The sequence below is a fragment of the Myiozetetes cayanensis genome, unplaced genomic scaffold, assembly GCF_022539395.1.
Source record: "Myiozetetes cayanensis isolate MyiCay16 unplaced genomic scaffold, myiCay2020 scf3, whole genome shotgun sequence".
Lineage (NCBI taxonomy): Eukaryota > Metazoa > Chordata > Aves > Passeriformes > Tyrannidae > Myiozetetes > Myiozetetes cayanensis.
Window position 1 is genome coordinate 31,714,359 of NW_026087521.1, and position 144,179 is coordinate 31,858,537.

Consider the following 144,179-nt stretch of genomic DNA (forward strand, 5'->3'; position numbering starts at 1 on the left):
TAGGAATTAATTCCCCTAAGCTGAACTGAAAACTAAATCTAAGATGCACAGCGCAGGTGTTCTAACACTCCAACAGGAAGAAATATGTGGCTTTGTCCAGCAGCTTTGTCTGGATCTGGTCCACCTTCTTTTCTTTTCTGTGTTCCAAGAAAGTTGTTTATACACGGCCACAAAATACTTTGATCTCAAACTAAAAAAAACCCCAAAATTATTTCTATCACTTATTTAGAAGGTAAATTGAAAAATCAATTCTTGGCACAGAAGAATTGAACATAGTCTCATTGACTTAAATGCACTGAAGTACACAAATGAATTGAAATATATATTCCTCTATTATTGCTAAGATCTGTCACAAGTAATTTTAGAATCACGTATTGATCTTTCATTATTAAGATTTAGAAAAGTACTCATTTGCTAATCTGAGCACTTCTGAGTTCATTCACAATAAAAATAATTACTATAATATCATCAAAATGAAATACTCAGAAAAACACCAATAATTTACCCCAAATATTACTCCAATATAAAGAGAGCTTTTCCCCATTGGAACTTTAGTTTTGGTTTGGGGTTTTTTGGATGAGGAGCCATTTCTTTGGGGGTTTTTTAGAGTTTTTTAAACCGCTCTCTCTTCACTCTTTTTGTTCAGGATAACGACAGAAATGTATGACAAAAGTATTAAAGAAACATAGTTCTCTAAGATGAAAAATTAACTGTATAGTCATATATGGATAACAAAACATGAAAGTTGGTTTATAAACAACAGTCTCATTGTGTTCACTGAAAACATGACTGTAATTTTTCCAACTTTCCTTCAAAAACTCTCACTGAGAAATGAATGGAAATTGAACTCATTATATATACATCCAATTTGCTCCCCTTTGAGTGTCATGCCTTATTTTATTTGATAATTCTAAATGATCACTACAGGATGACTGATAGCTAGGGTTTTTAATGAATATTACTTCTTTTACTATATTTTTGTAACTATGGTTAGCTAAAGATTTGATCAGGGCTGTAAGAAACAGAAACTATAGCTCTCCTATGGGTGAGAAAAACTCATCAAACACAATATTTCCTATCATGGCAGAAAATAGCTTAGCATCGAGTATTTCTATCTGTGCCAAGTCTGTGCCACACTTGGTAAAGAGGTGTTGCACACAGGAGAAAATTGTCTTCTTCATGAATATTATAGATCAGCTGCCAGCTACTGGCACGTCTCTGGTAGCTGCATTGATGGCCTGGGCTCATTAGCCATAGCTTTGGACTTGTCAGTAAATAACTCCTGTTCCTGCAGCGCTTTATGGGTGTTCAAGCCATCTGCAGGAAGATTCATTGTAACTTATACAAAATATGAGTGCAGCAAAATTGTGACATTTTTTCACTTCTATTGGATAAATACATCCATATTACAGGGTCTTTTCAAAGTACACTTTTGAAATGGAGCACATTAGCAAGTTTGAAGTGGAATACTTTAGCAACCTGCGGTTTAAGTATAGTGAACAACTGACCAACAAAGTTTTAAGTCCTTATGTTTAGGGGCACATGTTGAGGGGCAGGCAGAACCAGGTTGAAATGTCTCTTACTAAATCTAAAATAAAATCAGCGAAGACATCACAATCCACGTCTTCTCCATCCTTGTCATTATTCCATGTTGGAGAGTGTAGGAGAAAGTCTGTTAGTCCTAAGTTCACATGCACAACTCAGTGGGTTTTTGTTTTAATTTTCTTCAGCTTAACTAATAATATGCTTACCTAGGGCAGAAGTATCAGCGAAAATTCTAAGTCTGTGATAAGTCACTGTATGTAGGATACAAACAGAGAGGATATAATGAACTACTGAGCAGCCAAAAAATCAGCTAAAGGCAGTATGATAAATTTGTTATTAGTCCACTGACCACTTTTTCCATGAAAAAGGATGGCAATATGCAAACAAGGGGGAAATTAGGAATTAAGTAATTTCACTTACCTTTAGATTTTAAAACTGCAGCTGTTTATACTTGTACTAACACCTTGGCTTGTCTTTGTAGCCAATTATAACAAATGGTTCCAGAACACAATTTCAGTGACCCCTTTTGGAGCTTTTTGTCCTTCAAGTGCCTACTTCTAACCACTGAGAATAAGGGTAGCCTAGATGCTTAGGTCTGATGTAGCTACCACATTGCCAAAGTTTCATTGGGTGTTATGTATCTCATGTAAAGTAATTGAAATTCAAAACATGACTGGCAAAGGCTCCTCCCTGCAATTGAACTCTTTAATGTGGAGTGTTTGGAATCTTGCTGACCTTTCCTATGACCTTCTTGCACACAGAGAACACTATAAGCCCTTTGGAAGGGACTGCTGTATTTCACTTTGTTGCCACAACTCATCACTGTTGGAAAGATAAAGGGTAGGAACAGTGGCTTGCAATCATAGATGACAGGTCATCTTACCCATTCCTTTGCCCTCAACCAAGAGCAGGTATAGCTTCTATCAGATACATCAAACCATATTTTTGTGCAAAAGTTGTTAAATGATTTTATAAATTATTACTGAGGAAAGAAATTAACCATACTAGGAAACCTAACTCTGTGATGTTCAGCTACCTCAGATTTTTGAATAGGTAGGCCCTTGACAATAAAAATCCTGACAAAGCTGTATTTAAATGCTTTGACCATTCTAACTGCAGTAATTGTAAAATGCTCCTACATTCCATTTTATTCCATAATGATTTTATATAAAACCTATATCCATTGTACCACTGATTTGTATGGGACAGAAATATCTGTAGATCTAGCTGGTTAATATGCAGGCTAATGGGAGCTACAGGGTAAGTCTGCCCTTAATTCACTGACTTCTTTCAAAGATCCAGGTCTCTGTGCAGGCTATTAATCTACTAATGAGTCAAACCATTTCTAAAGTAAGCAGGCATCACTTCCAGACTTGCTAGAATTTGTTTGTGTCTCTCTGTTTTTTCTCAATGTCAAAGCACTATCCAGAGCATCAACCTAGTCTATTTTAAGAGGTGCTTGCACAGAATGATGCCCTTATCAGGAAAGATTTCTTTACTTAATAAGAAAAAATATACACAGTATATAGCACAGACGAGCTAAAATTTAATGCAAAAAAAAAATCTATTAACATAAAAAAGGAAGAGTTTGTTCTATATCTAATATCATGGTTCTATAACAGATTTTCATATTGGAAAATTTAAAAGGTTTAGAGGACTGGTTCTGACATCACCTATATCAGTAGCTAATCCTGAGTACTTCCTATAGAGAATAATGGGTAGGGTTGCAGACACCTACAGGTTCTCTGCATAGATCTTTGTGTACTGCATCTCTTTTCCTCCTTTTAGAGCTGTTTAATTGTTTGGTTTTCAACTGCCAGGCCTTTGTGTCAGAGTCTGCAACAACTCTGTAAATCATTAATATGCTTTATAAATAGAATAGGAAAAATAATCTTTTCATCCTGTGGAGATGCACACAGCTTATACATTATATGTGAAAAATTCACTTTCAGAGAAAAATGAGGCTTTCATAAGTATTTTTTTTTGTTCAAAGAACAATTAAAGTACACAAGACACTGTATACCATCATGAAGAGTGGGCTAGTTGGGATACTAGAAACCATATAGGTGAGTTCATAGATCATAATTACAATCAAAGAAGGAAAATCAGGATTATCTTTGCATAAACTGACATGGGCCTGTGAAGTCATGGCCTCTTTCTAATGACTCACTATATGATGTATTTGAGGGCAAAGACTGTTTATGATATACCTAATGTAAACAGTTTTTAGAATTAAATATGTCTCAAAAGCTAATATTTTTTAAATACTTTGGCTATGAGAAGTTCTATTTGAAAACTTGCACAAGTAGCTTCAAGGACTTTGTTTCCAAGTAGTCGTTGTAATTCTTGTCCGAGTATGTAAGGATCTTATATAGCTTGTTGGTTCTATATTAGAGCAGCTAATATCTTAAGTCTTCCTCCTTTTGGCCTCATCTGCATCTATTCAGGCACCCTGGCTGGCTGCCACTGCTCTACAGCTGTCTAGGCTCTGTCTCTGTAGCTGGGTCAGTAACTGCCCTATGTAACCTTGCTTCAACCATAATTTGAATTTGTCCTTTGCAATTGCTTTCTGATCTTATTTGATGGTTGCATTCAAACCTGTTCTGTGGTATATTAGCTGCTGATCTTAAGATTAATCCAATGCTTTAAAAAACCTGTCATATTTGTGCTATGAGAAGCAAATATTTCTAGGATAAGGGATAGATGACTTCCTTTCCCTTAATAGATAGAATCATTACAAAGGAAACAAAAAATTATGTTTACAGCATGTATTTTATTCACATGGAACAGATAACTAAGACACTCGTACACCAAATTCAGAATAACTTTCTGTATCCACAGTCTCCCATTATTACAGGCTACCAACTCAAATAATCTTGTTAATATCTTAAATGTATTGAATGAGCCCAAGAGATCCAATGATCCACTGACATCATTACAGTGATAGTCATTTTCAGAATAAAGGCATATGAAGATATCCAAGATTGCTGTTACTTGGCCAAATATATGTTACCAGCTTAGAGTACAGAGTTTTATGATGTGCATGAGTCACAGCAAATGACTATTTTACATAATCCTGATTTATCTTTGGGAGAAACTCAAGAAAGTTCTTTTCACTATTTTTGTCAGGAACCTAATGATTACAATATAGTATTTTTTCAGTTTCTGGGAATTTCATCCTGTAGAGAACTGCAAGACAGAAACTGACAGTACATTTCACACGATACCATATTTTTTCTGTGTGTTCAGATGGAGGCTAGTGAACAACCCATCTCACTCTGAAACATATGTAAAGCAGTTTGTCAGCTGACAAGGCACTGATAGGTTGCACAGATTGCACAGACTGCTGTCTAGAACAAGAGTTTATACATATAGCTTACACTTGAGCCCTTCCATGTAGATGCTTAAGGCATCTTAATCTCCACTGAAGTCTCACCCTAGACCACAATAAATCTTTGCAGAATTCAAACCATTTGACAAGTGAATATTTCAATACTAATTCAGTATCAGACTTGTTCATGCCAAGATATTACTGACAATGAGACAATGACTGGCAATAAAATGGAAATGCAAAAAAAATTATCATTACTGATTCTGTGGAAAAAAACCTCAATGAAATAGTGTGATCCCAGGACATCAGCAGAAGCTCCATCAGGCCTAATTGTTACAGAATAAGAAAGATACCAAAAAGTAAGAAGACATATGTGAACATGTGCAAAAACATAGTTGTCATGCTACATGTTTGTTGGGAAAATAGGGTTGGGATTAGCAGTCTGAGACCTTCCCCCCCAAAAAAAGGTGATGTCTGCTTCCCCATAATTCACTTTAAAACCATCCCCTAAACATAGGCGTTTCACTAGAGCTAAAATCTTGTATAATACCTTTATCTTGCAAAACTACATTTTGGACCTCATCAGTAAAGAAAGTAAATACACGATATACTGACGTTTTTTACAGTTCTGAAGCATGCAGAACACTAGTATTCCAACTATACTTCTATTTCTTAGGTTTTACCCACTTTGTGAAAATGTGACTGTCCCAGAAGAGAGCTGCAAAGTAAACCATGATTTTAATAAGAAGACATAAAGGTATGAAGTGAAAGCTCTTCATATGTGATTTTGATCATATAGTCCAGTACTTTCAACACAATGAATAACAAATTAAGTATTGAAGCTTAGTTCAATATGCTCATGGTATTCAAGATGTTCATTATATTTTGTAAACCAGTTCATGAGCTGGGCTTTCATGTTACCTTGAGTGAAGAGTGTGATCCCATCAGAGGGTATACACACTGACATTTAATGTTTCTACAAACCCAAAGCCTTATTTAGACTATTATAGCTGCAGGATGAGTCACATGTAGTTCCTTAGGCAGCCCTATTCTCATACAAGCAGTGGTTGAAGTGCCTCCATGAGGAGTTCCTTAAGGAGGAAGCCTTTTTCTTTGTCCTGATGGTGAAGCAAATAGCTTAGGGAACAGTCAAGCATGATGTTTGTCTGAAGTCTGAACAGTTAATTCAACTCATGTACCTACATAGAACAGACACCTTCATACCCTGACATTTAGAGCTCTGAATAAATTTTTGAGCATAATCAGATAATGAAGGATGTCTCCTTTTACATACAATTAGAGACCTTGACCAGAAAGAAATGCTAAGACTTTTCTCTGTTCAGGCCTCCTACACTAGTACTTAAACCTCAGAGAGTTACATAGCCTGAGCTGAACTATTTATTCTCCACTTTTCCTGTTGAATCTGGACGCCAACACAGAAGAAGACTGAAATATTCAAAGGATTCATAAGAGAGAGAAAAAAAAGTAAAATAGATCTGTTTCTATCGTAGTTATAAGGATGCTTCCCTGGGAGTGATGGTGTCTTACTTCTGGCTCTATATACTGTCTTAAGTATTATTTGCCCTGTCTGTAACAACATGTTGTCAACATCTTCTTAGATTACAATTATTGATATACTGGACTCTAATATAATAAATATTTAGGCAAATTCTGGAATTTTATCTAAAAAGCACTTTTTTTTTTTGCTGTTTCATTTCATCTTCTTTTAAAAGCAAAAAAATTATGTATGTCAGAAAGCAAATTCTCCTGTTACCTAAGAACTTTTGTAATCTGATGAAGTTAGGCATATCTTATAACACAATGGTAAATTACAGTTGTACAGTTGCATCAAAACTGAGAAACTGATGTAAAAATTGATCTAGACTGGCCTGAAGTCTATCCCTAGGATTACAATGGAAAGGTTAATTAGGCCTCAAAATAGCAAATGGTAATTTAAAACTTTTGATGCATTTTTAAGCTTTAAAACTTTGATTTTTTTTTATTTTAGTAGTCACATAATGAGATATGAAAAATATCCTCAACAATCACTACTTAGAAGTAGAATTTACAGAGGTATACAAGTAATTCACCTCCAGTTTCAAAGTAAAATAAATATTAAAACAATACATAAAAAATAAAACCATGTATATCTGTTACTTTTTAAGAATTATACAGACTGCTCAAATGACATATTATTTCTGCAGCCAGCAACATGGACACACGTAAATTTTGTTAATGGATTTTGTGAATTTAATATGTTGCTTTCTTAATACTGTAACTGTGGCAACTAACACTCTAGAAATATTTGATGCATGTGTTTTGCTTTAAGCTCTTCCAGTGTAAATGCACAGAATTATTTATAATTCTTGTAGACAGATTTTTCAATGTGTCTTGCAGCAAATTTTTTAAAAAGCATCTTTCAAAGTAAATGGAGCAGAACAAGTCTTCCCTTTCTTTCTTTGTTTGTTTGTTTTTTGGGTTTTTGTTGTTCTGTTCATCTCCACAAGAATTAATATTACATTGTCATCAGCTATTTCCTGTGGTCCACCTGATTTGTTTAACAAAATAAAGACAGATATCAGTGGATTAATTCAAACACTTCTCTGGTGGAAAAATGCTACTTTCTTTTTGACTATGTGCCAAAGACTTCTTTTCTGCACCCACTCTCATAAAAATATTTCCTCGTGCTATCTCCGTACCATCAACAGCAAGAAGAGTTACCAAATGGTACTAGTTTCCTTGCATGTGCATGCAAGATTTCACACTTTCGGCAGACAGGAATTTGAGAATCATAAGAGTGACATGGAGAAAAAGATTGTTTTTAAGACTGTTTCAAAATGGAGCAACTAAGATCAACACATTCTTTTACTTGTAGACGTGGGCCTTCCCCTCCATTCTCTGTGCTCATGGTAGAGAAAACAGAATAGTTCCATTATTTTAATATAAATAGAAGTTACACAAAAAAGTAATCACCTGCCCCACAGAGGACTATGGTCAGTACGGCAGGAATACTATGTGATGGTTAGATGGCAGCTGAGATAAACCAGCATGGAGGGTAAGAAGAGGGTGGAACTGATTATCTATTTTGGTAACTGTAATTTAGAAGAGGGCCATGGTGCTCCTAGGATTTTGGTTACCTTTCTTTCTCTTTCAGCAGTATGATCCTTCTTCACTCTACTGCAATACTGATTTGCATAAATGAATACACCAAATGACATTTCCAACAACAACTTGACTACTACTTCAGTCATGACAGTATGAACTCCCACTGTATTTTCAGTAGTATTAGACACAACACTGATCTGGGAGTTGATTTTATCACTGACCTACCTGAGCAGTTGCCTCCCCTCTAGAAGAGAGGCTTATTACCTCTCCCAGGTTTCCATATTGGTTTTCAATTATCTACTTATCTTCTACACTTCTACTGACTACGTGCTTCAGCTGATAACTACCAGCTGCCTCAAATTCTCTTTGAGGTTTGATAGAGATCTTTCACAGTCAAGTCTATTTCTGTAGTTACAATGTGCTGTGTTCTCTGTCACCGTGAGCTGTAAAAGAGAAGAATTTTATTGGGCCTAGAATAGACATACTTTGGCTATACATTATCATTAGAATTCTACTCCCTAATCATATTTATATGAATCCTATCACAAAACTGGAAGTATATGTATCTTGTTCACTAACAGGACTAGGATTAAATTTTAGAGTAATAACAGAGCTATTTGTGTGGATGAATGAGGGTGGAGTGAGACACAGGTTAATGTTTATTAGTTGTTAATATAAAGCTCACAGAAGGTGGCCTATATGATTCACCAGTATAATATTTATAACACTGTCCTGTGTATCAGTTAGAAATGAAAAGAATGTGCACCCCAGCAACCTGCTCATGGACATGAGAGAAGTTTGAGTTGGGTATATATGCAACCAAAACCTATCAAGAAAAAAACAGAACATAACCAAAACGTAATCCTGTGTAGGCCGGAACAACACACAACCACAAACAAGAGGGTAGCTATGAACATTTTTACTTTCAATAATGGGCTTCCTAGAACAAAGGTACACCAACACTGGAAAAATGCCGAATGAAAACAGTAAGGCAATTAAGATGCATACATGTTTCCTAAAGAGGGTGTTCTGAAAAGAGGTATTGAAAGAAGCTATGAGGCACATATGTATATACAAAAAAACATGTGCATCCATGTAATGGTTAACATAGACTAATATAATCTATATAGATATTAATATATGCAGTACAATAAATCAACATTTATTTGTAAGTACAGAATACCTCAATTTGTGTTGTATGTAACCTGTTTTACATAGCATGCAGCTACATACATAGCATGCATGTACTATGTAGTACAGCAAATCCTGTGTATGTGATTTACCTTATCACAGATATCACTATGTAAAATTTATTGTCTATAACATACATTGTACAAATTTATAAATTTAAGAAAGTATATATTTATGTCTATATAAGTATAATAGTTAAGGCATACCAGTGGAGGAAATCATAGAATCAATCAGGTTGGAAAAGACGTCTGGGATCAAGTCCAACCCTTGATCCAACACTACCATGGTTATTAGACCATGGCACTCAGTGCCACATCCAGTCTCATCTTAAAAACCTCCAAAGACAGTGAATTCACCACCTCTCTGGGCAGCCCATTCCAATGTCTGATTACCCCCTCTGTAAAGAATTTCTTCCTAATATGGAACCTAAACCTCCCCTGACAGAGCTTAAGCCTGTGCCCTCTTGTCTTAGTGATAGTTGCCTGGGAGAAGAGACTGATCTCCACCTGGCTACAATCTCCTTTTAGGTAGTTGTGGAGAGTGATGAAGTCTCCCCTGAGTCTCCTCTTCTCCAGGCTAAACAACCCCAGCTCCCTCAGCCTCTCCTCACAGAGACTTGTGTTTGAGTCCCTTCACCAGCCTGGTTGCTCTTCTCTGGACCTGTTCCAGCCCCTCAATATCCTTCCTGAAATGAGGGGCCCAGAACTGGCACAGCACTCCAGATGTGGCCTCACCAGCACTGAGTACAGGGGAAGGATCACTTCCCTGCTCCTGCTGGCCACACTGTTCTTGATGCAGACCAGGATGCCATTGGCCTTCTTGGCCACCTGGGCACACTGCTGGCTCATGTTCAGCTTCCTGTCAATCCAAACTCCCAGGTCCCTTTCTACCTGGCTGTTCTCCAGCCTCTCTGTGCCCAGCCTGTAGTGCTGCAAGGGGTTGTTGTGGTCAAAATGCAGAACCCGGCACTTGGCCTTATTGAACCTCATCCTGTTGGAATCAGACCATCTCTTCAGCTTTTCCAGGTTCCTCTGAAGAACCTCCTGCCTTCCAGCAGATCAACACTCCCTCCTAACTTGGTGTCATCTGCAAATTTGCTAATGGTGGACTCAATCCCCTCATCCAGATCATCATTAAAGGTATTAAACAGAACTGGACCCAGCACTGATCCCTGGGGGACACCACTGGTGACCGGCCACCAGCTGGATGCAGCCCCGTTCACCAGCACTCTCTGGGCCCGGCCCTCCAGCCAGTTCTTAACCCAGCAGAGAGTGCCACCTGTCCAAGCCATGGACTTCCAGTTTTTCCAGGAGTATGCTGTGGGAGGCAGTGTCAAAGGCTTTGCTGAAGTCCAGACAGACTCCATCCACAGCCTTCCCCTCATCCACCAGGCAGGTCACCTGGTAATAAAAGGAAATCAGGTTGGTCAGACAGGACCTGCCCTTCCTAAACCCGTGCTGTCTAGGTCTGATCCCTTGTCCATCTTGTAGGTATTGTGTGATTGCACTTAGGATGATCTACTTCGTGACCTTGCCTGGTACTGAGGTCAGGCTGACAGGCCTGGAGTTTCCCAGGTCCTCCTTCCAACCCTTTTTGTGGATGGGCATGACATTCACCAACTTCCAATCATCTGGGACCTCCCCAGTGAGCCAGGGCTGTTGGTAAATGATAGAGAGTGGCTTGGCAAGCTCTTGTGCCAGCTCCCTCATCACCCTTGGATGGATCCCATCTGGTCCCATAGACTTGTGAGGATCCAAGTGGCTCAGCAGGTCACTGACTGTTCCCTCCTGGATTTACAGGGGGGATATTTGACTTCCTGTCTCTGTCTACCAGCTCCAGAGGCCACTTGTCCTGAGGGCAACCTGTCTTACTGTTGAAAACTGAGGCAAAGAAGGTGTTAAGTACCTTAGCCTTTTTGTCATCTTTGGTGACTATGTTCCCCCCCCATGTCCAACAAAGAATGGAGGTTTTCCTTGCCCCTTGTTTTGCTATTGATGTATATGTAGAAGCATTTCTTGTTATCCCTAACAAAAGTGGCTAGACTGAGTTTAAATTGTGCCTTTGTCTCTCTTATTTTCTTTCTACATGACGTAACTATATTCCTAAATTCTTCATGAGTAGCCAGCCCTTTTTGCATAGTCGGTAAACTCTCTTTTTTCCCTAATTTCCTTCAAAATCTCCCTATTCAGCCAGACTGGCTGTCTTCCCCACTGGCTTGCCTTTCTGCACACTGGGACAGCCTGCTCCTGTTCATTCAAGACTTCCTTCTTGAAGTCTGTCCATCCCTCCTGGATCCCTTTGTTTTCAATAGAAATATGCAATGAAAAAGAGGTATCATTTCTATATTCATGTATTTATTTTCATCTCCCTTCGAAAATCACTCTCTGAACATTATATAAACCAGCGTGTAATCTGTAATATTTCACTGTAAATGGCAATGTAGACATGCTAGGCATTTTAAAGGAACTGTCTGATGTCCTAGATGGCCTACAATTTCCTTCAGGGCACACAAAGTGTTCAAATATACAGGAGAGCTTAAGACTACTGAAAGGCCAAGTATATGGCTTTGATTTCAGCACTAGTAGCTTTTCTATGAAAGACTGTTCATCAGATTTCATCATAATTTACACATTTTTAATCCTGTAATTGTGGGCCTGCCTAGAAGAGTTTGGTCATGGGCATTGGTACCAAGTTTTCTTTGCTTGCATGCCTAAGAGTCACAGCTTAACATTTCTTCTTTCCTCCAACTGGCTTAGTGGGCCCCTTGTGGGTCTTAGAGGGCCCCTTAGTGGACCCCAAAGCCTGTAGTGCAAAGTGCTGCCTGGACAGATACCGTGCTGTGAGGATGCTGGGCACAGGCTCCTTTCACACACTTGCGCAAGAGATGGCTGACACTGCTACCTAAATTACTGTAACTGTGACTTACACAAGCTGCCCTGTCAGTCACCATGTTTGCTTCTAAAAATGTCCCTGGACTCAGATATGTAACTCAAGTATTACTCAGTTTATGCAATGTCAAAAAATTATTCCAAACTGTTCAGTTTGTTTCAGGAAGAACAGTGTTTTTGCTGTCTCTACCAGTGAACTACTTACTGCTCCTTATGAGTACAGTGCCAGAATCTGCCCAGAGACTGTAGAGACCTGGCTGCTTTACAAACACGTGACAAAGTATTCTCTCCTGAATCTGAAAAACTTGCCCTGGAAGCAGATGATACATAAATTATAACAATAGCAACCTAAAGAATGAATGAAGGATAAAATGTTACATTACTGGTATCTGCAGGTCTTTATTGATTGTAGTTTAAAACACAGAAAAATTAATAACACTTCTCACATAAAAGGAAACTGATTCATAAGAAAAGGAGCCAAAGAAACCTGATTTCTGTTAACTTGTGCTTCAGATGGTAGTCATCTGTGGATGGATTCTTGAATGTGTAACGGATATTGCCATTCATGTTGCCACTTTTTTGAGGGGTGATATGCTCCTTTCCAGATTATTTTTCTAAACTTTTTGGGCTGATGCCAGCTAAGGGATTCAAATGTTATTAATGAAAAATAAACAGACAAAAATAAACTGTACAAGTTCAAGTCTTTCCCTCCTTCACTAGCAGCTCAGCAAACTAGAATATCCCTTCTATCCATACACAGGCAGTCTCAGTTCCTTTACATGCCTGTAAAGATCCTATTCATAAAGTTCTCACTAACAAAGTGCATACAATAAAGTTTTGTTTGTTTATTTGTTTTTTAAATATAATACTATGATAATCCCATTTCCTTTTGTACATTTTGCAACACAGGGTCAACAACCTTAATTATTCCAGCCTCCTCACGCTACTTTAAGTATTGTACATAATGTGCAATCTTTATGCATAAGAATAGGCATGATGGTTAAGGCTTTAATAATGCAATTATATGTTTATTTCTTTCACTGCAGGATTTTAGCCTTAAGGAAAGAATTACTGGAGAACGTAGCGGCTCTGGGTGCCGCGGGGCGGGCAGGTGGGCAGGGAGGGCTCACGCCTGGCTCCAGGTGGCGCGGAGGCCCGGCGCTGCCCGCCCGCCCTAGCCCGGTACGGCGCGGTACATCCCGTACCGTCTCGTCCCACCCCACCTCCCGCTGGCGCTGGTTCCATCCCCTTCTCCCCGGGCCGGGCGCCGCGCCCCCGCCGGCCCGGCGGAGCCGGGTTGGGCAGCCCGAGAGGCGTCTCCTCCGCAGCCCCCGCCCCCCCGAGCCGGTGCTGAAGCGTCTCGGCCGCTCCCCGGCAGCACTCCCGGGACAGGGGCGCCCCGTCGGCCCCTCAGCAGCATCCAGGCCTCCCTCCCTGCCGCCCGGCCCGGGCTCTCCCGCTGCCGAGGGCACCTCATGGAAAATAAATAAATTAATTCCCCCACTCGCACCCGCGGCAGGGAGAGGAGCCGGCGGCGGCCGCGAGATTAGATCCAGCCCGAGCTAGAGACCAGGTAACGTAACCTACCCGCCAGGAGGGAGGAGGAGGACGAGCAGCGAGGCCGCTGAGGTCGCCCCCACTGGGGAGGGCTCCGGGGGACGGAGAAGGGGCTGCCGCAGCCGGGGCGCGCCGCCGTGCCCCGGCAGGCTGCGAGCGGGCGGCTGCCCCGCGCTGTGCGCGCCGCACTGTCAGTCGCACACACACACACACACGAGCCGCCGCCCACGCAGGGATGGATGGATGGACAGATGGATGGATGGATGGATAGACGAACGGACCCCGCGTGGGGCGCAGCCGCCGCCCCCGGTACCAAAGCAGCCACCGCAGGGAGACGCCGTACCCACGCCGTGCCCCGCTGCCCCGCGGCGGCCGGCTCTGACAGCGGGGCAGGGAGGGAGGCGGGCGGCGGGGCCGGGCCGGGGCCGCGGCTCTGGGGGGAGCAAGGAGCGATCCCGCCCCCGCGCCGTTGCGCGCATCCCGCGGGGCGGCGAGCACAGTGCCGAGGCCGCCTTTCGCCGCATCCCCGCGCCCTTCGGCAGCGCCCACCACGAGCGGAGCCGTGGTACGGGCCCCCCGCCGCCCCGGGGAGCTCCGCTGGGAAATATGGGCGGGGAGCAGCAAAAAACGTACCGCCGCGCTTGCCGTCATCAGAGACGGGCCTGCAAGAAGCTCTGTGGTCGAGGTGACCTTGGAGGAGGTGGATCTGGATGGAGCTGCTGTTGCTCCATGCAGCTGCAGCGCTGGTTTCCCTGCTCTGGGCTGCTCTGAGCCCCACAACTCTAGCATTATTATCTCGAAACGCTGACTTTAGTTAATGGCTCTGTACAGAGCTGCTGGTGTAACTGGTACCAGAGCCAGGAAAATACTTCTTCATCATTCTCTTTACTTGACCTCTGCTAGCACACAGTCCTTGAAGGGAATGGTCTGAAGAGTCTCCTTGGTGAGGAGCAATTGTCCCAGGTTCATGCTTGTTGAAATGGCCCCTAAAAGGCAATGAGTCTTAGAAAAGACTGAGAAGTTCCTCTGTTCATGTTCCAGAGTGTCCCCAGATGTGCCTGGGAGGACACATTACCTCTCAGTCCTGCAGGGTCACAGAACTGACACAGGTTCTCCACTGCTTTTCCAGTGAGGTGGATAGGAAAGCAAAACAAAACAGAATAACTTCCAGATGCCAGCCTGAGCCTTCAGTAAGAGTTTCACTGAAAGTGTTATTGAAAAGTGTTTTGGGAAAAAGAAACTGAAGGAAGCTGATGCCTCATGAAGGTGTCCCTTCTTCTTTGGTTGGTCTCCGTAATAATCACTCCTGTTTCCATAGTGAATTCCATCTGTGGTTCTCAAGTTACTGATCAAATAGTAATGAAATGGGTGCTTGCAGCTTCCATTGGAGGGTAATTCTGCATATTCTTTTATGTACCAGTATTAAATATGGGAATAATGCACAAGTGATTCTCTTATTTTTAAATCATTTCTCTCCTTTCTCCTTCCATTATTGTCTGCTAATTCTGAATATTATACTTGAGTATTAGTGCTGAATATCCACTCCTTCTGCATGGTGGAATAGCCTAAATACTAACTGTGGCCTTCATGGAAGGTCTTCATAGATGGTGGAAAACCAAATTGGCACAGATAGGCAAACTCGTCAGATTGTGTAGTGATACACTAATCTGAACAGGTATTTTACGTCTAAAGGGGGAGACTTTGAAATATTACGAAGGGAAATTAAACAAACAAACAAACAAACAACCTCTCAATGTAGTTAAATATTGAGACTCTGCAGCTGCAGTAAAGAGTGAAGGAATTCCGTTTCAGCAATTTGCACTGTAAATGAATGCATCATTAATAGTATATTAAAAAAGTCTCTCCTTCCAGCTCTTTAACTCAATTCCATCTGTCACTTCTCTGTAGTATATATAGGACTTAAGCTCATTCAGCTCTTACTATGGCAAAATCCTCATTTTAAAATCCAAATTTTATGGAGGCAGCTGATCCTTTTGGCAGCCTAAATTTATGGACAGGCAAGTTAAGGGAGAGAGAAGAGTAATTCTTAAATCACGAGCTGGTGTTTTTTAGAATTGTTTTTCTTTCATTGCTTTTCTTTCTTGGATTTGGTTCACTACACCATGCTTCTTTTTTAATATATTTTTCGGGCACTCATTGTTTTTATTCATTTTAGAAAAAGTCCTCTTTAGTAACCTTTGTTTCTTAATTAAATTATCTTGTCCTCTTTTTACGATAGGCAGGTTGTTTTGTTTTCAGTCACTCTGGCTATTACTGGACCTATTTCAGTTCAAGGAAAGGGACTACAGTCACCTGATTTTATCTCCTATTGCAACATCACATGATACTTTTGTAGAGATGCATTTTTCTTGATGAGGATTTTGCTTTAGCAAGGAAGGTGTCTGAATAGAATTCTCTATTAATTATATCCCTTAACACCATTTGCCAGAATTAAAGCTGTCAATTTTCTTATGTGAGGATCAAGAAGAATGTTCTTGGGCCATGCTAATAATCTGTGCTGCTAAATGAAATTTGTTCCAAGATTGGAATAATTAGAAAAATGTAATTATATTTTGATTTTTATTTAAAAAGTGTTAGGTCATAGCTATAAATCATTGATAGAAAATATTACCAGTTTCTGTGTCTGTTTGTGTAATATATATGGCATAATATTTGCACAGAACTAAGGAGGAGGTTAGATAGGAAAATAGGAGGTCACTGACCATCTGTTTTATGTGTCAAATGAAAACGAGAAACTGGCTGAGTTCCATATATGCATCTCAGTCCAAACCTACATTCCTTGACTTGAATGTATTTGTGAGCTGTTAGGTCAACTTTTGTAATTTTATTTTGAATCTTGGAACATTTGAAGAAAAGTTTGCAGTATTGAAACAAAAGTTATTGGGTTATAGGACTAAGGAGATATTATTCCATGACTTAAGGAGTAGAAGATGTTGGACAAACTGACTGTGGAGCTCTATTTGACTTTACAATCTGTCCAATATTTTTTGTAGCTCTTAGTCTTATGATCAAACAATCAAAATAATGTTAAACTCTTATTGAAGAGCAAAGGGCTACCTAAGCAGGTCACAGTGGCTGGCAAACTAGAACAAGTCACAATTTGGTTTTATCTTTGCAATCTTAAGATATTTAATTAATAGTATTTGTGTCAGGAAGAGGGAGTGGAAATTGATCATGTTCAGCTCCTTCTTTTGAAGATTTTATTTTTAGTTTTAGTTTATGCACTGTCTTTAAGTAGTTTCTTTATTTATATCTCTTCAAGGTCAAGCTTCCAGTTCTGTGGTAATATATTTTTTTTTCTGGATGTGGTGCTTTCCTGCCTCATGACACTTGCAATAATGTGTCATCAGAGGGGTGAATGAAGAGCATTTGCTGATAAAAAATGAATATTCCAAAAGTATATTAACACTGGTAGGGCACTTTCAAAAGTTCCCCAAAAACAAAGGAGGAAAAGAATGGAGACTTATTATCATATACTCTTTTCCTTCGTGGTTGTAAGACTTAAGATCTTAAGAAATGGAATTAATGTTAATTCATAAAATCAGGAAGCACTAGAGAACAAACTTAAGCCAGATTTTTATTTTCATTTGGTGCTGATGCGTTTTCTTTCAACTTGTGTCATGATTACTGAATATGTATTATTAAATATATTTCAGTTCCAACCAACAAGAAAGCAGTGCTCTGAATAATAGTGTAAATCATATAAAATTGCGTAATAACTTTACTGGAGCCCCTGGTGGTCTAGTGGTAAAGGCGCGGCGCTATCACCGCCGAGACCCGGGTTCGATTCCCGGTCAGGGCCACTCCCGGGCAGGTGGGGCTCGTTAGCCCTTAAAGGCAACCCACCTACGTCCTGAGGACCTCGCTGCCACCGTCCAAGCTCGCTTGGCCCCGGCAGATGAACCTTAGGATTAAAGGGTGGGCTCAGTTCCGCGCACACTGTGTCTCACCTAAAAAATCCAATGCGCAGGCTGGAAGGTGGAAAGACCTTCCCCGGATCTTCGCTCGCGAAGACTGACCATTATTTAATAACTTTACTGTAGGAAACTTGTACTTTTAAGTCAGCTATCAAAAAACTACAGGATACCTAAACATTGTAGAAGTTTGAATATTTGAGAATAGGTGGATTTGACTTTCTTTTCATATGGTTCCTATGAAAGATATAAACAACATCAAACCACATAAAATGGCTAAAGCATAAAACTCTGCAGCTGGAGTTGTCCAAACATGCAAGATTGTTTTAACAATGTTTGTTTTCTTTCAACATGAATATTTGTAGCCCCCAAAAGAAGACTTCAGTTGTTCTTACAGCAAGCTTGGTAGTTATTTCACTTTTATTTCTCTTTAAGGTTTTCAAGTGGAAGACTCAACTGTAGGTGATAAACAAAGTGTTGTGGGAACATTAAGAAAGCATGTTGCACAGAATAACTGTATTTTATGGCTTTTCTTATTTTTATATATTTTTTAAAATTTTGGTCCCTTAGAGTAGCTCATCCTGCTACACCTTCTGTCAAGACTCCTGCTTCAGGCATGACCATTGTGTAGTGTCCTTCAATCATGTGTTCTCAGTCTGAGCAAACTCTTGGCTGTACTCCCAAGTTTGGCACCTAGGGATAGCACATATAACGAAGGGTTGTAATGGGGTTCAAAATGTCTTTGGAATCGAAGAACTTTAGCCATTTGGTGTCACTGCAGTGGTGGTACTGGCAGTGCAATGATGTACATTGCCTTCTGCATGTGTTTTGCAGTTTTACTAATAGAAATTAGTAAAATCTGTCACAAAACAGCAGTACATCATGCCAAAAGATAGATTCTTTTTTTTTTTAGAGAAATAGATTAATTAAGTTTTTAGCATTCATGCTTGCTACTCAGCACTTAGACATTCTTGCAGTTTATGGTACAAGCAAAAAAAGAAACAAAAAAAGATGAAATCTGAATTTGTCTCTTGTGTTAGTTTCAAACTCAGTGTCAGCTTCAGATTTGTACTTCTCAGCGCTTGTTTTCTGAAATCAAGAAATAGCAAGAACGAAGGACTAAACCCACAAAGAAACAAATGAAAGAGAACTCACCATTTCTGTGCTGACAAAAATGAGAAAAGCATACATGCAAAATGCATATTTGATTTTTTAAAAACTTAATCAATTCCTACTGCGATGTATTTGATTAGTATTGCACACAGAGAAATGTGCCTACTTTCAGCATGTGCTTTTGTATTAGAGTGGTTTTTTAAACATTAGAAATTAGGTGCTTTGTGACATTCTTTTCAAATCTCTGGCATAACAATATAAATATTTGGCAGTGAGGATTAGAGTTTTTGTAGTAACATAAGACTGTATTCAAACTACCAGCTGTAAGAACCTGGCTTCTGAGAGACATAGCTGCTTTTCTTTGCTGACTTTTTATTAAGAGATGGAAATTGGAAACATTTTATGTAGGATGTTTCAACAGTTTTCCATGTTATTGAATTAAAATTGAATTAAAATTAAAATATGATAACTAAATTGAGCCCCTATAGTTTGCATTCTTAATATAGCCCTCAGAGCAAGTTCACAAAACAAAATAAAAAAAGGAACCACTTAGTGATGCAAATAAGCTCCCCATAGTAATGTAGGTGTCTGATTTCTTAACAATTGTAATTGGTAAATTCCTTGACAATTCTGCCTTTGCTGAGTATACTGTCCACTGAACAAATCTTTTCTAGAGTTTAACTGCTTTTGCATGCTCTGCCAGGGATGGATTTGGGTCTGAATCTGGGTACTGGACCGTGTGTTCTCATCAGTGCTTTCTGCTGGTGTTAGAAGTGAAAATTGGTTAGATATAAACTGCAAACTGGAACTGAAGACTGGTTTCAGAGGCAGAAAAAAGTGTGTATAGGGCAGAGACTCAAGCTGGATGAGCAAGGGAGTTGCAGCTGGGACCAGGTGGAAAAAAAAATAGACTATGGAGGGAAATTGGTGCTTGATGCTGAAGAAGGCAATGGGCCTATCATCCTATTACCAACCCATTTTTAGAATGTTCATCTTTATAATAATTTATACATAATATTAAACTAAGGCATTTCTTTCTGCCCTGAGGAATTTGTAAAGTCTCTACTCATTGTATCACACAGGGATCCTAACTCCCTTTCTTTCATTAAGCAATCTCTTTCCCTTCTCACCAACACTACAAAAGATGAATAAAGGGACTCGATGATTAGAAACTGCAACACCATATTTTAACAAGAAATGAAAAAATCTTGTGTATTTTTTTTTTTACCTCTGGGTTGTATATTTAAGGAAAATAGGTAGAAAAGAATATACCATAATATGCTGTATTTACAAAACGTGGAGTATACTTTGTGTTTGTGAAGAATACGAAGAAAAAGAGATCTGTTTTCTTTTTCTCGTGCAGATATAATTATGCTGGCTAGGGGCATAAGGTAGTTTTTTGTTATGTTTTTCTTATGTAGTTACTCAAAAAGAGATGTTTTGATGTAGTTATGCTGGATATGGGGGAGCATTATTTCAATTTGCCTTATTTCCTCAGTCATACATAACAACACTAGAGCATTATTAGTGCCATGCACAGACTGTAGTCTGTTTTGGTTTTAGCTATATTAGTATAATGAAAGGGGTTGATAAGCAAAGCTAATGAACGCAAGGGCCAAGCTCACATGAAGTAGAGAAATCCAGGTAGGGCATTTATAACTGACATCTAAAAGCACTGTGGTGTTTTCTCTCATTCACTTAATATGTTAGTGTTGCTTGACTGGCACTTCCTCTGTTTGTGTGACTCCAGGTCCATGCTTGAGCTCTCTTCCTCCAGTACAGTTCCACTGGGTTAAAAGGGGTTACTCGTGGTTTACACCCATTAATGGCTGAAGAGATTCTTTTGATTGCTTCTCAAGACTCATTTAGTCTTTTGGATTGCTTGCTTTGACTTGCCTGATTAGGTTAAATGGAAATTATTTCTCATAATGATTACCAAAATGATTTCTCTGTTTCAAATAAATGCTTTAATGTGTCCATCTTCTCTGCCCTTCCCATCTTTATTTCTGTGAGAGCTTTGTCCTTCTCCCCATTTATCAGAAGAAAAAAACTCAAGGTAAACTAGCAAGTTACTATTCTGCTCTGCTCATCCTACTGGCATACTGGGTTTTGCACACTAAAACTGGAAACTCTGAGACATGCACATTTGTAGGACAGCTTGTATATTGCACAAGTGATGCTCCTCCATAGTAACCAATATTTGTATTTTACTACGCTATTTTTAGAGTTATAAATGTTTGCATTCTTTATCCTTCTGGTTTTTAATTCTGCCTTTCAGTTGTCATTATTAAGGCACAAAGAAAATGTAGCCTTAGAATAATAATAAATATAGAAGGTGAAAACAGAGTAGAAGGGAGAGATATTAACCTAAGAAGATACTATTTTGAAGAATTTCACAGAGGCATATATCTTCAAGGCAGCAGAAGTGGAATGTTGTGTTATGTTTTCAGAGCGGGTTTTTGTTGTCTTCAGATTTTTAAATTTTTTTTTATTTGTTTGTTTTTGAGAAAGGAATAGAGAGAATGTTGCCTTTTGCTTTTATGACTTCTGTATGCTAATTGTAGGCCATAGCAAGGTTTTTATTGTTAAAGAATAGTTGTGTTGTAATAGGATACAGAAATCTGTCATTTCCACAATTAAAGTAGATTCCTCTTCTGAATGGAATAGCATAGAAAGGGGTTAATGAAACAAGATGTTGCTTTACTAGGTAATGAGCTTGCACTTCTGGATAAACTTTGGCATTGCTGAAATATTGTATATGTAGAATGGTGACTTAAGTAATATTGTTCTGAATGCAGATGTATTTTAACTGTAAGACCATGATTTTTTTTCTTTTATCTGTTTTCTGAAAAATTAGCAAAGCTATTGTAGGTTGACATATCCAAGATTACTTTGAAATTATTATACTTATGTTGATAGTTTAATTGCACTAAATGATATGTTTTATTAAGGATCTAAGATATGGTTTTAACTTTATTAAGGTAGTTACAAATTTTTTCCTTACTATTTTTTCTTTCCCCCCATTTAGCAGTTTTATCCCTGTGTAGCTACAATAATTTTTGCATGCAGGACTGTAGACTTGTGATACCTAAATTAGCCACCTAAATTAGGATCTCTAATTTCTGTGTTACTGTATCCTGGGTAAGTAGGTTGTTATCTCTTAACAACTGAAGATTAAATCCTACTTTTAAATCAATCCTCTCTAGTAACCAACATGTACTGGACGAAACCAGATGTTATAATTGTATGCTGAATAACCTATTTTATAAGTACTTTGAACAGCAGTTAGAGTTGTTTTATAAGCAGAGAATCTCACATTCTGCTGTTCTCTCAAGAAAGCATCTACTTCCTTCTCATTATGGCACTTAAATATACAAAAGTGAGTAGATAGTTTTCTAATAGTAATAATTGAGTGTATATATATACAAATACACAAGGTGATATGAAAATAGGAAGAACTCTGTGCAACATGGTGCATACTGAGAGGTGAAGTGGGGAAATGAGGAAAGCACTGGAAGAGATAGTGCGTGTATATTGCTTTGTTGTTTTGGGAAGTTCTAGTGTTGCAGTATGGTATTTACAACCTATAGTGATCTGCCATATAAACATTTGTATGTATTTTCTGTAAGATCCTTTTGACCTCTTTGGAACAGTTGGATAGAAGGTGCATAGAAGGAATAGTGGAAATAGTGGGGATGTTGGCAGTACGAGACTGTGAGGAGATGTAGAATTTGGACCAGTTATGAAAACAATGGGATTGAATACTTGAAGAGGACATTTTGGCACCATTACTTTGACTTGGCATGTGAATTGTCAGAAACAAATTATTTTTTAGTCAGCATTTAATAGTAAATTTAGCCCCCTAAAGACTGAAGGACTTCTGTAATCAAGGAAGTTTTCACTCATCCAACCAAAGCAGAGTAAGTTCTGTTTTCATGTGTCAAGTGGCTAAGGTTGTTTACTGCATAGGAATTTGTGCTGCTCCAAAGAGGAGTTTGAACTGTTTGGTCAATCCCTACTGTGTTCATTAACTTAGTGTGTTTGCTTCTGTTACCCCACTGAGAAGGGAATGGGTTTTGTTGGTCTTCTTAAGAGATCGGACCTGAATTATTTAACCAATCCCCACTGAGCACAGAACCTTTTGTATTTGGTTGAACTCATGCTCCCAGGCTCATTTACATCTGCTCCTGTGACCTTGACAGAGGGAATCCCTGTTTGTTTATTTATTTGGTAGAACTGTTTATCTGGGCCCTTCTGAGTATAGAAATGGGCTGCCTACTTTCTGCTGTGTGAGAACCAGGAGAGACTGTCTCTTGTCCTAAAGAGAGAAGAGCTTATCCAAGGTGGTTTTTTGATTAATTTTTTTTCCTTCAGAGAACTGGTAATTTCCGGTCTCAGAGGATGTAGCAGTGATTTTTTTTAAGCAGCATTAGGTAAGTCTGGTGACAACAATGAGAAGACACTAAGTCTTAAAGGTAGAGGAAGAAGGAAGGGTGCATGATATAAGGTGTCAGGCTGCTGGGCTTTAATCCTCAGATAGTCCAGCAATGCACTGACTCATTTTCTGTCCTGCTTTTGAGGAGAGCCATAGCAGCATAAGCTACCTAAAAAACCCATTGTGCCTCAACGTGGACGCTGTCAAAGGACTGCGTTTAATTTAGATCCTAAAATTCAACAGCAGAATTAGAATAGATTGAGCAGTTCTTTTGTGGACATTGAGCTGACTTTTGAGAGGGGGTTTGTATTAGTGCTAGGGTCACCGTCTTTAAAATAACCTCATGTGCACAAAATAGCTGCTGTAGAGCTACAGTGAAACTATGCATTGATCTGCATCTTTTAACTGCCACAGGTAAAGGTGTTGTATTTGTCTCAAATAGATGTACCTAGGGTGGCTACTGTTGCAGTATTTGGGCCTGCTGGGAGTTGCATAAAATGTATCTGTCTCCTGAGGAGCCTCAGTTGGCAGGATTTGTGTGGATTTCTGCTCATAAAAAGAAACCTGCTTTACCCTTGTAGATGCTACAGTCAAGAGTTGATCCCTTAGGGCTGAAAGCTTCTGCCAAAACAGCTACCTCTCTAGGCAAAGTAGAAAGACATTATACTACAGCCTTTAACCACTAGGGGTTATATCTCCTTGTCATTAAACAAAATTATTTCATCAATTGCTCAGTATTTTTATCACTGTACTTACATGTTTAATTAATATATACCCTAGTCATTTTTTCCCACTATAATGTACACCTACACTTATTGCTTACTTGTTTAAAATGCCTCTCTTAATTGTAGTCCAAATCCAGATTAAAAGCTGAGTGTACCTCCAACAGATATAACACAAACTTAGCAACTTACGTATCTGTACATAAATCATGAACTTTAAATTAGAGAACATATTCTTGCAGGTGGGAAACACGTATTTTTGGTTAACATAGTAACTGTGCAACAACAGAGATTGCAAAATTAAAGGTAAGAGTTACAGGCTTTCACAAGGTGCATACCATTAAAAATTAAGATGCCAGCAAAGGCAGTAATACCACTGCATTCAGGCTCATTATCCTTTTCACTTGCATTTTGCAATGTCCTCATACCATCCTCTCCCCTCTGAAGAACACAGTTTAGTCTCTAATACACAGTAAATCTCATGAATACACTCAGTTCCACTGAACTAGGCTCACATACGTTATTTGATCTGACTAGAAAAAGGTATTTTTCTACTCAAAAGAATACATTGAGTATTCTCAAAGAGTGCTTTCCCACAAATAATTTGTAAAAGACAAGGGATGGATTTGGTACAAGAATCTGAAGTGATATGAGCAAAATGGAAAAATTATAGTCATGTGTTAGTGACTTGGACATATTTGCTCTTAATGAACTACTGAAGTGTTTTAGAAAGGGAAGAATGTTAGTGACCAAGTTTATACTTCTTTATTTAAGGCTTTAGGTGATAGTCAAATAATCACAACTAAACTCTGCCCTGATAGAGTAGCTTTAAAAGTTACTTTTTAGGTATGGCATCCTTTTATTTTGTGTATGATTATTTATGTATTCTTAAAGGTACATTTAAATACAAGATAGTGAGGACAGCTGAAGGGAAATCAAGGAACCAGGGGAAACCTGAAATACCAGTTTTGTGATGAATAAACCATAAGTCATTTATGGAGTAGTTTTTCCTTGCCTTGGACTTTGTATGCTGGCATGTTTTTGAGTTACTACAGCTGTCAGAGCAAAGAGGGGTGAGACCACCAGCCTTTTAGGTTGGGGGATTAGGGAGGAAGAGTGGTGGGAGGGCAGTGGGTGTTCTGTGGAGCAGGCTGAAGCAGTGTCTGCCATGGGGGAGAGCTGGCAGACTAAAGAACTGGTGGAGAAGTATACATTTTCATTACAGTGCCATTGCAATAAGAGCTAATGTACGGGTGGTAGGAAGGAAACTAGTGGTATTAGTCTTTAACCTCTGTGTTTGCAACTGGTACACAGTTGGTTTTTAACCCATCAGTGTGTTTGGCTAATTCTGAAGGGTGGTATACAAAAGAGGAGTTATTACCATTTTGGAGACTGATGAGAAAATCTATGTTTTACATTGTCCAGGTACAGCAGGTCTGGTCTGCTGTTCTACATTCATGGTTCCTTACTGTTTTCTCCATTCACTCCGTACTATTTTGAGACTACCCACTGAAAAAGAATGCTTACACAGAAACAGATAAGAAACAGCCCAAAAGCTGGCATACTGGGCAATGTGACATGCAGCATACTTTTCTGATTTGAATTTCCTTCATACTTAACACACTCAAACTTGTGTACTGTCACACCCTACGGCATTTCTTATTACTCAAGCTCTTGTGTATCTAAGTTATCTAAGCCAACAAAACTTCAGGCTTGCATGATAATACTTTTCAAATAATTCACAGAGAATAGTTTTAAAATTATTATTGCCTTTTTGTTTTTTCCCCTTTCTTCCACAAGTGGATCTTCTACGGAATTCTTGAGCTTATTCAAAAAGACTTGGCAGTATCTTGGGCAAACAGTTACTGGGTTTTTTTGTTAAGTTTTGAGCTGTCCCTGATGCATATTTGGTATCTACATCATCAGAGAGACAGCCCTAGCTATTTTGTTGCCTGAATAAAATATATTCTGCTGCCTCTTTTCCACATTTATAAAAAATAAATTGTATTTAATACCAGGTACTTTTATAGAACTTTGGAATGCCACATATTCATATACAATAAAATACAGTCTCACAAAATTCCATAAAAATATGAGACATTATAGCATTTATCCATTATAAAAATTAATGTCTTGTTAGCAATGTAATCAGTACAGTCTTGAATTGGTTCTAAAAATGCTGCCTCTCCACTTCTACAACTCTGGGCAACTGTCCAGCCTTTACATAAGGTAAGCTAATCTGTGCATTCTGTAAGGCATTGGATGTTATTTCAAGTTTTAATTGGATGGTTTATGCAGTGAAGTAGTTGCTTTGTTACGCTTTTTTACATAAGACTTGACTTGAATATTTACTTTCAAAAAAGATAGTATTAGTTGTCTATGGTATGTACATAAAGCGGTTTATCTGCACCTTCCATAAATTTTCTTCTATGCAGCCATGATAACCACAAAAATGTTTGTGATGCAACATTCCTGAGTTGCACATTTTACAAACACAGAGACAAAATATAGGTATTGCAGCACATGTTTTTTCAGAGACTCATTGCTCAGCTGAACTGAACATATTTTTCTCAGTAATACAGAAAAGATTGCAAAATTTCAGATTCCAACAGTATGCTGTTAAGCTGTGGATCTGTTTGAAAGAAAACAAAAAGAACATTTTTAGAAAACAAAACATATATTTTTCACATTCTTGTTTTGTAAGAGCTAAATAAACAGGGTAACCCTTTTTATTATATGTCCTACCCAAAAGACTTAAGATGTAAAAGTATTGAAATGAAAGAAGGAACTGGGTCACTATTTTCAGTCCACTGCAGTACTGAGAAACTGTATTATGAACCTATAGGGCTGGGTTCATCTGAATACAGAGTTCAGTATCATATGTATCTATATTTGAGCAACTTATCTAGATATACTTTATATAATGGAGAGATATAGGCACTTGGAGACCACATATCATCTCATTATAGATTAGATGTCTAAAACAGGTTAGTGAGAGGTGTGCCAGTACTTCCCTTCTGACTGTAAGTGGAATCTAGGTATCCAGATCACATCCAGATGTCAGCCCTGTCAGTGTCAAAATATGGCTATGAAGAATCCCTCCCTTAAATCAGACAAAGTCACAAATTGTGCGTAAACCAAACTTGTAGAGTTGTATTACAAGCTTAAATCTTCCCCAAATTGTGTAAAGCTAGAGTATATACTGGTAGGAGAAACAGGAGAAATGGAGATTATCACCCAGTAATTGAGGTTTTGCAGGGGATTAGACCAAAAAAAACATTTAGAAGTTCACACCAACAGAAAACAGTTTACAACCAAACCTCCATTATTAGAACAAACTCTATATAGCTTTAGGTACTATTACCACTGCAAACGTAAACCATTCTTTCAGGAAGGCCAACATCCTTGATTGTGGCTGAAAGAAAAATTGTGCTGCAATATTAACAGTATTACATGACTTTATGCAAAAGACTTTTTTTTTTAAGTGTCTATTAATAAACAGACATTGTACTTAAGCAGATGTTAGTCAGGAGAAAACCTGAGCTAAAGTTCAGATCAGCATCCAGACTAAATGGTTATGATGAGCTTACTTCAGTTGTACCACTTTGATCTTATGATCCTGGAAGAAAATCTCAGTCTCTTTCCAGGAAGGAATGTTACATTTAATATTGGCTATGCTTCAGTAAACCAGCACCTTTCTCAGAGGAACTCTTGAGTAGCTGGATTTGTATTATATGTAAAACTCCACTGCCATTATTATTTGCAAATACACTGCAATATTAGTGTCATATGATATAGTGAGTTGAGTAATAGCCCTCTTGGTATTGATACATTTTTAAAGACAATGGTCCAAGACAGTATTAACTTTTGTTTTTGTCAAGTTCAAACTGACAGTGAACTGCAGGCCGGCTGCCTGCCACTGGCATGCTCTTTACCAATTAGCACTGTCGCTCAGAATCGCACTTTAACGTTAGTTCTGACCTTCTACCTCGTGCTTAGTTCCCTGAAATTAGAAGCTGAGCCTTGGTGTAGGCACAGATTTTAGCCATTCTCATTTCTATCTGAAGTGGATGGACAAAAGGCAGCTATAGTCCCTTAGCGTGATGCCAAGCTGGTGCTATGCTGTGCTTGTTCATGTGGACCATGCGATCAGCATTACTAGAAGACATCTGCAGCCTCATTTGTCTAGGGGCACTGCCATGGTATCAGCTAGTAATCCCTCTTTCTGTGGCTGTTTCTCACAGATTCATAAATCTTGAGGCTAGAGATGATCTTCTCTTCCCCTACCTGGGGTGGGATGGGGATCCTGTGGAAGGAAGGGCCTACCACCGAACGGCACAGCAGGGGAGAGCGCTTTTGCTGACACAAGTGAGAAGCTGTACCTGGGACTAAACACAAGTTGTCAAAATCTAACAGAAGGTATCCAGCAATAACAATGCCTCCCTTCCTACTTCTCTCCAATAGTAGGAAATGTGGTATTGTTGTCATCATGGAGTCTCTGTCAGAATTCAGCAACCCATGTTTACTTCCTTTGTTGTTCTCTTCTAATGTGCTTGTGTCAGCAAACACGTTCCCTTCCTGCAGTTGTCCTCAGTGCTGAGATGAGCATCCCTTGCAAGTAGTCCTCCCCATAGTTTGGCATTAGAGGCTCACCTATCACTGCCATGCATTATCTCCAGTATATTTCATCCTTTCAGAAAGAACTGTTTCAGGTTCAAATTAAAGTTTTAGACAGTACAGAGATCAATTAAATGATAATACTTTCTCATGGTAAGTCTCGTCTTTCTCTTTAAGCAACTTTCTATTGGGTGAGCTTCCAGTAATTCGAGACCTCATGTCACTTTTCATATGAGATTACCACAGCCCTTAGAAGTGCAAATAATCATTAGCATCATTATTTTCAGATAAACTAAGAAATATATTGTGAGAATTGCCTTTTTCCTCTGTGAACATTCAAAGTGGTGGGCAGTGAAAGTAACAGCAGTTTGCTGTTACATAAAATCTGTCCCAGAGACTGCCTAAAATTCTCAAACAAAGCACTTCTAAGAGCTTTGAGGCTTTAATATCAGTTGCTCAGTGAATATCTAGGACAAGAAAAAGTTTAGTTTTTTTCCAATCTGAGTCATCAAAATGCTTTTCTGTTTCCTTTGGCCAGGCAGTTTCATCCTTTCCAGCATTTCTTGGGATAAAGTCAGTATGGTGTGTGAGACTAATGAAAAATAACAGTTGTCAGGACATATACACCTTGTTAACAAAATAGTTAAGGTCACTTTTGTAATTAAAAAGGAAAGGCTTTTGATGTGAACTCTGAAAAACATTTTGCTCATAATTCTGAATGAATGTATGATCTGGTATAAGGTACAACCTGCCTTCTAAGTATGCATTTCTTTTATAAGTTTTGCAGATGATTCAATTTTCTCTTCTACACAAAAATAATGAGTCTTTGTAAAATTTAAGAAATAATGGAAAATAATTTTTGGAGCTCTGCAGCAAATTCTGCATTATCTCCAGCAAATCATAGCTTTTTAAATACTATCATGATTAGCATTGCTTATTAATACAGAGTTTCTAATTACTCTATAAAACCTAATTCAGTGTTTTGTACTATGACTGTTAAAGGAGCAGCCTAAAAAAGTTAAAGTTAATTGCTTGTTTACTTATAATTGCTGGACAGTTTTGTTCAAATGAGAAAAAAATTGGACTTTTGCAACATGTTAGTTGCAGTGAGTGCCCCTAATTTTAATTTTAAGTTTTTTCTGATGGTCTTTAGAGCATTTTTATTACATTTTTAATTTGTTGAACAAAATAATTTTAATGCTGATCTTCAATTACTGTAGGTAAGGCAAGTTAAAAGGCAAGTTCCAACCCAGTATCACTATACACGCTGAGCTCCTGTAGAATTAGACACAAACTATGTTCAAGGTCCCCAGATATTAGCACTCATTTTAAAGACTATATCATCTAAAAATTTTTTTGAATGTGCCCTGAAGATGATAAGGAAAAATCCTGCATGTCAGACAATGAAACTGTGAAAGAAACCCTGAACAGGCAATGTGGCATTCAGAGAACAAGGATGCCCTTCTGTGGGATTGTGTTCTGAATGTTGAGCTTCACCATAACCTCTTGTGCCTCAGTAATTTGAGAAGCTTGTTGGTTTGGCAATTGGTCACACAAAATAAACCATCCAAACATCATGTGTGATAATCAGCCAATCAGGTCTCCAAAGAGTCTTTAAATGTTCTAACTGAACAAAGACTCTGTATCTATCAAGTTCAGATTATTGTCTTGGACAGCAGCTCTCTGCCAGGTAATGTGCTGTTTTTCTATTCCCTTTTAGCTTTATTTAGTAGCAATAGGTAGTTTCAGATTACTGTGGTAATTCATGCAAAACTAATTGACTAATTAAATGCAAGACAAGTCAATGCACCAGCACATGTTACACAATATTTGCTGTTGGCTTTTTAATGCTTATCTAACGTGTATTGATGAAAGAGTCTGAAGCACTTTAAAGAAGAAATATTCTTATACTCTGTCTACTCCTAAAAAGTTTTAACAAGGATTAACAACTGAATGGTGACAATTCCCAGTCTTGCCAGGCTTTATAGATTTGATGGATACTTTTTGTTCATATATGTTGCCAACATTTCTGGGAAAATAAAAACTTCAAAGAAGAGTCTTCTAAAGAGAAACTTAAAAGAAAGGGAAGCATCAGTATAGTTCAGCTATATAGGGAGAGTTAATCCCGTGTGTTTTGAAGTAACATGTAATTTATAAATGGAGCATCAATTCTACTTACAAGTCTTCATGATAGACATTTTCATAAGAATTTGGGAGGGCATCAATAACATAATCCCCCTGCATGAAACCAAGAGATGGAATGAAGGCTATTCAGCCTTTCTGAGCACTTACACAGACAGTTCTGCAACAACAGAGATTTTTATAATAAAGGATGAAGGGTTGCTTTAAAGCAGACAACATGGGGGTGTATTTTACTGACACAAGTAACTGTTTCAGTCTTTTACAATCTTCTGACTCAGTGTCCTATACCTCTTTTCAGCTGTAGGCACTTAAAAATTACTAGATTCCTGAGAATCAGGTGCAAAAGTAATTTCCAATTCTGTTTTTTTCATATGTAACGGCCCCTCTAAAATCTCCAGCCAACCTAAAGAGGTTTTGCCAATAGTTAGTCCACTAGCAGTTTTTACAATGAATGATTATACATAATTTTGGAGAGAAGTTTGCTGAGATTATTTCATGGAGATAACCTGTTGATTTTTGGTGCTGTTTTTGTTATCCCTGTTATCAAAGTTTGAAGCCTCAAGGTCTAATTCTTTGTTTACTGAGCTCAAAACTGAGTGCTAAGCTGTCTTTGATTTTATTGGGGTAGGCTGATGGCTTAGAGGCCAAAGTTTTGGCTGTCATCTTCACAACTCTTCTGATGTCAGAAGCACTCTAGAGGCTTATCACACAAAAAGACTGTGGACTTAAGTGGGTCATACTGCAAAAAAACCAAAAGACAAAACTCCTCAGTGGTGACAGTTTTCACACTTATTTTCAATGGATATTTTATACCTTTCTTTTATATATTTTTATTTGTATTTGCTCATTATGATTCTCAATAAATGTACATGAAACATTATTCATAATTTGTTTTTAAAAATAAAATATTGGGGAGATAAAAAAATAGGTAATGTTTTGTTTTTCACCAGTGACTGAGACCTCAGTGTATATTCATAAAGTCCCACTCTTGTGTAGAACTGATATATTATAACTCTTCAACACTAAAAATATTCACTTGCCTGCTAGTAAAAATAGGTGATAACTGAAAGGTATTCCTACCAAGTAATGGTAGAGAGGTCCCCAGGTACTTAGGTAAGGAGTCATGCTTGAACAAATGATTTTTCATGATGCTGCATGCAACCTTAGTGAGGTTTCAATATGAGGAAAATTCCTTTTGCTTGAACTTACCTCCTGAAAAACCCGTTTTTTTCAGATTGTCACACAAAATTGATTTACCAGTACAACTCCTTATTCCCTTAAGCAGCTACAAGAAGGAAAGAAATTGAGGCAGGAAAAAAACCCCCAACAAATCAGCCTGTCTCTTCTCCCCAAAGTCACAAAGCAAATGAAGCACCATGCTTGATCCATGTAACAGAGGAAAGCAGGAGAGTGAAAGATGTGTATGCAATGTGATTTATAGACATTATCAAACAATCACTACATGATGTTTAAACACTGCTTTATGGTGTTTCCACTGACATATTCCATTAGTATGTGATGATAATGAATCGTGGTAGTACTTCACTGCATACACTTCTGGGTTTTTTTTTTCACCTGTGGATTGCACATGGAAACAACGGAAGAGAAATTATTTGAAGAGCTAGAACTAGAATAAAAGCTGCAAAATTATAATGTTGATTAGAAATGGGCTAACTTTTCAACACAGTTTTATTTTGTTTTGTCAATATTATTTTATTCAAGTTAGAAGTGCAGCTTTAAGTATAGTCTTGTGGAGAATGTGAAAGAATGCCTTTAGAAAATGTCTCTAGGCAGTGCATATGTGTTGACAAAAGTGGGGGGGTTTCTAATACTTTTTTTTTTTTCACTTCACAACTAATTTGAGAAAGAATATTTTCAGCTAAGGAGAGGGATTGAGGGATTGAAAAAAGATAAGTGCTTCATTACTGGTAAGGATCTCAACATCCATACAGCATCTCGGTTCAGATGGAAATGCTTCTCCCAGATCTTACTCCTACATGCTCAGATGGTAAGTCTTAAGAAGAGGGAGAAGTACCATCTGGTGATTCAAAACAATACAAAACTGATGGAATCAACTTCTTGTAGTTGACAAATAGAACTGGTCATCAGCTTCAAATAAATTGCCATATGTCTGGCTATGAAGATCCTTGAAACTGACAGAATACTCAACTATCTCTGTCATCAGATTTCCATTTGAAATTCTATTCTGTCATTATACTGCAGCAAATTAATATCATATGTTTAGCAGCAGTAGATCGTAACTATTGCATTTCAGTAATCACAAAACTGTCAGTGTATACGGTATCTGCTGATGCAAAAGTTATATACCATATATACACCAATTATATGAATTATGAAAATTATATACCTATATAGTTATATTTGTCCTTTTACATTAGATTTTGAACTCTTATACATGATTTGTCATTTACATGAATATTATAGCACATGTGTAGAAGAGTAACAATAATATATGATGTATGAAAAAACTAGAGAAAATAATGGGTTAAAATAATTCTCTTTTAATAATAAGTTAAAAAATATTTGACAGTTTATAAGCTGATGATGCACTATAGACCTCAAATATAGGAACAGAAAGACCATGAAAAAGGAAAAGGGTGGGTTCTGAGGTTTCAGAAAAAGAGAAAACAGATTTCTTTGAAGTCAGGAGCTATTTCAAAAATTCAGACTGTATACATGTTTCTCTAAACAAATCCGTTTACAAAGGAAGGAAGTACATAATAAAAAAAATTACATTTAGTGAATATTAGACCATATCCATTTTTCTAATTTGTAATTTATGTTCTTAAAAATGATTTACTGAAGAGTTGTGTTAATATATAATCTTTTTTACTTGAAAGCCTTTTGAAAAAGGAAAAAAACACATACAGAAAAAAATTATCCTATTGAACACTTCTGTATCTGAGTAGAATCGTACAGGCATCTTTTGCACAGAAATTATAATTATCTGCCAAGTATGAGTGTAAGGTCTCTTGTTGTACTCTGTGAATATTTAACACTTTTTGTACACAGTACCAGAGATGATAAAGCAAAAAAGAAATATTTCTCAGCCAAATCCTTTCTCAGCCAAAAAGAAATATTTCTCAGCCAAATCCCCTTTAACCTGCTTTTTCGTTAATTTATATTAGTGTCTTGTAATATAAACTCTGATGTGAATCAGCACTACAAATGAATACTGTCTTACATGGTATAGATAACTTTATCCATAGCAGACAGTATCTCTATTTTAAGGAGATAAGATGAGATAATAATTCTTTATACTGACACACAATGACTAGTTGGGTCAGGGTGAGTTTGCATAGTGGAATGAGCTCCCTACAGTTACATCCAGACACCTTGGTAATGAGAAGTGTCATGAATGTTTCATTTATTCATTTCTTTCCACTCAGAAGGTCAAAATGAACTGGTATCTTCATTTCTGTTTCTGTAAGTTTTCAAATGAGCTTTACTTTTTCGCTTTCGAGCGATATTTAATTTGAAATATCAAAAGAACAAAATTAAAGTCTTGGTGTCTATACAAAGTTAAGAGAATGAATAAAAGATAAATCCAGTTCATTGTAAATTTCAATAGCAACAGCCTAATTTTAATGCAGCATAACTATTTTAGAAGTCAATTGATAGTCAAAGCCAATGTTGCCATAAAGCAGAATGAGTGAAAGCTATCATCCTTGTGGTGACTGGAAACTGATGATGACCTTTTTGCATCTGTCATGTCATTAGAAAATCAAATAATTTTCTTCTTCAAGGACAAAAAAAATCTTAAACTGTCAACAGGTATATCAAGTACTGTTCATAAAACCTTTCACCTTATCTCAAAGAAACAAAAAAAGAATTTAAGGAACTGACTAATTCTCAGTACAAACAACAGATCTGGACTATAAATGACTGAATTGTTTAAGGAGTTGATCACTTAAGACCTCCACATTTGCAAATAAAAATTACTCTACTTTTTTCGAAATGGTTAAATTTGCAACATATTCAGGAAATAACTCTGACAGTGACTGCAAATATGGCAATTCACACAGTGTTTTCTGAAATCTTGACCTGTGGCAGAAGGATAAAATACCAAGAAAACACCTCTTTAACGTTTGTTATAAGAGAAAGGGATGGTTATGTGGCTGTTAGGAATATTTGAGGAGTAGGAAGTTAGGGGAAGGGTAGTGGGTTTTTGTTTGTTTGTTTCCCCCTTAGGTTTCAGGCAAGGTGCAAAGTTTATTTAGGGAAGTAGAATGAAACACAATTCAGTCTTTGTGGATTTGCCTTACAAACATGCAACATTAAAGAATCTGCTTTATCATTTATTTGAGTAGCTCTTTATCCTTGTATTGTGAGAAATAGCACATAGTTGTTAGCTACTATCCTTCTCTACATCATTGTGATTTTACTGTGTCACAGACATAGAGCAGCAAGAATATGTGATTGATGTCGTTACATCATCTTTAAATTGATTGTGAAGAGCCTTCTGATATATTTCACTTTATTCTGGGTGACTCTCTGTGGCTTTATGAAGTGTTAATTCATTTTTCCATTTTCCCTCACTGTTGTCAAATTCATTAAAGCTGAAGGACTTTCCCTGGTTGATAGTAAACCTCAGGTATTTGTGAAAGAAGGGTATGATAGGAGTGGATATGGCAAAAAAACCCTCATTAGATAACTGTGTTTTGGCTGGTGTGCTTGCTTCCTTGGGAATGCAGAGATGGAGACAGGCTGGTGCAGCCTGGTACCCAGATTTCTGGTGGGAGAGAAGGCAGGGTGTGTGGTGCAGCCAGTGCTCCTAGGAGTTAGGAGGTAGCTTGCACATGTGCCTAACCTGCTGGCTAGCCCTTGCTTGAAGACATCTGAATTTGGGTGCCCAGGAGAAGAAAAACTGAATCTAGATTATGGCAGGTTGATATAACTTCAGCCTGAGGTCATTATAACTTCAGCTGACAGCTTCAGCTGATGGTGGTGCGCAACACTGACAATAACTCTTGGGGGTGCGTTAGGTCAAGAGAAGGAGGTTGAAAAGCAAAACTAGAACAGTTGACCTGTGGGAAAGAAAGTCTTTTTGAGCCTCTTAATATTTTTCCTTTCGCATAAAGGGAATGATGGCAGACATGAACTGAGGTGAATTCTTGAAACATGCAGTAGAAAGGCAAAAGGACTGAGGAGGTATCTGGGATGAAGAGAATGTGCATGACATATATCATGAAGAAGGTTTCACGAGAAGCAACCAGAAACCTCTTTTGGTGTTTGCTGGGTTAGGGCAATGGGATGAGGCCACAAGAAAGAAAATCAGCTCTTTTGGGGTACAGTTAGCTGAGCTTATCGATTCAATTGCAGAAATCTTAAAGCTGCAAGAGGAAAAGCCATCCCTTTTCTCCTCCTATAGTTTTATTACAGTCTTAAGAGTGGAAGTCAACACTTGAAAAGATTTATTTGGATGAGGGTAAGATTACACCTTCTGCAAATCAGAAGACTAAACATAGTATGAGGAGGAAGCAACTTTGTTTTATGCACCTTCATCCCCACAAAACAGGTACTTAAAGACACTGGATGGAGAAATAAAGAAAAATGGAAAAGAGGGAGGAAATCCTACCCTGTGACAAATCAGGAACCCTTAAAATTTTTTTAACCAAACCTGGCATTATAGACACTTTAAATCACTAGTCATACATAAGTAGACCATCTCTGTACTACAATAGTGGTATAATAATTAAATAGCCATTTTGGGTTGTTTGGGCTTTTGGGTGTCTATTTCTGTATCTTAACTGGCTTGAATTTTTTTTTTTTGAGTTTTAGTATCACTGTAATATATAAACTTACTGGTATCTCCTCAATTTTAAATTCCAAATGAGTAATTTTTAACTTGTAAATAAGAAAAAAAGGTGAATAGGAATGTAACTCTGTAGACTAGGAATTTTTGCTTTAGTAATGAACTCTCTTCAAATATTATTAGGAAAGTAATTTGTATCAATCAGTAAGAAATCCATCATTGGAAAAAACATTTTTTGCTTAATAATTCATCTTTGCCTTATGGGGAAGGCTTTTGATAATGTATGAAAATACTAAATACTAAATATTTAATTACAATATATAAAAAACCACTGTGGGATGCATTGTTGTGGGAGGAACACGATGTATGTGTGAGCAATTTGTATTGTGTATTGTAGTTTTGTGGACTTTTATAACCTTTTATATAGTTTTATAGACACTATAAGTTATAAGTGCCAAGATGGCTGTGAGTCTCTTTGCTAGAACAAAAGGAAATCAGTGCCAAGAAGAAGGTGGAGTTTGATAAAGTAAATAATTGCCTTGTTAGCTGTTAATAACCAATTATAAATGTATTTGTAATGCATGTTTACATCTGGACAGTAACTTGTATCCAATTATGTGCTTCTTGTCACAAGACCTTGTTTACAGATCCTATAAAAAGTCTGAGCTCTCCTGAATAAACTGGACATATTGTAGATCTTACAGGTCGTGTATGTATGTCTCAGAACGTCTCCGTCAACACATTGCATCCTTCACATAAGATACATTGTTTTCTGTCCCTCAGTAAGTCTTTTATTGGTTCTAAGTGATGCCATGTTAATAATTTTCGACTTGGTAAGAATGATACAGATCAACAGTATGTACTGTCATCTGACCACATCTGAATTAGTCATGTGATAGCAGTAAGAGAAGAAAATGGCATGCAAATATACATAATTTTAGGCTCAAGGGTGCAGTATTATTGTGCAATGCTGATTAAACAGACTGACAAAGCAGAGACAGTGTTAATATGGGAAAATATAGTTAGTTCCAAAATAAAAGTTAATAAAATTCAACCATTAGATATAAACTCAGGAAAATAGTGCTAGCCCTGTGTGCAATCAAATTGTACTGTAAAGCTGATGATTTGGTAGTGGTTGTAGAGTTGAAATAGAGGACTTGAAGTGAGATTGCAGCAGCAAGTCCTTCACAAATAGTAAATATAATGACCAGTCTTCACGAGTGAAGATCCGGGGAAGGTCTTTCCACCTTCCAGCCTGCGCATTGAGTTTTTTTTTTTAGGTGAGACACAGTGTGCGCGGAACTGAGCCCACCCTTTAATCCTAAGGTTCATCTGCCGGGGCCAAGCGAGCTTGGACGGTGGCAGCGAGGTCCTCAGGACGTAGGTGGGTTGCCTTTAAGGGCTAACGAGCCCCACCTGCCCGGGAGTGGCCCTGACCGGGAATCGAACCCGGGTCTCCGTGGTGATAGCGCGGCGCCTTTACCACTAGACCACCAGGGGCTCGATGCATTATACATATCACAGTAAAATAAAACAATGACACAAATGCAGCTTCATTAGTTATTGCAACTGTTCTATCAGCTGAGTCACCAAATTGCTTCTAAAAACTGGGGTAACAGTTGATATCTATTCTTGAAGAGCGTTTAATTTCTAACAGAAAGGCATCTGAAAGGCAATTTAGGCTTAAGTTCATAGAGAAGTAGGTATGCATTAAGTTTCTTAAAACACTAGGGAAAATGTAGTTTTTTAGCTAAATATAAATTACTCATCTTTCTTTCCCTGCTAACCATAATACTGAAGAATTTGAAAATGTTTCTCCTTTTCTGCCATATTCTGAAATGGAAGGGACCCACAAGGACTGTGGAGTCCAGCTCTTAAGTGAATGGCCTGTACAGGGATTGAATCTGTGGCCATGGTGTTATTAGCACCATGCTCTAACCAACTGAGCTAATTGCAGGGTTATGAAAACCAGTTAATTCTTTTTCTCTCTCAGGTATCTCTTTATCCATCTTTCTTTCTTTTTCTTTCTTGCATGTTTTGCCTGAAAGCTACCTGTTGCTATATCAGCGCATTTACTTAAAAGTTTTTATGCTTATTTTAATCTTTTAATCTGCTGGGTTTTATTTATTTTCACCTTGATTTCTTTTCCATCATTTGCACACATATATATTAATAACCAGAAGTGCCTTACCTATTTAAACAGGCATTGGGAAAAAATGTTTTGTGGAAATCTGAAAGGCACATCCAACTTTTTCAGTTTCTGATCATCCTAACTTCTTTATAAATAGAGAACCAGTGTTCTATTTCTTTTCTATGCCCTGTAAGTGAGGATGAAGTCCATTAAAGATAATGAATTGATGCTATCATGATATCATAATCAAATGTCAATACATTATTCTAACCTAAAACTTGCTTTACAAATTTCTCATTTCAGTGTTTAGTATGATGCACATACCTGTAATGGTAGTAAAAATCATTTTATTGCAGAATTATTGTAATCTAAAGAATAACAGTCATGGAAATAATTAAAAGAATAGCAGTAGTCCCAGCTTCAGGGACGCAATTATTTACAATGACTTTTAATTTTTATCATGTGTGGTTTTCACCAATTTTCTTTTATTACCCTGTGCAGTTGCTATAATAACAGCAAGTCTGTTGTTGGAAACCTCAGACTGTATTTGTCACAGGCACACCATGCAACTCAGAAAATTGTGCTTAAGCTGTGCTGTAGTACGGCATGACTTGGTTCATTTATCTGGGTTTGGTCAGCTGATGGTGGTTCAGCACATTTTCTGTTAATATAAAATTTACTTCCTTGTCATTTTTGATGGATCATTAATTACCCTTGTTGGGTAGCAGCAAAGGATTTTGTAGTTTAAGTCCTGCAATAAGTTTTGTAGAATGTAGGGTTACTGCTGACCTTATGTGGAATAGAACTAAAATAAGGCTGGTTTTGTTTTGGTCTTATATCTTTTGACACAATTTCAAGTGTTTCTCACTGTGCTTTAGTTGCCTTATTGCTTGTGTTTCATAAAATACTGCATATCACATGTGACAGCCTAAATTGGTTTTGCTACATATAAATCAATGTCTTGGGTATGAAATACTCTGATTCTATTCTTCATTTACATTATCAACTTGAAGTTTCATACATTTCCTTAGAAAGAAAATTTTAGTTTTGCAATTTGAAAAGTGAAATGAACAGCATTGTTACTTAATGAATTCTGATTTAATAGGTAATTTCTAAATACATTTGGGTCAGTGCTTAGCATACATGGAATCAGGTTTCTGTTGCCTTACACCCTAACTATACCATAGTACTTTACAGAGTAAACTGTTTTCTACAGTTTCTGAAAATAAGTCTTTTCTTTGTCATGATTCAAATACTCAGAAATTGAAATTCATTTAAAAAATGGTCAATTAAAAAAATAATAATTTCTATGTCTCATTGAAAACTAAACTGTTGAAAGTGATTTTTTTTTTTCCAAGAGCTTCTTTTTAAATTTACATGCACTGGTAAGACAGGCACACTTCAAACAGAGAATGAATCTGGAGAATGAATTCAAAGGGGTTTAAAATCATATTGATTTTGTTTGTTTACCTATTTCAATCAATATTTTTTCTTCAACTACTTTGGCATCAACATTAACATTTCATTTTACTTTTGTACATGCTGGGGAAAAAACAAAGCCCCAGTTTCATAGAGGTTTAATTTTTGGAAACTGCTATTAAAGGAATCTCTGAAAAGTTTTACATAATTTTGCTCCAATAACAAAGGCTGGTTGTTTTTCCCCTCTTTGCCCCCCTCCCCTGTGTGTAAGACCTCTGAAATTAAGGAAACAAAAAATGGTTTATGGTAGATATTTCTATCCTCTGACTCTAGTTATTAACTCTGCTGTTCTTCCTCTCTGATTTGGTTCAGGATCTGATTGTTTAAGGTAAAAAACCATCTTTACTACTTCATTTTAGCTGATCTTTGGCTGTGCTTATTCTACTTTGTTGGCCAGCAGTATTTTGGAAATCAAGATCAAGCCCATGCATCTGTATTTCTTGCAGGAAATTATGAATCTGATCATTGCAAAGAATGAATTGCATGTATGCTGGATGCCAGGAAACAAGTTGCAGAGTAAGAAAGCAGTTACAGAGAATAGAAATTATTTTGTATTTGATTATTTATATTTGATGATAAATATATTTATATTTTACATACTTAAACTAGTGTTTAATCAGACAACTTGACGAAGAAAGCATCAACAGTTAACTATCCCTGAAATTATATGTTGATAAATTCTTTCAAATAAAACCCAGCAGTTTGGCCCAGTTGGTTATATCGTTTCTTAAATCTGTTGAATGACTTCACAGTTGAAAGCTGTTTGGTGTGGCAGTCCTTCTCCAGAAATACCATGGCATTCTGTGCTGGTCAGCTGAGGTGAGAATAGCTGTTGGAAAAAGTGCTTCAGGGTGTCAACAAGACACAAATAGTTTTCTAAAATACCTGTGATTGTGCCACAGTGTACAAAAGAAAGATAACTTTGTTATTGTGTGAAAGACAGAATTTTTCTCTGGCTTGAATAGAAAAGCACAGAAAGAAAGAGACAAATGAAGACCACAGAGAGATACAAACCTTACTGAAAGGGGAGAGTCAAATGCTTCTTTTCTAAGAAGTACATAAGGTTATACACGTTACTGAGCCTGCCCACATTTTCTTGCATAATCTTTCCCATTTCCTTGCATGGTGTAACTCAGAATATAGTATAGAGGCAGAGTCTGTGAGGGTGATCCAAAAGCTCTAGTCATGAGGCTAAAAGGTGACCTTGTTCTGCTGTGATGCCAAATATCAGCTGATGCCTTCTGAGAGATCCTTGAATATGAGCACAGATACTATAATATTGGAGAAATAAAAGATAAATGTGATTATACAGAGTGCAAAACGAAATAAGCCTTCAAAAAATGCTATGCATGCAATGCTAATCCCCCAGAATGCTTTCCTGTTTTGTTTATGGCAACTTTTTCTTATTTATAAGCAAATTCTACTTTGGCACAGAAAACATGCTAATCTGCTCCTCTGTGTGTGTCTTTTAAACAAGGACTTGTTCACGCTGCAAAATGCAAACGGGCAGTAACTTCACTAGGCCGAATGCGTAGATTTTACATGTATGGTTTCAGCTCAGTGATGTATAACACCAAAGCCAACATTGATTTCAATTTTTCCAGTAAACCCTTATATTTTGGGTTGAATGACGAGTCTTTTATGGGTTGCTTTCTTTCATTTGCAATAAGTAAAAAGAAGAAGTTATTGCTACTTTATGATTTCAAATTTTCAAAATCAAGATGTCATGTTTCCAGTAGAAGAACTTGGATGTTAGATTTCCGCTTGGCCCAATGAAGATGGAATCTATTGTATTCAGGATAATCAAAAATATATATTTCTTTGCCTACAAAAGAGAAAAATGTGGGATGAACTGCAGAGAGACTGTTGCTACAATGTGATCAACAAATTTACACTGCTACTGGGCTTCATTCATGCACAATTAAAAATGTGATTGGCAAGTTTGTACTAAAGACAAAGGGAAAATTTTTTCAAAGACTGAAATATTGGCTTTAATCTTTAGTGGTTTCACATATCACTAAAAATTCTCCTCATCTGGAATACTGACTTTAATGTATTTTGTCTCTTTTTCAGCTAAACCCAGACTTGTTCACCTTGCAAAATAGATTTATAAATCTTAAATAAGTGTGCTAGGCTTACTTAATAAGAAAGTTGCTTTTAAAAGTCTGAGCATTTTATGACACTTTTTTTTTCATGCTTTTTGTTGCTGTTGTTTTATTTTATTTTGGTTTGGTTTATTTTATTATATTTTATTTTATTTACTTTGGAAGAGAGAGTAAGAAAGAATTTTTCTGAAATAATCTTTTTCCACTTGGTTAAGGTTATTTACATAAATAAACCATTGATGATTTTCCATGAATATGGGAAAATAAATATATTACAAAATGTGAACTTTGGGATTCCCCACTACCATTCTCATTTTGGAAAATTTTATGCAAAACCTAATTTTTTTTATGTTTCCCTTGATTGTTGAAGAGAAACTTCATGGTATCACAGTACTCCAAACAGCCCTTATTTAGGGATGATGCTAGAAAAATATTTTCTCTTGATTAATGGAAAATTAAACAGTACTCAGTGCTACTTTCCCATTTAAAATATGCACAGCATCTTAGGTAATAATAATAACTATTTTGTAATGTGTATGTACTGCAAATGTGTGCAAGAATGCAGCTAATCCTACACAGCAGATTTAGGTCAAATGAATAACAGATAGAAGCTAGAGCAAATTGAAAAACTCAGAAATAATCAGAGCTGGACAAAATCTCATGTTCTCCATCCCAAATTCATTTTCTAAAGGAAAGGTCTTTGTTTTGCAAAAAAAATTAGTTACAGCTTTACTCACATTTTGAAGATGAAAACAGCACTATTTTCTCCATCCTTCTACTCTCTGGTACTTGCTCAGGAAACCTGAACAGGTACATTCTGTCACCGTCCTTTGTCACTTCCTTAGAATTCAAGATTTATTAGTGCTACATCTTTTCACAGTCACCATTATTCTGCAGGGGCCAATCGCACTTTTCCCCCTAAAGGGCAAATGAAAAATTCTGTGCATTCAAATCTCATTTCATAAGTACATGTTCTGAGATGCACAGGCACAAAACCACAACTTAGGTATGTTTTTCCATCATATGCTTCTTTTATCATGTAAACAATGAGATAAATATATGTAGCATTTTACAGACATGGTTTTTGAATCAGTAAACTATACTAGGGAGAACAGAAGGAAACAACCCATGGTTTTTTCACACATAAAAGACATACAGATTTATTTGGAGCTCATTAGGACAGTGTTCATTTTACCCAAACTTTGTTTTTTACTAAAAACATTTTGTTGACTGATGAATCTCGCCATGGGTAACTTACAGGGAAAAAAAAAAAAAAAAAGGCAAACCCCAAATTCCATGTTTAATATTCAAATTGCAAAATATCATGAAAAGGGAATAATAATGCTAAGGTTGAATAGATTTTATGCTTGAATCAGATTACAACAAGTACAACTTCCTCTTGGGAACAGCTCACAGGGTATCTTGTAATATTCTGAGAGGCAAGAGAAATATTGAAAAGTGTGTTTGGGGAAGAATCTGCAAAGAAAAATAAAAATAATATATTTAAACCCAGTCATCCCAGAAGGTGGTGGTTGTTTCCTCTGCAGCCTGAGAAAGGATCTAGCTAAACAACAATTAGAAACATGGATTTGGGATTTAAATCTATCTACTCTGCTTTGAAGTAAGTTGGGCTGTATGTAAAAGTCTATGTATAGGAAGTCTACGCATAGTCTACGCATACCTATGCATAGGTAGGATAATAATTTGAGACTTAAATGGAAATGAGTAAAAGAGGTGTCTTTAAAGGTTTTAGAAAAGCACATAAACTCCAAGGTTCGATGTTCTGTACTCAAAGAAGATTACTGTCTTGAACACTGAAAGGGTAATCTTCAAAGGACTATAATTCTTAGACTGTGAATCCCAGCATTTTATTGTATTCTCAAGGAAAAACCTGGAGATTTACAAAACTCCACTGCCACTACTAGACAAAATGAATAGGTATATGGAGTGTGCTGTACATGTTTTTACACATTGTGAATAAATTTGCATGTAGAAAGTCTGGCCTTTAGTAGAAATCATATGAACAACCAAATGTGTGCATATATCTGCTTTTTACAAGGAAAATCACAACGATGTTTTGCCTTTGAACTGATTAAATTTCGTCCTGAAAGGGACAATAGACTCTTTTCTTAGATTGATGTGCTCATTGCCCTACATTCAATATGCCTTGCTCTTGATCTATTAAGCTTCTAGGTAAATATGATTTACCTAGTCTCTTCTGTGGATATTTTTACTGTGCCCTTTTGCTAATTGGAAGCTTGCAAATACCACAGAGATATTTGTATTTCTAGTTTCATTTGCTATATATTTTTGTTAACTTTATTACTGTTTCTATGTAGCTATTATAGTGAAATTTTGAGGATTTGAATTCTTTTGATCTACATTCTCAATAATGAAAATAATGAGTATTACGTTATCAAGAAGCATTTGAACAATACTCTTAGGCACATGGTGCGATTCTTGGGGATGGTTCTGTGCAGGGCTAAGAGCTGGACTTGATGATCCTTGTGGCTTCCTTCCAACTCAGCATATTATGTGTGATTCTATATGCGTGATATAGAAATGTAAAAGTTGACCCTTGCTAGTCTGTTTAGGTTGACATGCTTAGACAAAGAAGGGTTATGTAGAGCAAAGCACTTTGGTACATGGGATAAGTTTTACAGTTAGAGTCCAGCATAAAACAAACAAAAAAATTTTGTTGTGGATTTATCAGGTTGCTTTTGAGAAATGAAGTGATGCTACCCTGTATTCTCTGTCAAACAAAATGACAGATTTGCCAGCTGAAACAAAACTAATGGAATAGCAGTTTCATATCCTGTAATTAGCAGACTGTTGCAATTCAGGGCTTCAGTTTTCAGGTCTGCTTTTTGGGTCTGCAACCCAGACAGTGGTGCATTTGGTTTGTCCATAGTAAGAAAAGGAGTTCTTATTGTCCTAATGTTTGAAAGGAATGTTTTCATCCCAGGCTGAGATACCTGGTAAGTTCTGGTCAAAAGGCTTATGTTCCAGAAGGCTTATGTTTCCCACTGCAAAGTGGGGAAATGGATATTATTAAGTTAAATGCATAGTGCTGGCATTAAATGGAAGATCTGTAATGGGAGATTCAAATATGAAAAATATGATGAAAAATGTGAAAAAAACTTGGTTTCTAGATTCTTCAGAAATTATTGATGTCAGCATGAGAAAGGAGGGGTTTGAGAATTATCTAACTCTTCTTGTGCATCCTGCAGTGGTTGCTTATCTCTTCTGAGTGTATTGATAAGCACTAAACAACTTTTCAGTGCCAGTACTCCAGAGCAGAACCACAGACTTTGTGTATATATTTGGGCATTCTATGAGGGTTTAGTAAATGGCAGAGTAAAAAAGTTGCAAATGATGAATGTATAAACAATATTATTTATATTAAGACTTTTGATGAATTCTAAAGCTTGTTGGAAGTTAGCTGAACGTTGTTTTCGCTGTAGCGTTGTAGAACTACCTTCTGAGAGGTACAGCAGTCAGTGTGCTGTACTCTTTGAGTGTTGTGTACTTACTGTGTTAGGAAAATGTCCTCCGTAATAGTCAAGAGAGGGTTTTTGATCTCCCCATGTTCAATTTCTTACAATGGGTGGAGGAATACATGTCAGAATTTGATTAAACCATCTTGATCTTTAAAGTTGTTTTGTGTATATATCAGCAGGTCATCTTATTAACACTTGGACAAAGTACATAGTAAGTTTTTAATTAAACATCCTCTTCCTTTCTATGGAAATCAAATACAATCATAACTTCTTCCTTCCCTCTATTTGTTTATGCTAGAACACTGCCATTGCCTAAATTATATTAGTTTTGGTACATACTTCAAATGAATTTTTTATCATCATGTTCCAGACTGGGTAAATAAACATCATACGTGTCCTTATTTTATGTAGCACAATGCCATGATACTCAGAGCTAAATTGCCTCAAAGAGATACTGGGCTAACATAGCTTATCTGTTACTTCTAGCCATGTTTAGTCATCAAGAGATGACAAGTGTACCTCTGTAGTACTACGCTGTCCTGTGTAAATGTATGCCTCCCCAGTTGTTTAGTGTCTACTCAAAGTTGTGGGTTGTCAAATAGGAACAGACCTTCTTTTGTGATCTTTTAGCAGCATAAATATCAACATAAGAAAGTCTGCAAGTTGAGTGTGCTGGACAGAGCTGTCAACTTTAATGATAGGTGATTAGAAATGTTACATTCCTTTGCTCAGCCATCAAGGTGCTATTAACATCTGATTTCTGCCCTTAAGAAATGGCAAGTGCATGTTCAAGGATGGCCTCTTGTTGGTCTCAAACATGAGCACTGTGTTACCATACCTGCATGATTATCTATCTGCCTGGAACTGGAGACAGTTGGAGAGAGGAGCAAGCCTTGCCATCATGTTTTGCTTTTTCAGAGCCATGGATATCAGTGGTCATGAGATTAATCAAATGAAAATTAATATCTCTGGGTTGAGAAAATTCTCAGATATGTCTGTGATAAAAGTGTTGCCATTTTTAAATTATTCCACTTTGTTTTATAAAGCTAACATTGATTCTGTTCTAAAAATGCTTTTATAATGGCCAGTCTTCGCGAGCGAAGATCCGGGGAAGGTCTTTACACCTTCCAGCCTGTGCATTGCATTTTTTAGGTGAGACACAGTGTGCGCGGAACTGAGCCCACCCTTTAATCCTAAGGTTCATCTGCCGGGGCCAAGCGAGCTTGGATGGTGGCAGCGAGGTCCTTAGGACGTAGGTGGGTTGCCTTTAAGGGCTAACGAGCTCCATCTGCCCGGGCAGTGTCCCTGACCAGGAATCAAACCTGGGTGTAGGCAGTGACAGCGCCGCGCCCTTACCACTAGACCACCAATGTATAAAAAAGTTACATGTCTAATAAATTCTGTTAAGTCAGTATGAAGTTCTTTTTCTTTTTCTTTCTTTCTTTCTTTCTTTCTTTCTTTCTTTCTTTCTTTCTTTCTTTCTTTCTTTCTTTCTTTCTTTTTCTTTCTTTTCTCTCTTTCTCTCTTTCTCTCTCTCTCCCTCCCCCTTTCCTGTTTTCATTCTTTCTTTACTTCTTTCTAGCTGCTAACAGTCTGTTTTAGTAATTCTAGAAGGATTTCTGGATTAATTTATTTCTTTGGCTATATTGTGCTTGGAATCAATGGCTCGCATTTTAACTTTTACTGGCGGAAAGAACTCACACATCAAGCCTTTAAAGGCGCAACTAAATCAGTTGGATTTTTCAGTTTGAATTATCTGTATGTTTTTAATTTTATTTAATACAAATGGATGCCTTATTTCATCTACTGTCACACAGTTTTTAAAATCTACATCAATTGAATGTGTCTTACTTATAACCTAGATCCTGAGGAGTTTTTTTAGAGTGGATATCCACAACTGCAGAAACTCTGTTTTTTCCAAGATGCCATAGTCACCAAGTAATTTCTTTTAAAAGCTATTTACCTCATTGTAAGTTTTGGTAGCTCTGCCCTTTTCCTTTTTGCCTTCATTATATAATTTTCTATATAGTATCTAAGCTAACTGTAGCTTTGCTAACAGATGATTTATAATTCATTACTTTCCCAATTCACACTTCTGAAAGACTATGTCATCAGAAGTGTTCCTAAATTTTTCCATTTTATTAATAATATAGAAAAAATTCTTAAACTAGTAACAGTTTCCAAACTGGCAGGAATAAATGAAATGTGAACCCTGTATAAACTTTTGCCGTCTGGAGTTATTTTCCAGCCTTGGCCTGCCATATATTCCCTGTCATATGCTTTTAGGAACAGAATCCGGATCAGTTTACTTCCTATTACATAATCTAAGTTATCACTGAGACTTAAGCATGAGTAACTATTTCCACCCATGGGAATCATGTGTTCGCACAAGAATAGAAGAAAAATATTTTCCCAGTATGTGTGAGATGGTGCTTCCAGGCCACGATTTGGAGGAGTGGTAGGACATACACAAAAAGTGCTCTGGGCCATAATACTAGAGCAGAGAAGATAGCCAGGGGCTGGATTCTAATCTCAAGAGCCCATAGTAACTTTGATAAAGTTAATAGAATTATTCTTTTTATAACATTTATTCAATGTGAATTTTAAAGGAGATGAGTATGCTGAGGTAGTGGAAAGGCAAATATTACCAAAAATGGTTAAAAATTGGTCTATAAAGAATTAAAATATTAAGCATCTACAAGTTGTAAAGCTGGTAACTACCATAGTTAAATATGAGGGAGGAGTGCTAGAATTTAAAAGGTGATACAAGTGGTTAGAAATTAGTTAATAAGTGGAACAATATTCTTGCAGTACAGAGAGATAAAACTTTGACTTGTAAAGGATGTGTTTAGCAGAGCTTATTAAAACTACTTCTGTAACAGCAGAACAAAGTTTTGGTTTGGGTTTTTTTGAAAGGGTGTTCAGTTTGGCTGGTTTATTTTTTTCAGTTCTGAAGAATTTTTCATCAACTTCAATCAGCTTATTGTTAAAACTGATTAATTCTTCTGACTGGATCACATCAACATTTAATTTCAGTGCACTTCAGTTTGGGCGGAGTGCCAACCTCTTTGGGCTAGGTATTGTATTGACTGTTTTTTTTGAAGTAATTAAAACAGAATTGCAATCACTTTGGTTGGAATTCATTTCACTTAACTCTAGTCATGTAGGTATTTTGTCATCCAGAGTAAGCCAGTCATTTACGTTTCCCTTAAAATAGGTGAAAAAAAGCAATAACAGAAGGCATGATGAATGGAAGTTCAACACATGACTGTGATTGTGAATACAGATAATGGTTACCCAGGAGAATGTGGCAGCACAACATATGGAGTTAAAAAAGAAAACAACAAAAAACAAAACCCAAACCCAACCAAAGCCCAACAAAAATCAGATTAATCATAAATGCTACAGTGATATTAGTTTTGACAGATTACAGTACTCATCTCACTACTGACTCATCAGTGCTCAAAAATCTGATTTAAATGTTGTAACCATTCCATTACATTTTCAATATAATTTTTTTTGGTTGGGGGTAAAAAGCCTTACTGACTGACTTAGCAATAGGTTTTTGCTTCAGCTTCTGTTTAAACCATTTATTTATGTGTTTTTGCTTTTTATAAGGCAGTATTTTACAAGGATCACTTCTGTGTCAGTAATCCTATTTTGAGTCCTCATACAGGAAGAAGGAATTATTACATGATGTGCCTTTATTCCAGGCTTGGTAAAAGTGAATTAGACCTTCCCATGTTCCCACAGCCATCAAGAGCTCACATCTGTTATCATCCTTGTTTAGCAAACAGTTTTTGCTTTCACATCTAATTATCTTCCCAGCTGACACTATTACTAAGAATCAGCCTATTAAAATGCCAGACCCCAAGAAGAAAGAAAGTTATTTGGATTATTAATTTATTTTTATCTTAAAGCATGTGCCTTTCTCTCCCTTCTCCTTCCCTCCACAGAACCTGCCTCTGCCAACCTCCTAGACAGTTGGAACAATTATATGAATATATTTGCTTTGGATGTGTGAGGGGCTCTTACTTTCCCACACTGTCTTCCAGCACCTGTTACTCGTTCAGTTGGTTAAAAAGTATATTGCAATACTTATTCTTATTCTTAACTGTAAATAACTCCTTTTTCCTTCATCTCCTCTTCAAGAAACAATTTAATTTTAACTTTAAAAAGTTTAATTTTTTTCTCAATAAGATATAGCTTTAGACTTAAAGTACTTCTATTTTTAATATTGTTGGGTATTGTGCTATCTAAGACTGGAGTGATATAGAGTTTAAAATTAAGGTATGTCTTCAAAGACTGAAGGTTGTTTCCAAGATAATGACAATAACTTTTAGAAGTTGGTGAGGCAATGCCATTGGATGAGATGATACCTGCTCTTCTGCCGTCTTGGAATGCATTAAAGAGTTGTTAATAAAAATAAGAAAATTGGAAATTTGGCAGCTTTTAAGCAAGAATCTTTTATAAGACTATAATTCCTATATAACTCATTATTTTACTAATGCTAAAACAAAGTAATTTATTTCAAATACAGCAGTGTAATTAACACTTGTTAAAGATAAGTTGGAGCAGCAAACTATTCAAACCTATAAAACAAACATTGTACCCTGTGCTCCTAACTCTAGTATAAGCAGTACAGTTAATCTGAATTTGCTACTTAATGAGATTCTAAAATACACATCCACTTAAAAATCTTAGTCATAACTCACAGTTTATTTGGGCATTAGTCCATATCCCAGCTCAGCCACTGATCTGGGACAAGACTTATGTTACTTAGCCTGTTATTACATTTGTTTCCCATGTCTAAAAGTGGGTAATACTTCCCAGTCAGCCCACAGGGATGTTACAGGACTGATATTGCTCAAAATTGCAAAGCTGTTTGTGGTTCTTGGCTTACTGTGTGGAACTGTGCACCGTGTGCAGTGCACTCAAGCCAAGTATTCCCACTATCCTACAGCAGCTGGGGACAGATTTCTCACATGCCAGCTCTTTTACTTTGGGACAAATGGCTGCTGAGTCAAGTGGTGATGGGGCACATTCAGGACAAGGAAGACAAAATCCAAACTGGAAAGCAAACAGTTACTCTAATATTGGAGAAAAACAAAACTAAATCTCCCAGTAAAATCAGACTGTCTGTAAACAAGAGAGCAACATAACCCCTTCTTAGAAGGGTCTTTGACAAGCTGTTTTATTGATAGCTGATTCTGGCAGCTGGCAGCTGCAGAATATTAATGAAGCATTGGTACAAGAGCAGTTTGAGCAGGTTGATTATAACTGACTGAAGTCTACAGTGCATGATATCAAGATACATTATTTGTCTATAGCATTTGCTCTTAGTTTGACCTTGTTGTTTGCTTGGTGCTTTTTCCCTTTTTTTCTTTTCCCCCTTCTTTTCCTTTCTCTTCCTTCCTTCCTCCCTCCCTCCCTTTCCCCTTTCCCTCCCATTCTCTTTCTCTCTTTCATTCACTAGTTTTCATATGCCTAATTAAGTACAAATGTACTGAAAACTACACAATGAAAGTATTGCATATCAGATGTTTTAGAAGTTCCCTCTTGTCCCTCTCCTATTGTTTCTCCTATTGTTAGACACAGGCACCTCTACAGTAAGCTATGTTCTTGTTCACTGCTTATATAAATGGGATTTATACAGGGAAACTAGAAAGAGCTTAGGAGAAAATCCTTCTGCACAGTCTGACTCAGGGTATGTAAGGGCTGAGCAATCTCTGTGTACCTGACAGAGAGAAGGGAGATTGATTGCCTTGCTCAGGACACACTTCAGTCACTATTCCCCTGCTGCTTTTCTGGGCAGAGGGCAGGGAGCATTCCTCACCCACTGCTTGCCTATAAAGGCATAGGTATGAGCAGTGCTCGCTGGCTAGCTTTAAGCACATGATGGAATTCATATGACTGACTAAAAACACTGGTGGTGACCTTCATTTACTCGAGTGCTGCTTTTTATTTTTTTTCTTTTGGTCTGGCACCATGTCCTTCACATTAACATCATCACACATGCCTGGTTTTATGATTTCTATCATATTTCTTTTTATTCTCCCTAGCCCATAATAAACTAAGAGTTCTGAAAAGACATTTTACTTGTCTCTGCTTCCTTCCTTCATCTTCTGCTGCTTCCTTTATTAACACTTATATCCACTCATGTAAAATCCTGTTTTGATTTGGTTGGCAATGGATTTTGCACTGTCTGAATAATACCTATACTACTCAAATCTTACTAGTTAGGCCTAGGTTAGAGCTAGGTATATTAGTGAGCTAGACTTCTTTAGGAGGGATTCAGTTTCAGGGATATTAAGTGCAGATTTTACAGCAGAATATTGCTTTAGCTCCTGAGCAGGTATGGAATGTTTGAGATGCTGGATTTGATGTTTCTGACAAAATGAATACTTTTTTTCTCTTGGTGCAAACATTACTTTTTTCCTGTTCACCTTTTATTAGCTGGAGCTAAAATTGGCCAGGATGATCATAAAGGAATATCAGGCAAGCTATTATTAGCTCTACTTTGTGAGATAAACAGGAGGTGTGAGATACAATGATCCAGGCTCTTCTTCATGACAGCTTAATGCCCAGTGCAGGTTGGCAGACAGGGCCATTTCAGTGAGCTTTTAGCCTCTAGGCTGAGGAACAGGAGCACCCAATGCCCCCTTGCTTGGCTCCTTAGTGCCTTCTTAATTTACTGTGAAGCATTTGAAGGGAGGAAAGCACTGGACTATCAGAGCCTGCTCTTATGCCCTAAGGGGCATAAGGAACCAACTAAAGCATTGGTTCATTAGTGACATTCAGGAATCTTCAACATTCTCCTGACTAATACGGTGGCTGTGATTTTTCAAAGGGGTTGTGTATTATTTTTAGGAAAAGGAGTGCTTCCTCAATAAATTGATAAACCCTTTCCATTTTTTTGAAGAGCAATGTGTTGATGTTGTGTGCTGTTACAAAAATTTGTAAGAGCAATAGAAGTGTTGACATCTGAATAGTAAATATGAAAACAAATATGCTCAAGTCTTTGAAGTGTAAGAAAACAATAGTTGAACTTTTCTTCATGAAATAACCAAAAGTTTTCTCAGATGAGCAGAACAACTGCTTTCTGGGATAGATAGCAAACCCTTGTTTACTGTCGCTTAACTCAAAAACAGTTCTGCTTTTCATGCCAGTTTGAGGTTTGTGCTTTTGAATGCAATCGATCATTGTTATGTGTGCTCTAAGTTATAGTGGGCTTTGTGAGATACTCTTCCTTCTAGGGCTTCTGTTCAGCAAAAACAAACTAGTGTTTAACTGCTTTGCCAAAGTTAAGTCTTAGCAACCAGAATTGTTTCTGCTTGTCCAGCTTTCCCTAGTGGCAGGCCCAGGTTTTCCTCTCTGATGTATTTTGGCGAACTTAATATTAAGCTGCAACTAGGATAAGCAGAAACAAAGTAACATACCAGAGGTTCTTTCTAGACAAGCACATAAAATGATTTATATGTTCTGTGTACAGAGAAATAGATACCTATTGCTGCCAGCTGTAAATCTCAATTATATGATACAGAAGTCAAACTACCTGGGCTTTTTTAATATTTCATAAAAGTCAGATGTTTTAGTCCTTGATTTAGCTTCCCCCCAAATGTCTTCCAGCTACATCAGATTGTAGCTGATATATACAGTCAGCTTAAGTAAAGTGAAGAATCAGAAGTACACTGGGTTTCTATCATCTAGTGATAGGCAATCTTAAAAGCAACACGTTCCTTGTTTTATGGCATATATCACATGCAGTGCTACATGGCATTTAGCCTGAAAGTACTCCGGGCACTATCCCAAGAGATTAATATAAACTGACACAGTTAGTTTTTCAGTTTTGTTAAGGCAATCACATCACTCCTACTGCTAATGCAGTTTACAGCGAGAAATTGGAATATGCTGTAAGTGGCACAGAAGAAATCACGTAGAGACTTGCTGGTAATCATAAGCATAACAGCAACTTAAACACTGTTATCATCCATGGCTTTCGATACTGGTACAACAGGAGACCAGTCAAGAATAATAAGTCATCTAAATGCCTGAGAAAGAAACAGAGAGGAAAAAGAAATTTGCAGTTCATACTGTCTGTATAGGCTGGATAACACAGAAGAAAGCACAGTGGACTCCAGGACTGTGTTTAATAATAAAGGGATTTGATAGTGGAAAAATCTTGGAATTAAAAAATGGATTATGACTGCTACCTGTTTGATAAAAATGAGATGCAGAACATAGAAAACTTAAGGTTTTAGATATGAAGATGACATTAACAGAATGACATTTATTTCAGGCCTTATGAGTTTTATATGGATTCCCTATTATTTCTTGAGCTTCCTGAATGTGTTGGCTACACATCTCAGAACTTCTATAAGATATTACTCTGTTGGCATCTTAATGGTCAATTCTAAATTAGAGAATAGCTGTGGAAAGCTTGTGAAGTTTATTAGGGGAAGGCTTCGTGATGTCTTCTGACATGTGGAAACAGCAACATTAGCTCCATCAAGCTCTACTTTTTTCCTGCAAATAATATCAACATAACTAATATGAAGATGAAAATCTTAAAAAACAAGAGTACAATATGGAATTTTAATATTTTGTATTTACTTATAGATACCCAGGGAATTTCAAATCTCTCCTTAGAACCTGCTTTTCAGTTGTTTGCTATTTGTTTCCTTTCTGTTGTTGCTGATGATTTTGCTGAGTTACCAATAAATCTTGCTAACACAATGGCATTTAGTTATAATTTAATGTAACTTTTTTCCATTGTTTCCCATCCATCCTGTAGATGGTAGAGCTACATAAATTAATCCACAAAAACTTATCACTTTCCAATAAGTGAATAATTGCAAATACAACTTCAGTGACTGAGATAGGTGATTTGTAACAGTTGTCACATGTTGAATAGGCTATTGGAAATATTCTTACCACAAACAGGTACTTGTGTTCTGTGATTCCATGACAGCTGGAAATTGGTCTTTGCTCTGAGGTCTCATTATAATCCTTGCAGATGATGATTGAATACTCTTGTTTGATATGGAAAAAAGGGAAAACTAAACCTCTGTTTCTTTTCTTCTTTTCCAGCCTAGTTGGAGAAGAAAGAGAGACCAAAAAATGCCACCAACAGCAGGAACGCCAGATTACCCACCTCCTGATGGAGGCTGGGGATGGGTTGTGGTCTTCGGGGCTTTTATCTCTATTGGATTTTCCTATGCATTCCCCAAAGCCATCACAGTGTTTTTCAAAGAAATACAAGAAATCTTCCACACATCTTATAGTGAGATAGCTTGGATATCATCCATAATGTTGGCTGTCATGTATGCAGGAGGTAAGACATTTGTGAAATTTGTAAATACCATTGTTTGTTTGGGGTTTTTTCCTATGATCTTAAAGTGTTTTTCCCCCTTAGGGCCTTTTCTTTGTTCCTCTACCTAACTCTATTTTGCAATTTTCCCCTAAATTCACAATTTCTGAGAGTGTCATTTTTCCAACAAATCAGTGCTCAAGTAACTTAATCTGGGTCTGGGGGTACATTTGGTCAGTTTTCCCTGCCTTAGTGAGATCTCTCAGTATATCTGATGATGGAGCTTAATCACAGAAAGTTACTATGGCAATGAGAGTTCATTGAGCAGGTACGTGTATTCTTCTGTAGTCAGGGATTTTACATCTTCTCCTTATTTGTCCTAAAATCCTACTTTCCATTTAGGCCAAGAGTGATGTTTTAAACAAGCTATCTGTATGACAGCTAAGATGCAGACAATCTTATTTTTGGAACTGAACAGTTAACATAAATTCTCTGATACCTTTTTTCTTGTGAGAAAGCAAATTAAGAACAAGACAGATGAAAAACAATTTAAAAGTATAAAGCTATGTTTAAGAACTAAGTGTCAAACCTGCTTTGACAGGTTTTGTGTCTATCAGCCCCAAAGACTAACTTGTTAAATTCTGCTTGGTTTCTTCATTTTTTTCAGAATTTTTTTTCTTTTTTAAGTATTGAGAGCTAGCTTCTGCTGAGGCAAAACACTTACTCGGGCAGTCCAGAGGTCTGAATAAGAGATTAATCCAGGCAATAGATCTGGCATTTCACTTTCTTTTGATGTTATGAGGTAACCACCTGAAACATCTCAGACTATTTGCAATGATGGAACAATTAAATGCATAGATTTATAAATGTGTGTTTATGTATATGTACATATGTATAAATCTATATACATAGAAACTGAAAGCATTGTGGCAATAGCATATTGAGATTGAAACTCTTTAATCACTGAAGAGCATCATTCCAGTATTTTTCAGAACTGATATCTGTGTAATAGCAAAGTATTATCAGGTCCTCCAAATGATCTGTTAAAGGGTACATGAAGTCTCATAGCATAGTAATCTTTTATCACAGATTTCAGCCTAGCTAAGTTTTGACACATGAATGGCCCCAACTCATTTAGCAGTTGGGGAAGGGAGAAGCGTTCCTACAGAGAGGAATTCAGGCTACCTGAGTTGCTCTCTCTAAGTACCCCTTTTTCTCCTCTGACTATAATAATGAAGCTGAAGCCAGCATAGCATTAGCTTAAGCACCTCAGGAAAGTATTTTTCAGTTGATGAGATGGAAAAATGGATCTTTTCTCAAATGCTGGCAGTCACAGAGACACATCTTGACAAGAGGAATCAATATTAACAAAAGCTTCCTGTTCAGATATTTTGATCTATTTTTATGCATATACTAGTAGAGAATCATAAGTTATTCATGTACTAGTAGAAAAATATAAAGGATTTTATAGGACTGGCAACAATAGGCAAGTGATTCACCAGGTGAAGAAGCAACTGGGTAGAAACAAGATTGAAGTAAAAGACCAGGTATGTCCCATCACATTCAGGTCCCCTCTAATGTATCTGTTTCTTAAGGGTGCATCAGCACATGCACTGTAAAGCGTTAACTTGTAACAGTGGAGGCCCCTGAACAAGTGCTAAACCCATCTGGAACATGGGGAAAACAACTGTTGAAAGGCTGGCATTTTTTTCTGCTTTTGCTATGCTGTGACTTGGTGACCCGGGCTCTTTTAATCATGTGAAGCAGGTTTGCTTTATAGTGCAGGTGCTGTTTTGTTATGTTCTTTGAATAGCATTTAATTAATGCTGTTTCTGTCAGGTCAAAGTTCACCCAGGTTTTATTAACAGTACAGATGCAAATCTCAGGACATTTAGCTGTGGTCATTTTTATCTGTGAGGTTCCATGTGCACAACTTTTTATATAAAATACAAAGGATTCAGTTCTCCTGCCTTTTATTTTAATACTTCTTTTATTGTTCTGAGTATCAGCATACTAACTTCATCTGTACATTGACATTAAAAATTACAAAATTATTTGCTATTCATTCTGGGAACACCTACCCCAGTCACTATGAAGATTATCAGCACAGGAACAGTAGACAAAGTTGTTTGGATATCTAGTTACAAACTTGCGATTTTAAAATGCTGAGAATGACAACCCTGCCTGATATAAACACTCTTTGAAGCCATACCTTCTCTAGGACTACTTCCTAAAAAATAGACCATTTAGACAATCACTGGCAGAATATGAAATAGCTATCAGGAAAAACATTTCTGAAGGAAGTCACTTTATTGTTGTTATTGTCTGAAAGTGGTTTGATTCTTCCTTCATATTTGATGTGCTGCAACATGAAATACTTGTTCAGGCAATGAGTACAAGGTGTATTGTTTACTATGAAGTGTGATACATACATCTGCAATGAACACTGCTCATCATACTACTAATTAAGAGAACCTGAAAACATCTAAGATCTGCCATCCTCATTAGAGCTTAGCATTCAACCTATTAATCACCCCATTGGGGTCAGTGAATAAGTTAGAGTCTGTGCAGACACTTTTTGCTTTAGAGGCTGCAGCCTCTTGCTGTAATTAGCTGACATCTGTGTTACAGCAACAAGATATTAACTTACCTTTCAATGCCTGAGGAAAAAAAAAAAAGAAACCAATAAAAGGCATCCAGTAAGGAGCTAAAAGAATGTTAATTATGTTTATCACTTACTTCATACTTAGAATAAATGGCATTAAATTATAGCAGACCATCTGGCAATCCATATGGTCTCCTGCAGTCCTGGTTAATTCCAGCAAATAGGTCAAGCACAGCATTCACCCTGTTAGGAAAGCACTAGGCAGAGGTGACAAATCTGATAAATCAAATTAATATGAAATTCCTTTTCTCTCTCAATCTGGCACAATATGCACTTATACCCTGTTTTGTTGTGTTTTGAGGGGTTGGTTTGTTTGTTTTCTTAAGCCATCTCTTCCTCCTTCCCCCACCCTTCCAATCCATCTACCGGATCTTTGTTAGAGTTTACTAAAAAGCCACCGCAAAAAGCAAGATACTGTGATGTGATCAAGGTTACAAGCCTCAAGGTTGCACAGCCCCTACTATTCAGCCCGTGCTTGATAAAAGCATCCTCTGGAGAAGAGCAGTAGTTCAGTCTCCATGGTAACTCCTTCTTCTGCCTCTCTTGAGCAGAGACTGTCAGTTGCATTAAATTAAGGGTGATGGTTTTGTGATGGATTCCTACACCCAAGGGACTGAGATTGAGACCACCAGACTTTTGTTACTGGAGGACAGAAGCTGGGATAAAATGGAATTAGTTGAGTTATACTAACAGGACAGCCAGTGTTTCTATATTTATACAAAGACATATGTTTATAAAGTGCGTGTCCATGTATGTATTCACATATATATAAACTATATATGTATCTATGTACTTATAAAGCCATATTTCTGCTTTAACACATGCAAACATTAAGGAACTAAAGACAAATACATTTGACCTCAGATTTTCTTAGTTCATTCTTCTCTTTTTCAAAACTTTACCTCTCACTTTGTGCAGCATTAACAACCAAAGGTGATTAGGGAGCCTCTTATCAGAGCTCTATCTGTTTCCAGTAAAAATGTTTTCATTGCTTTCAGTGTGGGTTTGATGGGAGCCGTAGTGGCAGGTATGAAAGCCATGTGACACGTCCGGTGATTTCAGGCAGAGCTGACCTTGAGTTTTAGATTTCCTCAGGGAAAAAGCAGTTTGTTTACTCACTGGGCTTTAACGCTTTTTCTGTCAGTTTTCCAAGGACAATTTCCAAGGACAGCTCTCAAGTTTGGGGGTTTTTGTTTGGTTGTGATTTTTCTCCAAAAAGAACTTTTTGGGTATGACATTGGGTTATGAAGATTAGCTTCAGAGATGATAAATTCTTCAAGCCATACCCAGCTGTGAAATGTGGGACAGTCTTACTGGTCTAAAGTTATGAAAACAAAAGAGGTTCATTGAAATTCTGGAAGATATTTCTAAGTAAATAATTTAAAAAGCAGCTTTAGACCCCTTTTGAAGAAAGATGCTAACTAAGTGTATGTAGTAGGCATTACAGTTTTTCAAAACAAATTTATAATTAAAAATGGCAACATTTAATATCTTTCTTCTGTGTTGCTTAAGTTACTCAAGTTTGAAGTTAAGTATTTCCAAACAGTAGCAAACCCTTAAAGGATTTTTTTCATGTGACAGCACAAAAGTAACCTATAGACAAGTCCTCATTTTGACTTTGTCAAATATTAATTTGGAAAATAACATATCATACAGTATGTTCAAAATATTTGTGATTTTATCTCAGTGGGTGTTTTGGTGATATTGCTGTGAAGATGAAATGGTGTGCACAGTGGAGATGACAGTTGTGAAATCCATGTAACACAAACAACAGATGGTTATGGATTTTTGCTTTTGGACAGAACCTGGGTTCCTACACTTTTCTTCCTCCCTGGTAACATTTTCTAATTTTGGTTTTACAAATATTGGCAAGAGGAATTCAGTGGCCATGGATAAGAAGACTGAGAAGCTTTCTTGAATCAACTTATCTCCTTTGTTGTCAGAGACAAGTGTTTTTCCCCATCAGAATATGCAAAGTGTTGAATTTTAATAACCTCATTTAGAGTATCCTTGAAAGCAGAACGTACCAACTTTCTGAATGGCTCATGGGTATAAGGGAATACTTCACATTTAGCCTAAAATATATGTAAAACATGGATGTCAAGTTAATTTCAGACTTACAAATAAAGGAAAAGGAGTCATAATAAGGTTTCACAAGAATAGAGCTTTTGAAACTTACTAGCAAATGAAGATGAGTACAAAAAAGACTAACAAAAATATTATAAATTTATTTTAGTTAATTTTTTAAAAATAAGACCTGAATGCTAAAGACTCTGAAGGGTAATACAGACAGGTCTTACATTTCTTGAAAGTTTTTGAGTTACAGTAAAATTGGACCTTGTAGGGCAGTGTTCTGTGGTAGCAATGGCTGTTTTAAACAGACACCTTCCTGGATGTTTAGAAAACATTCTTTAAAAAGATCAGGGTAAGAAAAATGAAAAAAAAAAAAAAACTAACCAGATCTACTGTAGATGGTTTTAAACATTTTTTTTCAAACAATCCTATGTACAGGAACAACCTGGTTTTTCAGTCTATAACTTGTTACATTTGGCTGAACAGATAAGATCTAATTGCTAAATATCCAGTATCTTTTGGGAATCCAGTTTTGTCAAGTTTTCATGAAACACAGGTTTTGCTGAGATCTACTGAGACACACTCAGGAAACCAGTCTCAAAGTTAAGGACATGTTTCCACTGAGAGAAATAAGGAGGGTTTTGTCTTTTATTGTATGCTTATATTAATTTTGAGTAATTGTCAGAAAGACATTGCATGACATAGAGTTCCCACTGTGTTTCTACCAACCTCTTTTGGTATTCCAACTGTAGGTTATTAGTAATGGTTTGATGCATATAGTGACTTGGGGATGTGGTTTAGTGGTGAACATGGTTGTGCTGAGTTAATGGTTGTCTTTGATGATCTTAGAGGTTTTTTCCAACCCTAACAATTCTATGATTCTATAAAAATATTTGTTTTAAATTTAATTAACTTGAGCTCTTTACTAAAACAGGTCTCATTTACAACTAGTGGGCAATGTGGATTATATAATAAACAATAATTAATCATTCTTTTCCTTTGTAAGGCTTGATTCTTTTTTATCTCCCTCTGAGTTTCAAGTAATAGGTCAAAGTCGAACAATAATAAATAATGTGCATCTGAGGGAATAAAACTTCTGGTTTGTTTAAGAAAGGTATCAAGGGACAAACTTAGGCCTTTGATATGTTCATTGGGCTTGTAAAACTTAGACGAAAGAATGCTTATTTTGTGTGTACTACTAATGTTGGATGAGTTCCCATATAGTTTTCCACTGGATCATACAATGGTTGTGTTCATAATGTGGGTTGGGCAATTCAAAGGTAATGAAACAATGGTCTAGTGCAACTGGGAATCATGAGATATTTAAGCAGATACCAGAGAAGAACTGTGGGGAAGGAAAAGTCTGTGTATACCATTGTAGTCACCCAGCACTTCAAATGAAATAATAAAGCCAGCACTTTACAAAGACCTTATTATAGAATTTCAGTGGTCCGTTGTTTTGGAATGTCTAAGAACTATTCCTATGTTTATTTTGAAGGGTATATTCAAAGCAAACAAAGTTGTACTGATATGTTTAGAAGGTATTCTAAGCCACTATCAAATGGCAACAGCTGAGACTTACTGTGATTCATAAAGTTATGTAGTTCTGTAGTCATTAACAGAGGTAAGTGGGCCACAGACTTAGTGACAGGTTTATGCTGATGGCAGAGGAACAACAGAAATCAAAGAATGAGGTGGTTTTAGAATGTCTTTTATGATAATGTTAAACACTCTTTTAACTGATTAACTGATTTTGAAGATTTTTGCAGAGATCAAATGACATGTATTTAAACGTATATACCATATGAAGAGTTTTTGAAGAGTAGAACCTTTCCGTCTATGAGTGTAATTCTGTTAAGATTCTGCATGTCAAAGAGTACAAACAAATGCAGCTTTAGTAGCTAATATATGTTTTGTAGGTGCATACAAGCAAAAGAAAAACTTAACTTTCTTTTCTACAAATTTTGGTATGTGTTTTTTTCATTGTCAAGAAACAGTTAAGTATTTTCACTGCAGTTCTACCTGATTTTTGTTTAGGTGAATATCTACTATGACTAGACATCCAAATGAAAGAATGCGATTAAAACAGGAGATTCTGTTGTGAAATATCATGTCGATTTCCTTGTACAGTTCAAACACTTCTTGTAACACTTTCCTACTGATGATGGGAATGTATGTCCTGTTTGGTTTTCTATGTGTAATGCTTTGAAACAGTTACCATTAAGTGCTTTAACTTTAGAAAACTGAAGGAAGTAGTGGTATCACTACAGCTTTTTAGCAATAGTAGCTGGAGATTATATGAACAGGATTAATGTGTTTAGTCTTCCCCGGCATAGGCATCTACATCTGATCCAGTTGTCTAGACATCTTCTGTTGTCAGTCAATAAAAATGGGAATTTCTAATTCATCCCTTCCTAAGTTAAATGTCAGATGAAATGAATCACGTTTTAAAGACTTTTATGTCTTTTGAGCGCTAAAGGAATCCAGAGGAAAAGTTCTGATGTCCATTTTGCACACATCTGAGATGATGCCACCTTACATGAATGTTGCCCTATTCTAATACATTATATTTTGCTACCTAGAGACCTTAAAACATAAGAATGTTCTTGTTAGAGACATGCACCCATGGTTAGTAACTTTGTGCTTGTTATTTCTTTAAATTTCTTCTTGTATGTTGCATGGGTTATAATTCTCCCATGTTTCAGCTACACTGACTCAGTTGTACTACTTTTAATACTACTAAAATTATCTGGTAATTTTAAGGTTACTTTTTAGCTTGTAAATCTTCTCTCTTCTTGCAATGACTTTCTTCATACCCACAATTCCTTTTCTTCCATCACCATCTAAGAAAAAAAACAACTGGGAGAATAACAGGTTTTTCTAATAGTTGGCAAGGTTTACATTCTTTTGTAGCTGATCATAAACTGATAGAAATCTATGGATCTATGTATTTTCTTCTGTTCTGTGAATGATTTGAAAGTCAAATATAGTTCTGTCTCTTTTGTAACAAGATCCCCAAATACTCCTCTATCAGTACGAGCTTGCAGCACCAATTTTGTCATGATACAAACCTTACTCACTGCTCTCCTATGAAAGAATCCTTTGCTTTTTCTGGAACAGAATTTACTTGACTGAAATGTTTAGTTCTTTTAAAAGAATGAGCTTTTCTGTCCTGCACATATTGCTTCCAGATTTACAGAACTTCCCAAGAATTCTACAACGGCTTTCAGGATGGGACTGTCACTGTCCTATTTGGCCTTCCTTAGAAGGAGGAGTAATCTTAGGTCCTTGGAAGTAAAGTTTCACTCAGAAAAGCTTCTAGAGCAGTTCTGTTCTAAATTGTTTGAATTATTGTCACACAGTGGCATTATTGTGGCATTGCTAAATATTTTGAAAAACTAAGAGGAAGAATTAGTTCATGGTAATGCCACATAGTTATATTTGTTTATTTGTATGGCAGAAGATGTCTATTTCAGAGTGACTTTTTTTAGGAGTTTTAATTTAACTGAAAATTCTGAGACTTGAAATTTTTATTTCAGCTTGGGAATAAGACCCACAAAATTGGTTCATGCAATGCTAGTTCTAATTTTCTGTATTGTTCCTTAAAAATCAAATAACGTGTCACATAATACATGTGGGAGTAGTTCTCTTGTCTTTCACACAGCACCACAGTTTATCCCTGTGCAAAAATGTGTAAGGTTACATTTGCCATTGTGATTTAGAAGCACTTTATATTTACTTACTCAAATGTAAACAGCAGCCTGAGTGCAAAGCACTTGACCCTATGGTCAGAGAAACAGAACTGAAGTGGCAAATGGGATTAAGACAAGAACAAATTTGTATCATGGAATTTCTTCCATATTATTTCACTTGATGTTATAAAAAATTTACCTGACAAGGTATTCAGATATACATATTACCTAGATCAGTGAAAGTTCTAACCAATTGCTTTCCATTGAGATGCATTAACACTTACTAAAGAAACATAGATCCTCCTGTAGGAAGAAAATAATACCTTCTTCAGGAAACCTAAGTAATATTCTCCTCACAGGCACACATTTTAAATCCTTGCAAAAGTAGATATGTTTCATTGGATTATTTTAGTACGTTCTTGCTGAAGAATGTCATCTTCAGATGAAAGGTGGCTCCAGGAATGTATGATATTTAGGCAGCATCTGTAATACAAACCATAAGAAGCCTGTTTTTTAATGGGCACTAATTTATTATTGTGAATTTATGATGCATCACAATCATTAGAAGGAACCTGCTTGACATTACTAGGTGGAGAATAAGGTTTTTACCAGTGGCAGAAACAGCACACAGGTAAACCTAGTTTTTAACACAGCAGGTAAAAACCCCCACCTTGTTCAAAAGGCACACAAATACTATCTTCAAGCAACAAGATGGGACAGGTTACCAAGCCACTTTATGTTGCCTTTTACAGGAGAGCTCAATTATTCCTTGTTCATGCAAGCAGACCTGATCTAGACTTCCTACACCCCCACCATTTTCAGAAGATCTTATCTATGGAGGTGTATCCTCTGCTGCTACAAGGGAAAACACAAAGGCCATAAAGACTTTTTCCCAAGTCCCTCATAATATATTTCTTTTCCACTGCTTAAGTTCCAGGATTTTTCTACTAATATTTCATGACTCTCTCACTCCTCACTGGCTCATAGTTTATGATAATTTTGGTTGAATTCACAGAATAAATGCTATGTGACTGTACATAGAGAATATCTGAAAATGTGAAAGACTCATCAAGTAAAGCCCTTTCTATTGTAGATGGAAATCTAAAAGGGACAGTTCAATGGCAAGTTCAACTCCGATGACAAAAAAGTATGTGGTGTGGATATGGGAACAGGCAAAGATAAACTGACATCTACTCTGATGAATAGATTCAAAAAATGTACAATTTCTCTTTTAATTTGATTGGATAGAATTATTCAGAGACATGTATTTTGCTGTATAAGGCTAGGGAGAAGCAAGGAAAATATAATGAGGAGAGAAGAGATTAGAGATTGCTCTTAAATTATTGATTAACCAGTAAATATTTTCCTGAATATTATTATTTTTAAAAAGCAGTTAAATGTGGGTTGTCCTAAGTTTAAGTAAATTGGGAAATCATAGACTCAGAATCATAGAGTGGTTTGAGTTGGAAGGGACCTTAAAGGTTGTTTAGTTCCAACCCCCCCAAGACAGGAAGAGACACCTTCCACTAGACCAGGTTGCTCAAAGCCCCACCCAATTTGGCCTTGAACACTTCCAAGGATAGAGCATCCATTTCTCTGGGCAGCTTGTGCCAGTGTCTCACCACCCTCACAGGGAAGATATCTTCCTAATATCTAATCTAAACCTACTCTCTTTCAGTTTGAAACTGTAAGTCCTTGTCCTGTCACTACATACCCTTGTAAAAAGTCCCTTTCCATCTTTCATGTAGACTCCTTCAAGTACTGAAAGGTCACCGTGGAGCCTTCTCTTCTCGAGGTTGAAAAATCCCAAGTTCCATCCCTCTCATCATCTTCATGGCCCTGATGTTATAGTCTGAACTTGTGAGACACTTTCAGAATTTGTACATGTTCACTAAGTTGTCCCCAAAGTTTCCATTTCTTTAAGGGTGTAACAAAGGCTACTGCTTTAGGCACAGTTGAGATAAAAAATGCATTGAAAAATGGAAAGCATAACATACATCTTGTTACTGTTTTTGATCAAGAGGATAATATTTTGATAACTTTTGGCTGTTCATTATTCCAGTTTTGATTTTTTTTCTTCATGTTTCTAACCATTTAACAGTTTATGTTGCTTTTAGTCTTTTTGACCTGGAAGACAAATATTCAGTGTTACTTTATGTATCATTCTGTAATAGAAATGATTTTTCTCAATATAAATACATGCTATTTTTTCACTTGTCTGAAAACAGGAAAAAAGCTCACAAATGAACCTCCACAAAGATTCTTAGTTTTAGTTGAAAACTAAATGTAGTTTTGAAAATACTGGAAAAAGGCAAATTCTGTGTCTGGTATTATCCAATTAATATACTACCAATACATGCCAAAAAGTAATGAGAATCCTTCCCATTCCCTCAGCATTTATTATATTATTAAATTAACTTATTATATTACCCAAAATATATTATATTTTTAAATATTAATATTATTAAGTATTTATCTTACACAGTTCTTTATAAATGATCTAATTTTGGAGTTGTAAGGGAAGTTGGGAAATTCCTACACTTAAGCTTCTGAATGTTGGCACTGAAAGCCACCATATATATTTGATTGGGTAGTATAAAATAAAAAATTAATTAAAATTATAAAATAATGTTTAAGGCTTTTTTTTCTATAAAATAGAGTTTAAGCTTGATGATACTAATGTGTTAAATGCATTTGGAAATAATTTTGTTATTGAAAATGACCTAAATACGATGACTTCTCAGGACAATTCCAAGATATAAATTCATTCAGATTTATACTTCTCATCACATGTATTCTAAATACATAGATGAGATTTAATGATCCACTCACGATTCATAATTCACAGTAAGTGGTCCATGAAAACATCATAGGTAGTAGATTGAGTATTTTCAATTTGAAGTTTAATTATACAGTGCAAAATTGAGACCAGAAAGGAATATGATAAAGGAGCAACTGGGAAGAAGCAAGTATCTTGTGTTTTTTCTGAAATTACATATTATTGCCTGTAACAGTATATAAGGAATAATTTCCAAGCTGACTTAGTTATAATATTATTCTGAAAGAAAACAAATACACTGTAGGATGATGTGCAGGATGAAAATGGGATATTGTATGAACATTAATGTGATGGGCAATTTGTAGAAGACAGAGAAATCCAAATGACAATATTAATCTTAACTGAAATTGGCTGAATTTTTCACAGCAAATACATTATCTGAAAAATGTACTGATTTGAGTTGCAGAGAATGTACCCGACATTTATAAGAACTACTAAATAGCCTGAGCAAGGTCTTCTGAAGTATTTTCTATGACTTTTTTGCTCTCTGCAATTGTGCTAGGCTTCCAAATGACCGTGTATTATTCTGCTTCCAGGAAAAGTAGCTAGGGATTTTTCAGTAGGGGTATACAAATAGTGAACAAGAATAGCAAATAATAAATAGGAAGTGGTGAGTAATGAACATTTACGAATATTGTGTTCACATATGTTTACACAGATTTTCAGAAAAGACAGTCATTCCTCAAAGAGAAAGAAACTAGAAAGGAAAACCTTTGTAACTACCTAATAACATGGTCTAGGAAAATGTCTATGAAGAATTAAAAAGAACTGGTTGGGATTTTTTTTGTTTGGTTGTTTTTTGGTTTTGGTTTTTTGTTGTTGTTGGTGGTGGTTTTTTGGTTGGTTTTTTTGGTTGGTTGTTTGTCTTTTTGGGGTAGTTGTTTTGCCCTTTTTTTTTTTTTGTTCGGGTTTTTTTGGTTTTGTTTTTTAGTTCCCAAGAATTATCTCTCAGATTAACAATGTGTCCCAAATGTGTTATAAAATGCTATAATTGTAATTGTGACAGTGGTATACTGTAAACTCTCTTTTCAGTTTTATGATCTGCAGAAAATCATCTCCTCTTCGTAAGAGCAGAATATACAGAACTTGTTTAGCAGTCTGATTCATACATATTTAGCAATGTAAAAACAAATTTGATAGCTAAAGATTGTAATCTGCTTTGGCAAAGCACAAAGTACTAAACACCAAGTCTTCAGTTACAAATTTTCAAGTTCATTGGAACTGAAAGAGTTAGTTTAGGAGGTTTCAGGTGACAAATACTTACAAATGGGATAAGTAACTTCTATTATCTGAGAAAAAAAAATAACTCATTTTTGTCATTAGGAGTCCAACAACAAAATGAGAAAAGTGTTGGGGTATTTTTTGTTTTTATGCATGTGTTTGTGTGAACACGTAGTCTCCATGTCTGGCCATAGCAGTTTTTTAGTAAGATTATTTTTGAGACAGAAATACTATTAGATAGAATTATTGGATAGCTATGAATGAACCTCAAGTTTCTGATCAGTACAATTTCTCTTTGTTCCCTGAAAGTAGACATACTACGATTTATTTTAATATTTTCAGAAATGTGATGCTTCTTCCAATACATGTACTAAAACACAGGTATTACCAAATTGAACTAAACCTTTCACTTGTAACCATTCACAGAGAAAGAAGGAGCAATCACTGATGAATGGATAACGCTTCAAAGATGAGACCTCTGAAAGAAAACCACTACACATTTTCATGAGCAATTTGAGTTATGCCTCATTAAATTCCTGCCGAATCCCTGAAAAGGATGGAAATTTAATTTATTATTAATACCTTGTATATTCTATACTGCTATAGATAATTACATTTACTAATATTTATATATTAGTATTATTATCTTTACTGTATTTCCAGAGGAGAAAAGTCAGTAAGTCCTTGTTTGGTTTTTTATTTGAAGAAGTAACTTTTAATGGCACAAATTATGAATTGCATAGTAATATGATGTGAAATCCCCAACACATTTTTTGAGTCACAAAAAGCTGTTTTAAATTTGAATTCTTGCAAGCCTATGAAGTCCTGAGGAGTTAATTGCTGTTAAATACTAAGCTTTAAAATCAAATGATTTTATTCTGGAGAAAAAAATCCATTAATTCTTCCAAGCATTTCATATTTGCTACTGAATTTTCCAATGTTCATGTTGATACACTACATGCTTAAGTTACGAGCTGATTGCTTTGGTTTTCTGTGAAGAATAGAACATTTTTCTGAGAAGATAATTTGCAATGAATATATCATGTGCTGATGCTGTTTTCAGCTATCCCCATTATAGAGGCATGCAGATCTTTTTTTGAAAAATATGTGCCTGGTGTTACAATATCTCTATTTATATACAACTCTTTTATAGGTGCTTTAGTTCCATCTCATCATTAGCTTCTTCCCTCCTTTCTTCTTTCTTGTTTATCATCTTTTTCTAAATTGAAAGACTAGTTTTTGCAAATATCTATGCATACTGAGTAATACTGAAGGTAACATGAAAACAAATAAAAGGAGAGTTAAAAGATGCTGAAATATTTTGCTGCATCTGATTCCTATTCACAACTTTTTTGGTTGGTGACCATATATGCTTCTGAAATCTACTGAGTGTTCAGCAGCTCATAGAATTAGACTAATTTCCTATTCAATATGATGAAGTTTGATATCATTCATTTCAAAAGAAAGGTCATAATTTCTCTTAAAGTCTTCTGCATTGTGATCAAGTGTTTTAGCCTTTCATGAAAAAATTCTGCAGCAGAGCATGCAAAACATAATTAATACAAAGCATTGATACGTATCCATGAAAATAATAATCAGTGTGGCTACTCCTTGATTAAAAACTGGGCATTTTTCCAACTTTTTAAAATTCATAAATATAATTTGCCAACTTGAGGATGAGTTCTAAGTTACATGGTCCATAATTCCATACACATTCGCACCCTAGCAAACCTGTAAGCTAAACAACAGCTTTAATCAAAGTACGTAAAAGCCTTGATTCATGTCTCTGATGTATTAGTAGAAAACAAACATAAAATACCAAGGCAGATCAGGGATCTGTAATTCCTCCATAAAAGCCATGCATTTAGAGCAAGTTCCAGCACCACTGATTGCTCTTTTTGTTTTTTTTGAACATTTCAGGAAAAAGACAGCTTATATCTGCAGTCAGACATATGTGTTTCTGACTTAAGCACATCAGTGGAAAATTATCAGATGTAACCTTTTTGGGAGGAGGAACCATGAAGCAGCAGCCAAAGCACTGAGGCACTGTACCATCAGCCAGGCTCCTGTGTGTTACCACACACATTATTACTATATTTCATATAAACATCCTAAGAACTATCTGAAGGTCAAATTCATCTTCATTAGAGATCAAGGATAAAAACTTCATAGACTTCAAGGCTCCTTCAGGACACAAGTGAGAATGTGAACATTCAGGATAATGACACTGGGGGAAATGTAGTTAAGAGGAGGGGAAGTGGTGAGCAAAATGTGATGGATGGTTGAATGACTGACAGCGTCCTCCCTGGCAGGTTGTGCTTTCAGCTGCTGAGCTATCCTAACTCATAGTCTAGCAACCCGTTTCTGTTTGGTGGTATTTATTGCAAGGACATTTTTTTTTCTTTGCTTTCTCCCAAGGTTATTATATTATCGAGGTTTATCGAATCGGTGCAGCCAGTTCTAAATGTTATATGAAATGGAAAAAAAATTCTACCAAGTGCACAGAGGAACTACAGAAAAAACTTTCCAACAATTGTTGAACTATGTTACTTTCACTGATGTTACACAAACACATAGGATATGTTAGAAATGCAGGTTACCATTCCCAGAAACATGGTAAAGAATCTAACACAAAAATAGAGGCATAACATTTTAATATTTTCAAATTAATTGATACTATTTTTGGATTTTTTTCTATCTGCCTTTTCTAAAGCCTGCCCAAGAGTACTGAAAGAATTTAGCGAAAGGTTTTTGAACTAGAGATAAGACTGTCACAGAATGCTTAGTAATTTGACTTAGTCCTGCTTGAGGAAAACAGCATATTTTGAAGGTTTTTCCAACTTAATGAACAGGTTTTAAACATGTTCAGAATTAATTTTAAGTTGCCTTTCCTCTGAATGCCAGAGATAGCAGTCCAATGGCAGTACTAAGTACTTGCTTAAAGCCTTTGCGGTTGGATGAGTTTTTGCAAGTGGACTTTATATTTTGTCAATAAAAAATAAGCAAAAAAAAAAGGGAAAGAGGTAAAGAAAGAAAAAGTTGAACTGATCTTAGTAAGTAGTTGATACTAATATTAATTCTTGGAGCTCCTTGGGTTTTTCCAGCCTTGTCGGAAACAGAAATAAAAAATAGAACTGGGCTGGAAAGATATCTGCATTGACTTTGCAGAGCAGATGTCTGAAAATGTGTTTAAATCACTAAACTTGACAGGATACAATCTACAATGTAGCATTAGTGCAATTTGAAATAGTATATTGCATTTATTTTCAATTTCTTTCAGCCACTTACTTAATTTAAATAAATTTCATATTGTTCAGACTGAGTCACATCGCTTTGGGTCGATGACACTATGAACACTGTAATGACGTTGTCAATATATGTTTAAAAAAATTACCGTTTTATCACGTAAGTTCATCTCTAGTTCCGTGCTAAAATTAATGCAGGTATAAAAATAAAAAGCATAAATGTACCGGCAATATGCGAAACAAATTACAGAATGATTTTTAATTATATCACTGCATTACAGCAATGACAAATCAAACTAGGACAAATGGAACAGGTCCTCTTGGAAGCTGTGCTAAGGCACATGAAGGACAGGGAGGTTATTTGAGACAGCCAGCACGGCTTTGCCAAGGCAAGGCCTGCCTGACCAGTCTCTTGGCCCTCTATTGTGGAGTGACCATATCAGTGGACAAGAGAAGGGTTATAGATGTAGTTTATCTGGACTTCTGTAAAGCCTTTGACATGGTACCCTGCAACATCCTTCTCTCTAAATTGGAGAAAGAGGGACTTAATGACTGGACTGTTAGATGGACAAGAAAGTGGTTGGACAGTCACATCCAGAGGGTAGTGGTCAATAGGTCAGAGTCATGATGGGCTAGGTGATGTTTAAGGTCCCTTCCAACCCATACCATTCTATGACTATGATTCTTTGATCTAGTTCCAACCCCACTGCCATGGACTGGTTGCTCAAAGCAACCTGCCACTACACCAGGTTGTTCAAAGCCCCATCCAGCCTGGTCTTGAACACTCACAGGATGGGGCTTCCACAGCTTCTCTGGGCAACTCCTTCCAGTGCCTAACCGCCCTCACAGGGAAGATTTTCTTCCTGATATCTCATCTAAACCTACTCTCTCTCAGTTTGAAGCCATTCCCCCTTGTCCTGTCAGTAAAGGCCCTTGCAAAAACTTCTTCCCTGTCATTTGTGTAGGCCATAATTAGGTCATCTGAAAACCTTCTCTTTTCCAGGACAAACAATCCCAATTTTCTTAGCCTTTCCTCATAGCAGAGGTGAACCATCCCTCTAATCATCTTGAGGTCCTTTCAACCTAGGAGATTCTATGATTCTACAAAGTAAATTAAACACTAAAACCTAGATTATAAGCTTCTAAAGAAAGTTTCATTCCTACAGTAAATATACATATAGATTAGATCCAAAGATGATCTCATTACGGATGTAATGATGACAGTTTGATACTGCTAGAATCCAATCCCTACTATTGGAACCATTTTGACTAGTTATTATGCATTTTTTCATCCCTCAGAGAAAGTGTTGACTATTTGTCTAAAGTATTTTTTTTTTCATTTTGGTAAGAAAAACATTGATGAAAAAGAAAAGGCAGCAAGAATTCAAGTGTCCTAGATTCTATTCCTCTTACAAATTAATGGAGTGTACCTAATGCATTTGGACTTGTGCTATTCGACCTGTGAGCTGAGCAAGATAGAGATTTTATGCCAAATAAATCTTCCTTTATTCTCTTTCATAGCCTTAAAAGTGGTCTACCTGTACTATTACCTCAAGGTATTATGAAAGGGAAATATTGTTATCTCATTTGTATCCTTTAAGTTTTTATTGATACTAGTCATAAAGATGTTGCATCCTCTCCAGAGTCAGATAATTTTTTGAAGTGTATATTTGCTTAGGTGTGAGAAAAGAAAATAAATGGATAGCTCTGTGTATATAAGTATGTGTGTATCTCTGAGAGTCTAACTATATGAGAAAGCATATTAAATTTATAGTGCGTAGTTTGATGCCTCTATTCATTTCCACAAAATAGAAAGCAGTACGTTTCTTCAAAAAGAAACTTTAACGTTCAAGTTGTGTTTAAACCATATTAGCACAATAAGCATCTTTTAAGGGGAAAAACATGATTATTCATGCAAATATTTTATTTATAAATCTATTTATTATTCAGTTATATAGCCTTTTTATTGCTTTTCATTTACAGCACTAAAGCTTAGCAGAAGAAGGAAGATTTAAATGGCAGTTGAAAAGCTGAACTTGGAAGTGAGAGGAAAATATGGATTATTGCTATCTTTGTTATTATATGCAATAATTGGTCTCATTTATAAGCTGTACAGGGGAGTTCCTGAGTTCAGGAACCTGTGCAGCAGCCCCAGAAACCCTCAGCAGCCAGCCAGGCTGGGGTGTTGCCAGGAACAACTGAGGGACATTTCAATGGTTCCAGGGAGTGTGAGCAACCTGGAGGATGACAAACAAGGCTCTTAAGGAGGGATAGACAGGGCAGAAGAGGCAGAGGGGTGACAATAGTAATAGAATGTATGTATGTAATAGAGGGCTACAATGTATGGAGCTCACAGATGGCAATGGCATAGTTGCCCAGTAGCCTCTGGGTACCAAAATATAATTATCTGATACCTCTGGCGACCAAATGCCAGTGTCATCGTGGGAGTCTGTTATAGACCTTCCAGTCAGGACAATGACGCTGATGAATTATTCTTTGAGGAACTAAAGGACACTTCCAAATCAACTGCCCTTGTCCTTATGGGGGACTTCAACTTGACAGAAATTAACTGGCAGCATCACACAGTTGGTACAACCCAGGCTGGAGATTCTTAAAAAACCTGGATGACAACTTTATGGAACTGGTCCTTAGGGAGCCAACTTGGAAAGATTCCCTCCTTGATCTGCTGTTTGTCAACAGAGCAGATCTCGTGAGGGGAGTGGAGATTGGTGACCGTCTTGGCCACAGTGACCACGAAGGGATAGAGTTTAAAATCTCTGTTGACAGGAGGAAAAGTGCCAGCAAAACCTCAACTCTGGACATGAGGAGAGCAGACTTCAGGCTGTTCAGGGAATTAGTGAATAAGGTCCCCTGGGAAAATGTTTTTGCAGGTGCTGGAGTCCATCAGTGCTGGTCACTTTTCAAACATCAGTTCCTAAGGGCATAGGATGAAGCAATTCCCAAATGTCAGAAGTCAAGTAGGCAAGGCAGAAGGCCCTTGGCTGAGCAGGGATCTTGGACATTAGGCAACAAAGGAAGGTGTATGCCCAGTGGAAGAAAAGTCAAGTGACATGGGAAGAATACAGAGATTTCGCCTTTCCTCTGTAAGGAGAAAATTTGCGTGGCCAAAGCTCAATTGGAGTTGAAGCTACCAGAAATGTGGGGGTCAACAAAAAGAGTTTTTTCAAATACATTCATGGCAATAGGTGGTATAGAAGTATCACTGGCCAATTAAGTTGGACGAGGATGGTCACCTCACAAACAGGGACAGAGACAAGGCTGAAGTGTTTAATGTTTTCTTTGCCTCTGTCTTCAACACAAATGATGGACCAAGGGGGTCTCAGTGCCCTGAGCTGGAAGACCATGACTGCAAGAATGATCAACTCCCAGTTAACCCTGAAATTGTGCTGGATCTGCTGCTCCATCTGGATCCCTATAAATCTCTGGGGTCTGATGGGATTCATCCCCGAATCTTCAAAGATCTGGCTGATGTCATTGCAAAAGCTCTCACTATGATTTTCAAGCAGTCTTGGGAATCCAGAGAGGTCCCAGCTGACTGGAAGCTGGCAAACATTGTCCCAGTTTTCAAGAAGGGCAAGAAAAAGACTCCAGAAACTCAGGTCTGTCAGTCTCACTTCTGTACCTGGTAAAGTTATGGAGAAGATTATTCTGGGGGGTGTTGAAAAACACCTGAAAGACCACACAGTCCTTGGTCACAACCAGCATGACTTCATGAGAGGAAAGTCCTGCTTATCAAACGTGATTTCCTTTGATGACGAGGTAACCCACCTAGCTGATCCAAAGGAAGCCAGTTGATGTAATATTTTTGTATTTCAGTAAAGCTTTCAGTACTTTCTCTCACAGGATCCTTCTGGTTAAACTGTCCAGCACACAACTGGATAAACACAACATGTGGTGGGTGAGCAATTGGCTCATGGGTGGAGCACGGAGGGTCATAATGAATGGGGTAACATCAGACTGGTGACCTGCCACTAGTGGGGTTCTGCAGGGCTCCAGCTTAGGCCCTGTTCTCTTCAATGTCTTCATAAATGACTTGGAAGCAGGACTGGAAGGGATACTGAGCAAGTTTGCAGATGACACAAAGCTATGAGGAGCTGTTGACTCCCTCAAAGGCAGGGACGTCCTGCAGAGAGATCTCAACAAGTGGAAGACTGGGCAATCACCAACCATATGAAGTTCAACAAGGGGAAGTGCTGGATTCTACACCTTGGATGGGGTGACCCTGGATGTACATACAAACTAGGGAATGGGATTCTGGAAAGCAGTGCCATGGAAAGGGACCTGGGAGTCCTGGTCAATGGCAAGTTGAACATGAGTCAGCAGTGCCCTGGCAGCCAGGAGGGCTAACCATGTTCTGGGTGGCATCAGGCAAAGCATCACCAGCTGGTTGAGGGAGGGGGTTGTCCTGCTCTGCTCTGCACTGGTGCAGCCTCACCTTAAATATTAGGGCAGTTTTTGGCACCACAATATAAGAAAGATATTAAGCTCTTAGAGAGTGTACAGTGGAGGGCAACAAAGATGGTGAAGGGCCTTGAGGGGAAGCCATATGAGGAGCAGCTGAGGGCACTGGATCTGTTCAGCCTGGAGGAGACAGAGGGGAGACCTCGTCACAGTCTACAAGTTCCTCATGAGAGAAAGAAGAGGAACAGGCACTAATCTCTTCTCTGCATTGATCACTAACAGAACCAAAGGGAATGGCCTGAAGTTGAGTCAGGGGAGGTTTAGGCTGGATATTAGAAAAAGGTTCTTCAGCCCTACCAAGGATAGAGTTGGCTACTGGAACAGGCTCCCCAGGGAAGTGGTCACAGCACCAAGCCTGACAGAGTTCAAGAAGTGTTTGGACAATACCCTTGGGCACATGGTGTGACTCTTGTGGATGGTCTTTTTAGGGCTAGGAGTTGTACCCGATGACCCTTGTGAGTCCCTCCCAACTTTGCATATTCTCTAATTCTGTGATTCTGAGACATCTTGTTATTCCCTGAAGACCATTGACAGCAGCTTCATCCTCACATTTTGCACAATACACATGTACAAGTTGAGTGCTCTGTTGAGCCATCAAAACAGAATATAGGTTTTAGATGTGTATAGACTTTGTATAAAGCAGGAAATCATACACAGCTCCAAAATTCATGATCCAGTCTCAGCTCACATAGCTGAAATTACTTTTGCTATCTTTGCCTTGATGTATGATGAACAATGTGAAAAACTGCTATTTTTACTTTCCTTCTAAAGCATTTGTGTCCTGCTGCACAGCCTTTCCTGAAACTGTTCTTCAGTGGCACCAGTTATAGTTGCTGTCTTATTTCTTCTCACAGCCTGGTCATTTGCCTGAAACAAAAAGATATAAAACAAAAATACAGCTGGGAGAGTGTTAGCATATTATGATAATGGTCTTAAATTTGGTTTAGGGAGTGCATAATCTTTTGTGGCTGATGGTTTGTAGGTGTTAAGGGAGAGATCAGAATTAATATTCTTGTGGGTCTCCTGACTTAACATCTGTTATGCAGTTACTTCAGGCATTGAGAAAGTAGATTCCAAGATCCAGCAGTGCTTCAGTGCATTAATATGCATTAATGTGTAACAAGATTTTGGCAGTGTTAGAGTATATAAACAGTTTAATCTTCCTTTAGCTAAGAAGAAAAAATATGTGAGGAATATAGACCCATGCTGGCATGCAAGGATTGCTTAAATAATTGCAGAAGATATTACATGTGAAATGAAATTTGTACATGGCTATAAAACATATGATAGCAGGCAAACAGCTGGAATTTATGTAGATTCATATATGTTAAGGTATGAATATGCAGTATTTTATAAGACTCCAAAACCAAGCGTATGCACAGATGTCAGAAGAAAATTGTCAACCTGCTTATCACATTGGAAGGGTTCCTATAATAACTTGGGGAGCTAAAACTAACTTTATGGCTTATAGAACAATTATTATTCCCCATATGCACAAATTTTAAATCAAAATACTGGAATACACATAATGAAAACTCCAAATTAAGCGGAGCTGTGGTTGGAAATACACATCACTAACTTAAAGAAAACATCTCAAAGAGAGTATGTTTAAAGGAATTTTCAATTCATCATACAGTCCAGATTTAGGTCTTTTGGTAGTACAGAGTCAGACTGCTTTGCCTTTCCTCTTGTGTCTTCATCCACTACCTACCTAAATTAATACATCCATATTTGATCTCAGCTATCAGGTCTTGTAGGTGAAGTTAACATTACCCACTTTGATCTGAAGGGCTATAACTGGCCTGGTGGTCCTGGCCTAACGCCACAGTGAAGATCTGCAGAAATGCAGTTTTCTTGTTCGTGATAAGGAACTGTCTGCACAGTGATTTCCCTTAAAGGAGAGGGGAACTTAACATTTCTGGACAACCCTCAGAAAATGCAACCACCAAACACTAAAAACAAATTTCTTCCCTAAACCCCTAAACAAACAAGACTGCCTCATTTTCCTGTAATTCATGAAAGGAAGGATTGATGGAACCGTATTAAAGTATATTTATATTATAGTCGGTTCTCCCTTTGGGGTGAGTATTAGAGCAGAGCTCATATTTGTCTTTGATTATGGCTGGAAAACTTTTGTCAGTGCATGCTGTCTTTTCGATTCATAATTTTATTTAAAATGCTAAAAATATAGCAGTAGTATATAACAATCTTTTCTAATGCCGTTCTTCTCTTTTCAACACTTGATATCTGTGTGTGGATTTACATAATTTTTTCATTTGCTCTCACACCTATCTTTCTGGCTTTTCATGCTGTATTTGTTTAATGGGAAAAGAAACAGACAGCTAACAGGTCTAACTACATCATACCTGAAGTATTTATGTAAGGGTACAATTTCAGATTCTGTCTGTAGTGAATGAATCTAGAAATAGTATGATCAAATATTTCCTACATTTTTTCTGTGGCTTATCAAAGGAACATTTTAAGCAAGACTACAGCAAGGCAACATTTATTGCAACAATAGTTTGAGAGAAGGTCGGAATGTTAACAAACTAAATAAATTTCTCATTTTCAATTTTTTAAATACTTACATCTCATCACAGGAAGAGCTTGAAAATAATTTTAAAAATAATTTTAAAATAATTTTTTAATATCTTTTAAGTGAAATACTGTTATCATGTTTAGCAATAAAAACAGTTAAATCTTTTTGCAAAGAGTTCCAGTTAAAAGGGTCTTTCTTTGACTCAGGGAAAATATTTATCTTATGTATTTCAAAAAGGCTTTCTTTCTAATTCAAACATGAGCCAAACCACTGATTTTCCAAACATAGCTCTATTAAAAAAAAAAAAAATTAATTGAAGTTATGCTTCAGCATAGTTATGAGAGCACAAGTTTATTAAGACAGAAATAAATGCGATATATTTGGGATGTGCTTCCAGTGTAATTTCTCCGTCCTTCATGTTTCACTGCTTTCTCCATATGACCTCAAAAGGGAAAGCCTACCTTGTCACAGTTCTGCTCAGTGGTTCCCCCCAAATGGAAGTAAAGAAATGTTAGATATGTCATCATATAAGCTGTTGGTTACATGTTTTAGTGCTTCATTAGTGTTTTAAAGTCTTTTAATAAATCTCTGGGGTTTTGTCTCTTTGGTGGTCCATTCCATGCTGTGGATGTTTAAGTCTGTTGATTCCAATATATGGTTATACTTCAGCTGCAGTTTGGTGAGCAACTGAGACCATATTGTGTGCTTCTGTCTGTGAGATGAGCCCTAATACCTTAAGTCTGAGAATGCTTTACCTTCTCAGCAGAATAGACACCCTGTTTATCCTCTATGCCCCATCTACCTTGAATTGGGTAGAAAAATAGATTGTATTTACTAGTGACAAGCTGAGTGTACTGGCCAGTGACTGTGCTGCTTGGACAGGAAGCCTATGGGAGCTTCCCTGGACTCCTTGGCACCCAAGCTATTTAGTGAATGCACAAACTAAGATCTAAACATCACTCAAATCTTTGCTTTCCAGTCCAGTTAATTTCAAGTTGACCTCTGTAATCACAAGCTATTAGAAAACACAGGCAGGCACAGGGAAACTCTATTGTAGAAGCTTTTTTGCATAAGGAAGTAAGCTAAAAATTGATCATTTGGAACATCCTTAAGACTTCTGTTGTTGATATGGAAGTACTAAGTAACATTTGCAGTCTGTCCATGGTAATACTCTAATACATTTAAGATAATTCAAAGATTGGAGTCTGTAATAACACCGTGCCTATGAAAACACACTTTTAAATTTGTCTGGATTTGGCTTTTTCAAAATATGGAGTTTCTGGCATTTATTCCTTTAGATAATTGTAAAAAGAGTTCTACTGTTAGCAGTACTGTTAGCAGTGAATGATTTGCAGTGAAATCAGCTGCAGAGCATGGCATTCCACTTTATGCCATGTGCCTGCTTTATCTTAAGTTTGAAATGCATTGGTTTTATGATTGTTGGGTTTTATGATGTTTGTTTGGGTTTTGATTTTTTTTGTTTTTGTTTTTTAATTGGATAAGTTTAATTATTGCAAAAGCAAGATATTTGTAATGGTTTGGGCCAAATATAGCGCAGTCAGATGCTATGGAAGTTTACCTTAAGAGCTTTGACAACCTCTTAATCTTGATATGTAGCACACCATCTATTCTAGTCATGGTCGTTTAAAAAACATATAATGCATGTCAGGCTAAATTGCACACTAGCAGTTTGTTTAGTGTGGATGCAATTACACCATAAACTGAATTGCAATTAAAACTGAAAAATGAACCTGTAGCAATATTTTCAAAATTTATAGATCTTTGTGCTAAACCACATTTTAGATTTTCCCAAACAATTTATCGTCATCTTACTGCCTATTAACACCTCCCCTCTTGAAGAGGTAAGGGAAAATGAGCTATAGGGGCCAGAGGTTTACATTCTGATTTTACAAGCTTAAAGTTTTAAGCTTATGTATGGTTCTAAGTAGGGGTGCAGGACATGCTGCAGTATTAAGGTCAGATTGTAGTTTGCTCTGCCTGGAGATTCCTCCTAATCTGTGGATTGTTTTGATATGTGTCTCATACTTGAAATTCTTCTGTCCTTACACTTTCAAAACTTCCATTGACCAATCTCAGTATTGATTAGTCATGAACTGTAACAATCCCTCTTGCTTGTCTGATATCTTTAATCTATCTCCATAATTAATCAATATTTATATTGTCATGGAGGCAATATATCCACAAGCAGGGTCATGCATCTGCAAATTCACAGAGTATGTTTGTAAGACAGACTGGTATAGAAACAGCTTAACATTTTCCCAGATAGAAGAGGAATGCATTCCAACATGTTGTAAATACAGACATTTATGATGGAGTTACCTGTTACCTGTAACTGCATTTTGTTTCTACCAACAGGTCCCATAAGCAGCATTTTGGTGAATAAGTATGGTAGCCGGCCTGTGATGATAGCAGGTGGTATCCTGTGTTCATTTGGAATGATTGCAAGCTCCTTCTGCAATAGTGTCCTTGAACTATATATATGCATTGGTGTGGTTGGAGGTAAGAGTCCTGTTTAAAAAGTTATGTTATATTATATTATGTTACATATATTACTATATCAAATTATTTCTGATAATGTTCTCCCAATGAGCCTTACTGATCAAGAATCCTCTGTGTACAGATGCAATCCAAGAAGGTAGCAAGATCAGTTAATTTCAGCTACCTGAACTATCTAATCCTTTAAATTAGCCGGTAGATTGTTAAATTATTTCTTAGGATAATATAGAAACAACTCATGAATTTATTCAGTCAATGATATATGTATGGACTGTTCCATACTGCACTATAATAATGGTATAAAAATCGATTGGCTCATGACAGCACTTATTACAGTCATTTGTGTACAATTTCACATTCATTCTTCTAGCTTTGTATCGTGTTGCACTGCAAGCAGGATGAGAGAGGCTAGCATAATTCTAGTAAAATTGTGAATGCTTGTACCAGTTCTTTTTTAGGTTTGTACATACATGTAGTCTCTCAGAAGAGTATAAACTCTCAGTGCAATAGTTTTCTGTTTAAAATCTGCCCAGGGTCAATAATGAAATTATTCATAATTATCTATCTGAGGCCTAGATATCACCTAAAGCAATGAGTTAGTGATCGTGATGCCCGTAAATTAAATAACCTCCTTTTCAAAGTTGTGGAGGTTTTCTAAACTCCCTTCTCAGAATAAGGAAGGTTAGGTGATAGGTAATAAATGAATGCATATTCAAACTCATCTTTCTTTATGTTGGGACTACAGGAGTCCTTCTTTATTCAGTTATTAATTCTTAAAGCTCTTATTTTTGACATCCTAAACTTAGAGCCACTGAAAGAATAAACTCAGAGTCCAGGAATGGGCCTATCAGAGAAGAAAACTTCTCATCTGTGCCATCAAGCAGATGCATAGCTACTTATATCTTATTTCCCAGATGTCTTTATAGAGAGAGAAGGCCTAGAGGTTCAGCTTAGGGTTCAGCTTATACATTCAGCTGATGTGGATGGGTGGTCTGATCCAACGTGTGTCCTCTATAACTCTTCCATGTTTAGTGGTGACATGGGGAAGGGGAGCTGAATATACTCTAAAAAAATTTGCTATTTTAAGCTTCAATTTAGTAGACAACTTGGACCTTAATTAGGGTGGGAAGTAAAAATATAGGATATTTATACATGTAAATACACCCTGCATTCATTGTGGCTGAGGTGACATTTAATAACTTCAATAAAATGAGCCAAGAGAGAATTACATTATACCTTAGCAAATATAAAAATGATGAGTCAAGGCGTTGATACCATCATTCTTCTCAATGTGATTGCCCTGACTCTATCATTGCTGAAGGCAGCCCCTGGTGGTCTAGTGGTAAAGGCGCGGCGCTATCACCGCGGAGACCCGGGTTCGATTCCCGGTCAGGGCCACTCCCGGGCAGGTGGGGCTCGTTAGCCCTTAAAGGCAACCCATCTACGTCCTGAGGACCTCGCTGCCACTGTCCAAGCTCGCTTGGCCCCGGCAGATGAACCTTAGGATTAAAGGGTGGGCTCAGTTCCGCGCACACTGTGTCTCACCTAAAAAATCCAATGCGCAGGCTGGAAGGTGGAAAGACCTTCCCCAGATCTTCGCTCGCGAAGACTGGCCATTATTATTATTATTTATCATTGCTGAAACACATAAAGGAATTTTGGCTTTTAATGCAGTGCTACAGGGGGGAATGGACCAAATGCCACCTGACACAGTCTTGGCATTAACACACGTAAACAGCAATGAAGCTCTATTTCATTCTCTGATGCTACTTGGCTTCTGTCTTTATTGAGAATCACTGGATTAGACAGTAGTCATTTTAAAAATAACTTGAAAGTGGTGCAGTATGTTTTTCAGTGCATGACCTGCAATAATATTGTCTTTTATGTGTTGTTTAGGTCTGGGTTTAGCATTCAACTTACAGCCTGCCTTAACCATGATTGGCAAGTATTTCTATAAGAAGCGTCCCATTGCTAACGGATTGGCCATGGCTGGAAGTCCAGTGTTCCTGAGCACATTGGCACCTCTCAATCAATTCCTCTTTAATGCTTTTGGCTGGAAAGGAAGCTTTCTTATTCTGGGAGGACTTCTTTTGAACTGCTGTGTGGCTGGGTCACTTATGAGACCTGTTGGACCGAAAAAAGTCTCGACTGTGAAAAAGGATGTTGAAAAGGGCACAGGAGATTCTGCCTTGCACAAAAACAACAAGAAGTCTTGTTGGCAAACTATGAATAAGTATCTAGATCTGTCCCTCTTCAAACACAGAGGGTTTCTGATCTATTTGTCAGGAAATGTCATTATGTTTATTGGTTTCTTCGCTCCAATAGTATTCTTGGCTCCTTATGCCAAGCACAAGGGAATTGATGAATATTCTGCTGCTTTTTTGCTATCTATCTTAGCCTTTGTAGACATGTTTGCTAGGCCTTCAATGGGACTTGTGGCAAACTCCAGGTTTATCCGGCCAAAGATTCAGTATTTTTTTAGTTTTGCTGTCTTGTACAATGGAGTCTGTCATATCTTGTGCCCTCTGGCAACGAATTACACTGGCTTGGTGATATATGCTGTATTTTTTGGGTTTGCATTTGGAATGGTTAGCAGCGTTCTTTTTGAGACACTGATGGACCTTGTTGGGGCTGCCAGATTTTCCAGTGCGGTTGGACTTGTCACCATTGTGGAATGTTGTCCTGTGCTCATAGGCCCTCCTCTAGGAGGTAAGAATCTGTTTCTTCCCATTTTTTCAGACATTACAGCATAATCTTACGATTTAACATTGAATAAGTATAAACATTGTTCTTAATGTTATTTAATGTTTTAGCTGTGACTAGAAGTGTAGTGTAGCAGCAGTACACTACATCAGTTATCTTTGGGCTTTGCAGCTGTAGGTTCACACGAGAATCTAAAGGCATTTATTGCGCGCATTTGCAAAAAACAGATTAAGACCATATCTCTACTGGCCTGTAAATCCATGTGGTAAATGTATGTTTTCCTGATAGCACATAGGGCTAGTTTTGCAACCTTGAGTTACATATATTCATCACCAATTTGCTCTTTGACAATGAAGTTCTTACTCTCTTGAATTGATTGAGTTCATTTTTGTGAAGATCTCACAGAGTGGCTTATAAATTCTCCAATCTAGTGACAGTTCAAGGAGCACTCTCTTACACAATTTTAGTTTGTCTACACAGAGAGGATTGACATTTCCAGAGAGAAGAAACTAGCAGGGGGTGTCAGAAAAACAGGGGCATCCACAGTAGCCTAGGCAGGGTGCCCGCATGGTGGGATTGCATCCTGGTGCCGTGGAGCATTGTGCCCTAGCATGATTACACACCACAACTCTGCTCACAGCCAGTCCTTTCACATGTTTCTATAGCCAATGGATAGGGCAATTCAGAGTGTGAACTGACTGAAAGATGGCAATATTGCCAGCTTCTCTCTTTTAATTGTAAGGGGAGCCTAAAGAGAGCCTAGGTGTATAGCTTAGACTACATTCATAACTTCTTGACTTCTTGCAGCAAAAATGATGAAATCGTATGTAAAATATTTTCTATTTGCTAGCTTTTTAGTCAGTATTTAGTAATGCTGCTAGTAAGCTTTTATCATTTTAATGTTTCTGTTGATATAAGAGACTAAAAAAATAGACACTCAAATCTTGTTGAGAAGCACTGGTGTGTATCTTGGTGTGTGTGTTGCAGTGTAAGCCCAACAATATGAGAATATAAAGATAGTGAGATTGCCAACTTTGTGAATATGTACTATACCCACATAAACACTGCCTGAGAAGTCAGTAAGATTATGTGTACCTAAAGCCATTTCTACATATCGAAGTCTTTTAGATTACTGCCAGTATTTCTATGGAAATAGCAGTTGTATGCCAAAACAATTTCACTCGTTTCAGTAAAATAATATTTGTACAAGTAAATTTTTAATACTCCTCAAGACATTCCATATTTTTAATCATCATTTAGCATACAAATTCATTTTGGTAAAAGTAGAATATATTTTTCTCACACAGACTCTTCCTGTGCCACCTAGTGGGGGGTCTGAGCCTGTGACCTCTGGAATCCAACCTTTTCAGTCAGGTTCTGAAATCGGTGTTAACTCTAAAGATATTACATCTAATATTTATGGAGCAATAGCTTACATAACTATTTATTTTTTAGTTTATTAGCTTTTGAGGAGTTTTGAAAAGCATTTGATTGTGCTATAGTTGTATGAATAATTGATTTAACTTGTTAAATAGAGACAACAAAAGGAAAGAACACATGGGAAGGCTAAGTTCCAGTTTTGACTAGTTCATGTCCTTTAAATATGCTGAAGTAATGCTAATTCAAAGTTTAATTTTTAAACATCAGTTTTATGAGACTACTCATCAATAAAAATCAGCAAATTTCAGTATTTACACAAATAAGTGAATTGTACACTTGCAGTGATATTTTGAGTTTTTCCTAATACTAGGTTTGTTGGGGGGAAAAAAAAGAGAAGTCTAGAATAATTTAATGGCTTGTAAATCTGTATCAGGTGAATAGGCTGGCATTATGTCTTCAACCCAGTAAAAGTATCTAAATACATACTAAATTGAAGTGTGCAGGTTATCCTGTGAATTTCAGTCTTAGTGTAGCAGAGTTCAGAGCTAAATACTTGGATATGTATAAATGTTGATTTAGGAATTGTGAAATTTAGAAGGAATGGTTCATAAATAGAAAGAACTGGGTTTTTTCCTTGCCATGACCAAATTAATCTCAGAGGTGTGAACGTAATTTTTACATACAGTCCTCATAGTTTAAAACTCATCAATTGAGCATGATGGCTGAAAGGAGAAGCCTTTCTATCTCTTTCACCAGTTACAGGAAAGTAAACTTGAAAGGCAGGTAGCTAATGAACAGAGACAGTAGCCAAAGAAGGCCCACACCTTTTATCCTGTTGTTGTATACAGCCTCAGTGAGTACCAGGCAGTCATTCCAAAACAACAGGAAACACAACTAGCGTATGAATAAAATGAAAGAATGAAAACAAAAGAGCTAAAAAACTGTCTGTCATTAGTCATTAAGCTTTAATTACATTGTTCTACAATATTCTAGAATTATCAGTGACTTCAATGACAATTGCTAGCTTCACTAATACAGGTTTTGTTATAGTTCCACTGTCTATGTTAGAAAATTTTAACATGCTAAAAATGCTTTTCTGCTCCTACTTCAAAACCAAGGAACATAAAGATATCTCTCCAAGAGAAGGATGTGGGTTGTATTTGGCGTCCTAGTCTAAATATTTTTCTCTTTTTTGTCTTTGTGTTTCAGGTTGGTTAGTAGATGTTACTGGTGAATATCAGTACATGTATTTTGTCTGCGGAGTGATTGTGACTGTGGCCAGTATCTGGTTGTTCATTGGCAATGCCATCAACTACAGGCTTTTGGCAAAAGAAAAGAAGCTAGAAGATGAGAAGCAAAAAGCCCAGAAGAATGCTGACTCAAAGGAAGTGGAACCATTAACAAACAATGAGAATGAAGATGCTTCCAGCAGAGCCGACAAAGCTCTTGAAGATCCCTCAGAAAGAGAAACCAATATTTAATCTGACATTATAGCTCAGAAGGCAATATTTATGACTTCCATTAGGAATCAAGGCACAGGCCAAGTTTTGTGGTAATAATGATCAGTCACAATATTGGATGGGAACAGATTTTTGCCCCATGGCAAAACTCTAAGTCAAATTGCTATCTACAGTCTATTTATTTCAGCAACACAAAATTAAGATTACAGAGGTAGTGATTCCATGCAAGGGAATCCATCAGACTTTGACTCTGGACAATCAAGAGTCAGGTAAACGAGACTACAAATCCTTCCAATGACAAAAATATTTGTTTCAAAACTATATCTAATACAAAAGTATCTCCTACTCTTATCTGGGAAGATACTTGCATTCATCTTTAGAGTATAGTTAAAGTCAGTTGAAATAATCTACCCAAACTCTACTTACTGCTAATATTAAAGAGAATATAAGTTCAAAGATTTGTTGCAAAAGAGACCAAGTACCTGACTAAAGCACACAGATAAACTTTTTTTTTGTATTTTGTATTCCCACTAGATAAAAAATACGTCTGTATAAACAATTATAATATGGATGTAAAAATTAAGAGTAGAAGACAAACAATTGGTGGGCACCATCTCTAAAATACAATAAACGGCTGGTTTATAATATATTCCAGAAGTAGTTTCCTCCTGTGATAGCTGATGACATTGTACTTCAGCATACACATTTGAACACAAAATACATTCAGACCACACTAATTCAAACTAAGCTAAAACCTGCCTGTACATAAAAGATTTAAACCCAAGATTTGCATTGCTAACAAGTAGTTTGATTATGCATTCCTGTGTGGCTGAATGATCTGGATCAGACTGTGAAGCCTTTTTCCTAAAAGGACTAGACTGAGAATCTGCTGAAGTTAAAAGGATACTAACCTTTGGCTTTTGTGGCGCAAATCAGTTTCGTGGCAATGACTTCAAAGTAAACGCTTGGCTTTATTGGCAAGTCGTTAGTTGTTTGATGGTTTCCTGAGAGGAGATTTAAGGTCTAACTTCAGGTCTTTGCAGATAGATATCTTCATACCAGTTCTCACCTCCCTTTCACGTGAATTTAGTGAAAAGCTACTTCTTTTTTTTTTTGTAATGCTGCTTTGAGCAAAAATGCTGCAAGGCACCTTGACAATGCCACTCTGGAAGCTTTGTGCAGGAAGCTTTATCTGAAAGCTTTGACATATTGGTTTTGTGCAGGATATTTAGTCTTGTGTCTACAGTTTCACACAGACACTCTCATAAATTAAAATGTACACAATTGTCCTCCTCCTTTAGACAAAAGAAAGCATAAGTCTACAGTTTTACTTTACAGAAATCATTTAGCATTGCATTTGAAAGCTAAAAGTGCAAGCTTCTGAAGGTAATAAGTGAAAATATTTCTGTTGTATTTCTAGGTAAGGAAAGGTGTTATTTGTTTTGGAGAGATGCATATAAATGCCTCAGAAATTGGGAAAATTAAGGATCTGATTCATAAAATATTTATGCACCATTAATGCAGGATAAACCTACATTCAATTTCAGGAAAAGAATATTATTCCTTTTAGCCCTCTTCTAAATCTCAAAAGTTGGAAATACACTGCACAGAGACCTAGCTGTAATAAACACACTTTGAAGTGCCAATAACAAAAGAAAAAAATTAATAAAATCCAGCAGAGTGCTTTTAGGAAGTTATTTATTAATGTTATTATGTTCAATATGATTCTTTTAATTTTTCTTCAAAAAATTTTGGTTTTGCTTATTTCAGTTTTTCTGCATTATCATCTCATATATCATGATGTTCCACAGTAGTGCTGAACTTTTTAATTATCTCAGCACTGTTTTGAGGGAGAAGCATCATGAATCTACTCTCAGCATGGTACGGAATTTAATACCTACTTTTTACCTAATTATATTCAGGAAAACCAGACATCTCCAGCAAGTCCTGTAGTTTTATAGAAGCATCAGCAAAAGTATATATGCATTTCAGAGTTTTGGGAGAAAACATGTTTTGTATATTCAGATTTGAGCAGTGTTCTGTGTAAAGGAGAATGATTTAGTCCCAGTAAAATTATAGTTCTTCTCCCGGCCCCCAACTTCAGAGAGGAAATAAATACTTGGAACCTTAGCCCTGCCAGCACTCCATGAGATAAAAGCATTGCTCTCTTTTTTGACTATTCAAACATACTGAGTGAATTCCAGGACCTGTGGAGACCCTGTGTGCCCACAGCCAGAGTGTGATGAGGACTCTCATAGGCACAAACATTTCATACAGTGAGGAATATCAGTTATAAATACTGGATTGCAAAAGAAGAGCTGAAATTTTAGCTAAAGAGTAGTCATCGGGAACATCAGTCTGCTCTTAACAGCAACTATTAGAAAGGCAGAGATTATCTGAAAAGAGATTAATACAGAGACTGAACAAAAATGTCTGGGGCAAATTTGTAGGTGCTCATTATCTCTTTGCAAAAAACAGCATGATTAAGAATACAGGGTAGAAGACAATAAGTGTCATCTTTTAAAGGCTGTTAAATGTTGCTGTTGCTGAGTAAAAATGATGATAAAAATGTCTCTCAGGAAATATGCAGGCAACTTGCCTGTTCTATGCAGGATCTCAGAATACAATACAACATGGCATAGGAAATAAGGGAAAAACAAAGTTCCTTGAGCCACAGACACACCTGACCACCAATAACAAAAATTATGTTACTATCTCAGAGGAATTAAAAATTTCTATAAACCCTCTACAGAGATGCTGCTCTTTCATCTCTGGTAAAGTGTGTTAAAAAATAATAGGAATGAAAGAGCTGCTTTACCACCACTCACCAATGTCCAATTTTTAATCCTGTAAGGCTAAATGATGCAGCAGGCAACTGGAGCAATATAAATTAGGAAGACTCAAGTGAAACATTTACTTACACCTCTTTCATTACTTTTTCTCTTAACACTAGCAACAGAATAAAAACCATCAGCATACTCTTGATATTACTGAATATTAAAGAAGGTAAAATCCAGAGATGAATGAAGAAAATTGGAACCATATCTATGCAAAAACTGCCTGCAATTAAAAACCCATGTCTTCCAAATAACAGGTCCGTTGGGGGCAATTGCCGTGTAGTAGAGGTAGGTCATATTTCTAAAAGTAATGATAATAATAAATTGTCTTGAATCAACTATATACTGAGCAACAAAGTATCAAAATGAATATGACTTGCCTTCAAAGCCCTGAATATCAGTCTTACTTGTACTGACCTGTAATTTATACTGTAAATCATTTCATTATTACATTTCTGCTTTTATGATTATACCTGAGTGTATACACCATCTCTCTAAATTCCCCTGGTTTCTTTTAATTACCTCACCCTCAGTCTGAACCACTGCAGGGTCAGGACTAAGAGATTCCCCTGCCCAATGATGAAGAAATATACTCAAACTTCAAGATATACCACATGCATCTGTTATGCACTATAAAAATCTGTAGTCTCTGTCAATCAGTGCAAGCAAATCATTCATCAGTCTTATTCTCATTTATACTCATGTATAGCTCATTCTTTTCTCTGCCACAATATGACTAAGCCTAATTATTCCCTTGCTCTTATTTGATCAATCTAGAAAAGATAATGCCAACATTTTAAAATTAGTAGGAGAGTGGATAACATCAATAATACTTTTTTACCTTTTAACATCAAGGCTAAATTTCAAGTTGTTTCAGAGAACACATCCAGATACTTTTCTCTCTTTAGGGTTTTGATGTAGAACTCTCTACTAGCTGAAGGGTTCTGTATTGCCCTTTCCAACTCCAGAGAAAGACTTCTCAATATTAATTTTCCATATTATTTCAGGAACATATAAAAATGTCACCCCTCCCACCTTTTTGCATTGAACTATGCTTGCAGTTGTTTTCAGTTCTGTATTTCCATTTGGAAGTTCAAAAAAGCTTATTTTTATATGAAATCCTGTAGCATAAGTAGTCAGACTACAATGCTTTTATTTCAGGAGTGTGACTTGTGAACTGTTTTGACAGAGCTAGGGAAAATCTGACTTCATGTTCAGATTTTTTAAGTGATGCTGTCCTTATGAGAGGAAGTTCAACTTCTACTTACTGCTGAAGTGAATGGCAGCAATTTCACTGATATTGTGATTCAAAATTCATGTGACTGTTAATGGTCGCTTTGCGTATCAGCACCTACTGTGCTTAAAAACATTTGTCAATATGTACAAGATTTTTCCTCTCTGAGAATTCTTTTTCCTCCTGAAAGTTTCCCACCTCTGCCACCCCACCGTATTCTCCATTTTGATGTAACACAAAGAATTTGGACTGGGAATGTAGTGACTTATCTTTAATGCTTTCTTGTAATTGCTTTTCCTGAAATGCCACATTTGCCATGCTGCCAAATGCAATGTTTTTCACCTGCTACTTTCAGGTCTGGTTTTGGGTATTAGTGGAGAGGTATTACTGAGATAGAGTAAAAGCTACAGATACCACATAAAGCCAGATTTGGGGCAGCTATCAGGATTTCACTAAACAAAGCCATTGACTGCTTTTACAGATGAACATGCTATAACTGACACTGACAATTTTGCTTATAAAAAAACTGAATCAGGCAACTTTTGTTAGTTTATCTATAGATGACTATTTTTCTACTCACAGAGAGGAATATAAAGGGAATTTTAAAATAATTATTTTCAGAGATGGCATATCAATTTTAACAAGGCTGTCTGGATTTTTTTTGGGGGGGGAGTGCACTTCTGATATTTGTGCATATATATACATTGAAAATGCTTGCATGTACTATCATTTTTTTGATCACAATTTGCATAAGCATTGCTATGTGATTTCAACATAGTTTGCATGTTGTAGTTTTGCAGTTCAAATTTTTCTCATCATCTACCTCTTAGTTGAAGTTTGGAGACTTGCACAACCCTGGAAGAATAGAGTAAACAAAATGCATAATGGTAAAACCTATACAGACTATTGAAAAGTCTCCCAAATATTTGAAGCTGCTTACAGTTCTATTTTTAAGGCAATCCATATCTATGACCAAATTCTTTGTATCAATTGTCACAGCTTTATTACGTCTAAAGACTTAACCCATACTTAGGAAGTTTTTGCATCACTGATCTGGTATAAAAATTCAAAGTCGGATTTAGGTATCCAGAGTCTACTGATCTTTCTGTGAGATGTTGGCCTGCCTTTCTTTTTTGTTTGTTTTCTTATAATTTCTGAGTTAGTGAAATTAATAAAGTTAATACACCCAGTTTTTAAAAGTATTACAGAACACTTTACATTTTGCATCCCTAAAAAAAAATGTTGGGTTTTTTTTTTTTTCCAATTTAGAAATAATATCAAATTTTAACTTGTTTTTCCTTTCATGGGGCAGTTGAAGGAGATGATCACAAAATATTGGGTTGGGGCCAGGAATAGTAATTATTCTTCATGCGCTCTTTATAAAACCAGAGATGATTGTTTCTTCAAAGATATTCTTCAAACCATTCTTGCCTTCTAGGACCTAGTATAAAGTCCACTGAAGCCGATATAAAAATACCTATCAAAGATGTTGGAGGTGATGTGATTTCAGTGGAGGCTTGAGCCTTATTTTCTCCATACCAAATCTCAGGAGTATCAGCAAACGTGGAATTTGTTATAACTGGCAAATTTGCTATGCCTGCATATTCCTAACTAATCAGTCCCTGAATTAACGCACAATGTGTATTATTTTAATATTTTGTGTAAATAAATGAATTTAAAAAATCCTACCATAAACTCTGAATGTAGATTATAAAATGTAGAGGACATATTTAAATAAATATCCAAACAAATCTGCTAAGCCCAAAGGAAATTATTTATTTCCTTTCAAGCCTTCTTTGAGCAACGTATAATCTTTCTTTTTTTTCTGAAGAAAATGGTTTATGTCTTTTGTGAATGTATATAGAGACATATATATATAAGGGAATATATATGCAGAAGTGGTATATGTGTATATATGTATTCCCCTATATATAAAACTCTAATTTATATATATTATATATATTTATGTATATATAAATATATATAATATTTTAAAGTAAGTTGCATATTGTGCCTGATAAATTAAACATATTTGTAAACAAATAAAATACTTCCACAAATGAAAGAAAAAATTAAAGCTTTTCTGTAAGAGTATGTGTTAATTTTCACTTTCTGCCAGATTTATTTATAGTAGAAAATCATTCAAAAAACTGCAGTATTACATAACACTGGTTTCCAACCATGATTCAGTTCAAAGCAGCCTAAGATCACAGAGAATTTTCATTGATGTAGGTGGTAAACCCTACATTGTTGGTAAAGTTGTTTGTTGGGTGTTTTTGTGATGGAAATCTTAACTAAATGATCTTTGAACAGACTGCAATAGACTGAGTTTTCATTTATTGTGGTGTGTATGACCAGTTCATACAAAGTACTAATGGACATGATATTCTTGTAACAAGGATGGGAAATGAGAATACACTTGGGCCTACAAACAAGATTCCTGTTAAATTATTATGGGAAACTCTCCAGAACACGAGTCACTAAAAACACTGAGAATTTATCATATCTTTTAGAGGTTTTGGTGTTTTTATTTTGTCTGCAAGTAGGCAAGCCCATGAAAAGTCTGCATTTGGCTCTCACTCTTTAAAAAAGTACTACCTTAAAATTACTAAGAGATTTTTTCAGAGTGGTACATAAATCACTTAAATATATACCCTTCCTGAAGAGTGATATAGCTGCATTTTCCATTTACAGCCTACTGGGAGAGATCACCATATCTGCAGTTTATCAACAGACTTTGGTATTGCTATGCAATAATTAAACATGCAGTAGCCATTGTTGTTGTCTAATAAAGTTGTTTCTTCCTTTTTGTATTTTGCAATACTGTATGGTTTTTACTTGAATATATTGGCTAGATTTTTTTTTGACAATCATTTATTAGCTAGAGGTGCTATTTATGTTCCAAAGAGATCTGAGTGAATGACAGCATTCTCTTTCTAGATGCCAAATCCTTTTCTTGACCTGACAAAATTAATTGTTCATAATGTATATTAACCCTGTAAAATGCTTATGCATTGCATTTCATTGTATTTAAACACATTTTTGCTCATTAATTTCTATTTCAGACTCGTACTACTGTGTAATATGTCAAGTTTGTCCATATATATTTATGGAAAATTACAACAAAAATTGTGTATAATAAGCAAGGGGGGGGGAGAAAATAAAATTTCCATGTAAAGTTTCTGAAAGGATGTAATTGCTGTTTTCTTAGACTCCTTAATAGTCTTATTTACACCTTCAGTGTGCAAATATTCCTATGTTATTGATTGATTCATTATTCAAATGTAGCAAAAAATCACTTATCCTTGCATACAGAAGCAGAACTTCAAGATTTCCTGTGTAGAAAAGATACTACCAGTAGCAGAACATGCTACCAACTCCTTGCTATTCCTGATTCCACCATAACTAAGATTTAGTCTCCTACATTACTCAAATACCATCTTTACAATAAGAATTTTTTCCCCATTACTTGAAATGGGATGTTTTTCTATATTCCATGTACATGAAAAATCACTCTTCAATCACCAATACTTGTTTTGATACAGAGGAAGAATTTATCCATATGGCTTGAAACAGTGTATGTAGATAACTATTCTGTAGCAGCTTTCTAGATGTTAGAATTTCCTATGGTTTTGTCAACTGACTTAAGTCTACAATTTCTAGCCTTAGTCAAATGGGTGTTTACTTACAGAAGGTGATTAGATATTTAAAATTAAGGTATGAAGGAGATGTTTGAGACAGTATTAGAGATACTGCCTTTGCATACTGTCTAAACACCTTTTACACAGATGCATAGTAAATTACTAGGAAATAATGGTGTAACACATGAGCTATGGAATAAGAAAGAAATAACTTTATCAAAGCAAATGGTTATTTTTATATTTCTAGTAACTGTAAAATCTGTTTTCAAAGAATTACATCTATAATCCTCTTGACATGAAAGTTTTGATTCAGCTATCAGAATATATTTAGAGTTTGTTTCATTATAGACCCTAGTAATATATGCATATCTGAGTATTTTAGTATTCAGAAAAATCCATTTTCAGGCATTGGCCAAAAAAAAAAAAAAAAAAAAGAAGAATACATAATGGTAAAAATGTCCCTTTGGCACAACAAACAAGGTATGATATTGAACCCTGCTCAAAGACATTGCTGATATCACTTTCATGCCTAAGAATATGTTGCCTCACAGAATCTGATTGCATAACTAAAAAACATTGTTAGGAAATAGATACTGAATTCAGAAGAATCATTCCTCTTCCTGAAGTTTTGTATTTTGATAATGTAGTGGCAAGATAAATGGAGACCTCAGTCTGTAGTTTGTCTCCAAGATCAGCTGCTGCTCATTGCCCACATACGGTATTTTATTCTAATAATGAGCCCTTTTAACTCTGCAGGTTTTCCCGAGTTCAGTAAATAGGTTACATTTGCCACTGCAACTCAACATTAATAACTTCCACGGCTTTATTCTTCTGATCAGGAGTTAAAACGATTGCTATTCAATAAAGTTCTTAATCCATAACATTCAGTCAACCCTTAACATATGTAGGATCTGCTGCTCCAGCTGGTTCCCTCTAAGTCTATGGGACCTGATGGGTTTAATCTGAGAATACTCAAAGAGCTGGTTGAAATCATCATGAGACCTCTATCAATGATTTTTGAACCATCTTGGGAATATGAAGAGGACCTTGTTGATTGGAAGCTGGCAAACGACTGCATTTGCCTTAACACGTTATGCTTTGCTTCATCTTCTTATGTTGAGATAAGACAGCCCCCTAGAGATCAGGGATACTGAGTTTATTTTTTAAATATAAAAGTCTAAATCATAAGTAAAGGAAAATTAAATGCTATACATAGTGCATTAACAAGAGACACATAATTGGTGATTGCCATTCACTGGTCCAATAACTAGTTCAGTTTTCATTAGGTGACTTCTAAGTACCAGTGCCTGCTGACACCAAGACGTAAGTCTATCCCATAACGTAACAAAGATTTGGTTAAAATATATCTAGTCTGTTGAACAACTGTTTATTCTAGCAGAAACTTCCTGCAGGATCCTATTGTATAATGTAATGATGTTCCACCTCAAAACTCATATATGAAAATATGATTCTGTTCTTTCTTTGACTAGCATGAGACCTACACCTTGCTCTCTTTTCTATACAATGGAACTCTTGACCTAATCCGTGGTTCCACTATTTTATCTCACAAGATATAAAAAAAATCATACACCTGGACAAATTCCAAAATCATGGAAACAGATTGATATTTTAAAGACATTTTACCCACTTTTTGTCCATTAGCACAGATGGATCTTAAAACATCTGGAACTGTACTGTCTTCAATTCAGTTTAAAATTTTAGAATTGCAGATTTCACATATTATTTGCAAATTACCTCAAATCAATATTTAACATTATTATCATGATGAAAAATAATATTTATAACTAATATTAATCCTAGATGATTTTCTTTTTTAGGATTTTGTCAAAATTTGGAGTAATGGGCCTGGAAGGTCATTACTTCCCCTCTTTCCTGTGTTCTTCTCCTCTTAACTTTTTCACTAATACTGAACATACAAAAAGTACCCATAAAGTATAATAATATATTTTAGCTGCTAGACATGGATCTTCTTTTTTAAAAAATACACCCAACAGTAAATAAGGTAAAAAAAAAGAATTATTTTCCAACCATTTGGAAAAACAAAGCCTCTCAGGTTAAAAAGCATCTCTGAGAAATTTCTTGGAAATGGCAAAGTCTCTGTAAAGAAAAAATTAATCCAAATGTATGTCTGGATTTGTATATATCATCCTAAAATGCTCAGAATTTGTATATATCATCCTAAAATCTTGCATATATTATTTCAATTAAAGATACAAATAGGTGTTAATATCTGGAAATTGTATATTTTAATTTGAGTGCTTTTAAGCAGTAGTATCTATGCAAGAGTTTCTTTTGTTTAGTGAAAAAAAAACCAAAAGAAATGATGAATTTTCTTTCTTTTGATATGTCTCTATTTTTTCTGAATTTTATTTAATTTTTCTCCTCTGGATATTGTGTAACTTTAGTTTATAAAGAAATATATATTTTCTCTATAAAACTGTGATAACAGAATAATTTAGGTGCTTTCAAATCAACTATCTAGAGTCTTAAACAATTCTTACAGTTTTTCCTCTTCCTACTTCCCTTTCATATCACTTTTCATAAACCAGAAATGTGTGCAATCTATTTCAAAAATTTAATGTCTATGGATTTGGAATGTAAAATTTGCTAATACCACTTTCCTTTTTTCTTTATTTAAGAAATGTAGAAGTTCATCAGAACAATTTATTTTGGTTTTATTATCTTCATCAAAGCTCATGGACACCTACAAGCATTTAATTAAACTTTTATATGGCATTGAATTCACAGCACAAAGTAATGTGAAATATTTAGGAAAACATGTTATTTGAACATCTTAAAACCCTCAAAAGTTTCTTTTAAAATAAGTTTAAAAGTAACACTAAAAGAAAACATTTGCTTTATATGATATCACTCAGATATCCCTAACTTGTGTTTGTATTTTCCACAAAATAAATATTTTCAGAAATACTCTCAAACTCTAAAGCTGCATCTTTGTACCAAAAGAAATGGCAAGGTTTTCTGAAATATCACAGGTGTATCAGTTTTCCCTGACAAAGAGTTTATGTTGGAAGAACAGTGATTCATTTTACCAACCATCATAATATACTTTGATTAATAACTGCAATTCCAGTTTGGTCTGAATGATAAATGAGTAACAGTTAGGCACTAGAATTATTCAGTTCAATCACTGAGCTGAATAATTGGGGGAAAATGGTTGAGGTTGAAATGAAGGGGATTTTTTCCCTTCACAGAAAAAGTGCTTATTTGCTTTAATTACAAAACAAAGCTTTTTGATTCCATTTTGGACTTTCTAAATGGAAATAGAGAATTGGATACAATTTATAAAACAACGGGATTTGGCAATGGTCACATTATTCATCAGACATAGAGACAGATTCTGTTCTTTCTTCTGCCTGGCATGAATGAACCTATGATTCTGTCTTCTAAAGCTGCTGGAGATTCAGGACAGAGTTGCTATCCCGCTGATAATTTTTATTGCTGCAGAGATTAGCAATCCTTTGTTCCAGTTCTCATTGTGACACTCTACCACCTGGACTATATGTCTTCCAACAGCAAATACCTTATGCAAATTGAAGGAACACTAATAAAAGAAATTTCTAATACCTGCACACCAGAGAAATCCTATGGAATTGTGTTTGGGGTATATCACCACAGATGCATTGGTTTGAAAAGATGCAATACCCACAGCTTTTGAAAGACTGAAAAAAAGTATATTTGCATTAATAATCTCCAATTTCTTTTTACTCATGTCCATTTTACTGATGTCCACTGCAAATAAAAGGTTTTATTTTGGAGTATTAATAAAATCCATACTCAGCTGTTTTGTCTTTACATCGACACTAGATTTGTTGTATTTGTTTGAGGTACAGTCTGAGTTGATTGAAAATTACTACCTCATAGAAGATATTTTTCTTCTCATCCTCAAACCCAAAGGGGTGAAAATTTGGTCTGGATACAAAAAGTAACTGAAAATGGGAAATAATGCCCCAAAGTAGCAATTATTTTCCAAGAGAATTAATCTTTCTGACAATGTTATTCCCACAAGTTACAGTGTCATTAAATGATCTTAATTCTAGGTTCCACTCAAGTTTATTAAAGCAAGATTTTCTCTTAAAATTAATCAAGTGAAAAGATATTAAAAGCTCATTCTTAAATTCTGCCTTTGCAACAGCAGCAGCAACAACCTGGAGATTCAGTGCATCTGGCAAAGGGTTGTAAGTGGGCTGTTAACAGAAGTTTATAGTCCCAGGCACTAAAAAGTGTGACATACCTAATTGCGACCCAAAATTTGACATTAACAGGAGTTTGCAGCCAGAGGACTGCTTTAACTTCTGCAGTTGGTGGAGGGCACCAACAGCAAGCATGAAACACCCTGGAACCATTTACAACTCCATTTTGTGTATCAGTTAATAACTTGTTTGCACATATCTGTCCTCAGACTCAGCAATGTGTTTTCTGTTTATTAAAGCAACAGTCATTGAGAGACCTCCTCAATAACCTTTCTCTCACCTTCCTCTGAGTGCAGCCCAGACGGCTGACTGTAGAGCCTGGAGTGGAAATTGCTTGCCTCACACTTTTTGCACATTCTCCAGAATACAGTTAAGCATTCACAATACACAACAACTAAGCAACACCTTGCTTCAGTGCTGCAAGGTGCTCAGGTCAGGGGCTTGTCTCACTGGATTGCATCAAGAAATATCTTTTCTGATCACAGTCCAGATTCTTCCTCTCTCTGCCTCAAACCATGCCAAGGGATGATCATAAAACTTTTAGGCTGAACAGTTTGTGTGGTTATTTTCTATTTGTAAGCTTCAGTGTGCATGAACATAATGCACAGGGAAAAGGTTTTAAATTTGTGGAATTATCTTTCTGATAGATTTCACCAAAAACCTGAAGGAACTCACATGAATTAATCAAAAAGTTTTGTGAATAGATTTTTGCACTTCAGGGAGCCTGTCCTTAGAAGGGTTTGTCTGCCAAGAAATTTTCAATTACTTTATGGAAAAACACATTCTTGGTCAAATTTTTTCTACCAACGTATGTGACTGTGAAAATTCTTAGCAATTGCATGTTGGAAGTACCTTAAGGTGGTTTGAAGGAACACAAAAACTTCAAATATAAGAAGATTCAAGAAGAACACATCTATGTCTTTATCCTACTCCCGAAAAAATTTTCTCTTTTGATACAGACTTTATGGGAAAGCTTGTAATATTTAGAAAGTTTTTGCTTTAAAATAGAGTCACAGTATAAACAAAAAGAAATTAAAATGCAAGGTGAATTTGTTTCACATCTGTAGTATGGATTATTTTAGGAAATTTTCAAGCAACTTTCTGGACCTGATTTGTCTCTGTTTTCTTACATTTCTAAGTATATGAGAATCTATGCCTAGACACTTTTGTAGAAAAAGGTGAAACCTATGAATTCAAGGGATAATATCAATGATTACTAATATTTTTATGTTCTCAGAACACGTACTCTTTTTCTTGTCACCTTTTAGCAGTTGAAGGACCATTTCCCCTTATACAAAATTGCAGGCAATAAGTTCTCAGCATGAAGTTGTTAGCATCCCTGAGGAAAGAGTGCCACACCACTACTCACTTTTTAACACCTCTGGCCTAGAGACAACTTCATAGTTCAGCCAAATTCAAAGAAACTTACAGGCATTTCTCTATTACTCTGCTTTTTTCTAAGTGGGATTTATTACCGTAGAAAAGAATATATACAGAGATTTCTAACAGTGCTAATGGAATAGATGCTAAGGAACATATTATCCTCTCTGAAGCTAAAAATATAAATCAAGCACTGGCTTCAGGAACATCATCTAATCTGTCATCTGACTCACACTCATCATATGTCCTTTTCTGCTATGAAAACAAGTATCTGTAAATCCATCTGGTTACCTCTACATTGAATCAGTTGGTTAAAATTATGCAGTTTTGTGGACCTGCAGAGAGTGTGGAGCAAAGGAAAGGTCCATGCAGCCTCCTATTTGCTTGAGCATTCCTAGCTACTGTGCTGAAAAACAGACAACTGCTTTTTGTTACCAGTGGTTGAAGAGAAGGCCATGTGCTGCTAAACTGCTGTTCTTTTCCCATCTTTTCCTCCATTTCACAAGATGGGGCATGCTCTCTCATAGTTCTAAGTCTTAGAATGGGTTGCAACAAAGGGGAAAGACTCTGCTTTCCCATCAACATGTGAGTAATATGTAACCTAAAGTGGGTTAATAGAATTTAAGACCTGGTCTTTACCTGGCTAGCTCTTCTCTCACGTTTATTTTTCTTCTCTCACATTTTTGATTCTCTCACATCATTGATTCCTGCCTGGGCTTGGCTGCTCCTCAGGAACCGACCCAGGTGAGAGAGGGGTGGGACAGGCTTGTTAGCTGGTGCTCGAGAAGGCTATATAAACGTCTCCAGGGAACACGAGTAACCTGGAGCACGGCAAACAGGAGCAGGCAAACAGGGGTGTGGCATGTCAGTGAGGGTATGGCACAGTTTTCCGCACACTAGGGTTTTGTTTGTTTGTCTGGTTGGTTGGTTTTTTTTGTTTCATTTCATTTGGGTTTTTTTGGTTTGTTTTTCTAGCACCCCCCTCCCCCCCCCACATTTCAACTAAAGCCAGTAATGGTTTCTAAAGAAATGAAAGCTGTCACTACTGTTACCCCTAGGAGTGTGGTGACACAGACAGAACCCTCCAAGAAGGATGCAGCCATTCAGGTCTCTGGCTGTGCAGACTGTTTGACCCTGGCAGCAGTGCCAGAGGACATCGTGAGAGGCACCTGTGTGCGATGCAAGCAGGTGAATGATTTGCTGTGCATGGTAGCAGAGCTCAAGGAAAAAGTAGAGAGGCTGAGAAGCATTAAGGAAAGTGAAAGAGAGTGTGGAGTCACACCCTTTTGACCCCCAAGGAAGTCCAGCAGGAGACAGTGATGCCCTGCCCCTCCTGCTGTCAGGTAGACGGAGCAAACCAAGTGGATGTGGGGGAATGGAAACAGATCCCTGTTTGGAGAGGTAAAAGAACACCCTCTTGACCCCCATCACCTCCCCAGGTGCCCTTGAACAACAGATATGAGGCCCTAGACTCAGAAAGTCAAGTAGAGGTCAGGCAAGAGGAAGATCTGTCTGCAGGTTGCACCCTGTCTACCAGATGGGTTACAACTACAGCTATAAGGAAAAAAGAAGGGTAGTTATGGTAGGTGACTCCCTTTTGAGGGGAGCTGAGGGCCCTATATGTGGTCGACACATAGGGCCCTATATGTGGTCATATAGGGCCCTATGCTGACATATAGTCAGCAAACCATCCCCCACAGGGAGGTTTGCTGACTTCCTGGAGGCAGCGTGAGGGACATTGGTAAGAGACTTCCTGAGCTAATTCAAACCTCAGATTACTATCCACTGTTAGTAATCCAGGCTGGCAGTGATGATATTAATAGAAGAAGTGCCAGGGCAGTCAAAAAGGATTTCAAGGCACTGGGTAGATCAGTTCATGGGACAGGTGCACAGGTAGTATTTGCCTCAGTTCCTGTACTTGCTGGAATGAATGAGGAGATGAATGAAGAGTAGGAAAGCCTACCTTATCAATAGGTGGCTAAAGGATTGGTGCCACTGTCAAAATTTTGGGTTTTTTGACCATGGGGCAAACTCCATAGTACCCAGTCTTCCTAAATCAGATGGGCTTTATGTATCTAGGAGGGGCAAAAGAACTGTAACCCATAACTTAGTGGGGCTCATCAGGAGGGCTTTAAATTAGGTTTGAAGGGGGAAGAGGTTGAATCCAGGCTCTCCAAAGAGAAGCCCAGGGATAAAAAGCCTGAGTTAAGAGTAAACTCAGCAGCCCAGCTGAAGTGCATGTACACTAATGCACGCAGTATGGGCAACAAACAGGAGGAGCTGGAAGCCATCGTGCAGCAGGAAAGCTATGACGTAGTTGCTATCACAGAAACATGGTGGGATGACTCGCATGACTGGAGTGCTGCGATGGATGGCTACAAGCTCTTCAGAAAGGACAGGCAGGGTAGGAGAGGTGGAGGAGTGGCTCTATATGTTAGAGAGTCCCTTGACTCTGTAGAACTTGAGGTCACCAATGATAAGGTTGAGTGCCTGTGGATCAGAATCAGGGGGAAGGCCAACAAGGCTGACATCCTGGTGGGAGTCTGTTATAGACCACCCAACCAGGATGATGAAGGGGATGAATTATTCTACAAGCAGCTGGCAGATGTCTCAAAATCGCCAGTCCTTGTTCTTGTGGGTGACTTCAACCTGCCGGATATCTGCTGGGAGCTCAACACGGCAGAGAAGAGGCAGTCTAAGAGATTCCTGGAGTGTATAGAGGATAATTTCCTGCTCCAGCTGGCAAATAAACCTACCAGGGGTAAGGCCCCACTAGACCTGTTGTTTACAAACAGAGAGGGGCTGGTGGGAGATGTAGTGGTCAGAGGCCATCTGGGCCACAGTGACCATGAAATAATAGAGTTTGCAATACTCAGGTATACAAGGAAGACCACCAATAAAACCTCTACCCAGGACTTCTGGAGGGCAGATTTTGGCCTGTTCAGAAGACCGGTCAGAGCATACCCTGGGAAAAATCCTTGAAAACAAGGGGGTACAGGAGGGATGGATGTGCTTTAAGAAGGAAGTCTTGAGTGCACAGGAACAGGCTGTACCCAGTGTGCCAAAAGGCAAACCAGCAGGGTAGATGACCAGCTTGGTTGAACAGGGAGATTCTGAAGGAAATCAGGGATAAAAAGAATGCTTACAGACTATGGAAAATAGGACTGGCTACTCAGGATGAGTTTAGGAGTATAACTAGGTCATGCAGAAAGAAAATTAGAGAGACAAAAGCACAGTTTGAAGTCAATGTGGCTACTTCTGTTAAGGATAACAAAAAGCGCTTCTATAAATACATTAATAACAAAAGGAGGGGCAAGGAAAACCTCCATTCCTTGTTGGACTTGGGGGGGAACTTAGTTAACGGGGATGAGGAGAAGACTGAGGTACTTAACACCTACTTTGCTTCAGTATTCACCAGTAGGGCATGTGGCCCTCAGGACAGCTGGCCTCTGGAGCTGGTAGACAGCGACAGGAAGCCAAATAACCCCCTTGTATTCCAGGAGGAAATAGTCAGTGACTTACTGAGCCATCTGGATCCACACAAGTCCATGGGACCAGATGGGATCCATCCTAGGGTGATGAGGGAGCTGGCAGAAGAGCTCACCAAGCCTCTCTCCATCATTTACCAACAGTCCTGGCTCTCTGGGGAGGTCCCAGATGATTGGAAGTTGGTGAATGTCACGCCGATCTACAAAAAGGGCTACAAGGAGGACCCAGGAAACTACAGGCCTGTCAGCCTGACCTCAGTACCTGGCAAGGTTATGGAGCAGATCATCCTGAGTGCAATCACACAACAGCTACAGGATGGACAAGGGATCAGACCCAACCAGCACGGGTTTAGGAGGGGTAGGTCCTGTCTGACCAACCTGATCTCCTTTTACCATCAGGTGACCCGCCTGGTGGATGAGGGGAAGGCTGTGGATGTGTCTGTCTGGACATTCTTACTGCAATATGGTTCTACTACTACAGGACAGGTTGTCATGTATTACGTTGTAGTAGGTCGGTGGAATGTTTATATCATAGTAGCCACTTGCTTCAAGATAGAGAAGTAGATCACTTATATTTCTGCTTAAGTATCATCTACATCATCTCTGTTCTGCTATCCTTAAGCCTGGCTGATCCACATTAAGAAAATAGCTCTCTAAACCACATCATATTTTGCTGTTTCCATCCAGCTGAAAGCAACAACTTCCTGTAGCAATGCTGAAGTGGGGGTGTATGTGAGGAGTCTTCACAGGTAGCATGTGGACTGATGAGCAGCACTTCAAACTAGTTTTGTTAGTAAGACTATGAGCTGATTAGAGAGAATGGGGAGGTCTTCTAGACCCACATGCTGTGGTTGTTTTGGCTTTTCCAACCCATGTATGCCTGTACATGTACCTGTGAGACAATCATAAATGAATCGCCTGCTGTGACACTACAATGAACATGACAGTGCCCTCTCAGTATAAGGAAGTAAGCTTTAGATTCTATAGACAAATAAAAGGAGAAGAGAGGAAGGAAACAATGACTGCAATTCTCAAAGGACATGATCAGCTCTGTTTGTTTCTTAGTTAATGTCTGATTTATGAAGTTTGAAGTGTAGCAGCCTCTTTGTACTCTTTGCTTCAGTTAACAATACTGTTTCTGAAACTTTTTATGAACTAATGAAGATCAATTTTAGCCTCCTGATTTCAGTTGTAATACATGACAGAGACTTACAGGTGTAATGCGAAGTTTGTGCCTGCTGTGATGAAATTCTGAATAGTGCTTTCTATTTAAAATATTTCCATTACATTATAGAAGAGTTGAATCAAACAGATCTTTAAGAAGGTCTGGGGCCTTTTACAGATAACCTTTTAATGTAGCACAAGAATGAGCATGCCTATTCTGATGTTCATCCAAAGCATTGGATTTACCGAATTTCTGAATACATATGAAAACATGGAGTCTTCATGGAGCTCTACAAATTTCAGACTTGTCCAACTGTTTTTTTGCTTAATTGCAAGCTGATTTAAATGAGTTGGTGATTCAACTGGAGCTGTCAGCAGCAGCTTTGAAACTATCAGCCATATATTTAATTGGGTAAATCTTACCATTGAAATTTATCACCTATTATGCAGGTAGCCATTCTGGATGCTGACTGTGATTGCAGTGAATTGCAATTTTAAATTAATCACCAAGAACATATATATATATGTATGTATGTATATGTATAAACATAATGAACACAAAGAGAAAAAAATAAGCACAAATTTTTAAAAATTTTTTATCACATTTGTATACACATTCTATTTAATGTTCACTAGCTTGTAAATGTCCCTAAAGACAAAAGAAAAAAATAATTTTCTTCAGAAAACAAATACTTCTCAGAGCTATTTACTTGGTCTCTTTTACAGTTAATGAAAATAGGGTTATAAAAAGATCAAGTTTTCACTTAGCATTAACATAAAAAATTCTCATCTCAATCAAATAATTTAAAATCTCCATTCTGAATACGTCTTTTATCTCTTCACTTTCATTTTGCCTAGCATGTATGCATGAGGTTCCATAGGAATCTGCTGTTCTAAGTATACAATTTCTGTGGAGCTCTCTCTTTCAGCTGAATTTCCATTTGATTCATTTCGATTTTAAAATATTAATTATTAAAAAAGTTTCATATTTCAACTTTTAAAGCTTTCCTGCTCATAGGGAACAATCTTCATTTAATTCAGGCAGTTTTTCTATATTCATAATTAACTGTCTATTTCATATTTCATCTACTTAAGCTCTTTTGTTAGGAAGATTATTAAAAAAAGAGCATATATGAAAGTGTCAAAAACTTCATCTGCTTTCATGGATCAGTAAATGAGATCTATCCTTATAATGTGAGTCATCAAGAGAATCTTCTCAGAAGATTAAAGGATTGGCCCTGAAATGTTCTGGCAATCAAAGTCATGTAAAGTCAAAAAGCATACTTGCTGCTCTGTTCATGAAATCTATACTTTCACAAAAGTAATGAAAGACATCTTTGGCCTTCTCAAACTTCAAGACTGTAGCTTAGAGTTGAGCTGAGGAGAATAGAAATTTAGTTTTAACCCTTTAAAGAGTGATTCAAGCCTGCCTTTAAGAAATCCAGTTGGTGTTCTACGTCTTTTAAAATACTTTGAAGAGGTACACTCAGGTACAGCAAATTGTACTCATTATAAAACCTAAAGTTCACCAAAAGCCAGGTTAATTTGCTGAAGCAACTTTTTATGCAATGATCTGAGAATTTTAAATTTTATGTCCATCTACAGCTCTCTGACCCTCTCTCTTAATCTGATGTTCTGATATGCTGATAATTGCATTGTAGTAAATACCAGTGCAAAGGAAGCAGTCGTCTTCCTTTTATTTCCACAGCATTATGGAAAATGTCACCATCATGACTCTCATCTAACAACTTTTTTGCAATCCAGTAGAATATTCTCTTCCATGAAATTTCTTAGCTTATTTCTGCTAGATATTTGTATTCAACGCTGTGAGGGAAAAATAAATTGTTGACAGAATGCAAGAAATAGTTTAAAAAATAAGATCACAGAATCAACTAGGTTGGAAAAAACTTCTGATCTAAGGACCTAACACCTAACACCTTGTCAATTAGGTCATGGCATTAAATGCCACATCCAGTGCTAAACACCTCCAGGGGCGGAAACTCCATCACTCCCTGGGCAGCCCATTCCAGTGCACAATTACTCTTTCTGTGAAGAACTTCTTCCTAATGTCCAACCTAAACCTTCCTTGGTGCAGCTTAAGACTTTGTCATCTTGATCTATTGCTGGTTGCCTGGGAGAAGAGACAGACCCCAACCTGGTTACAGCCTCCTTTCAGGGAGTTGTAGAGAGTAATGAGGTCTGCCCTGAGCCTCCTCTTCTCCAGGCTAAACTACCCCAGCTCACTCAGTCACTCCTCACAGGACTTGTGCTCCAGTCCCTTCACCAGCCTGGTTGCTCTTCTCTGGACCTGCTCCAGCACCTCAATATCCTTCCTAAATGGAGGGCCCCTGTATGCTGTGGGAGATGGTGTCAAAGGTTTGCTGAAGTCCAAGTAGACTCCACAGCTTTCCCCTCATCCACCAGGTGGGTCACCTGGTCATAAAAAGAGATCAGATTGGTAAGGCAGGACCTGTCCCTCCTAAATCCATGGGGCTGATCCCTGTCGTGTAGGTGTCATATGATCCTAGTCAGGATGATTGGCTCCATAACCTTGCCAGGCATATAGGTCAGGCTGACAGGCCTATAGTTTCCCAGATCCTCCTTCCAGGCCTTCATATGGATGGCTAACTTCCAATCATCTAGGACCTCCCCCATGAACCAGGACTGTTGGTAAATGACGGAGAGTGGCTTGGCAAGCTCTTCTGCCAGCCCCCTAATCACCCTAGGATGGATCCCATCTGGTCCCACAGATTTGTGAGGATTTAAGTGGCTCAGCAGATCACTAACTATTTCCTTCTGGATTACAGTGGTGCTATTCTGCTCCCCATTCCTATCTACTAGCTCAGGAGGCCAGTTGTCTTGAGGATGACCTGTCTTATTGTTGAAAACTGACACAAAGTTAAGTACCTCAGCCTCTTCCACATCTTTGGTAAGTATGTTTCCCTCCGCATCCAGTCACGAATAGAGGTTTTCCTTGCCCCTCCTTGTGCTACTAATGTAGTCAAAAAACCACTTTTAATTACTGGATTAGCCTTGCAGAATAAAATGACATTCAAAAGGTATATAAAAAAGCTGATACTTGACCTTTTGAGAAGCTCACTGTTTAAGTCATACATCATATAGAGCACTCCAAACCTGGTACTAAGAGCTGTGAATTTGTCACAAATAATTTGGGGAAAATGAGAGGATTTGATGTGTCACATGTCCAAACTGTGGAAGTGATTGAATATATAGAGAAAAAATGAATGTATGTGTTAAATAAAAATAGTTCAAGTAAAACTATATTCGTAATTAAGTAATACTACGATTAAGTAATGGTATTTAAAACTCAGGTCTTTGTCTAATATAAACGAGCACTATTACTATAATTTTGCAGAGGACACAGCACAAGGTATTTCTTTTAAAAATATTTTTTTCCTACAGAATAATTACACTCAGGGAGCAAGAAAATTAGCAAAGGTTACAGCACAGGTTTTAGGAATTTTGAATAAGTCACAGTAGAAAATATTCCAAGAAAATAAATGGAGCTCTTAGTCTCCATGAGCTCTATTACTAAATCTAACATTTTCACTAGAAATACATTGGCTACATAATAGATCTGATATTGTATCCCTATTAACAATAAATGATTATTTAGGCATGTATTGTGCTATTGAACTAGTTTTACACTACTTGAAAATACCTCTCTACTTGTATACTGCTTATATTTGATACCTCAGCCATTTAATACATCAAGTCACTTGTCTCTTTGTTGTCGTCAACTCTAGAGGGGGATTTCTTCTGTCCTCAGAGCTCTAAATAAGGTGAGATTACTTACTTTTTCAAGATACCTATCTCTTCCTTCACTCTGTGGCTGGGGAATACTTCTCTCTCTCTTCCTCTCCTTCGCCCTGACTGATTTTCTCCCTCCAAAATTTATTTTTCTTCACAGTGTTCCGGTTTCACTAAAAAAAATACAAAAAATTGTTTTCATTGATGATCGGTGAAAAAAATCAACAAAAGCATTGTCAAAGTAAAAAGTTCCATAAGATCTACTTTTTTTGATAAGCAGTAAAATCCAGTATTATAAACCCAGTTTACCCCTGGAGTAGGACTAGATCAGGCTAAATTTATTTTTCACAGAACCCTGATCCTGATGGTGTTTTGCAAAGAACAGTCTTCCTGAACTACTTTTACTCCCATCAGGAATGGTCTCGTGTTCACCAATGTGATAACAGCAGTGTAGTCTAGGAGTGTTTTTCCCTATAACATTGGCAGCAATGGAAATGATGCAGTAACCTTTCTCTGTATCTGTTGAAGAACATAATGTTTCAACTCTTACTTTTTTCTTGGCCTTAACTAGATTCAATACTAATATTACTAATAAAGCAGGCTGAGAGGAAGATATGACATAACATGATATGTTATATAATATTATATGATTTTAATCCTGTTGAAATACTAAACTGAAGTTCTACTGTTTGTTAGCAAGCTTGCTTTTCCCCATAGCTTTATCAGAAAGGCATGGCTATAAAGTCCTTACCTAATTGCAAATAACACAATATGGAAACTAAAAATGCAGAAAATAAAACCACTCTAAAAAATAGATCAAGTTAAAATTCATTCATCACTCTTATGCAGTAAGAGAAAAATATGTACATTTTCTGAGAGTTGCTGGCTGTATCTTAGATAAACAATACATTGTTTACAGAGAAAATTTTGTTGATAAAGCCAATTAAAGCAATCACAGTTAGGAACATTTAGACCTGGACTTTGAGCTGACACTTCACTTCACTGATTATGTTTTGTTCTTTTTATGTTTTTTTAAACTCAGCAACAGATGATACAGCTGGACAGTCAGCCCCCATATTCCAGCTAGGCTGGGGATGCTAATCAGGTTCCTAACATTTTCAAAATTAAAGTAGCTATAATTGAGCAGATACATTGATAATCTAGAGACAAAACCATTAGCACAGCTATCCAATATGGGAGAGCCCAGCTGGTTCGGGGGTCTCTGTAAGCTGGGGAATCAAAGATGGAACATCTATACCTGGCAAGATGTCAGCCACGGACAGAGAGGACTGTGACACAGAGTGGATTTCCTGTCAAGAATGCTGACTCATTGTATTCAGACGTGTGGATGTATGTCCAATTGTGGGTTATTTATGTTAGTAACAAACCAATGGTGCTTATACATGTGTCACCTAAAACTGTATAAAGTAGCTGCACAACTGTAATAAAGGGTCCTGGTATCCTAAAGCCGTGTCATTCCCATCCTGACCAGGAGAATCCAAGGGTCAATAAATGAGAACGGCTGCATCCTGTGTGTTTTAAAACTACTCTACCCAATTGGCTCATGGACTCTCACTTCAAAAATGTATTTTTGTTTTGTGAAGAAAGATACATAATTACTAAGAGGGAGATTGGGTCAGCCTTGACAAGGAACAGAAAGAAACCAAAATGTTTTGGCACCCTATCTAGTGTCTTTGTCACTAAAGAAATGACTGAAATCCCTATGACTATTTCAATCTTTTCCAATTTGCAAATATTCTTCATCCTCTCCCAGTCATGTTGCTGTGCTTTTCTGTCACTTTTTTTGGTCTTACTTTTTCAACTTCATCTTCCTAATTCTACAAATGTGTGCTGCTCTTTACTATTATCATCTCTGAGTTGAAAGGACAATAGTGGTAATTATTGTTTCCTCCTGATTATTGGTAAAAATAAGATTCTGCTGAACCAAGTGTAAGTCAGTAATCAAATCTAAACCAATACAGAAATCAACTCATATACATGTCTTCAAATCATGATCAGACCTAGAGTCTTTAATTTTCTAGGGGTTTTTGCTAGTAACTAATTTTCTTTTCAGTTTATTCTTATGCATCTTCTACTACAAAGCTTTTTCTCCATATTCTATCCCACTGAAATTATTTTCTCAGCAGTCAGTGATGTTTTGTAGGGTGCAAAGGTAGTGAGGTTATTTTTTGCTTGTTGTATTTTCTTCTTTTCCATTTTGAATGGGACACCATATGGGACAAATCACGCGATTCACTTGAGCGAGTTTTACAGATTCAAAGGGAAAAAAAGAGAAAAGGCATTTTTTAAATTGTTCCTAATTCTTTCTCACTTGTCACTGACACATACAGCAGAGTAGGCAAGGATTGAGGGGTTAGAAAAAATAGAGCAAGGATAACTGCTATCCACTGAACTCAAATCTCTATGTTAACAGCTGAAAATGTCTTTCCCATCACTGGTCTTTGATTCATTCGTCATAATTTATCCAATTCAAAACAAAAATAGTTATTAATTATTCCATCCATTTCTTAAGGGAATATGTCCTTACAAAACAGAATTTGCGTTTCCCTTCTCATAATCAGAAAGAAGTAAATCTGGAATTATTACAGAATAACATGTGAATTTACTATACCGCTTATATAAAAAGAAACAAGTATAGCTATTGCTTTATGCTTCATCTTTTCTCACCCCTTAGCTCATTTTTAAGTCTATAGGGAAAGAGGAGAGGAGAGCAAGGGAGGGGAGGGGAGGAGAGAAGACAAAAGAAAAGATAAAAGAAAAATAAAAGCTAAAGCAAAGCAACGAAAAAAAAGAGAAAAACAATGAAAAGAGAAAAGAAGAGAAAAGAATAGAAAAGGAAAAAAAAAAAGAATCAAGGAAAGAGAAAACCAATGAAAAGAAAAAAGAGAAAAGGAGAAAAAAGAAGAAAGCCAAAGAATAGAAATAAAGAGAAAGCAAAAGAAAAGAAAAAAAGAAAAGAAAAGAAAAGAAAAAAAGAAAAGAGAAAAGAAAAAAAGAAAAGAAAGCAAAAGAATAGAAAAGAAAGAAAAAAAATAGAAAAGAAAGCAAAAGAATTGAAAAGAAAGGAAAAGAAAAAAAGAAAGCAAACCAAAGAAAAGAAAAAAGAAATGTAAAGAGGAGAAAAGAAGAGAAGAGAAATAATGAAAAGATGAAAATTAATGCAAAACAATGAAAAACAAAGCAAAGAAAAGAAGAAAACGAAAAGGGAAGGGAAGGAAAAGGGAAAGGAAAGGAAAGGAAAGGAAAGGAAAGGAAAGGAAAGGAAAGGAAAGGAAAGGAAAGGAAAGGAAAGGAAAGGAAAGGAAAGGAAAGGAAAGGAAAGGAAAGGAAAGGAAAGGAAAGGAAAGGAAAGGAAAGGAAAGGAAGAGAAAGGAAAGGAAAGGAAGAGAAAGGAAAGGAAAGGAAGAGAAAGGAAAGGAAAGGAAGAGAAAGGAAAGGAAAGGAAGAGAAAGGAAAGGAAAGGAAGAGAAAGGAAAGGAAAGGAAGAGAAAGGAAAGGAAGAGAAAGGAAAGGAAAGGAAGAGAAAGGAAAGGAAAGGAAGAGAAAGGAAAGGAAAGGAAAGGAAGAGAAACGGGAGGGGAAGGAAGGGGAGGGGAGGGGAAATCCTAGCTAAAGAAACTGTTGAAAGTCTCTGTTCTTATCTGACACTTCAAGAAATGGTCTTATATAAATAGAGGTAAAAGTAATATTTCTATGAGCACTCTTTTTTGTCCCAGAGTATTCCACATACACTCTCAAATATAAAATCTTGATTAATCTTGTGAAATGCATTCTTACCCGTTGCATTTAATGGGGTTGAGGAAATCACTTTCAAGACAGGAAAAGAATATTACATTTACAAACTGTATTTCTTCTTTTAAGTAATCTAAGAAGAATGTGTGTTAAAGTTAAGGCACAGATACATCTGTACTTGTTAACCAACTTAATGTGTGGAACAATAATAGGATATCAAATCTGTTAAGAAAAGGAGTCCTATATGAGACTTACAGATTCACATATGCTTGGATTTCTCTCACTTTGGAGGAATGGAAGAAAATTGGGGGTTTCAAGCCACCAGTCTTTGACTGCTTCTGCAGTAACACAGGAATGTCATGACATTGGGGTAGCCCAATACCCAACTCACAGATATTGTGGGGATGTCCCAGGACAGCCCCATGGGCCAAAGGACACCCAGCACTAGAAATCAACCAAGAGGCTGTCCACAGAACAGAGTTAGGAAGGAACAAGTGCGGGAATCTGTGACACAAGTTTGGGAAGGAAAAAGTGTGGGAAAACAGAAGAAGAAGAGGAGATGAGGAGCCAATCCTGTACAAACAGGTGGTGGGATGAATGCCTGCCTGGCCATTCCTACACCTGACCAGGGCAGTCTATCATGGCTTCTCACTAAACTCCATGTTTAGTGCATGTCCTGGATTTGAGACTCTCTATGGTGTGTGCACGTGTGTATGGGGGGGCTGAGTGTAAGTGCTGGAGTGGACTAATAGCTGGAGGTGTGCATCTGTGCTACCAGCACCTGCAGACACTGTGCGTGCATGTTGTATGAGATTGTGTGTGTTGGTGCATGTATTGGCAGCTGGAAATCAGACTGACTACCTGTCTAGGCTGGATACTGGAAACACAATGGGTCTGTACTTCACTACTGAACCAACTGTGAGGTCCAAGCCAGGTACTGGAGAGGCCATGGGGTCTGGAGTTTGACAGAGAGACCCATTTGCCTCTGCGTGTGTGTGTGTGTGTGTGTGTGTGTGTGTGTGCACGTGAGCTGGAGGCAGTGCAGGAGACACCAGGCGGGAGCGAAGCTGCAGGCCCAGTTACCAGACAGACTGAGCATCTGAACCCATGACTGGACAATCCACAGTCTGTCTGTGTGTATGTGTACCAGCAGCAGGACTGTGTCCCTGGTACCTCCTCAGTCCCCAAGTGCCAGCAACTGGGCTTGTTATTGGGCAGATTGGGTGTCTGAGCCCTGAAGGGGTCCATTTTATGTAACATCAAGGTATTTCATAGTGACAGACCTTAATACTGCTCAGCCAGAGAAGGGAACAGGATGAGGCCATCAGTGCTGTCTCTGTTTGCCTGAATGCTGATCTATGCAATTGGGTATTTGTATACGTATGCACATTGTAAAAATGTATAAATAGTGAAAAGTTTTGGACAACCCATCACCAAGAAGTCCAGGGTAAAGAAGGACCAATGGGATGCCCCTGGATTCACATCCAGGATTGTTCATCAGAATTTATCTGAATTAATTATTTTTCTGGTGGCACTGGTACAAGAAGTTTGGTTGGTTTTTTTTTTTTATTTTATTTTATGCTGTTATCTAAAGAACCATTAAGGAGAATGATACCTTGGTTTAGTGTTCCAAGGGAAACTAGAATTACAAGTTTTTCTTCCTAGGAAAGCTCCTTAACTTCCAGCAAAAAGACTATCTACAGACAGAATGTTTTATCTCTCTCCTATGTGATTGTTGGGATGCTGAATCCTTGTCTTGTAAGCAAAAGATGAGAAAAAAAAATCCTATAGTTTTATATAAAACATTCCCTAAGAGACTCTTAGATTATTGTCTGCCAATATTTGTTGTTGTTGTTTATGTTTCATTCAACAGCAATATAATGCAAATTGCAGAAGTTCTTGAGGACTTGTGCCTGGTAACAATGAAGACAGTCAGTAGTATAACAATTAAACTTCAGCTTTTCATACTGTTTCCTGAGGAGAAGGCTATCTAGCCTACTAAAGATTTTGTTAGAAATACAGAAATTACAGAATTATAATATTAGAACTCTCCATTTCAATTAAGGGAAATAAATACATGCTTACTACTTTGTGGGTCTAATCACTAGTGCGTGCAGACTAGGTAGCAGCAAGAACCCGTACCTTCCATTCGTGAATACCTCATTCCTGTTAGTGTCATTAGACATGAGGAAAACTGGTCAACGTCAACTCAAGTGACCTTTGGGTTATTTCTGTAGCCTTTACAATTCACTGATGCTTAGACAAAAGTCAAGTTCAAACATGTAGGTGCATGAACCATAGCCAGGTGTGCAGAAACTAGAGGACCTCTCAAATCAAAAAGTATCTGCAAAAAAACCTTTACATGTAAGTAGCTACTGTATACAGTTTCATTTCAGTGGAAATCTTAGACTTTTTTAAGTTACCTAATTAATCATTTTGTTCCTTTTCTATAAAGATTAATATTGTGTACATGTCCAGTAGTAGTATGCTGCTATAACTACAGGATCGTCCTTTCTTTTTTCTTTTTTCTTCTTTTTTCTTTTTTTGTTTTTTCATTTTTCATTTCTTTTTTTTTTCTTTTTTCTTTTTTTTTTTTTTTTTAAATAATGACCTGGGGTTGGATACATAAATGCCAATCCATCTGCTTGAAAGTTGCTCTTTAAAGCCAAATGCAAAACAAAAAAAATTCTGGAATTTTCATGTTAGTGATTATGGGTTTCAGTAACACAGAAAATTGTTGTAAAATATTCCCTTACTACTGTTTATAAATCAGAAGTTTTTGCTAATCTCATAGAATAGTTTTCTCTTTATTGCAAAATGTTTTTATAGAACTCATCCTGCATTTTTTTCATTAACTTAATTTAATGTCACAGATTGTAAAGTGTAGATAGTCAAGATCAGTGCTGAAAATTAAAACTGTCATTTTTTTGTTATTTTGACAGGCTTCTGAAATGGTATGGGTATTCAACATTATTATTATTATTAGGCCACAACATGGAAATTATTTTTATGACCAGACTTGTTTTTGTTGGACCTTAGAGCCTAGCACTTTTAATATGTTGCAAGGTACAACTTTATAGATTACTAAGCAAGAAAAAAAAGTTTCCAGCAACAAAAAAATAGCTTATGACAAAGGCAGCAACAAAACAATACTGCTTAAACCAAAATCATTATTATTAATCAGCTAACTTCTGAAGGTTTTTCACTGCTGATTGATAGAAGTCTAACCTGATTTTTAAAACAAATTAATCCATGATTTGAATAAACCCTGGAAATTACATATAATTGTTTCTATGAAATAGCAGCTGCCCTTCTCCTGGCTGGGGCAGTGGGACAGCCCTGGGCTGTGGGACCCTGCCCTGCCACTCCCACCAAAGCAAGGCCACAAGAGCTGCTGGCTTTGGGGCACACTGACTACCAGCTTTGGGGTCAGATCACATTGCTCAGGGCTTTATCAAGTCAGGTTGTGAAAACTTTAAAGGTCAGAGACCTCACAGTCTGCTCAGACCACTGGTTCTATCACCTGCCCTCCCTCATGGTGAAAAATGTTTTCCTGTATCCAGATCCAAGCTCTCCTGTTTTGACTTGTGTTCACTGTCCCTCATTCTCCTGTCATGCACCACTGTGAAGGTCTCAGCTCCATCTTCTTCAGCATCTCCTTATGGATTCTAGAGGAGCTCTGCTAGGTTCCCTCAAAGCCTTCTCTTCTCAGGCTGAACAGGTCTGGTTCCTCTCAGCATTAAGGTACCATATCATAGTAACCCTTCACTTCTCAACCACACTTTACTTTCAAGTTCCCGATGAACTTTTAAAAGTTTAAGCATCAGAAGTTGTATCTGGTTTGGTTTATTTTAATCTAGTCCTTGGATAGGCTCAATCTATTCAAGAGTTTTCCCTGTTATCAAATAATTCTTCTTCAACTATTGGAAATTACTTTATAAAGGCAAATACTTCAAAACAGCATTAACTATCATTTATAATTTTGTCACATAGATTCAAATCTGAAATGTAAAACTCTCTATTTTGGTAATTTCTGTTTGTTGAGTAATATTATCACAGATGAGTCAAGGGTGTATGTAAAAAATGTGAGTCACGCACACATTGCCAATGTGTGCCAGCTTGGTTAGATCTCTCTTGTCTAGTGAGTCACACACTATGCATTTCTCAGTCATGGGCTCAGGCATTTAGCCTGTCCAGCAGCTGGGTCTGGCTCCTCAGTCTCTTCAGGTGCCTCTTACACTGCCTCTATCCCTAGCTTATGCATCCAGGTTGCCAAACTACCAGAGACACTCCCCAGGACCCAGACAAAAGGTCCAGCTTCTTGCTGGCTAAAGTCACACACTGACAGCACACCATGGGCACATGAGACTCCTACAGCTGGCCCAGCCCTGGCACTCAGCTCTCTCCATATACACATACATACACCCCAGAGATCCTCACATCCAGGAAACTCACTGAACATGGTTTAGTGAGAAGCTGAGACAGGCTGCCCTGGCTGGGTGCAGGCATAGACAGACAGGTGCCCATCCCATCATCTGTTTGTACAGGACTGGCTCCTTGTCTCCCCTTCTCTCTGTTTTTTCTCCACACTTGTTCCTTCCCAAACATTCATTATTTTCTCTAAACATCCTATAGGAAGTCCTATGCAGTCCCAAAAATGCTCTTCCCTGTACTCTACAGCAAACCCCTTCTGTGGGGTGGTCTGGAGAGCCTCCTGGTGCTGAGAGCCTCCTGCTGCCCCCTGGCTCAGGCACAGGGCTGGGTCCAGGCTCCTGCCACTGACTGAGGCATGGGATCGTCCCTGCCATCCTACCTCTCTGCTTCATTGATGACATGGGGATGAACCTTTCACAGGCTGATACATCCCGTAGGGCACTTGGAAAACTGGGTAGGGTAGTAGTGGAATTTGCACAACTGTGATGTTCCTCTGCACTGCCCTGTGTGTGGGGCCAGCTTTTGTCATCTTACCTAACAGGGGACACTTGGTGATAAGGATGGACAGCATTAGGTGCACACACTTGTCAGTACAGAATTGTGTGTGATAATATTGTCACAAATATGTAACAGGAAATCCCATAGAGATCAAAAATGCTTTTACATTGTCACAGTGAGCTATAAAGGTCAAACTTTCTTGAATCAGTTTGTCAACAGTTCAGTGATGCAACAGTGATCCAACTCCATTGATTTATGTATTTTTACTTTAAAAGTCTGCTTTTTTACAAGCAGAAATTCAAATCCAGATATGCAATGCTAAGGACTAATGACACTGTCAGTCAATACATCTCACTTAATCTCTGAAAGTCTTTGTTCACATGCTGCCTTGGTTTACAAAGGAAAATGAGAGACATTTTTTCCAGCTTAATAATTCCTAACAGTTACATCAGAAGACCCTGAGAAGGTATTTGTGGCCATTAGCTTATTCTATTAGCTTATTTCTACTCCTAAAACAGTCCTGCAGTTATCTTCAGCAACGCTTGCACTATGTGACCATGTGCATTGCCAAACTTGTTGAAATTCAATACCAGTTTAAAACCACTGACATTAGAATTTATAATAGTACAATGGTACAACTTCCTTTTCTCCTGCATCCTTTCTTAATTAAAAAATAGTTATTTCTTTGTTAAATGTGATTAAATGTGTCTTAATGCACTGTTGTGGAATTTTAAGGAATACAGATTATGCCAAAGTTGAAAGTTCCTGAAAGATGTGGCACTGAAGTCAAATAAACAATGTTATTTTATTGAAAAATGATAATTTGACATGTCTGTAAAATTTAAAGGAATAGAGTCATCTTCAAAACCTCCTAGGAACTGGAGAAGAAAATTGTATTTGATATAATAGGAAACATTTTTGATTTTTTTAATGCTAGGCAATGTGTTCTACATACTTGTTATCAAGAAACCTTTTTCAATCTTCTACTGCCTTTAGGATGACACTCTGATGACTCTTGGAATGACAGAAGGCCTACCGTAAGAGAGACTGGAAATTCTTGTATGCTTCCATGGAAGTCTGCTGTCTGTTATGAAGTTTTACTGGGAAATTAGAAAGTTTGCTTATGTAAAATCTGTTTTACACAATTACAGAAAACATTTTGATGTTGATAAAATCACATTTATATGGGATTGCATAACCAATAGGTAAGTATGAAAAAAATAATTAAAATTATGTATTTTAAGAGATTTTTTTCTCCCAAGGATTCAGTGAGTTTATTTACTTAATACACTGTACCTTACAGTGGAGTGAAATGAGGACATTTTACTATGTAGTTCTCTTGCATGTAGATCAAATGTTTTTTTAGCCCATTGATATATATGACTGTCATAGTTATGACTTAAATTATTCCTAAAAATGATTTATGAATACAAAACTCAGATTTACCTTTTGGTATTGATAACATCTCTTTTTTAAAAAAAAGTGTACCTGTTTGCACAATAAATGTAGTGGGGTTTTTTTCTGTATTTAAAAAGCTTCTTTACTATGAACTAATGACACCCATATATGATTCTGCTTAGCTTTGTAAGAGACTCACTAAACCTGAACATAAAAATATAACATTTCCTTTAAGTTTAACAATTATATATATATCTGAATGTCTGTAGTTATGGTCATTTTTTAAAAAAAAAAACCAAAAAACCAAAAAAAAAACCAAAAAAACCAACAAAAAACTTCCAGGTGAAAATATAAAGAGTACAGAGGAATATGAACAATGATGGGGTCATAAAGTTTCCTTGTTCATTTCCAGAGGAAGTTGCAATACTGATACCTATCCATGAACTGAAGCAGATGAAGGTATCTGGAGAACATCTACTACAACAAATAGTGATTTCTGAAGCTACAAATAACAGGTCCTGTTCATGAGATATACTGTACAGAAGTTGGTTTCTCTTCTAAAATCTTACCCAGGGACAGAACTAATGCAACTATTAAGAGAGCAGTTCTGAAAATTGTGTTAACAAGAATAAGACACAAACTCTGTTGAATTTATTCTTCTTGTTGTTGGGTTTTTTGTTTGTGGATTCCTTCATATTTTTAACACCATGGCAATAATTAAAATATAATTATGTATTAATATTTTCCTGTTTATTTTTTAATTTCCTACTCAAAAGCTTCTGAAATTTCATAGCTGTTAAAGTAATTGGCATTTCACTCCATAGTAAAATTTAGGTTAATGATCTAGAAAAAAATAAGGACAATCTTTTCCATTTAGCATCCAAGAGGGGAAAAAAAACCACCTTTTGATTTCACAGATTTAAGCATCTGAAAACAACAATCTTCTTTTCTTAAATTTTGAGTGCCTGTATACTTCCAAACTTGTCTAATAGTTGAGAGAGAGTTATGAGAAGAGTTCCCATTTAATTATTATATTAAAGTTTAATAAACACTAAATAAACCATACTAAATAAAAATATTGCCACAATAAACTAGTGGATGAGGGAGCTTAACCTAATATATCCAGGTACTAATGGACTATAAATAAAAAGCAATTTATTTTTATGACCTTCTATTAATTTATCATCGAATCCTTTTTCTCTGATAAATTAATCCTAAATTACTAGATATGTCTTTTGAAAGCTTAAAAAAATAAGAAAGATAAAAATCTGAGGAAAGAATATGGAATAAGACTTCATTTTTGCTTATGAAATAAGCAGTGCCAGGACTAAGAGCTAGTTTTGTTAATGACGAGCTCTGGAAGATTTTTTTTTTTTTTTTTTCTTTAGCGAGAATGCTTCCTCATATCATGTAGAGTGAAAACAAAAGATTCAGGACTTCTAAGTAACTCATAAGGATTGCTTGTGGTTAACTACTAGGAAATGCAGTGAACATCTAGATCATGAAAATATTCAGATTCACTGATCCTCTCCATGCCACAGACAGCATAGGAAGGGCTTTTGCTGTTTACTAGATCCTGTGTTGGGCTTTCCCTTTGAGGCACAAAGTTTAGACTTTCCTCTCCCCAGTTCTTCTTGACATCTGCTGCTTATCTGGGCAATGCTCCTGTTTTTACTGTTTTGACTCCACTGAGCACTGCAGACTGGGGACCAGTTCTATGGGAGCCAAAGACAACAGAAAAACAGGTGTTAAAATCCTTGGAAATACTACATTTAATTTTCCATTGGGTCACTGTACTTATCAGTCAAGCTGTGAGCTACTTAAAATACCTGCACAGATTTCTGGAATATTCCATTTCTTTCTACTCTTGGGTTATTTAATTACCTCAGTTACTACAAGAACACCATAAATGGCTTTTTTGTCCATTTTTTTCATCTCAGTGGCAAGGCTGTTCAGTTCTGATGTTACAGCAGCAATGCCAGATGAGTCACATGGCACAAACATGAACTCCTTGGACATCTGTGGTTTACCTTGGACTTGTCATTATCCAGGCACAAAGCCTCAATGGAGATCATGGCTTCAACTACAGTCTACAGCTGCTTGGATGCCAGTTGCTCTTTTAGGAGAGTGGGTAATGACAGTAAGATCTAATAAGTCTTTTTCTTTGCCTTTATACAGAGGATCAGCCATGGTAAATTGCACAAATTTTACACATTAAGGAAGTTTGTCAGGTGCACTTCAGCTTTATTATTGCAATGAATTCAAAGATGTGGGAAAAAAAAATCTGGTGCAAGTTAAAAAAAGGGAGTTTGGAGGGAATCTTATTTTGCTCACCTTGCTGCAGAATGTACTTATTTCTTTGTGTCATGGAAAAGAACAGAAATATGTGTTAGCTGACAGCACTATTCTACCTATTTTTCTTGTTGCCCTGCCCTCCAAGTAGATTTATTCTCACAGAGAAGACATTATCTCTATTTCACAGCTGACTAGCTAAGTGAGAGCATACTGTGGGACAAACTTAGGCAAATGAGAGAATGTGGTAAGTAAGCAAATTATTTCATGCAGGCATCGTAATGATCAAATCCTTTATCATAGAATCATTGAAGTATTTGGGTTCAGAAGGACCTTTAAAGATTAACTAGTACAACCATCCTGCCATGGGTAGGGACACCTCTCACTAAATCAGGTTGATAAAATCTACTTCCAACCTGATCCTGAACACTTCCAAATTTGCCCATTTGCATCTCTGAACTCCTTCTTAGGTGTATATACTCCATATTCTACTTTGGCGATTTGAATCTTGTTCTACACCAGGCAGTATGTCAGCATCTTTGAGACAAATATTTAGAGCATTGATATTTATATCAATGTATAAAAAGTGGTGTAAGTCAGATTTGGGACTCAGGTCTTCTGCATCATTGAAGAATCAAAGGCATCCATGGGATAGCAAGGAAGATCCAAGACAAGTTTCCATTATCATGAAAATTCTCAAGTCTTATTGGAAATGCTGTTAACTTGCTCAGTTAGCGTGTAGAGCCAGCACTCTATTTATGTTCAGCCACAGTAGGATCTAGGCAGCTCTGAACAGCACAGAAAGCTGCAGATCACTCTCTGGAATGCTGATGACAGAAAGCTGGGAGGAGTGGCCGATACCCCAGAGTGCTGTGCAGCCCTTCAGAGGGACCTTGACAGGTTAGAGAGATGGGCAGAGGAGAACTGTCTGAAGTTTAACAAAGGCAAATGCAGGGTCCTGGACTTAGGGAGAAATAACCCCATGCACCAGAACAGACTGGGGGCTGACTTGCTGGAAAGCAGCTCTGTGGAGAAGCACCTGGGAGTCCTGGTGGATAACAAGCTGTCTATGAGCCAGCAGTGTGCCTTACTGAAGGGATGGTGCAAGAGGGTGGTGCCAGAGTCTTTTTGGTCGTGCCAAGCAATAGGACAAGAGGCAACATGAGGAAAAACTTCCTTCCTGTGCAGGTGATTGAGCACTGGACCAGATTGCCCAGAAAGGTTGTGGAGTCTCTGTCACTGGAGAACTGTCTGGACACAATCCTGAGCAATGTGCTCTAGGAAGAAGACACTGCTAAAGTAGGGAGGTTGAACCACATAACCCCCCTGATCATCTTACCCGTTCTCTGATTCTGTAATCAGGAGGCAAAGCACAAGCTCTGAGCAGCTCTGTATCTACATCCCCAGGGCTACTTCTGTCCACTGTGTCTTGACATGGATTGGGGTGCTTCCCCTTTACTAGGCACATCACACTACTGCCATTTCTGAGGGTGGATGTGGTGAGGCAGCTTTCTTAGCCTTGACATGGTCAGTATACCTGACAGACCCTGTTGTAGGGAATGCCGTGTAGGTACAATGTTTCCTCCCCTCTGAAGAGCAGGGGCTGTGATCCATACCAGTGAGGGCCACCAGCTGAGGGAACAATCTCTTCTCAGCAGTCACACGAGCTGACTGGCTGTTAGTCTGCTCACCAATAGGTATCCCAAGGACATGAGAAATGGAAGAAGAGTGAAAGATTATTCTAATTTGCTGCGTGACTAACGCAAAAGTGCAGAGTGACACCAAAGACTACAGGACACAATATTTCCTAAGCTTCTATATTGAAAGTAAGTAAAATTAATTGAGATTAGACAGGTGTTATCTCTTGCCAGAGAAGGGTCCAGTTTCAGAATTATCTCTCAGATTCTTGTTCTGAATTTTTTTTGTTTTGCTCATTTGTTTGTTTCTTTCCTTCTTTTAGAGTAGAATATTTTTTTTTTTATCTCATTTCGTCAGTCTTTTAGTTATGCAAAATCAGCGTTCTATGCACAGCTAAAACTTTGTGACACCCACCACAGCATCTACTTCATCTTTCTTGTGATTGCAACTATTTCAGCACCTGCTCTTTCTTCCTACTTTGCATGGTTTTGTATGTGTGTGTGCATACACATGCTGTTTTGCTCTATGTCAGTAGTAATAAAGATTGAATAAAAGCCCCAGGTTATATATTTATTATTACAGAATCAGGCTTTTTTTTTTTTTTTAGTTCCTTTTCTGACAGCTATCTGGACAGGTTATTTCTGGACATATATAGCATCTCAAGTTCATGTCTGCATCTAACTTTGATTTAACAGATAGACAAGATGTTTACCTAAAGACATCCAAAGGGACAGTAAAAAAGAGTATTTCTTTGCCTTTTTGTGCTTGCAATGATGGGTATTCACTGCTTTGAATGTAAGCATGGTCATTCTAACCTAAAAACTTTGTTTAAATTTAGAAATATTGTTTTTAAAGTTACTACTTGGGAATTAAGTGATCTGCACTTCAAAAGATGAGATGCTAATGAGAACACAATAGAACAGTATTAAAGTATTCAACAGCCTTCCCATTATTAAAAGGGTGTTGCACAAGTTAGAAGTAGTGTTATTCTGTTTCTATGACTTCCTTTCCTCCTTTCATTCTAGTTTTGTGCTTCTTCTTGAGCAAAGAACTGTTTGTGTTATTTCTCCTTTGCATCAGCTCTTTGACTAGTTGGAGTAGTCAGTAAGCATGTTTCCTTGTGTCAGCACGGGTGAAGTTATATGGAGTTCATGCTGAGCAACATCTAATCTTTCAAACTGTTTTATTATCTAGCTACGTGGTCGACTTTTTGTTTGCTGAACAAACGCTCTCCAGCAAAGGACCCTTGTGTGCAAAGGATACTTCTCATATTCCTCCTCCTTCTTACTCATTTTAATTGATTGTTCAGTAGCTTGGAAAAATAACTTCCTTATCCTGTTGTAACACATGCATTTCAGACCACCCGAGGCAGGTACACAGTGACAAAAGCAGTGTTTGTACTGTGACATGGACAAATTGTAGATAAAAAATCTCTTCCTTAGATATTCTTGTGAATAAAGAAAATAAGCACAAAAAGCATGTAGCGTAAATGCCAGTGGGATAACTGTCAATCTCACAAATTAATTAGAATAAGAAGGTACTCATCAATAATATAGGTAAATCTCACAATATCGCTACAATTTATTACATTTCACTAACCTTATAATGAAAAACATTGAGTACTTGGTTCAGTTAAAAAATTTGAGGATAAAATTGGGTTATTTTGACATTTTTTCCTTCTCAGTTTATAAGTTTGTGGTATCAGAAAATTAAATGTCTGTCCTCCTGTGTCCCGCATCAAAACAGCACCAGATTTTCTTCTCCTTAATTGGCTGAAGAATGTTGTCTATAAAATAATCAAATGTTGCTTGAATCAGCAGGTTTCTCAGTTTGCTTGCTGCATGAGTGAATCAGAATTTAATGGTTCCAGACAAGTTATTCCATTCAACAGTGGAGTGGAGCATTTTACATTGCTTCATATCTTGCCACAACAGTTATTGCTGTGGGGAAAATATTGAATCCCTTTCAGGTCAGATTCACAGAGATTATTTTTTTTTTTTTTCTGTAATTCCTTTTAGCATTTTTTTTAATTATGGGAACTTTAAAGATTGGAAGGTGGGAGGGACCATTTCTTTTCAACCTGAAATAGAGTCTCTGCAAGATATCCAATAGTTCCATTCTTCAGAGTTAACAGGAGTTCGGAGCCTTTTAGTATTTTGAGACAATGAAAATTGAGGAATGCACTGACATCCAAAATTATAGCCCCAGTCAATTATAAGAATTTTGTGAAATAAAATATACCGTTTCTAAGAGCCCTCCAAAACTCACATGGAATTCAAGTTTTCACCATCATGTGATTAATTCTTGAAGGTCCACTTCTGTTATTCCTGTGTCTTTCCAGTATAGACAGAGCTGGAGATGGTTAAGGTTTCCCAGTAGATCGTAAGAATAATGGTCTGCAGTATTAACCCAAATGAAGATTTTTTGGCAGTAATGTTTCATTTTCAGATTTGGACTATTCTGTAAGTGTTTCAAATTACAACAAGCACTTGTTCAATTAAAAGAAAAAAAAAGAGGAGGTTGTCACAAATCAGGGAAAACAAGATAAAAACTGCATAAACTTCACACTAAAAATTACTACTTCTGTGAAAAACTGCTTGTTGTTTATTAACAATATGAATTAAAAGTCTAATGCATTTTTGTGCTCCTCATTAGCTGGTCTGTCACATTAAATACAGTAATCATTATTTCTTTAATGCTTTACTGTGAAGGTGGGTGTGTGCCATCAGGAGAACAGAAAATAGGATCTGAGTCCCTATATACTGATTAAGCCAGATGGATGCTTTCCCTAGAACAGATATAATTAAGTATTACTCATTGGGGAAGCTACAGCTCCCTGGAGTCTCTTTCTTGGAGTCAGTCCACACAAGCTGTGTTGAGCACACAAAAAATCAACAAGACAGCAACGAAATAGAAAAAAAAAAATACTCAACCTGCAAAAATAAGTATTCTGTCATGCTATTTGAACTAATTATATACCTGGAATGCCTGACCTCAGGACGTCTATATGCTGTCACTGGATCTGACCTGGTTTCATGACCTTGCGCTAAAGGACAGCATGACCTCAGCTATGTAAGACTCAGCTCTCAAACATCTAGCAGGATCTTCAAAGAGTGATTCAGTGCTCTTGCAGGCTTAGCATGAAGCAACTACAACCAGACAATGAAAAAGTGTAGGTAAAGAATATGTCTAAGGCAAGCTCTCATACCTTGACAGTTGATTAAAAACTGCTCATTAGGAACCTCTTAGCTGAGTTTAAGAACAGACATAGGAACCTTGAAGAGAAAAATGTCTGGGTTCTGAGTATTTGAAAAAACTCAGAGAAACTGGTATTAGGTAAGGGTGATGGGGACTCCCTTTGTCAGAGGTAATGCAAAACTTCACTTACAGTATTGTTGTCCAGGTATGGGTAAGACTGTGACAACTTACCTTTTCCCTGTCAAACGTGCTTCCGCAAGTTATGCAAGATTTATGGGGAAAAAAAAAAAAAGCAACACCATGTTCGACTGTGCCCCCATGGCCTGAGGACTCCTGAGTTCTGGTCTCTTACAAATCCTTCAAGTTATTGCATTGAAGAAAAATATTCATATGCTACCCTGGCCACCAGGACAAGAAGTCCTGGTGAACTCTTGAAACCATTCAATGAAACCATTAGTTATGCCCTCTCCTCTGGTTGTCACACACTTGAATGGAATCACCATAACTGTGAAATCCTTGACAAACGTTTTTTAGAATGAACTCAGTCCCTTTTCAGGGTTCTTAAACTGGTTGGAGATATAATTAGTGCTTGTATACCTCTTCCAAACTACCTCTGAATTTTAATGTTGTTTACAAAGACACTAAGTGATTGCATGGTCATATGCAACAGAGTATTTATGAGCCAGAGCATTGGGAACTTTTGATTCAAAATTGGAGTAGTCTTTTACTTAGAATGCTGCCAGAGTTGGAGAGTATATTGCCTGAATTTGTTTCAAATTAAGCTGATTTTGGACAGTTTCATCCCTTGCTTGTTCCAACTTCAATATGGAAAAATCTGTAGCATGTCTATTGGGTCTATTGACTACTGAATGCTATATTAACCTTAGCTTAAGCTTCTGGGTTTCCTTATAATATAAATAATGAAAAAATCATAACTGAAATACTTGAACTGCATAGAGTTTCCCCATCTTCTCCTGTCCCAGGCCTGAAAGCATTAGGAAGGTGCTCAGGAGAAAAATTCAACACTACAATAGCTCCAACTCAGAGAGAGACCCCTAATTTTTGTTAGTTAAATCTAATGACTGAGCTGGCCTTGTGACTTAATCTGTGTTACAGAGGCAAATACTAACAAATCATTCATATTAAGCTCCTCTCCATGGGTCAGAGAGCTAGGGGCAAACCTGAGAGGTTTTATGAGTAGTCCCTCTTTTCTCTTTTTCTTGCATTATTAACATGGCTCTCTCTTGAGCTTTACAGGTGCTGATAATATGCCCTTGCAAACATAAGTTGTTTCAAATGAGCAAAACTGGAGTTTCATGCTATGTGACTAATTAGCATAAGCAATCTCTTGTCTCATAGCAACCTAGATCTGATGATGAACACCTGCCAGCCCAGATGGTGTGGGGAGGAATTTTCTAGTTTAATGGAATAAAGAACTGTTGCTGAGCTCCCTCAAACTATTATTTAACAGGAATTTTAGAAGAAGTCTGAGAAGTGATTATGGTGAAATCTTAACAAATAAGAATTTCCAAAACTGTCATGTTCAACTGTCATCACTTGTCAGGGCATGACTTTTGAATAATGCATGGCTGCGACATCTTTTTCTGCCTATGTGTGCTAACAATAGTATTGCATAGGCATAAACTCAGGAATACTGCAAAACCAATAAGACCTGCAAAGATGCAAAGTTTGTTCTCTCATTGTAAGTTTTTCTGGTATTAATTGCAGCCTATAGTTCTAAAAAACTGGATGAACAGACTTACAGGGTTTTAGTAGAAAATTTTTGTAAAATCTCAAATAAGAATTCAAATATGTAAATGTTTAAATATTAGTTGAATGGAATCTTATTACTTATGGTGATAGTTTGGTTTTAGGTATGTAAAGAACTCAAAATATATCTGTGTGCTAGAAACATTGTTGCAGCAATGTCATAACTTACAGCTGGAATTCTGATCTCCATGATATAAAAATACCAAAATTCCAGCCACTGAACATGGAGAAGCTTAAAAATGTCAACAGTTTTTTGTTATTTGCAAATTTTTGGAGAAGATGAACTTTTCTGAAGTCCTTTCATTAATCCTGTTTGTTAAACTTTGAAGAGATTAATAAATCTTTGTGACAAGAGCATTATTATTAATTTCAATGAAAATTCTATACCATGGTACCTTCTGCATTTTAAAATTGAACACCAAATTTTACTCAAAGTAACAACTTTTCTTTGGCTACATATTTTGTTTCTGCTTTATTACTATACCTAGAAAACTGAATACCCAAGAGTATAGACAGTGGAAAATTTCCTTGTGGAAATTTTGGATACTCTATAGTTTACCTTAGGTCTATTTATGATAATAATTATTTAATATTTATTCTTAATTTAATAGTTTGTCTTGGGTCTATTTATGGTATTAATTGCTTAATATTGCTGCTTAATTTTAGGGTTGGTGAGGCAGACTGATGATTAAAATGCTCAAGGTTAAAAGACCCAGCTCTTTAATTATTGTCTCACTTGCCTGTGTATCTCCTCTTCTTCTTATAAAACCATTCAATATGACATATGAAGAACTTTTTTAAAAAACATGTTTACTATGAAGTTCCAGAAACAATTTTGGCAGGTACTACACATGCTAATATATTCCCCAACTGGAATTTAGTTATACTGTTCCATGAGTCAGGAAAAAAAAAACCCAAATCATTTCAGTTTTTAGTTCAAGTATTGACTTAGCAGCATTAACATTAGAGCCTTGGTTTTTCTCAGTATTCTAAAAAGAGATCCTTGAGAAAATATGCAAGATGCATAAAGACTTATACATCTATTTACATTCCTTTCCCTGATGTAATCAACACTAAATCATATGTAAGAACTAAAACGAGGTATTTCACCAGTCACTTACCATTTATAGAAGATCTAGAGTACAATTTAACTTCTCAACACATTCCAGAGATGTACTTGCTTTCAGCTGAGAAATAAAAAGTAGATCATATAATTGGCCACTTAGGACTGTAAGAACACTATCTTCATATTATAAAGTGAAATCCATATATTCCCAAAACACCAGCAGACTACAAGGCAAAAGAAAGACCTACACTGATAAAAAAGATATGATATATGGGAAGCTGGGACGTTACTGCAAGAGTAACCCAAAGCATTTCTAAGCGAACATATAATCCATATTTTGTTTAAATTGCAAAAACCTAGCCAACTTTCACTCATCAGCTTCTTAAACTGCTAGAATTTACATTGCAGAATTTTGCTTAGGAATATTTCCTCTTTATTTCAATTTCTCTTTTGCTCTTATTTGTCTTTACAGGAGATAGAAGGAATATAACTATATTATAAATTATTTTTTTCTTCTTTTCATTTGTTTTCACAAAAAATGGAAGGTGGGTTCCTATGATCCAGAAGTGGTAAGTATAAATCCAAGTCTCTGGGATGCAACATCTGAGGTAGAGCTTTGCTTATTAACAAAAAATTCAAGAAATCTGATTGTACTTGTAAACATTCTAAACAGGAGCTGACAGGGAGGTCTGATTTCCTACTTTCACATTGGATGTTTTGCTGCACACTCCTTATCTCATTCTTAGACCATTTGTTGACAAAGTTTTCTCAGGTTTCATTTAAATTTTGGCCTGAAACACAACAGGACAAAGAGATGATGTCATCAAATTCAAGCCTGACAGATATTTCAGAAGGAATGTCTTGAACAATAACATAGCTGTCATCCAAAAGTTCCTTCAAACCAAAATCCTTGGAACTGGAAGAACCCTTCAGATGTGCATGTCTGTGCATGTGGGGGGTACATGCACATATTTAACACAATAAAAGGAAATTAAGATTAAGAGAAGAACATTCAGAAGAGGGTAAGACAGTTTATTTCGGATGGCAGATGGTATTGTTTAGGCAGGTAATTGTGACCACTTGCTGAGATTTGCTGAGATTTGTGAGCAGATCTCCCACCTGATCATTTTTCAAGTTCTGTTTCAGATTAAAAATTGGGCTAGAATGTGAATTTTCTCCTGGCATGAATGAATTGACTTGATATCTACCAATAAATCCATTTTAATAGTATATGGGAATTCCTGTATAAATTACTGGAGATCCGTGAATATGTAAGGATGTGAAACTGCAATGTGTATGTAAGTCGGATCTGCCAACATTGTCACTGAAAGGTGATAAACTTTCCAGTTCAGTACAGCAGATTTTAGAAATATCTTCTCCAGGATAGTATGGAGACACCACTGTATTCCTGACCAGTAACATAGGAATCAGGAATTATTCTTTTAGGAAATTAGTCTGTCATGAATGTATTTAGGTAAATCAGAAGTTTTTTCTTCTACTGTAATTTTTGAAATGTGTTTTTCTTTCCATCTTGACTCTTTATGATGTGTGAACATTTTGGTGTGCTATTCATCTCAGCATTTGCTCAGTGCTTCTGTTTGCTTCCAGGTCCAAGAACTGACATCTGCCTCAGCTGATCATCAGCTCTGCTTACAAATTCTCTTCAGAAATTGTTCACCTTTTACTGCAGTGCCACGATATACACAAATGCCTAGTCTCTCAAATAAAGGGAGAAAACAAACCAATTATAAAAAAAAAATAACTGTGCTTTCAGAGCTTCTTTTAATTTTTATAGTCCTGTCTGCTCTGCTAGGGACTTGTTAATATCTATTATAAATAGAGGCAGCAAGGCAATCTGAAATAAGGAATGAATTGCACTCTGTTCAGCTGTATGAGATATAAAGGTATGTGTCTATAGTCCTTATGGGGAAATTATGAACCACTGATTTAAATTCTCCAGCTAATGGTCAACCTCCAGAACAGCATGATTTGCAACAGTAAGAGCTCATACAGATGAGTCAGTCTAAAGACCACTGAAGCCATTCCATTCTGTATCCAGTTCCTCCTTCTTAAATGTATTTCTTCTGTAAACATGGAGTCTTAGTTCTAAAACGTCATGTCAGAAAATTTATTTAATTTTTATGTGCCATATGTTCCATCCTTCAATTAATCAGCAATAAGATAAACATGAAAAATAAGGTCTATTTCTGTTTCAATCAACATATTCTCTGTTCTCTCTTTCACATGAGATCATAGAATAAAATCCCAAATTAACACTATCAAGATAAAACATAATTTACCTAGGATATTTCAAAAAGAAATTCCAATGACATAACATAATTTATTTCATTTTTATTTGAAAAATGTTTACTAGAAGAGAAGGGGGAAAAAACTCCTTAAAAATGTACCTGTAAAGAAATTCAGTGCTCAATACTGGGTTGTAGTATTCTCATAGTATTGTCATACCTATGCAACCCTACTATTAAGTCCAAAAATCTATGCAACTGTTTCCATTTCCTCTAAATCTTCAGAATGATTTACCAGTGACATTTGTAGGAAAAAATTACTTATTTTCAAGTTTATTTAAAGTTGTTACTGTGCAACACAAGCTGAAAGGTATGACCACATGATGCGAGATAATTTCCTTTTAGCTTAGTCTCCTTGCCCACTATAGGAGTAAATTCTCTCCAGGATCAACTTCAGTTCTTGATGTTAAAGACAATATGGTGAGCAATACAAAATCTCATAGGAGCATACTTTGGAATTAAAAGTTAATTCATTTAGACAAATTCCAAGTTTTTTAATATTAATTTTCCACAAACCTTGCAGAAATGCTTTTTATGGGCATGAATGCTATGGAAAACAAAATTAAATTACCTTTAATATTTGTGTTTAAGGTGTTTGATCTCTCATCCAATCAGGGATCACAAATAATTCATAGAATCATAGAATATCAGGTTTGATGGGACTTCAAGGATCATCTCAATCAACCTTTTTTTGACAGAAGCATGGTCTAGGTAACATGGCCCAGCATCCAATCCACATGAATCTTAAAGGTGTTGAATGCTGGAGAATCCACAACTTCCCCAAGGAGATTATTCCAATGGCTGGTTGTTCTCATGGTAGAAGGTTTTAATGCAATATGATTATTATAATTGTGTAATTGAATTTATAACCCTTTTAATTGATCCACTGAGTACAGAACATAATTATTGGACACATATACTCATAGCAAAAAGACAAGAAGAAAACTTCATAAATTCATTTACTGAAATGTGTTAGTTTTATTTATTAATTCTGCTATGAAGGTATGAAAGCTTTCTGGAATTTTCTTAACACATGAATAGAACAATAACTTAGATGAGGAATAGAGAGTGAAATTTTATGGATGTATTGTCTAACTCTGTAAATGAGGGCAAAAAAATCAAATAGAACAAAATAAAAATTATAGAAACTCAAATTCACTAATTGTTCCGATTACTGTTTTTTTAAGCTCTTCTTGTACATCCTCTACTTTGTTTAATGTTGCAGTCTCTTCTGAGAGCCAGCATCAGAGTTACCTTTCAAAAGAATCAAATTAAAATATAAATTACAAGCACTGTCTCTGTTAACTTGATTGAATGTGGATGACAGCAAGAGATGTCAGGAAACTATCATAAGAAGGTTATAAGGAAAGGTTCTGAAAATCAGGAATGCTGATTGGGTGAAATTCAAAGACATTGAAATTGTAATTTGAAGGACAAAATCTACATTTAATCTCATATGCATATCTGTGCTCTGAATTTCTTTGTTCTGCAATCAAGTAAAAATGCCATGAAAGTACTGACTTGACAGATCTTACAGTGCTCCCATTTCTGGTAGAACTGGAAATCCAAAGTTACTCTTGCTTTTATTTCTTGTAAGATTTTTCAGGGAGAAAAACCTCTGACAGCTGTTGAAATCTTTCAGCCAGCTATTCTGCAGCCACAAAGTAATGAAAGGATAAAAATCTTCTTTCTCTCCTTCCTCTTCACAGTTTCTGAATATGAAGGTGGTATTAAGTGCCTGCCACCTGTGAGATTTCTAAATAGTCCTCCTGGATTACTATTTGTGTATCACTTGAAAATATGAAAACACAGGTCTACATCCACTGTATAAAGCCGTGTCAAAGCTACTCGAAATAAGTGGACCAAAGTGCCCTGGCTTTTGGGTTCAATCTGTATTCACTATAGATACAAGTGTAATTTCTTTTCTTCATTCTCACTGATTACAGATGGATGTGTATTGCAGTCTCAGAACATCTGTCTAAGCTTGTAACTTCAAGTCTAATGATATCTGTTGGCTTAGAGACTCTTCAATGATTTATTTTGGTCCTGCTTCAGTGCGACTGCTGAACAAATGCTGGATTTGAGAAATCTTACAAGGTAGCAGGATGCCCAGTCTTTTTGGTGGACTATATCCAAACTCAGTGTAAACCATACAGATCAATTAATCATATTTGTTCTAGACCAGAGCACCTGGGCATAATCAAGCTGTATATATTAATTAAGAGAAATAAGTTTTGAAATGTTTACATTAAATTTCCATCAGCAGCAGTGAAGGACTGTACTTTTCATGCTGTTGGATCAATTTTCCACTATAAGCACAAAGAGTGCTTAAAACATTAATGGGAAGTCCAGAAGTCCTTCAACCATGGAAGAAAAAAATAGAATATTACCTGTACTCTTTAAAGTAGACAAATGGGAGAAGAGAAACATGTTTGCAATCACAAATGCACCTTTCAGAACTCACTTATATGAAATAACTAGTCTAAACATGCACATAGTGATTTGATTTCCAGTCACAATTCAGAAGTCAATACTGTCTTAGAAAATATATTTTCTTCTACCCTAAAAAGTGTACAAAGTGTTCATACCTAAACAGTGTATTTGTAACTATTCTACAGGAACTAAAATCAAATTCCAAACTCCTGCTACTCAGGCAAAGAACAAATCATGATGCAGAAGTTACCCACACAGAATCCACAATGAAAAATACTAGTAACCAAAAATTTCCATTCTTTGCTCATTATTGAAATGAAAGAAATTTGCAAAATTTATCTAAGAATATTTGGATCTTGATTGAATTGAAGTTTAGCATTGCTACATTGTTTACTCCTATGTAATACAGGAGAAACTGAATTCCTATGCTTGATTCTTCCCCCAGAATTTCTCCCTACTTCTCCTTCATCTTGCAAATAAAATCAATGTACTTAAATATTTTAATTCTACCCTGACTTGTTCATTATTTTTCTGAAAATCTGACAAAATCTCTTTCAAACTACCCAAGAATATGCCATAAAAAGTTATCTATTTAATTGAAACACATACTTGATAATGCAATATGATTGTAAATAGAAAATTATTGAGGAATGGAATATTTATTAATTTTCTATAACATTACATTAATGTTCTAAGTAAAAAAGATTTCAGTGGAAGCTAGTAAAAAAAGAAAACACAATATTCATCAGAAAAGCAACTTCCAGGTACTTGAACTTTTTTTTTAATTTTGAGTATGTTTTCTTCTGCATCTTTTCTGCCTGTTTCTGGTTCAATTCTAGAAGGTATATTTGAAATTTAATGAAAATCAAAATTGTAATACTGCAGCTGCTTCCACGAAAAGTATTTATAACAGATTTTTTTATTATCCAGAGATATATCTCAGAAATGCTTCTTAGATGAGGAGCTCCAAGCTTTGTCTGTGGAGTTTTGTGGACCATCACTATTGAAACAATAAAAGATGAAGTGAAAACAGCAGCAATGATGGCAATAGCAAGACATGCTGAACCCTGAAGTAGGTTTGTCTTGAGCTGCAAAATTAAGGTATAAGAGGGCTGATATAATAAAAACAATTGTAAAACTAGCATAGCTTCTGAATTTAGAGATAGAGCATATTGGGCACATTTGGGCATTAAGAATGGTGATGTGAAATGCAAAGTGTGATTTGCAATCTATAAAATAATATACATGGTGTAATACATCAAATTAAAACTCTAGTAATTCAGTCCCACTGAGGTCAAGTCATTCCCTAGACACATAAGCAGCAAAAATGGAGAGAATACCAAAAGCACAAGACAAAGTGATAGGGTAGGGTACACTAAGCAATGTATAACTCTTATGGTTCATATTGTTACACAAAAAATCTCATGCTCTAGAAAACATTCTAGGAAAAATGCAGTTGGTCTGCAGATGCACAATCATTTTATCTTTAGGTAAACATTATCATGAGCAATTGATATCCAGCAGAACCAGCACTCAGGAAGCAAGCAAGTCAGAAGAAACTAGGCTGAGAAAAATATGAAAAAAATCAAGTCACTAACTGAAGCAGTGGATGATGGCATTGCAGTGAGGTCATTTGCTGCCATTATCATAAGCACGAGAAATGGAAAACATATCTGAAGATCCTTGCATTTGAAGAAATTTAGATTCATAGAAGTTCAGTATAAGAAGATACACTAAAAAATATCCCATCTTGCACGTATGGACTTCTTACAGGGTCATGTACTGACAGGATTGGGGAGAGAGGCTTTAAACTGAAAGACAGTAGGGTTTGATTTGATATTAGGAAGAAATTCTTCAATATGAGAATGGTGAGACACTGGAAGAAGTTGCCCAGAGAAACTGTGGATGCTCCATCCCTGAAAATGTTCAAGGCAAGTTTGGGTGGGGCTTTTAGCAGCATCATATAGTGGAAGGTGTCCCTTCCGATGGAGGGTCCCTTCCAACCTAAAGCATTCCAACCTAAACACTATGATTCTGTAATATATTTTGGGGGACTGTATGCAAGTAACTACTGGAGGCTGCACCAATTAAACACTTTCTCATCAATAATGATGATTTCAGTTATTAAATTTTACTTCCCTTCCAGTATGTGAAGCAGGACCGTAATATATATAATACAAATATTAAGAATAGTCAAGAAATACATTTCCAAATGCCTGGAAGAAGAGAGAGAAAACAGCAATACCTTAGCACATGGTATGCTTCTATATCAAGACAACAGGGAGATGATCAGTCTTATTTTGAAGCAGGTCTGGGATGCAACTCATAGTTTTGGAGGGAGGAAGCTGTTGGAAGCACCATGGGCCAGCTGCTGAGAGCCCATCCCAAAATACTCAAGGCAGGACAGACCTGTGGTCAGGTCCAACCAAGAATCCTTATCACGAGAACGTTTCATGGTAGTGAAGAAGGTCCAAAGTCAAGCCATTAAGTCTGCCTGAAGGGTTAAGATGAGATAAAACAACTTAATGACAAATGAACTGTGACAAGGCAGAGATTGGAAACCAGTCTACAGTTCAGGATCAGCATCAAAAGGACCCATGAGCTGGCTATAACTGAGCTGGAGCCTACCACTTTTCTGATATGCCTCACCCTGAGGTTAAATAGAGTTCCTCGGATGGCTGGTGTGGGCAGAGGCTCCAGGAGAGTCTGTTCAGGGCCCTGAGAGAAGTATTGGTGAAAGAGAAACTTCAGGTTAGTAAACTCTTTTATGGTGGAGATGTATTTAGAGAGTGGGCTTTTATGAGAAGTGAAGCTGGGCAAAGTACTGGAACAGAGCAGACAGAAAACCTAAGTGATCTTTTTTTCTTCCAGGAGGACAGATCTGAGGTATTCAGAAGATGATTAAAATATTGGTAGAGAGATGTCAAACTTTGATCTTTCCTTAGGAGTGAGAGTTTGGCTATTCTTCTAGCTGGGAAAGAAATGTGGTGGCAAGATAACCAGAAATGTAATTTGTCCATTGTGAACATACCTTTGTAAACCAAGTAGCAAAGCTTCTTTTTCCCTAACCTTTTTATTTGTTAGGTGGTACAGTGCTGAGTGCCTTGCTCTGAAGTGCATAGTTTAGCTATTAGCATAGTCAAACACACTGGTCCTATTTCAAGAAGAAATGCTGACAGGGCAGGGACAAAACTGAAATGAAATTATTTGCTAGCTGCAAAGCAAACACCGCTAAGGAATTGGCCAAAGTAAATCAAGTAAGATAAACTTTTTTTGAATGAGGCAGAGCCACAGACTTTCAGGCCTTTAGGCAATTCTGTAATTCCTGGTACTTTTTCCAAAGTTTTGATGAGGCAGTGGGACTGACCCTCTAGGAGGCCCTCCTTTAAAAGGCAGGAAATCCAGAATCCCTGCTGACATTTTCATCTGATTTGCCCTGTCCATATTCTACTTCCTTGCATATCTTTCTTCCTTAGAACAAGGTAATACAAGTTTTTTGTCAAAACTAAAAAAAGCTGGGATGTTAGGATACTATTCTAATCAGACTGGAGCAATTTGATAGATAGAAACTTCAAGGTATTGAAAGAATAGTAGGGGTATGAGAAGCATATCAGCTTTAGAGTAGTGTTTTCAAGTGCTTATTTCAGCTTCTAAGTTCTTTCAAGCTATTTTTAATTAAAAGCAACTTCTTGTGCCAAATTTTATTGCAGTGTTGTTCCATTTTCTTTCTCACTCACTTCAGTTGAAGATGACAGGTTCACTTTGACAAGGTTTTAATTAGTTTCCGTATGTGATCTCTTTGTTCCATGTGGCTCTGAGATTTTCTTTGTTTATGGAAAAACCCAAACAATTTAAGCAATTGCAATTATTTGCATACATTGGTTCTAACATTCCCAAAACAGATGGCTCCGACAGGTTTTTTTTTATCCCTCATGTAGGAGTATCATTGATATGTATAAATATCTATCATTGTTATTTATATTTAACAACAAAAGAAACACATAATGCCCATATTTATGTATATAATAACAATACAATATACAGACTGTTGTACATATGCAACAGATACATGTATATATATATGTGTATGTGTATATATATATGTTTACTGTTGTCATTCCACATTTTTTGGGTAGACAGTTTGCTTACTGAGCAACTGTATTAGAAGAAGAAACAAAGATAGATAGGAGGTCAGCTGAAGGGTTTTCAACTGTTAAACTCAATTATGAGCAATCACTGAAATGAATTTTAAAATGCCTTTCCTGAAGGGTGTATATACTCAACTCTCCAATATCTGATGTGACAATGCTTAGAGGTACTTTCTGAGATGAAATAAGGTCTGCTCATTATTTTATTTGTTCAGGGAGGAGTGGGGCTTGTATTGTTTTGCATTTTTCTTTTGCCTCACTTTTCTTCAGTTTTCATGGGAGCACTAAAAAACTGCTGTCAAGTATACCATAATTCCCTGTATTCCTAAGCAGAGCTATTAATCTGACAGGACCAATTAATTTACAATACACAAAGCATAAAAAATGTTTTATTCAAAGTTGCAACAATTTAAAACAGCCAAGTGAAATGTCAGAGGACAATTTGGTATAAATTACAGGGGAGGAAACCCAACATCTATTCTCAAGAGAAAATGAATGATTACTTTTTTTTTTTTAAACCCATGAAATTCAAATAAAAGAAAGATATTTCCTTTTCAGGTCCTTTCTCTTATTCACAGTAAAGATGCTGACATATTTCCAATTATATAATTATCTACTCTGCACAGTTTCTGGGTTTGTAGACTGTGCCAGACTGCTCATTATATTCTTTCTAAGTAATCAGAGTAAAAATATTTGGATCTCTTTACTGAATCTATAATTAAAAGTCTTTGGAAATAACTCTAAAAATAGTGTCTACTAGCTACAATTAAAACTAAATGTATTGTTGGTAAGAATTTTTTTTTCTTTTGATTCACAAGGTAGTGTTCCCTTCTCTCTGGAATCTTCCACTTGCAACAAAAATAATTTTAAAACAGAACCTGATAGAGAAAGCTACATAAGCACAATGCCTAAATTAGTCACAATTCACAATAACATATTACCACATTTGTACATTTTAACCCTGAAGAAACAATTAGACCACCTAGCCTGATGCTTTAAATAACATAATTGGAAAATGGAATGCATTTTTTCCTGTAATAAGATCTGTCTGTTACCTTTTACTAAAAAACATCTTCCAGAAATCTGACCTTGTCTTCATAATTTCAAGTTTTTGTGTGTTCATCAGTGGAGTGCTCTTACCCATCAACACTGCATAAAGGTAATCTTTGATTTATGGCATTTAAATATACACTAAAAATTAAGGAACTATTTTCTGTAAAGGAAAATATTTTCCCATATTAAAGCCTTACACATGGGCATTGCTGAGGGATCTAGATCATGCTAACACGCAACTTCATTCTTGTTCCTGCAGAAGGTAAAATTCTTACTCATGTGAATATAAGCAAAATGAATCTTAAGCTGTAGTGAGTTCAGGAGGAGATTAATTTTATATGGTAGAATTAACCAAACCAATATCACTCTTCTTTGGTTATAATACTAACATAACTCTGATAGAAACTTTCCAAGTATTTTTAAATAGTCTGGAGATTTTTAAACACATCTTGTGATTTTTCCTGATCTGCCTTATGAATTTAACTTCTTGAGGTCTGATAAGAAGGTTTTCAGGAGCATATCAAATAAGAAGCTTTTTTTATACATGTGACACTAAATCACATAATTATGGAATAAGGAAGGTTGGATTCCAGATATGAGAAACTGCTGATATTTTGTACATATGACAGTGAACAATTTAAGGCTTTGCTTTAGTTTGGTTTTGGGAGTTTTGTTGTTTAGATATGGAAATTTTTGGTGGGGGGAGAGAGTTGGTTTGTCTGAGATTTTATTTCCCCCAGAAGATAAGGAAAAGAAGTTTAACAAGCACACCAGTGTTCTGGTCCTTTTCCAAGTAAGTTTGACAAGTCTTTCTTAACAGATGTCAACCTTGCCCTCAGTCTGTTGAAATTTTCTGTCAAATCTTACTACTAGTTTTAATGACAGTGGTAAAAAGCCCTTAATAAGAGTGTTTTCACCCTTGTGGTCATGCAATTCAGTGACAATAATGATGGTAAAAGTCACAATACAAGGCTCACAAGCTGGCCTGGGAAGTCAGGATACAGGTCTTTTCTTTATTGCACTATTCTACCTTAAGAAGATTTTTTTTTAACTTTTACTATTATGACTGTAAGCTCATTATCCTCCCAACATTCCTACTTCACTAGCTTTTAGCCAATATATTTGAGAAGAAAAATATCACCCCAAATGTTCTCTGGAGCCGTAAACTGGAGAGAGTTCAAACTCAGAATATCCCACTTGCCTCACTGAAGGTGTTCCAAATGGATGGAGAGTTTTGATTTTAGCTTGCAACCACCCATAACACAAAACAGTGGAAGGTAAGAATTAATCTGTGGTGGTTTTTGCTTATTTCAAAAAATTAGAATAGCAAACAAAGATCCAATAATTTATATGAGACAAAAGGAAGCAAATGAACCCTCATCAGAATCAAACCCAAACATCTACCTCCCTGTTTGTCCATATACCAAAACGTAGACTCACTCAACTCCTGCACAGCCTAGAACATGGGTTCATGGTGTACACTGTACAGCAAATATTTTAGGTAGAACATTAGCTTTTTTTTTTTTAATCCTAAACATTTTGGGTTTTGGTGGTGGGGTGGTGCAGTGGCTTTGACAATGCAGTTTACCATTTCAAGGGTTTTTTTTTTCCCTGAAGGAGGCATTCTGAATGTTCTAGACAAGCCTATGAACTGTTTTTACCTTGTTCTTAAAGATCTTTTTATAGGACTTAACAGAAATACATCAGCCAAACTACTAGCAAGAACATAATTTTTTCAAGTACAAAATGCTCTTTTCCACTTTATTGGATGAACTCCAGTGTGATTCAGAGTTATGATTTCTCTGTTGGTAAAATGTTATTTAAGCAGCGGTCTTCTTGCCACTTCTTTTCTGCTCCTTCCATTTAATTAATCAATGTTACTCTAGTTGCTAGTGAGGATCTAAGGTGAAAGAAAATATATGTCAAAAAGTAAAAAACCCTACCAACCAACCAAAACATCTACCCCCAAACCCCTGTCCCCACACTTAAAAGTTGGAAGGACTAACAAACTGGTTTTGGCTGAAAATCAATAGGGATACAAAATCCATTTCAGTAGAGATGTGTGTTCTCATTCTCCTTCCTCAGTCTGCAGCTTGCATTCTTTTCACCCAGGCAGAGTTTCTGCTACGAGCCATGGCTGGTGAAGAAAACAGCTCAGAGGCACTAGCATTGCCCCAATAGGTTTATACACAGTTGAGTTTCCTCACAAAAGAAAATTTCTCAAGTAATTCTCCCACTGCTTCATTTTCACATTCTTCCACAAGAACAGCTTGAGGTGAACTGATGGCCTGGAAAAAAGAACCTGCATTCTTTATGTAGGTACACTTTAAGATAAATAGAAACAACCACAGGAGTCAGGCTGTAGCTGTTGAACTTAAGTTCTTTAGACAACTTATTGTGTTTCCTTATATAGCAGGAAAAAAACCCGTTGCTTTTATGAGAGTTTTGAAGCTAATGGCCTCCAGTTCAAGAGGATTAATTGTTTGGGTCCCTCCCGCACCACCCCCTCCCCGAAACTGTTTGTTGCATGATTACAGGCCATTCTAGCTTAAAAAAAACCACAACAAACAAACAAAAAAAAAACCAAAAAACAACCCACAACAAAACAAAACAAAACAAAAACATATCCTTGATTTTAGAAGGTTGTTAAGAAGACCCAGGCTTCACAAAACATTTTTGTCTTATACATAAAAGAGATGCGAATGAACCTGAACCCAACTATCTTATGAAAACTCTGCTACCATATATCATTCAATCTTTTCTCTCTTCTGAGTGTGGGAATTGAGAAAAATGGGAGCAGCACACGAGGTTATGTAAAAGAGGAAAACTAGATTCTCAGTCAACCTTTCAGCCATCAATGTACTTCCTTAGGTGTTTTCAGTAGTTAATGTGAGGGTACCTGAAGCTGACCCATGTTAAACTGCCTTCAGCTTAGCAGTTCCTTTTATGAGGCATGTGATCCCCTGTAATCTGTGTTACCTTTGATGGTTCTGTGCAAGAGAAATTAAAAAACCCCAATCAGTAGCAATTTAGTGTATTAGGGACTAATTTCTAAGCCAAAAAATCAGAATGATTGAAGAATAACTTTGACTGAGAGTTGTAAAGAATGGCTTTATTCTCTACTCCTGATTAGGCTGAAGAGTCTTCTATAGCCTGAGAAAGTGAAACATACTTTCTGTCCATCCCTAAAGAAAAAATATAGACAAGGAACAACATCCTAAAAGCATTGGTTTTAGCACAGTTACATACTAGTAAATTAGTTATCACTGGCAACTATCTACAGAAATCCAGATTTAAAAGCAGAACTTGAGGTAAAAATACCAAAATGATGTTACTCCATTTACTCAGTGTTTTATGAAATCCCACCTGTAGCTTAAAGTGCAACTCCTTTAAGTACATTTTGAATATTTTTATATGAATTATGTAGCTCATGGTCCCTTTTTGAGCTTTGAGTCTTACATTTTCATCTGATAAACAGCTTTTATCTCCAACAGTAAGGGCTTACGCTTTAACATTCTGAAGCTCTGAGCAATTATGAGAAATGTAAAACCACGACAATCTGTGTGACCCTGCTAGTAAAGAACTGTTTTCTGTAAGGGAAAGTGTTTCTTACACCCTCAAGGAATAATAAAAAAAAGGCTTTTGGAAAATTTGTTCCATAAATTGAGGAAAATACGAATCCTTAAAGAACAGTAAGCCTAGCATATTCTGTAATGTACTATAGCTATGAAATAAATGTTTTTTCCTTAAAAAGTGGAATGATTAATAGATTTTTTTCCTATACTTTGGGCATATCTGACTACAATTTTCTAAAACAGTATTCACTTTACTGTTTTGTAAGTAAACTACATCAGCTTTTTCTAAGTCTCTAATATTACAGTATGCATCAGTTATAACTATTTGAACTTCACTGTCTCTTTTTGACCTATTTATTTCAGTGCCCTCTGTTGTAGACTTCAGAACTTTATAATTCATTCTGTAAATACAGTTATGTTTCCGTTTATTGTTTGCCATTAAATTTTAGATATTCAGATACAAAACAAGCAAGCTTTGAAAACAGAAGTAGCTAAACCCTGACAACTAACAATGGTAGACATCTGATTTAGGAGTTACCTTGCTTATTCCTAACAGAGAGGTTAGTATCTCATTTAGAGGTTTAATGTTCACTTTTCTGATGCATGTGCAGTGCATTCTGCCCTCATTTGTTTGAGAAATGTCCTTCAGAACTAGAACAGAGGTTATGTTTAGTGCTGTGTTGTTGTTTTGTTGGTTTTGTTGTTTGTCTTTTTTTTTTTAACAAAATAGACTTGTGCTTAGCAAGACACCAATAGATAGAAGAAACAGTAGAACTGATTCAGAATATTTCAATTCCAGTACCCAGAGAAAAACCAGCAAAGAGCATGTTGATTTAAATCACTCTTGCTGCCTATCATTTTTTTATTGAGGACTTGGCAACTTACTGACAAAAAAGCATCGTGAAACTAATTCTTATTTCTCCGTTTATATTCTTTCCTCATAATACATACATGTATACATATAATGCATGAATACAAGGCAGATGAGCAAAGTTTCTTTACTTATTTCAGTGCAGAAGGAAAATGTGGACCTGGAAATAAAACGCTGGTATGCAGGAATTATGGAGTTTGCATTCAATTGAATATAATATAATAATAATATAATAATAGAAACTTCAAGTTGAATTCTCAAAGCTCGGTCAGAACACCAATTGTGATTTCAACAAACTTCTGGATAGCAGTTAAAAATAACCTTTAACACACAAAAAATGCAGAGTTAAACTTTTCAGAAGCTACTAGCAACATATTTTTTAATGAGAATCAGATAATAGATGGTGCATTTTGCCAAACAATTTAGCCTTTTGTTTTGCTCCCTGGTTGATTCCCTGTAATTCTGTGTGTACATATATCACTTAATTCCCTTTTGCAATTGTCTGTGTGCTCCCCTTTGAGACAAAGGGGACAGATGCAACTCCTGGCAAAGCATGCTTCTGGGACCACAGACTCTGTGTGGTGTAAGTAGAGGAAGGCAGAGCTACTTAGCCATTCCTCATTCTCTAGGATTATTCACAAGAAACCTTGAGAACTTTCACTCCCCTTAATGCCATGGCCTAGGTCTGGCATGATACATGACTATAGCAGCATTCAGGTGAGCAGCAACACAATCCTCCCATCATTTCAGGAGTTTCAAACTTCAGTAATCTAAACAACTCATAATTATGTTTTAGGGCCACAGAAGTGTTCTGGAAAATACAGAGGACATGTAAGTCAGAGTGCTGTGCAGTGTGGGCACAGCTGACCTGCTCCAGAAACCTCCAGCCAGTCTGGTTTGCATCTTTCCACCATGGCTGGTAGCAGATCTGTGAAAGTTGCCGTATTTTTTTGACTGAATATGATCAGGAAAAAAGACAATCTGTCTAGGTTGTGATGTCTAGGCGTAAGAAGGGATCACTGCACCAGATATTCCCAGTATAGGCAGATCTCTACTCACTTCTTTAGTCCATTTGTACTTTTATGTGCATCTACTCACTTAACACATGACTAAAAGATCAAGAAATCACTAGTAATTAGACAAGTGTAGAAATATTAGTGATTATATAGTCTCTCCATTCAAAGCTGAAATTATAACTTTTGGAAACTTGTGCAAAGGGAGATGGCAGCTAATAGCTTTTCAAAACTAATGCCTAGCTGTAAAACAAAGTTATTACTCTATAAAAATGGAAGATCTCATAGGAGAGTATCACTAAAATCACATTACTCAGAATTTACAATATTTACAAACACTTCTTGTCCTCATATACCAGTAAATAAATTGCTAAAATTACATGAACATATCAGAAAGACATTATCTCAGAACACATTGTGATGCAATATTTTTTGATTTTCAGGGCTTATGCACTCAATTTTGTAACTGTAACTCATTCATTTTCTCGTAACTCAAGGGAATTGAGTTGCACTGCACAGTACTCTAATGTAATATCCATCTTTGGTGACAGAAAATTAGTCAAGGAATGAAACAGAATTTTTTTTGTGAGAACACACACATGTAAGCTAATTAATAAAATTTCTTGGGGTGAAAGACCTAATGTAAATTCTTGGCTTCATTCCAGCATGGGTATTTATTTATACACTTCACCTTTACACAAAACTCTGCCAGGAGGGTAGATCATCACAGTTCTTGTGGCTGGTAGAGATTTCTTTAATGTAGGTGGTTACTGTAGTGTACTAGGTAAGCACAGACAGTGCTTCTCCACAGCTGACTACTGGAAAATGACAGCACCTAATGGGAAGTTGGAAACAACAGGCCTGAAGCACTATGTTGAAAGATGGAGTATGGACACCCAAGGCTTGAGGCTGTCAGGCTTGAGGCTGTCACCATGCAATGTGTCAAACTAATAAAACAGAACCGAACTTGGCGGGTGATGAAGTTGGCAGGTCCAGGAACATCCACAGGGGACAACACGACTGTGGAGAAGTCACTATTGTGCATAAGTGGTGAATTTTTCAAATCTTTGGTTTGAATTATTTGGTTTTATGTGGCTGCTCTTCCTCTAATTTGGGGGACTGGTAAAGAGATACCTGTTACTTCCCAGACTATTAGACATGTAATACGTGCCACGGTCTAAATATATAGATTATGCTTAGCTATCCCTGCATGTAGAAATCACGTGATTACCCCAAGAACAGGATTTATAAGTCTTAAATAGTATAACTAGGAATTTATGAATACTCC

At 36.8% G+C, this 144,179-nt stretch overlaps 1 protein-coding gene across 2 annotated transcripts; it reads left to right on the top strand.

Moving 5' to 3' along the window:
- Nucleotides 1-13,403: 13,403 nt before the first annotated feature.
- On the top strand, nucleotides 13,404-92,957 carry SLC16A7 (solute carrier family 16 member 7). Of its 2 annotated transcripts, none has more exons than XM_050324771.1 (5): nucleotides 13,404-13,633; nucleotides 54,663-54,906; nucleotides 80,015-80,158; nucleotides 82,052-82,864; nucleotides 85,448-92,957. In XM_050324771.1, exons 2-5 carry the CDS (start codon nucleotides 54,693-54,695, stop codon nucleotides 85,717-85,719), a joined length of 1,443 nt encoding a protein of 480 aa, XP_050180728.1. In that variant the 5' UTR covers nucleotides 13,404-13,633; nucleotides 54,663-54,692; the 3' UTR covers nucleotides 85,720-92,957. The 2 variants fall into 2 exon arrangements, with proteins under 2 accessions (XP_050180728.1, XP_050180730.1); XM_050324773.1 differs by lacking the exon at nucleotides 13,404-13,633 and adding an exon at nucleotides 30,072-30,129.
- Nucleotides 92,958-144,179: the final 51,222 nt, after the last annotated feature.

Bases quoted from the DNA above. Each gene is read 5' to 3' on its own strand.
- SLC16A7 (XM_050324771.1), top strand. From the start codon at position 54,693: ATGCCACCAACAGCAGGAACGCCAGATTACCCACCTCCTGATGGAGGC. The intron at 54,907-80,014 runs GTAAGACATTTG...TTCTACCAACAG, and splicing joins GGCTGTCATGTATGCAGGAG to GTCCCATAAGCAGCATTTTG. The intron at 80,159-82,051 runs GTAAGAGTCCTG...TGTGTTGTTTAG, and splicing joins ATGCATTGGTGTGGTTGGAG to GTCTGGGTTTAGCATTCAAC.